Below are 143731 nucleotides of genomic sequence, written 5' to 3'. Positions count from 1 at the left end.
GGTGAGGCCGATGAGAGGGGTGGGGGCAATTTTTCCTTCACTCTTAGATCCATTTTCCAGTCTGTCCTCCTAGCTGGGTCCCCAGTAGCCCGTCCTCGGTCAGGGCAGTCAGTGCAATGCAGTGTCAGGCCCTTCCTCCTTGAAGGTCAGGGGAAGGAGCTGGGACTTCAAGCCAGAGCTCTGCCTGGTTCTCTTGAGCACTAACCACAGTTGAGCCCTGGCTGGCTTGGGGAGTGAGAGTCTGAACCCCTCCTGTGAGATCCAGAAGATGGTCCTCAGAGAAGAGTCACAGGCTCCTTCCTAGAGAAACAGAAGGACCCCAGAGAATCAGCCCTTCTCTCTGACGGGCCCTGAGATTCCTGGGGGGATTATCCTAGAATATCAGGGTTGTAAGGGACCTCAGGAGATCATCTAGTCCAACCCCCTGCTCAAAGCAGGACCAATTCCCAACTAAATCATCCCAGCCAGGGCTTTGTCAAGCCGGGCCTTAAAAACCTCCAAGGAAGGAGACTCCACCACCTCCCTAGGTAACGCATTCCAGTGCTTCACCACCCTCCTAGTGAAATAGTGTTTCCTAATATCCAACCTAGACCTCCCCCACTGCAACTTGAGACCATTGCTCCTTGTTCTGTCATCTGCCACCATTGAGAACAGCCGAGTTCCATCCTCTTTGGAACCCCCCTTCAGGTAGTTGAAGGCTGCTATCAAATCCCCCCTCATTCTTCTCTTCTGGAGACTAAACAATCCCAGTTCCCTCAGCCTCTCCTCATAAGTCATGCGCTCCAGACCCCTAATCATTTTTGTTGCCCTCCGCTGGACTCTTTCCAATTTTTCCACATCCTTCTTGTAGTGTGGGGCCCAAAACTGGACACAGTACTCCAGATGAGGCCTCACCAATGTCGAATAAAGGGGAACGATCACGTCCCTCGATCTGCTGGCAATGCCCCTACTGATACAGCCCAAAATGCCGTTAGCCTTCTTGGCAACAAGAGCACACTGTTGACTCATATCCAGCTTCTCGTCCACTGTGACCCCTAGGTTCTTTTCTGCAGAACTGCTACCTAGCCATTCGGTCCCTAGTCTGTAGCTGTGCATGGGATTCTTCCGTCCTAAGTGCAGGACTCTGCACTTGTCCTTGTTGAACCTCATCAGGTTTCTTTTGGCCCAATCCTCTAATTTGTCTAGGTCCCTCTGTATCCGATCCCTACCCTCTAGTGTATCTACCACACCTCCTAGTTTAGTGTCATCGGCAAACTTGCTGAGAGTGCAGTCCACACCATCCTCCAGATCATTAATAAAGATATTAAACAAAACCGGCCCCAGGACCGACCCTTGGGGCACTCCGCTTGAAACTGGCTGCCAACTAGACATGGAGCCATTGATCACTACCCGTTGAGCCCGACGATCTAGCCAGCTTTCTATCCACCTTACAGTCCATTCATCCAGCCCATACTTCTTTAACTTGGCAGCAAGAATACTGTGGGAGACCGTATCAAAAGCTTTGCTAAAGTCAAGGAATAACACATCCACTGCTTTCCCCTCATCCACAGAGCCAGTTATCTCATCATAGAAGGCAATTAGGTTAGTCAGGCACGACTTCCCCTTGGTGAATCCATGCTGACTGTTCCTGATCACTTTCCTCTCCTCTAAGTGTTTCATAATTGATTCCTTGAGGACCTGCTCCATGATTTTTCCAGGGACTGAGGTGAGGCTGACTGGCCTGTAGTTCCCCGGATCCTCCTTCTTCCCTTTTTTAAAGATGGGCACTACATTAGCCTTTTTCCAGTCATCCGGGACCTCCCCCGATCGCCATGAGTTTTCAAAAATAATGGCTAATGGCTCTGCAATCTCATCCGCCAACTCCTTTAGCACCCTCGGATGCAGCGCATCCGGCCCCATGGACTTGTGCACGTCCAGTTTTTCTAAATAGTCCCGAACCACTTCTTTCTCCACAGAGGGCTGGTCACCTTCTCCCCATATTGTGCTGCCCAGTGCAGCAGTCTGGGAGCTGACCTTGTTTGTGAAGACAGAGGCAAAAAAATCATTGAGTACATTAGCTTTTTCCACGTCCTCGGTCACTAGGTTGCCTCCCTCATTCAGTAAGGGGCCCACACTTTCCTTGACTTTCTTCTTGTTGCTAACATACCTGAAGAAACCCTTCTTGTTACTCTTAACATCTCTTGCTAGCTGCAACTCCAAGTGTGATTTGGCCTTCTTGATTTCACTCCTGCATGCCTGAGCAATATTTTTAGACTCCTCCCTGGTCATTTGTCCAATCTTCCACTTCTTGTAAGCTTCTTCTTTGCGTTTAAGATCAGCAAGGATTTCACAGTTTAGCCAAGCTGGTCGCCTGCCATATTTACTATTCTTTCTACACACCGGGATGGTTTTTTCCTGCAACCGCAATAAGGATTCTTTAAAATACAGCCAGCTCTCCTGGACCCCTTTGCCCTTCATGTTATTCTCCCAGGGGATCCTGCCCATCTGTTCCCTGAGGGAGTCAAAGTCTGCTTTTCTGAAGTCCAGGGTCCGTATTCTGCTGCTCTCCTTTCTTCCTTGTGTCAGGATCCTGAACTCGACACTCAGTCCCTTCACCCAACCAAGGACTCGAGAGGCAGGGAGGGGTGGGGATCTGTCTCCTTCCTGTTGAGCTGTTCAGGAATCAGGCGTTCAGGGAGGATGGGACCAGCCCCCACACCGAACATTGTTCCAGTCTACAGAGACAATGACAAGTTGTGACCTGCAGGATACAAGCATCGTCCTGGGGGCAACAATCCCCTTCTAAAGCTCTGCAATCAACGAATCAGATATGCCACCCTGCGCACAATGTCTCAGCCCCCTGGAGATTGGGGGGGGGGGTTCATTTGCACAACACGTGCTCCTGCCCATTGATCCTGAGCTGCCTCCTTTCCCCGCAGCACATAACTACTGGATGGTGTCCAGGGTGTCGCAGGAGAGAGCCAAGGCCATTAGGAGCAGCACGGCCCTGCTCCGACTCACCATCACCCTCCCTGAGTTTGACGTAAGTGACCTCTGACCCCAGCTTCCTGACTCCAGGCGTAGGCGGGCTGGCTCCAACTGGCTGTAGGATCTGCTGCTGAAGGGGCTGTGGGTTAAGAGTGTTCCTCCTGGGGAGGCAGAGGCAGAGCAGAGCTTAGCTGGAGTCAAGTTCTTCGTGTCCTGGTTAAGTGGTGACTGGGCTTTTAAGGGGACCATGCTCCAGGTTCATGCCTTCCTGTCATCCTGGAGCAGCTGGGGAAGCAAGTCCTCATGGAGGGCCCTGCCCATATCCCTGTTCTCCAGGCCCCCTTGGGGGCAGAGGAAATGAAGGGTCTAGCTCTAGCTTCTATCCTCTAGCATCTCCTGCAGAGGGGCTGAGGGGAAAAAGAGAGTCCTGGCCCACGGGGGACTGGGAGCTGACAGGAAAATGCTGATGGAGTCCCCTCTCCCTCTCCCTTCCATTAGAACTCAGCAGAATTCCCCAGGATGGGTCACCACGTGGCACAGCTGGCTCTGTTGATCAGTGACCCAGGCCAGGACATCAGCCGGCCGGCCAGGGAGGGGGTTTACCGGCTCTACCAGCTGCTGCTGCACCAGAGGGGTAAGGAACCCAGCTGGGAAATGGCACCCGCTAGAAGAGTGAGACTGGGACCCCAGCCAGTTTCTCTCAGACTGACCCCAGCTGGAGGATGAGTCTCTGTCTGTCTCTTTCTCTGTTCTACACCCCTCCCCTGCAATTCTGTTGGGCCAGGCACGCAGCGAGCACTCTGCCCACTGTGCAGCCACCAATGGGATTGGAAGGACACAAGCACTGCAACCAGAATGACAAATGTGTGTGTGTCTCTCTTTCCCAGGGCTGAGCATCCATGAGGCCGAAGACCTGTGGTGCTGGGACTGGCACCAGGAGAGCAGGCTCCTGGGCTACAGGAACACAGCCAGGATGGGGGAGGTAAGGACACTCTGCCAGGGCATGAGACAGCTCAGGGAGTGGGGGTGGCTGGGTCCCCTGCAGTGGCTGCCTCCTGGAGCCACTAGATGGAGATGCCGTTCTAGCCCCAGGAGTTGGAGCCTGTCTCTGGGCAATCTGCTAATGCCTCGCATCCTGTTGGTTTTAGGTCTTGGAAAGTTCTTCTCGGAAGGGCAGAGAAGATTCTTCCTCCGGACGGCAGTGCTGGCCATCCACAACCCCCTGCTACATGTCAAGCAGGCTGGGCTGGTCCTGGCCTACTCCCTCCTGGGGGAAGCCCAAGAGCTGATGGGGGACAAGGTAAGCAGCTGCATCAGGAGATTGGGGCTGTGCCCAGGCCTCATACCCATCCTATTGCCATTCGCTGGCCTGGCAGCAAGGAGCCTGGTGGGGAATGAGAGTGAGAGCAGGTGCTACTGGGAAGGGAGATGAATTCAACTCCATGAGCAGGAGGGAACCAGCTTGTCCATGGTGCAGCTCCAACACAGCTCTTTAGCAAGGCTAATTAATGACAAGCATTAACTCATTATGGACTTATGTTCTTAGGGAATGGTGCGTTCGCTGTCGGGAAGAGTAGACAAGTCCCCTAAGTGCCCTCTGCGAGCCTCTCCTGTCCCAGAGGGCCTCACCTAGTTCCCAGTGGCCTAGTGTCCATGTCAACCAAGCCACCACCTATGGAGAACAGCAGAATTCAGTCAGCAGGGGCTGCTAATCTGCCCCATTCACCAGGGCTGCCATCCTGTGGCTTCAGCATTAGTGTCTGGGATGACTTGGGGCAAGATCTCCACCTCCCCGCAACCGACTTCATTGCTGACAGAATCCCTCCTGACCCTCCTGCTAGAGCCCCCTCCCTGTCCAACCTGGGTGCGGCAGGAGGAGAGTGTTCTGAGAACTCGAGCTGTGGTTTGGAGGTTGATCAGCTGTCAAGGGCACTGAGGGGGAGGTGGCAGGAGCTCACCCTACAAGGAGGGGGGTTGGCAGTGGAGGTTACTAGAAAGGACAACAAGACTCCATTCTGGGGGTCAGGAGGTGAATCCATCCCTCAGTGGTGGGCAGGTGCTGGGTGGAAATGCTGTTGGTTCCAGGTGCCCTTAATTCCCCCTGATTCCTCGGGGCGTTTGAGTCTCTGACAGGTTCTCGTTCCCTTGCAGCAGGAGGACGTCACGGCCAACGTGATGCACCAGCTCCGCATCATCCGGCTCTTGCGCCAGGTGCCTGAGGCACTGCAGGGGCTGTGCCTCTGAGGCCACCAGCAACTCCCGCTCCCTGCTGCAGGTACTGCTCTGGCTCACTGTAAATGGGGAGCTAGTGGAAGGGGAAAAGGAGCCCCCTGACACTCACTAAAAGGGAAAGTGGTGGATTCTCCATCTCTTGATGTCATTGAATGAAGACTAGATGCCTTTCTGGAATGTGTGTGCCCAAAAAGTAACTATTGTACTATACAGGAAGCCCGGGACCATGCAGGGCGTTAGAATAGATGCTCTAAAGGTCTCTTCTGGCCATAAAGTCTACTAGTTTTGGAAAAACTGAGTGTAGCATTGGGAGCAGCCTCTGATGTTTTACTGTCTAGCCAGCTTGCTTCCTAGAATGAACACGCATTGAGTGGGGTGATCCACAGAGAGTAGCTCAAACCTTCAAAGTGTCAGGCCAGCATCAGGACATTAGCACTTCAGAGGATGGGTGGGTGTGGCAGTGACATCACAAAGGCCTTTTGCAGGACCTCAGCCTTTGGTCAAAGGTGGTGGGGAGGTGGTGACCTCACAGAGAGATGCTGACATCAGCCAGGCAGGATGGGGCGCAGGGCCAGGGAAACCTCAGAGACCCCTGTGGCTTTGCTTCAGCAAGTCTCCTTCTCGAGGATTCTCATTGAGGACTGAGAGAGTATTAGGGTTCACGTACGTGAGCGCGAGGAGGAGCCTTTTTCGAGTTTTCTCCTTTCCTTTGACTGATTTTACTAGAAAACAGACGTCCCTGTTTAGAAGGTAAGAGCCTCCAAGAGGTTTTGGAACCTGCTCAGTCTGATCCATCCGGTGCCAGCTGAATTCTAGACATGGAAAACACTAGTTTAAGGTGGCAGAATTTTATTCCCTCCCTGGGATTTTGTCCCGTAGAATCACTGGGGACATTAGGGTTTGTTCTTTTCGTTTTACCTTTTCCTCCATCCCTCCTTCCTTTCTCTTCATCTCTTACTTCTTTTGTCCTTTCTCTTGTTCCCCTCCCACCACCAGGAGTGGTGTGTGTGTGTGTGTGTGTGTGTGTGTGTGTGTGTGTGTGTGTGTGTGTGTGTGTGTGTGTGTGTGTGTGTGTGTGTGTTGGTGGGGGTGCTCTTCACCTCCCCTTGTGGGAAGTTCATCCAAAACTGTGGGGTTGAAATAGTGCTTGGACTCCACTGACACTAGATGCTGCCATCCTGTGGCTTAGCATTAGTGTCTGGGATGACTTGGGGCAAGATCTCAACCTCCCTGCAACCCACTTCACTGCTGCCAGAATCCCTCCTGCCCCCCCGCTAGAGACGCCTCCCTGCCCAACCTGGGTGTGGGTGGAGAAGAGGGTTTTGAGAACTTGAGCTGTGGTTTGGAGGTGGAACAGCTGTCAAGGGCACTGAGGGGGAGGTAGCTGGAGCTCACCCTACAAGGAGGGGGGTTGGCACTGGAGGTTACTAGAAAGGACAACAAGACTCCATTCTGGGGGTCAGAAGGTGAATCCATCCCTCTGAGGTGGGCAGGTGCTGGGTGGAAATGCTGCTGGTTCCAGGTGCCCTTAATTCCCCCTGATTCCTCGGGGCGTTTGAGTCTCTGACAGGTTCTCGTTCCCTTGCAGCAGGAGGACGTCACGGCCAACGTGATGCACCAGCTCCGCATCATCCGGCTCTTGCGCCAGGTGCCTGAGGCACTGCGGGGGCTGTGCCTCTGAGGCCACCAGCGACTCCCGCTCCCTGCTGCAGGTACTGCTCTGGCTCACTGTAAATGGGGAGCTAGTGGAAGGGGAAATGGAGCCCCCTGGCACTCACTAAAAGGGAAAGTGGTGGATTCTCCATCTCTTGATATCATTGAATGAAGAGTAGATGGCTATCTGGAATGTGTTTTCCAAAAAAGTAACTGTTGTACTATACAGAAAGCCCATGATATGCAGGGGGTTAGATTAGATGCTCTAAAGGTCTCTTCTGGCCATAAAGTCTACTAATTTTGGAAAAACTGAGTGTAGCATTGGGAGCAGCCTCTGATGTTTTACTGTCTAGCCGGCTTGCTTCCTAGAATGAACACTCATTGAGTGGGGTGATCCACAGAGAGCAGCTCAAACCTTCAAAGTGTCAGGCCAGCAGCAGGACATTAGAACTTCAGGGGGTGGGTGGGGGTGGCAGTGACATCACAAAGGCCTTTTGCAGGACCTCAGCCTATTGGTCAAAGGTGGTGGGGAGGTGGTGACCTCACAGAGAGATGCTGACATCAGCCAGGCAGGACGGGGCGCAGGGCCAGGGAAACCTCAGAGACCCCTGTGGCTTTGCTTCAGCAAGTCTCCTTCTCGAGGTCTCTCTTTGAGAGAGTATTAGGGTTCACGTAGGTGAGTGCGAGGAGGAACCTCTTTCGTGTTTTCTCCTTTCCTTTTACTGATTTTACTAGAAAACAGACGTCCTGCTGAGAAGGTAAGAGCCTCGGAGAGGTTTGTAACCTGTTCAGTCTGATCCACCTGGTGCCAGCTGAATTCTAGGCATGGAAAACACTAGTTCAAGGTGGCAGAATTTTATAGCCCACCTGGGATTTTGTCCCATGGAATCACTGGGGACATTAGGGTTTGTCCTTTTCATTTTACCTTTTCCTCCATCCCTCCTTCCTTTCGCTTCATCTCTTACTTCTTTTGTCCTTTCTCTTGTTCCCCTCCCACCACCAGGAGGTGTGAGTGTGTGTGTGTGTGTGTGTGAGTGTGTGTGTTGCGTGTTGCAGGGGGTGCTCTGCATCTCCCATTGTGGGAGGTCCACCCAAGAAAGTGGGGCTGAAATAGTCCTCGGACAGCGATCCCTACCGGTGACCTGGGCCTTCCTTTGGGCTCTCTGGTGAGAACTCTCAGCCTCCCGCCCCTCAGTCTCTACCCTGATTGGTTGAGCAGGGGGTTATTGACAGGGAGGAGACTCAGGTCCTTTTTGTTCTCTTTTAAGAACAAGTAAATAAGTCATAACCAGTCATCTTTTTGACGAATTTTGCTGCTTCTCTGCATTAATTGTCTCTGCGCAGTTCATGAACTGTTGTTGGTCTGGAGCTCATTTGAGAGCACTTTATTCAGGTTATTCAATGTATGAAATTCAAGATCCGATGGTTAGATTGAAAGTCAGGGCTCTTGGGTCCTATTCCCAACTCTGCCACTGACTGGCTGTGTGACCTAAGACAAGTCAATTCTCCTTTCTCAGCCTTAGCTTCTCCCCCTTTCAAGTAGGGATAACAATCCGCTTCTATCTACCTCAGCGTAGGTGGAGGATGGGGATCCATTGGAGAGTGTCACTAGGAGCATTGCATAATATGCGGTGTCCTATCCCGTTTTTTCAGATCAGATTATGACAGAATAGAATAGCTGAAATATTTAATTTTTTTTGTATTTTATTATTTTGAAATTGTTAAGTGCAGCAGGCTCCAGGAAGGTGTGTAAACGGTGGGATGTCAGGAGCTGGGATGCGCTGTCACCCCCGCACTAGGGCAGTGTTCTGCACCCCCTGCTGCTGGCTGAATTTCTCTCTCCCTTGGCAATAAGACAGACGCTTGTTTTCACAGCCAGTCGATCGCCCAGTGTCATCACCCTGCCTGCTGGCTGGGCAGGGTAACTCCTCAGGTCACCACCCTCTCTAGCCTGCCTTGGGCTTGGAGAGTGAGGAGGAGGGCAAGGGACAGCTGGCGACCCTGAACATCCACCATCCATCGCTCCATCACCCAGAGCAAGTGAGTGGCATTAGGGTTCCTCTGTGGCGTCCCTTGTCTGTCTGGGGAGAGGCAGAAAGAGGGGGAGAGAATCTCTCCCAAAGGAGAATGGATTTGCAATCCATGGGAGCAGATCATGCAATGAACTCCAGCCAGTGTGTTTAGATTGCATTCCCTGCACCCCTGTGCGGGGAGAAGGAGCTGCTCTGGCTGCGGCAGGGATGGGGAGGGACCAAAAAGGCTGGTTAGTGAGAGGCTGCCTTGACCCCAGACTCACGCCTGCTCCCCGCTCGGTTCCAGGCTGTCCAGGCTCCTGAGGAGGTTCAGGAAGAAGGCTCTGCAGGTGGCCCCAGAGCCTGAGGGAAGCAGCTGCCATCTTCCCCCGGAGCAAAGCGGCCTCTCCGTCCCTGCTGGCGGGGAAGGAGCTCCCGGCCGAGCGAGGAGGTGCAAGTGCCCAGCCTTCTGGCAGAGGAAACCCGCTCCCGGCGCAGGCGCTGAGGTGAGAGAGCCACCGGCCAGGCCGAAATGGAGCTGGCCCAGGATGCGGCTGGGCAGACAGGACCCAGCCCAGAAGGGGAGCCAGGCAGGGTGGCTCTGGGGCTTGTTGTGTGGGAAGCACCGGCCCCAAGAGCCCAGCCCCGGTTCCCAGCAGGAGTCATCGCCCTGCCCGGTCCCTGAGGACCTTCCAGCCTCCCCAGGGCAGGAGGTGGAGGATCCCTGTCGCAGCACCAGCAGCTCGGCCCGCTCCCCATGGGACAGCAGCAGCGCCTGGGACTCAGGCAGCAGCGAGGCCGATGGGCGCTGCTGCTTTGTTCTAGGTGAGGAGCCAGGCTGGGCTCAGGGAGGGGTGAGGAGGGGGCTGTGAACACCCTGGGCCACGCACTCGACCAGTGCTATGGGGGCGAGTCCCCAGCACAGGTGTCTGGCCTGAGCCACGTGAACCCCACTGACACTAGATGCTGCCACTTTGTGGTTGATGCTCCAGTTGGGTGGCGGGAGGGGAAGGCATCCCAGGGAGTCCAGAAGAGTGTGGGGGGTCTCTTTCCTATGGGCTCCTGAAGGAGTTGGCGGCTGAAGGCATCACTGAGAGGGGGGAGTGTGGGGCCCAATCTGCCCTGGGTCCCGGAGGTGGGAAGGGGTCACATTGCCCCACCATGTCCCTGTCCTTCCCCCGAGTGGCAGCAGGCGTCACCTTGTCCACTTCTCTCCCTGGTGCAGGGACCCCCAGGGACTCAGAGGACGAGGAGGAAGAATGGGTGGACGTGGCCACAGAGGAGGCTGCTCTCAAAAACATCTGAGAGCAGCTCCAGAGCACGAGAAAGAACCTCTTTTGAGTTTTCTCCTTTCTTTTACTGGTTTTACTAGAAAACATACGTCCCTGTTTAGAAGGTAAGAGCCTCCGATAGGTTTGGAACCTATCCTTTTTGTTTTATCTTTCCTCCATCCCTCCTTCCTTTCTCTTCATCTCTTACTTCTTTTGTCCTTTCTCCTGTTCCCCTCCCACCACCAGGAGGGGTGTGTGTGTGTGTGTGTGTGTGTGTGTGTTGCTGGGGGTACTCTTCATCTCCCATTGTGGGAGGTCCATCGAAAAATGTGGGGTTGAAATAGTGCTTGGACCCCACTGACACTAGATGCTGCGATCCTGTGGCTTAGCATTAGTGTCTGGGATGACTTGGGGCAAGATCTCAACCTCCCCGCAACCCACTTCACTGCTGCCAGAATCCCTCCTGCCCACCCTGCTAGAGCCCCCTCCCTGCCCAACCTGGGTGCGGCTGGAGGAGAGGGTTCTGATAACTTGAGCTGTGGTTTGGAGGTGGATCAGCTGTCAAGGGCACTGAGGCGGAGGTGGCAGGAGCTCACCCTACAAGGAGTGGGGTTGCAACTGGAGGTTACTAGAAAGGAGAACAATCTCCATTCTGGGGGTCAGGAGCTGAATCCATCCCAGTGGTGGGCAGGTGCTGTGTGGAAATGCTGCTGGTTCCAGATGCCCTTAATTCCCCCTGATTCCTCGGGGCGTTTGAGTCTCTGACAGGTTCTCGTTCCCTTGCAGCAGGAGGACGTCACGGCCAAAGTGATGCACCAGCTCCGCATCATCCGGCACTTGCGCCAGGTGCCTGAGGCACTGCAGGGGCTGTGCCTCTGAGGCCACCAGCAACTCCCGCTCCCTGCTGCAGGTACTGCTCTGGCTCACTGTAAATGGGGAGCTAGTGGAAGGGGAAATGGAGCCCCCTGGCACTCACTAAAAGGGAAATTGGTTTATTCTCCATCACTTAATTTCATTGATGTCATTTTATGAAGACTAGATGCCTTTCTAGAATGTATCAGAGGGGTAGCCGTGTTAGTCTGAATCTGTAAAAAGCAACAGAGGGTCCTGTGGCACCTTTAAGACTAACAGAAGTATTGGGAGCATAAGCTTTCGTGGGTAAGAACCTCACTTCTTCAGATGCAAGAAGAAGTGAGGTTCTTACCCACGAAAGCTTATGCTCCCAATACTTCTGTTAGTCTTAAAGGTGCCACAGGACCCTCTGTTGCTTTTTCTAGAATGTGTTTGCCCAAAAAGTAACTATTGTTCTACATAGGAAGCCTATGATATGCAGGGGGTTAGATTAGATGCTCTAAAGGTCTCTTCTGGCCATAAAGTCTACTAATTTCGGAAAAACTGAGTGTAGTATTGGGAGCAGCCTCTGATGTTTTACTGGGGTGAGGCGGGCTGGCTCCAACTGGCTGTAGGATCTGCTGCTGCAGGGGTTGTGGGTTAGGGGTGTTCCTCTTGGGGAGGCAGAGGCAGAGCAGAGAATGAGCTTGGGTAGAGTCAAGTTCTTCTTGTCCTGGTTGAGGCCACCAGCAACTCCCGCTCCCTGCTGCAGGTACTGCTCTGGCTCACTGTAAATGGGGAACTAGTGGAAGGGGAAATGGAGCCCCCTGGCACTCACTAAAAGGGAAAGTGGTGGATTCTCCATCTCTTGATGTCATTGAATGAAGATTAGATGCCTTTCTAGAATGTGTTTTCCAAAAGAGTAACTGTTCTGCTATACAGGAAGCCCATGATATGCAGGGGGTTAGATTAGATGCTCTAAAGGTCTCTTCTGGCCATAAAGTCTACTAATTTCGCAAAAATTGAGTGTAGCATTGGGAGCAGCCTCTGATGTTTTTCTGTCTAGCCGTCTTGCTTCCTAGAATGAACACTCATTGAGTGGGGTGATCCACAGGGAGTAGCTCAAACCTCCAAAATGTCTGGCCAGCGGCAGGACATTAGCACTTCAGGGGATGGGTGGTTGTGGCAGTGACATCACAAAGGCCTTTTGCAGGACCTCAGCCTATTGGTGAAAGGTGGTGGGGTGGTGGTGACCTCACAGAGAGATGCTGACATCAGCCAGGCAGGACAGGGGCGCAGGGCCAGGAAAACCTCAGAGACCCCTGTGGCTTTGCTTCAGCAAGTCTCCTTCTCGAGGTCTCTCTTTGAGGACTGAGAGAGTATTAGGGTTCACGTACGTGAGCGCGAGGAGGAACCTCTTTCGAGTTTTCTCCTTTCCTTTTACTGATTTTACTAGAAAACAGATGTCCCTGTTGAAACGGTAAGAACCTCCGAGAGGTTTGGAACCTGTTCAGTCTGATCCATCCGGTGCCAGCTGAATTCTAGGCATGGAAAACACTAGTTTAAGGTGGCAGAATTTTATTCCCCACCTGGGATTTTGTCCCATATCACTGGGGACATTAGGGTTTGTCCTTTTTGTTTTACCTTTTCCACTATCCCTCCTTCCTTTCTCTTCATCTCTTACTTCTTTTGACCTTTCTCCTGTTCCCCTCCCACCACCAGGAGGGGTGAGGCGGGCTGGCTCCAACTGGCTGTAGGATCTGCTGCTGCCGGGGTTGTGGGTTAGGGGTGTTCCTCTTGGGGAGGCAGAGGCAGAGCAGAGAATGAGCTTGGGTAGAGTCAAGTTCTTCTTGTCCTGGTTAAGTGGTGACTGGGCTTTTAAGGGGACCATGCTGATCGTTCACACACACACCCTGCCGAGTGCTGCAGGGAGGTGAAGGAGGAAACGGTTGGCACAGAGATGAAGCAGACTGAAGTAGGGACAAACACAAGGGTGGAGCAGTCCATGGTGGGTTCCTGTGCGCTGCCCTGAAGGGAGTATAGAGCATGGGCCTGGGGAAGGCCAAAACTCACATCCAGGTAGATCATCAACCTACTCCTCTGTCCCAAGGGCCAGGAAGGCCTCTGGTTTTTGCTCTCTTCGGTAGCTGGAGCTGCTCTGATTTGGGGGTGGGGTGGGCAGAGGTGGGAAGAGGCCATAGGATTTAATCAAGTGTCAGGGGGAGACTCCCCCTCTGCGGGAGATTATGTTGCCCCTCTGTGGGGAATCCCTTCCTTGCAGATGCTGGACTCTGCCAGGAAGCTCAGCTCCCATCCCTAGCAGCTTGGCTGTTCCCTACCTGCTGTGCACCAGGCCCTCTGCAGAGAGCTGCTCTGGGCAAGGACTGCAGAGCCAGCTGTCATCCTGGTAGGTGTAGCCCCAGGTTCCATAACCCTGACCCATGGTCTCCCTCCGCTGGCAGGCTCTGAAGAAGGCCTGCCCAGAGACATGGATGCCATGCTGAAGAGCTTGTTGACAGCAACCCCCAGCACAGACAATCTCCAGCACATCTTGGAGGTGAGCATAATGGTCAGGGGCAGCAGGAATTTTACCTTAGCCCTGGGGAGGCCTGGAAATGAGAGACTGGATGATCCACGTTTCCATTGTGTCCTGCTACCTGAGAGCCATCCGTGGTCAGGGCAGTGAGTGCAGGGCAGTGTTGGGGCCCTTCCACCTTCAGGGATAGAGGGAAGGCGCTGGTGCTCGACAACAGGGCTCTGCCTGGTTCTGTTGAGCACTAACTCCAAGGCCCCAGGCAGGCTTGTGGAGTGAGAGCATCAGACCCCTGTGAGGTCCAGGAGAAGGCCCTCCGAGAAGAGCACTGGCTCCTTCCTAGGAAGCTGCTGAGATTCTCAAGGAGGGATTCATCCCTTCTCTCCCATGGACACAGAGGATTGTAAGGAGCAGGGCGTTGTCCTTTATCCAACAGAGACCTGTCCTAGCTCTCACCCACAAACCTGGGAGAGAGCTGGGCACTTGACCGGATCCTACCCCTGCACTTGCCCTGGTACACTTTCTTCTCCCCTCCTGCCTTGGCTATTAAGCTATGGCTCTATGAACATGAAACAAACAGGAACTTCTTCTCTATCTCTAAGCCAAACTGGTTTATCAAGTCTGACCCCTCAACATATTTCAGGGGGCGTATTTCCAGTACATGTATAGAACTCATTATACCCCACTCAGACCTACATCACACAAGGATATTCATCACCAGAGTGTTGTCAGCTTTCCAAACATAAGAGCGGCCATACTGGGTCAGACCCAAGGTCCATCTAGCCCCATATCCTGTCTTCCGACAGTGGCCAATGCCAGGTGCCCCAGAAGAAATGAACAGAACAGGTCATGATCAAGTGGTCCATCCCCGTCGCCCAGTCCCAGCTTCTGGCAAATAGATGCTAGGGACAGCATCCTTACCCATCCTGGCTAATAGCCATTGATGGACCTATCCTCTATGAGCTTACCTAGTTCTTTGTTGAACCCTGTTATAGTCTTGGTCTTCACAACATCCTCTGGCAAGGAGTTCCACAGGTTGACTATGTGTTGTGTGAAAAAATACTTCCTATTTTTATTTTTCAACCTGCTGCCTATTAATTTCATTTGGTGACCCCTAGTTCTTGAACGATGAGGAGTAAATAACATTTCCTTATTTACTTTCTCCACACCAGTCATGATTTCAAAGACCTCTTATCATATCCCCCCCTTAGTCATCCCTTTTCTAAGATGAAGAATCCCAGTCTTCTTAACCTCTCCTCATTTGGCAGCTGTTCCATACCCCTCCAGATCCCTTTCTTGAGTGGTAACAGCTAATTTAGATCCCATCATTTTATATGTAGAGTTGGGATTGTATTTTCCAATGTGCATTTCTTTGCATTTATCAACATTGAATTCTGAACATTGAACATTGCCATTTTGTTGCGCAGTCACCCAGTGTGGTGAGATCCTTTTGTAGCTCTTTGCAGTCTGCTTGGGATTTAACTATCTTGAGTAGTTTTTTTTATCATCTGCAAATTTTGCCACCTCACTGTTTACCCCTTTTTCCAGATCATTTATGAATATGTTGAACAGCACTGGTCTCAGTTCAGACCCCAGGGGGACACCACCATTTACCTCTCTCCATTCTGAAAACTGACCATTTATTCCTACCCTTTGTTTCCTATCTTTTAACCAGTTACCAATCCATGAGAGGACCTTATTAGGTACCTGTATGGTACAATAATTCTGCATTGAATCAGTTGATTCAATTGCTTATTCTTTGGGGTGCAGAGACCCTCTGTTCTCCCCCTGGGGTGACAGAACCCTGATTGTCACATCTGTCTTTCAGGCTCTGTCCCAGCCTCTCACAGAGATGTATCCTGCAGCCAACCCAGCTCAGGGAGCAGTGGAGACAGGTGATCTCATCCTGTCAACCCAAGCAACATGGGTCTCATTGAGGCTCAGATGGAAGATCCCATGCATCTCCTGGAGGTAAGAACCGTTGACTCTTCCTGCCACTCTGGGGCTCTTGCAACAAACGGGGCTACTGCTACATACCCTGGTTGGGAGCTTTCCCTATCCCTGGATCCCAGCCCTGGTACAGAGACCTATTTCTCATCATGATCTCCTCCTTTTATTCTCAGAGGATGTGTCCAGGATCCTGGATAATGTTTTCTGCAGGAGGTTTGAACGGGGAGAGATCACTCACTGTCAGGACCCAGAGGTCTTCAACCCGGGGCTGTAGGGTTCATGGAAGCAGCAACACTCCAACCCTCCACCTGGAAGCCTGCTGAAAATTGCTTACCTAGGACCCATGAAGTTCAGCCCCAGTTTGAGGCTCCACTCCTGAGGTCCTATTGGAGGAGTCCCAGAGAAGCTAATTGGCCCTCTGGCCCTGCTTAAGGCAGCAGCAGGAAAAGGAAGCTGACTGAACACCAGGGCTGCTCCCTGTTCTGGACCATGTGCTGCCTGTTTCTGCCGCGGCTCCCCTGGCTTGATTTCGTGGCATCTGATTTGGGGTTGTGATTGCAAGTTTCTCTTGTGCTTCTGATCTTCCAGAATCCTGACCCAGCTGAGTCTCAACTCCTGTCATGTGAGTGTGGACTCTGGCTCTGACCAGTAGGTCTGGCTGCCCTTGACCGAGCCGTGACATTGTACAATTTCTCCAATGCTCTTTTTTGCTGTCCAGCAAGATACACCAGTCCCTTGGCTCCCAAAGTCCTGGTTGCCTGCTATTCAAGGGCTGAGGGGTAGTGCTTGTATTGCCCCCACCCCCACCCCAGCTGCTTTTCCTATGGGAATCTCCCTAGAGCAGAGGAGAAAACTGCTCTTCTCTTAGGATCAGTCCCAACAGTAATTCCACCCACCCTGGCCTCACCTCAGCTACTTTGTTGACCTGGGATCAGGGACCACTTTTGAAGCCCTTAGCATGTGGGTGGAGGTGGGAGCAGAGGCTGAAGCTCCAGCAGTTTCCACCAAAGAACACCACCTTGTCTTTCTGTGGTCTGACTAGGGCTCACCATCCATCTTGGAGCTGAACACCAAATGGGAGCTGATAGATTGTCCTTGGTGGGCCATGTTCTTGTGTGTGATGGAGCTGTGTGCCAGAGAGGGCCAGGAGAAGATGCACCACGCATGGCCAGGACCGGGCTAAACAGTCTGTAATGGTAGGTGAGTCAAACCTTGGCCACATAGAGATACCTTAGGCATCCGTGGGGACTGAATCTGGGCCCTTCGCTGCCAAGAGCACAACTCACTCCAATTTGAGTCATTACGGTAGTGACCCCTACCAGCCCCTCTGAGGGGGTCAGTATTATCTCTGTTAGCTGGCGCACAGGGATGGAAAGCAACTGTCTGCAAGGTCACACACAACATCGCTGCCAGAGGCAGGAAGGAAGCATGGTACTGATACCAGTCCAGCTCCAACCACTAGACTCCACCCGCCTCTAAAGCCAGAGAACCCCAGGAGCCCTGACTCTGACAGCTAGGCCTTAAATGACAAGACCAACCTCCCTCCCACTCAGGAAGCCATAGAAAGGGACCATCTGCTGAGCTCCCCTTTGCAATGACAGTGTCAGAGACCGTTGCTAGTGGGTGCCAAGTGACTGAGCAGGGAACTCCTTGAGAGACTCCTAGAGACTTGCAGGTGTTTCACTGGGACCCTCTGGGGTCTGTGGAAAGAGAGCTGCATTGAAGAGACTCTCCTGCCCTAACAAAGGGTTTCTATGCTCCTAGAGAGTCAGCCAGTGAGGCCAGTTTTCAGAATGTGGAAGAGCTGTTTGGCGATGGGTTGGAGGATTCACCATGTAGGTGGCAGCAGCTGCAGTGCCTGGGGTCCCCATGGGCCAAGCCTCCACTCCTGACACACTAAGCTAATTTCCCACTGCTCTCAGTGGGGCTTTGGCTTTAGCTGCTGGGCCTGCGTGCCTAGACAGAGGACTCAGGTATTTCCATCATGCTGCTCAATGGCAAATACAGCCATCCACAGAAGTGAAGAAGAATGGAAGTGAAAGAGTAAAGCTGGAGCATCCGCTGAGCTGCTGCACTCAAGTGAGCAGAGCTGGGGAGAGAAGAGGGAGAACGCGAAGGTGGCTGGTGGCAGTAAGGAGGAAAAACAGTTTCGGAGCCAGGAGCGTAGAAATAAATAGTTAATGATGAATACTGCGGGCTTTGTCTTGTGTGGTGAAGGGTTGAAAATGGGTCTCTTTACTATCACACTCAACTTTAAAATAGCCTTGTACGATGAAAGGGCAGGTCTATAAAGGTAAGAAGTCACTCTAGGGGCTTGACATCCCAGTTTCTGTCACTACTGCATGCTTCTATCAACATGATCTCAAGCCAACAAATCCCTGAGGTGGTAGCAGTAGTGAGCTCTTCTTCTCTTTTTCTGGACTAGCCACCAGAAAAAGGACACAATACATGTGGCCAAGGAAATAGAGAGGCATGGGGGTCAGTCGCAGTGTTGCCTGTTAATATGGCTCTTGTCAGGGAGCACGGCAGGTTACTTTGGACTAGGTAGGAGCCACATGTCTCCAAACCTGCACATCCCGAGGCTCCAGAGACCTCTCTTCAGATCCCAGAGCTTATGTTATGTGTCCTCTCCTGCCACACTCACCTGTTGGTGACTAATGCAGTCACAGAGTTCAGGCTCAGTGTCATGCATTCCTCTGGGCTGCAACAAGCAGGAGGACTTGAACTGCAATGGATCCTCCTGTGCATGGGCTGAGTGGGCAACCTCCCTAATGCCATATCTGGTTTCCAGCCCATCTACACTAAGGAGGAGGTGATGGACTTACCCCAAAGGTGGGTGTGGGAAGAAGCAGAGTGAAGCGGTGATCAGAAAGCCATCCCATAGCATTCCACCTAGAGTCATTCCAACAACCACCTGGCTCCTTCCTGCTGTAGGCCGCAGCCCCAAGGTTCCATAGGGAATTTTTGAATGAACCCTCTAGAAAGCTGCCTCTGGCTCTCTACAAGCTCTCACACAGCCCTATCATGAGAGGTAAGGAATAAGGTCCTGCCTCCCACAACTGCTCAGGGGAATCTTCTCAGAGAAATCACTACAGGGCGTTATGCATCTCTACAAACAGATCACTTTGCATTGTGTAGTCAAGAAGCTGCACCACTCTTTTTAGAGAACCATTAACACCCACAGGGATTTCTGCTCTAAATACTCCGGGCCTGAGGGAAGGATTCTGTGGGAAAAGAGGCCGTTCCCTTGCTCCAATCCAGGCTCTGCTGTTCTGATGCTGCAGAGCAGATAGGGAAGGCTTGAGGGTTCCTGGAGAGCATGCTGCAACGCCAGCAATCCCATGCTGCAATGCCAGCAATCCCATTCTGCCTCAGCCCTAGGGACACATTCTCTTTCTCCCCCGGCAGCTTCCAATGGAGGGAAGAAAGGAACACGTAAGATGGAGTCTCTCCCTGGCTTATAGATAACCCAACCTGCAGTAACCCAAGTGTGGACCCAGAGGAATGCTGTAGTGCAGTGTATGTGCCCTGCAAGACATCTCTCGTGAAGGGAAGCAACACTGCTCTTGGCACTGGAACCTGGGCAATAAGGAAGAGGAGCTGGAAATTCTCCCTGGGGTGGGGAAATGGGGAAACCCGGTGGGACGATGTGTATGACTGGAATGTTAATGTCACTGGTTACAACCCATTGAGGTAGGGGAGAGAGGATAAAAGTGGTGGGCAGGGTGGCACTTTACATTAGACCAGCGGTTCTCAAACTGTGGGTCAGGACCCCAAAGTGGGTTGCAACCCCATTTTAATGGGGTCACCAGGGCTGGCATAAATTTGCTGGGGCATGGGGCCAAAGCTGAAGCCCAAGCTCCACTGCCTGAGGTTGAATCCAAAGCTTGAGGGCTTCAGCCCTGGACAGTCAGGCTCAGGTTGCAGGCCCCACGTCTGGGGCTGAAGCCCTTGGGCTTTGATTTTCGCCTCCCCATGCAGGGTGATGGGGCTCGGGCTTTGGCTTTCCCCCCACACCTGGAGCGGTGGGGCTCGGGAGAGCTCAGGCTTCAGTCTCCCCTCCTGGCGTCGTTTAGTAATTTTTGTTGTCAGAAGGGAGTCGGAGTGCAGTGAAGTTTGAGAATCCCCACATTAGACACATCATTACCTGTTTTATGTTCTTGGTTATTGAGAACCCCAGGACCTCGAATGGATAGGGATCAATCTGCTAATTCACACAGCCCAGCAGGTGAACCGGTGGGGGGCTGGCACAGTTCACTGAATCCAAACCAGAGAGCAGGAAACGTTTCTCCTTTTGCACCTGTCTGTGACTTGTGGGAAGAAATTAGGTTCGCACGGGGGACTTCCTACTGGGAGACAGACGGGGAGGTCTCCCGTAGCCAGGAGTAAATCATCCTTGGAGATTTTGAAAAATTATAAATACTTTTCTAATGCAAAGTACCCAACTAGGGGTGACTCTATTGTGGGCCTCCTTGTGGTGGATAAAGATGAACTGATCACTGGACTGGATGTTCGTGGTTGCTCTGGGGCACTGATCATGACTTGACTGTATTCAGTAAGGACCAGTAAGGAGGTTTTGGAACAAATTGATAAATTAAACAGCAATAAGTCACCAGAACCAGATGGTATTCACCCAAGAGTTCTGAAGAAACTCAAATGTGAAATTGCAGTACTACTAATTAACTGTGGTATGTAACCTATCCTTTAAATCAGCTTCCATACCAGATGTCTGGAGTATAGCTAATACGACACCAATGTTTTTAATAGGCTCCAGAGATGCTCCCGGCAATTACAGGCCACTAAGGCTAACTTCAGTACCAGGCAAATTGGATGAAATGATAGTAAAGAGCAGAATTATTAGACACATAGATAAACACTATTTGTTGGGGAAGAGTGAACATGGTTTTTGTAAAGGGAAATCATGCCTCATGAATCTAGTAGAATTCTTTCAGGGAGTCAACAAGCATGTGGATAAAGGTGATCCAGTGCATATAGTGTACTTAGATTTTCAGAAAGCCTTTGCCAAGGTCCCTCACCAAAAGCTGTGAAGCAAAATGGGATGAGATGGAAGGTCCTCTCTGGGATAGGTAACTGGTTAAAAGGCAAGAAAGAAAGGGTCTGACTAAATGGTCAGTTTTCAGAATGGAGAGAGGTAAATAGTGGTGTCCCCCAGGGGTCTGTACTGGGACCAGTACTGTTCATCATACTCCTATGTGATCTGGAAAAAGGGGTAAACAGTGAGGTGGCAACATTTGCAGATGATACAAACCAACTCAAGTTACAGAGTGGTAGCCGTGTTAAGCTGTATCAGCAAAAAAAATGTGGAGTCCTTGTGGCACCTTAGAGACTAACGAATTTATTTGGGCATAAGCTTTCATGGGCTAAAACCCACATCCGATGAAGTGGGTTTCAGCCCATGAAAGCTTATGCCCAAATAAATGTGTTAATCTCTAAGGTGCCACAACCTTATACGCTGTCTGAGGCGCGCATTCCTGAGGCACACTCTGACAGGCACCGCTCCCAACCGGTTCCCGCCAGTTCTCTGTCCCTCAGGTTGCGTGAGGAAAACAGAGTTTTGGCGGGAAAATGCCATGAAGAAAGGGTACCATAACGGCGTTCAAACCCTTCCTATCATATGCGCCATCTTGAATTTCTAAACTCCATTTTGAATTGCAGCAACATTCCTAACAGAATATGCCCATGTACCAAAATCACCTTACAGGATAGGTAAGAAGACAGAAATGTAATATTGCCTCTCAATGAATCCATGGTATGCCCCATCTTGAATACTAGAGCTGGTCTGAAAAAGATATCCTGGAATTGGAAAAGGTATAGAAAAGGGCAACCCAAATTATTAGGGATATGGAACAGCTTCCGTATGAGATGAAATTAATAAGACTGGGTGGAGATTTCAGCTTGGAAAAGAGGTGACTAAGGGGGGATATGATAGAGGTCTATAAAATGGTGACTGATATGGAGAAAGTAAATAAGGAAGTGTTATTTACACCATCTCATAACACAAGAACTAGGGGTCACTAAATGAAATGAATAGGCAGCAGGTTTAAAACAAAAAAAGGGAGTATTTCATCACAGAACACACAGTCAACCTGGGGAAACTCTTTGCTAGAGGATGTTGTGAAAGCCAAGACTATAACAGAGTTCAACAAAGGACTAAATAAGTTCATGGAGGATAGGTCCATCATTGGCTATTAGCCAGGATGGGCAGGGATACAAAACCGTGCTCTTGAAGTGTCCCTAGCCTCTGTTTGCCAGAAGCTGGGAATGGGCGACAGGGGATGGATCGCTTGATGATTACCTGTTCTGTCGATTCCATCTGGGGCACCTGGCATTGGCCACTGTGGGAGGATAGGATTCTGGGCTGGATGGACCATTGGGCTGATCCAGTATGGCTGTTCTTATGACCAACAGAGGGCAGACCCAACCAGCAATATGTATATTTGGTGCACTGAAAGGGTTAACTTTCCAAAGCTGACCAAAATGATTAGTGAAAGTGTCTTGGAGCAAAAGAATTAAACAGAACAATGTGAATGAGGTGTGGTTTGGAGGTGGAACAGCTGTCAAGGGCACTGAGGGGGAGGTAGCAGGAGCTCACCCTACAAGGAGGGGGGTTGGCACTGGAGGTTACTAGAAAGGACAAGAAGACTCCATTCTGGGGTTCAGGAGGTGAATCCATCCCTCAGTGGTGGCCAGGTGCTGGGTGGAAATGCTGTTGGTTCCGGGTGCCCTTAATTCCCCCTGATTCCTCGGGGCGTTTGAGTCTCTGACAGGTTCTCGTTCCCTTGCAGCAGGAGGACGTCACGGCCAAAGTGATGCACCAGCTCCGCATCATCCGGCTCTTGCGCCAGGTGCCTGAGGCACTGCAGGGGCTGTGCCTCTGAGGCCACCAGCAACTCCCACTCCCTGGTGCAGGTACTGCTCTGGCTCACTGTAAATGGGGAGCTAGTGGAAGGGGAAATGGAGCCCCCTGACACTCACTAAAAGGGAAAGTGGTGGATTCTCCATCTCTTGATGTCATTGAATGAAGATTAGATGCCTTTCTAGAATGTGTTTTCCAAAAAAGTAACTGTTGTGCTATACAGGAAGCCCATGATATGCAGGGGGTTAGATTAGATGCTCTAAAGGTCTCTTCTGGCCATAAAGTCTACTAGTTTTGGAAAAACTGAGTGTAGCATTGGGAGCAGCCTCTGATGTTTTACTGTCTAGCCGGCTTGCTTCCTAGAATGAACAGGCATTGAGTGGGGTGATCCACAGAGAGCAGCTCAAACCTTCAAAGTGTCAGGCCAGCAGCAGGACATTAGCACTTCAGGGGGTGGGTGTGTGTGGCAGTGACATCACAAAGGCCTTTTGCAGGACCTGAGCCTATTGGTCAAAGGTGGTAGGGAGGTGGTGACCTCACAGAGAGATGCTGACATCAGCCAGGCAGGACGGGGCGCAGGGCCAGGGAAACCTCAGAGACCCCTGTGGCTTTGCTTCAGCAAGTCTCCTTCTCGAGGTCTCTCTTTGAGAGATTATTAGGGTTCACGTAGGTGAGTGCGAGGAGGAGCCTCTTTCGAGTTTTCTCCTTTCCTTTGACTGATTTTACTAGAAAACAGACGTCCCTGTTTAGAAGGTAAGAGTCTCCGAGAGGTTTTGGAACCTGTTCAGTCTGATCCATCTGGTGCCAGCTGAATTCTAGGCATGGAAAACACTAGTTTAAGGTGGCAGAATTTTATTCCCCACCTGGGATTTTGTCTCGTAGAATCACTGGGGACATTAGGGTATGTCCTTTTCGTTTTACCTTTTCCTCCATCCCTCCTTCCTTTCTCTTCATCTCCTACTTCTTTTGTCCTTTTTTCTGTTCCCTTCTCACCACCAGGAGGTAGGTGTGTGTGTGTTTTTGTGTGTGTGTGGTGTGTGTATGTGTTGCTGGGGGTGCTCTGCATCTCCCATTGTGGGAGGTCCATCCAAAAATGCTTGGACCCCACTGACATTAGATGCTGCCACTTTGGTCGTTGATGCTCCAGTTGGGTGGGGGGTGGGGAAGGCACCTCCTAGGGAGTCCAGGACAGTGTGTGTGGGTCTCTTTGCTATGAGCTGCTGAAGGAGTTGGGGGCTGAAGGCATCACTGAGAGGGGGGAGTGTGGGCCCAATCTGCCCTGGGTCCCGGAGGTGGGAAGGGGGCACATTGCCCCACCATGCTCCTGTCCTTTCCCCAAGTGGCAGCACGCGTCACCCTGTCCCCTTCTCTCCCTGGTGCAGGGACCCCCAGGGACTCAGAGGAGGAGGAGGAAGAATGGGTGGACGTGGCCACAGAGGAGGCTGCTCTCAAAAACATTCGAGAGCTGCTCCAGGGACGAGAAAAGGTGCAAAGGTTCCCCAGCTGTGCTGGAACCAAGATTGTCCTGCCCCTTCCCAGCGCCCTGACCCCCTTCAGAGGGTATTGTCTCTGATGATCCACCCAGCCCTAATGGGAACCTTTCTCTGCCATGATCTGGGACCCCCAAGATGGGGGTATTTGTCACAAACCAGCTGGGTCTCCTCCCCCCACAGGTACTGTCCCAGGTCCTGACCCTGCTTGTGTAGGAGTTGTGGGTGATTTGGACAATAGGCGGGTCCCCACTATCCCCCATTCAGGCCTGAGTCCTGCAGCTGGTGTGGGTGGGGCAGGGAGGTCCCTGGCTAATTGACTCTCTCTCCCCTAACCCCACTCCTGGTGGGTGCAGGATGAGGCCTAGCAGCTCATGTTCCTGCACGCCATCCACCTGAGTGTCTCCCTGCACAGCAGAGAGGGCAGGACACATTGGAGCCGCACTGCTGCAAGGCGGCTGTGGTGGAGAGGATTGTGGTGAGTGAGACGCGGTGCCCAGCAGCTGGAGGGAGGCCAGAGACATGGGAGGGGCAGGGGTCTCCCCGGGCCAATGGATGGGGGATGGCTGGTGCTGGAGGGGCAGCTGAGGGCTGGGATTGCTGGGGCTGAAGCTTGGGGAGAAGAGACAGGAGAAATTCTGAGCTTGGTCACTAGTGGGCAGGAATCGGAGGAGCGGGAGGCAGGTGGGGGGATCCTGCTGGCTGGGTGGGGTGCTGCCTGTGTAATCTCCTCACTGGCAAGTGTCAGTGAGGCCCGAATCTCACACGCTCCTTTGTCTCCTTTGGGTCTCACAGGAGCTCACTGAGGCGCTGCCTGATAACTCTCCACCCAGCGGCGTCCTCGCTAACTCCCTGATTGCTGTGGGCAACCTCAGGTACCGAGACCCTCCCGCTCGGTTCCCCTAAGCCCGGTGCTGCTCAGGCCCAGGGCTGGGAGTCACTGCCCCTCCCACTCCCAGCTCACCTCCCAAGGGTGACACCTGTGGCCGAGGTGGGGGGAAGGTTCACTCTCTCCTGGCTGGGCTGTTCTTTTCACTCCAGTAACATTGCAATGGCTTTGGGGAGAGGCTCACTCCCAGGATCAGATACAGGAGGGGCAGCAGGGTCCAGGGAACAGGCGCTATTCCTGCCCTGCCACTATCGGTCTGGGAAACCTTGGCCTTATCATTGGTGCCTCAATTTCCATTTTCGCCAGCCTCTGCCTAGTCTCCTGCAGCTTCGCGGCCGTGTTGGTGCCAGTCCCACCCCCGCACTGCACAGTCTAATACCGGCTCCTCTCTCTTCCCAGCACCATGACACCTGCCCTTGAGCCAGAGCTAGAGACCCATCTCCTTCGAGCTGCCCTGCATGCCGTCTTCACCCTGGGCACGCAGAAGGACACCACCCAAGTCCAGGTAGATCATGCTAAAGTCATGGATTGAAGAGCCAGCTGTCATCCTGCCATGAATCCTGGCTAATTGCCAGCAGTGGGATGTGAATGCGAGAGGCCAAGATATGTTTTGGGGGGGTCTCACCAGTGCTTCCCAGGGACCCCTCTTCCCATCCCGTGGCAGGTGTAGCCCCACTTTCCCTAACTCTGACCCATGGCTCTCCCTTGCTTTGCAGGATCTGCATAGGGTCTTGCCACACCTTGTGGATGCCATGCTGGGGAACCTGCTGGCAGAGTCCCCAGACACCGACAGGCTCCACTGCATCTTGGAGGTGAGCCCGATGAGAGGGGTGGGGGCAATTTTTCCTTCACTCTTAGATCCATTTTCCAGTCTGTCCTCCTAGCTGGGTCCCCAGTAGCCCGTCCTCGGTCAGGGCAGTCAGTGCAATGCAGTGTCAGGCCCTTCCTCCTTGAAGGTCAGGGGAAGGAGCTGGGACTTCAAGCCGGAGCTCTGCCTGGTTCTCTTGAGCACTAACCACAGTTGAGCCCTGGCTGGCTTGGGGAGTGAGAGTCTGAACCCCTCCTGTGAGATCCAGAAGATGGTCCTCAGAGAAGAGTCACAGGCTCCTTCCTAGAGAAACAGAAGGACCCCAGAGAATCAGCCCTTCTCTCTGCCGGGCCCTGAGATTCCTGGGGGGATTATGCTGACACTCAGTCCCTTCACCCAACCAAGGACTCGAGAGGCAGGGAGGGGTGGGGATCTGTCTCCTTCCTGTTGAGCTGTTCAGGAATCAGGCGTTCAGGGAGGATGGGACCAGCCCCGACACCGAACATTGTTCCAGTCTACAGAGACAATGACAAGTTGTGACCTGCAGGATACAAGCATCATCCTGGGGGCAACAATCCCCTTCTAAAGCTCTGCAATCAACGAATCAGATATGCCACCCTGCGCACAATGTCTCAGCCCCCTGGAGATTGGGGGGGGGGGGGTTCATTTGCACAACACGTGCTCCTGCCTGGCTGGGCTGTTCTTTTCACTCCAGTAACATTGCAATGGCTTTGGGGAGAGGCTCACTCCCAGGATCAGATACAGGAGGAACAGGCGCTATTCCTGCCCTGCCACTATCGGTCTGGGAAACCTTGGCCTTATCATTGGTGCCTCAGTTTCCATTTTCGCCAGCCTCTGCCTAGTTCCCTGCAGCTTCGCGGCCGTGTTGGTGCCAGTCCCACCCCCGCACTGCACAGTCTAATACCGGCTCCTCTCTCTTCCCAGCACCATGACACCTGCCCTTGAGCTAGAGACCCATCTCCTTTGAGCTGCCCTGCATGCCGTCTTCACCCTGGGCACGCAGAAGGACACCACCCAAGTCCAGGTAGATCATGCTAAAGTCATGGATTGAAGAGCCAGCTGTCATCCTGCCATGAATCCTGGCTAATTGCCTGCAGAGGGATGTGAATACGAGAGGCCAGGATATGTTTTGGGGGGTCTCACCAGTGCTTCCCAGGGACCCCTCTTCCCATCCCGTGGCAGGTGTAGCCCCACTTTCCCTAACTCTGACCCATGGCTCTCCCTTGCTTTGCAGGATCTGCATAGGGTTGCCATGCTGGGGAACCTGCTGGCAGAATCCCCAGACACCGACAGGCTCCACTGCATCTTGGAGGTGAGGCCGATGAGAGGGGTGGGGGCAATTTTTCCTTCACTCTTAGATCCATTTTCCAGTCTGTCCTCCTAGCTGGGTCCCCAGTAGCCCGTCCTCGGTCAGTGCAATGCAGTGTCAGGCCCTTCCTCCTTGAAGGTCAGGGGAAGGAGCTGGGACTTCAAGCCAGAGCTCTGCCTTTTTCTCTTGAGCACTAACCACAGTTGAGCCCTGGCTGGCTTGGGGAGTGAGAGTCTGAACCCCTCCTGTGAGATCCAGAAGATGGTCCTCAGAGAAGAGTCACAGGCTCCTTCCTAGAGAAACAGAAGGACCCCAGAGAATCAGCCCTTCTCTCTGACGGGCCCTGAGATTCCTGGGGGGATTATCCTAGAATATCAGGGTTGTAAGGGACCTCAGGAGATCATCTAGTCCAACCCCCTGCTCAAAGCAGGACCAATTCCCAACTAAATCATCCCAGCCAGGGCTTTGTCAAGCCGAGCCTTAAAAACCTCCAAGGAAGGAGACTTCACCACCCTCCTAGTGAAATAGTGTTTCCTAATATCCAACCTAGACCTCCCCCACTGCAACTTGAGACCATTGCTCCTTGTTCTGTCATCTGCCACCATTGAGAACAGCCGAGTTCCATCCTCTTTGGAACCCCCCTTCAGGTAGTTGAAGGCTGCTATCAAATCCCCCCTCATTCTTCTCTTCTGGAGACTAAACAATCCCAGTTCCCTCAGCCTCTCCTCATAAGTCATGCGCTCCAGACCCCTAATCATTTTTGTTGCCCTCCGCTGGACTCTTTCCAATTTTTCCACATCCTTCTTGTAGTGTGGGGCCCAAAACTGGACACAGTACTCCAGATGAGGCCTCACCAATGTCGAATAAAGGGGAACGATCACGTCCCTCGATCTGCTGGCAATGCCCCTACTTATACAGCCCAAAATGCCGTTAGCCTTCTTGGCAACAAGAGCACACTGTTGACTCATATCCAGCTTCTCGTCCACTGTGACCCCTAGGTTCTTTTCTGCAGAACTGCTACCTAGCCATTCGGTCCCTAGTCTGTAGCTGTGCATGGGATTCTTCCGTCCTAAGTGCAGGACTCTGCACTTGTCCTTGTTGAACCTCATCAGGTTTCTTTTGGCCCAATCCTCTAATTTGTCTAGGTCCCTCTGTATCCGATCCCTACCCTCTAGTGTATCTACCACACCTCCTAGTTTAGTGTCATCGGCAAACTTGCTGAGAGTGCAGTCCACACCATCCTCCAGATCATTAATAAAGATATTAAACAAAACCGGCCCCAGGACCGACCCTTGGGGCACTCCGCTTGAAACTGGCTGCCAACTAGACATGGAGCCATTGATCACTACCCGTTGAGCCCGACGATCTAGCCAGCTTTCTATCCACCTTACAGTCCATTCATCCAGCCCATACTTCTTTAACTTGGCAGCAAGAATACTGTGGGAGACCGTATCAAAAGCTTTGCTAAAGTCAAGGAATAACACATCCACTGCTTTCCCCTCATCCACAGAGCCAGTTATCTCATCATAGAAGGCAATTAGGTTAGTCAGGCACGACTTCCCCTTGGTGAATCCATGCTGACTGTTCCTGATCACTTTCCTCTCCTCTAAGTGTTTCATAATTGATTCCTTGAGGACCTGCTCCATGATTTTTCCAGGGACTGAGGTGAGGCTGACTGGCCTGTAGTTCCCCGGATCCTCCTTCTTCCCTTTTTTAAAGATGGGCACTACATTAGCCTTTTTCCAGTCATCCGGGACCTCCCCCGATCGCCATGAGTTTTCAAAAATAATGGCTAATGGCTCTGCAATCTCATCCGCCAACTCCTTTAGCACCCTCGGATGCAGCGCATCCGGCCCCATGGACTTGTGCACGTCCAGTTTTTCTAAATAGTCCCGAACCACTTCTTTCTCCACAGAGGGCTGGTCACCTTCTCCCCATATTGTGCTGCCCAGTGCAGCAGTCTGGGAGCTGACCTTGTTTGTGAAGACAGAGGCAAAAAAAATCACTGAGTACATTAGCTTTTTCCACGTCCTCGGTCACTAGGTTGCCTCCCTCATTCAGTAAGGGGCCCACACTTTCCTTGACTTTCTTCTTGTTGCTAACATACCTGAAGAAACCCTTCTTGTTACTCTTAACATCTCTTGCTAGCTGCAACTCCAAGTGTGATTTGGCCTTCTTGATTTCACTCCTGCATGCCTGAGCAATATTTTTAGACTCCTCCCTGGTCATTTGTCCAATCTTCCACTTCTTGTAAGCTTCTTCTTTGCGTTTAAGATCAGCAAGGATTTCACAGTTTAGCCAAGCTGGTCGCCTGCCATATTTACTATTCTTTCTACACATCAGGATGGTTTGTTCCTGCAACCGCAATAAGGATTCTTTAAAATACAGCCAGCTCTCCTGGACCCCTTTGCCCTTCATGTTATTCTCCCAGGGGATCCTGCCCATCTGTTCCCTGAGGGAGTCAAAGTCTGCTTTTCTGAAGTCCAGGGTCCGTATTCTGCAGCTCTCCTTTCTTCCTTGTGTCAGGATCCTGAACTCGACACTCAGTCCCTTCACCCAACCAAGGACTCGAGAGGCAGGGGGGGTGGGGATCTGTCTCCTTCCTGTTGAGCTGTTCAGGAATCAGGCGTTCAGGGAGGATGGGACCAGCCCCGACACCGAACATTGTTCCAGTCTACAGAGACAATGACAAGTTGTGACCTGCAGGATACAAGCATCGTCCTGGGGGCAACAATCCCCTTCTAAAGCTCTGCAATCAACGAATCAGATATGCCACCCTGCGCACAATGTCTCAGCCCCCTGGAGATTGGGGAGGGGGGGGTTTCATTTGCACAACACGTGCACCTGCCCATTGATCCTGAGCTGCCTCCTTTCCCCGCAGCACATAACTACTGGATGGTGTCCAGGGTGTCGCAGGAGAGAGCCAAGGCCATTAGGAGCAGCACGGCCCTGCTCCGACTCACCATCACCCTCCCTGAGTTTGACGTAAGTGACCTCTGACCCCAGCTTCCTGACTCCAGGCGTAGGCGGGCTGGCTCCAACTGGCTGTAGGATCTGCTGCTGAAGGGGCTGTGGGTTAAGAGTGTTCCTCCTGGGGAGGCAGAGGCAGAGCAGAGCTTAGCTGGAGTCAAGTTCTTCGTGTCCTGGTTAAGTGGTGACTGGGCTTTTAAGGGGACCATGCTCCAGGTTCTTGCCTTCCTGTCATCCTGGAGCAGCTGGGGAAGCAAGTCCTCATGGAGGGCCCTGCCCATATCCCTGTTCTCCAGGCTCCCTTGGGGGCAGAGGAAATTAAGGGTCTAGCTCTAGCTTCTATCCTCTAGCATCTCCTGCAGAGGGGCTGAGGGGAAAAAGAGAGTCCTGGCCCACGGGGGACTGGGAGCTGACAGGAAAATGCTGATGGAGTCCCCTCTCCCTCTCCCTTCCATTAGAACTCAGCAGAATTCCCCAGGATGGGTCACCACGTGGCACAGCTGGCTCTGTTGATCAGTGACCCAGGCAAGGACATCAGCCGGCAGGCCAGGGAGGGGGTTTACCGGCTCTACCAGCTGCTGCTGCACCAGAGGGGTAAGGAACCCAGCTGGGAAATGGCACCCGCTAGAAGAGTGAGACTGGGACCCCAGCCAATTTCTCTCAGGCTGACCCCGGCTGGAGGATGAGTCTCTGTCTGTCTCTTTCTCTGTTCTACACCCCTCCCCTGCAATTCTGTTGGGCCAGGCACGCAGCGAGCACTCTGCCCACTGTGCAGCCACCAATGGGATTGGAAGGATACAAGCACTGCAACCAGAATGACAAATGTGTGTGTGTCTCTCTTTCCCAGGGCTGAGCATCCATGAGGCCGAAGACCTGTGGTGCTGGGACTGGCACCAGGAGAGCAGGCTCCTGGGCTACAGGAACACAGCCAGGATGCGGGAGGTAAGGACACTCTGCCAGGGCATGAGACAGCTCAGGGAGTGGGGGTGGCTGGGTCCCCTGCAGTGGCTGCCTCCTGGAGCCACTAGATGGAGATGCCGTTCTAGCCCCAGGAGTTGGAGCCTGTCTCTGGGCAATCTGCTAATGCCTCGCATCCTGTTGGTTTTAGGTCTTGGAAAGTTCTTCTCGGAAGGGCAGAGAAGATTCTTCCTCCGGACGGCAGTGCTGGCCATCCACAACCCCCTGCTACATGTCAAGCAGGCTGGGCTGGTCCTGGCCTACTCCCTCCTGGGGAAAGCCCAAGAGCTGATGGGGGACAAGGTAAGCAGCTGCATCAGGAGATTGGGGCTGTGCCCAGGCCTCATACCCATCCTATTGCCATTCGCTGGCCTGGCAGCAAGGAGCCTGGTGGGGAATGAGAGTGAGAGCAGGTGCTACTGGGAAGGGAGATGAATTCAACTCCATGAGCAGGAGGGAACCAGCTTGTCCATGGTGCAGCTCCAACACAGCTCTTTAGCAAGGCTAATTAATGACAAGCATTAACTCATTATGGACTTATGTTCTTAGGGAATGGTGCGTTCGCTGTCGGGAAGAGTAGACAAGTCCCCTAAGTGCCATCAGCGAGCCTCTCCTGTCCCAGAGGGCCTCACCTAGTTCCCAGTGGCCTAGTGTCCATGTCAACCAAGCCACCACCTATGGAGAACAGCAGAATTCAGTCAGCAGGGGCTGCTAATCTGCCCCATTCACCAGGGCTGCCATCCTGTGGCTTCAGCATTAGTGTCTGGGATGACTTGGGGCAAGACCTCCGCCTCCCAGCAACCAACTTCATTGCTGACAGAATCCCTCCTGACCCTCCTGCTAGAGCCCCCTCCCTGTCCAAGGGGAGGTGGTGACCTCACAGAGAGATGCTGACATCAGCCAGGCAGGACGGGGCGCAGGGCCACGGAAACCTCCGAGACCCCTGTGGCTTTGCTTCAGCAAGTCTCCTTCTCGAGGATTCTCATTGAGGACTGAGAGAGTATTAGGGTTCACGTTCGTGAGCGCGAGGAGGAGTCTTTTTCGAGTTTTCTCCTTTCCTTTGACTGATTTTACTAGAAAACAGACGTCCCTGTTTAGAAGGTAAGAGCCTCCAAGAGGTTTTGGAACCTGCTCAGTCTGATCCATCCGGTGCCAGCTGAATTTTAGACATGGAAAACACTAGTTTAAGGTGGCAGAATTTTATTCCCTCCCTGGGATTTTGTCCCATAGAATCACTGGGGACATTAGGATTTGTCCTTTTCGTTTTACCTTTTCCTCCATCCCGCCTTCCTTTCTCTTCATCTCTTACTTCTTTTGTCCTTTCTCTTGTTCCCCTCCCACCACCAGGAGTGGTGTGTGTGTGTGTGTGTGTGTGTGTGTGTGTATTACTGGGGGTGCTCTTCACCTCCCCTTGTGGGAAGTTCATCCAAAACTTTGGGATTGAAATGGTGCTTGGACTCCACTGACACTAGATGCTGCCATCCTGTGGCTTAGCATTAGTGTCTGGGATGACTTGGGGCAAGATCTCAACTTCCCCGCAACCCACTTCACTACTGCCAGAATCCCTCCTGCCCCCCCTGCAAGAGCCCCCTCCCTGCCCTACCTGGGTGGGGCTGGAGGAGAGTGTTCTGAGAACTCGAGCTGTGGTTTGGAGGTGGATCAGCTGTCAAGGGCACTGAGGGGGAGGTAGCAGGAGCTCACCCTACAAGGAGGGGGGTTGGCACTGGAGGTTACTAGAAAGGACAAGAAGACTCCATTCTGGGGGTCAGGAGGTGAATCCATCCCTCAGTGGTGGGCAGGTGCTGGGTGGAAATGCTGCTGGTTCCAGGTGCCCTTAATTCCCCCTGATTCCTCGGGGCGTTTGAGTCTCTGACAGGTTCTCGTTCCCTTGCAGCAGGAGGACGTCACGGCCAAAGTGATGCACCAGCTCCGCATCATCCGGCTCTTGCGCCAGGTGCCTGAGACACTGCAGGGGCTGTGCCTCTGAGGCCACCAGCAACTCCCGCTCCCTGCTGCAGGTACTGCTCTGGCTCACTGTAAATGGGGAGCTAGTGGAAGGGGAAATGGAGCCCCCTGGCACTCACTAAAAGGGAAAGTGGTGGATTCTCCATCTCTTGATGTCATTGAATGAAGACTAGATGCCTTTCTGGAATGTGTGTGCCCAAAAAGTAACTATTGTACTATACAGGAAGCCCGAGACCATGCAGGGCGTTAGATGCTCGAAAGGTCTCTTCTGGCCATAAAGTCTACTCGTTTTGGAAAAACTGAGTGTAGCATTGGGAGCACCCTCTGATGTTTTACTGTCTAGCCGGCTTGCTTCCTAGAATGAACACGCATTGAGTGGGGTGATCCACAGAGAGCAGCTCAAACCTTCAAAGTGTCTGGCCAGCAGCAGGACATTAGCACTTCAGGGGGTGGGTGGGTGTGGCAGTGACATCACAAAGGCCTTTTGCAGGACCTCAGCCTATTGGTCAAAGGTGGTGGGGAGGTGGTGACCTCACAGAGAGATGCTGACATCAGCCAGGCAGGACAGGGGCGCAGGGCCAGGGAAACCTGGGAGACCCCTGTGGCTTTGCTTCAGCAAGTCTCCTTCTCGAGGTCTCTCTTTGAGGACTGAGAGAGTATTAGGGTTCACGTACGTGAGCGCGAGGAGGAACCTCTTTTGAGTTTTCTCCTTTCCTTTTACTGATTTTACTAGAAAACAGATGTCCCTGTTGAGAAGGTAAGAACCTCCGAGAGGTTTGGAACCTGTTCAGTCTGATCCATCCGGTGCCAGCTGAATTCTAGGCATGGAAAACACTAGTTTAAGGTGGCAGAATTTTATTCCCCACCTGGGATTTTGTCCCATATCACTGGGGACATTAGGGTTTATCCTTTTTGTTTTACCTTTTCCACTATCCCTCCTTCCTTTCTCTTCATCTCTTACTTCTTTTGACCTTTCTCCTGTTCCCCTCCCACCACCAGGAGGTGTGTGTGTGTGTGTGTGTGTGTGTGTTGCGTGTTGCGGGGGGTGCTCTGCATCTCCCATTGTGGGAGGTCCACCCAAGAAAGTGGGGCTGAAATAGTCCTCGGACAGTGATCCCTACCGGTGACCTGGGCCTTCCTTTGGGCTCTCTGGTGAGAACTCTCAGCCTCCCGCCCCTCAGTCTCTACCCTGATTGGTTGAGCAGGGGGTTATTGACAGGGAGGAGACTCAGGTCCTTTTTGTTCTCTTTTAAGAACAAGTAAATAAGTCATAACCAGTCATCTGTTTGACGAATTTTGCTGCTTCTCTGCATTAATTGTCTCTGCGCAGTTCATGAACTGTTGTTGGTCTGGAGCTCATTTGAGAGCACTTTATTCAGGTTATTCAATGTATGAAATTCAAGATCCGATGGTTAGATTGAAAGTCAGGGCTCTTGGGTCCTATTCCCAACTCTGCCACTGACTGGCTGTGTGACCTAAGACAAGTCAATTCTCCTTTCTCAGCCTTAGCTTCTCCCCCTTTCAAGTAGGGATAACAATCCGCTTCTATCTACCTCAGCGTAGGTGGAGGATGGGGATCCATTGGAGAGTGTCACTAGGAGCATTGCCTAATATGCGGTGTCCTATCCCGTTTTTTCAGATCAGATTATGACAGAATAGAATAGCTGAAATATTTAATTTTTTTTGTATTTTATTATTTTGAAATTGTTAAGTGCAGCAGGCTCCAGGAAGGTGTGTAAAGTGGTGGGATGTCAGGAGCTGGGATGCGCTGTCACCCCCGCACTAGGGCAGTGTTCTGCACCCCCTGCTGCTGGCTGAATTTCTCTGTCCCTTGGCAATAAGACAGACGCTTGTTTTCACAGCCAGTCGATCGCCCAGTGTCATCACCCTGCCTGCTGGCTGGGCAAGGTAACTCCTCAGGTCACCACCCTCTCTAGCCTGCCTTGGGCTTGGAGAGTGAGGAGGAGGGCAAGGGACAGCTGGCGACCCTGAACATCCACCATCCATCGCTCCATCACCCAGAGCAAGTGAGTGGCATTAGGGTTCCTCTGTGGCGTCCCCTGTCTGTCTGGGTAGAGGCAGAAAGAGGGGGAGAGAATCTCTCCCAAAGGAGATTGGATTTGCAATCCATGGGAGCAGATCATGCAATGAACTCCAGCCAGTGTGTTTAGATTGCATTCCCTGCACCCCTGTGCGGGGAGAAGGAGCTGCTCTGGCTTCGGCAGGGATGGGGAGGGACCAAAAAGGCTGGTTAGTGAGAGGCTGCCTTGACCCCAGACTCACGCCTGCTCCCCGCTCGGTTCCAGGCTGTCCAGGCTCCTGAGACGGTTCAGGAAGAAGGCTCTGCAGGTGGCCCCAGAGCCTGAGGGAAGCAGCTGCCATCTTCCCCAGGAGCAGAGCGGCCTCTCTGTCCCTCCTGGCGGGGAAGGAGCTCCCGGCCGAGCGAGGAGGTGCAAGTGCCCAGCCTTCTGGCAGAGGAAACCCGCTCCCGGCGCAGGCGCTGAGGTGAGAGAGCCACCGGCCAGGCCGAAATGGAGCTGGCCCAGGATGCGGCTGGGTAGGCAGGACCCAGCCCAGCAGGGGAGCCAGGCAGGGTGGCTCTGGGGCTTGTTGTGTGGGAAGCACCGGCCCCAAGAGCCCAGCCCTGATTCTCAGCAGGAGGCATCGCCCTGCCTAGTCCCTGAGGACCTTCCAGCCTCCCCAGGGCAGGAGGTGGAGGATCCCTGTCGCAGCACCAGCAGCTCAGCCCACTCCCCAGGGGACAGCAGCAGCACCTGGGACTCAGGCAGTAGTGAGGCTGATGGGCGCTGCTGCTTTGTTCCAGGTGAGGAGCCAGGCTGGGCTCAGGGAGGGGTGAGGAGGGGGCTGTGAACACCCTGGGCCACGCAGTCGACCAGTACTATGGGGGCGGGTCCCCAGCCAAGGTGTCTGGTCTGAGCCACGTGAACCCCACTGACACTAGATGCTGCGATCCTGTGGCTTAGTATTAGTGTCTGGGATGACTTGGGGCAAGATCTGAACCTCCCCGCAACCCGCTTCACTGCTGCCAGAATCCCTCCTGCCCCCCCTGCAAGAGCCCCCTCCCTGCCCTACCTGGGTGGGGCTGGAGGAGAGGGTTCTGAGAACTTGAGCTGTGGTTTTGAGGTGGATCAGCTGTCAAGGGCACTGAGGAGGAGGTGGCAGGAGCTCACCCTACAAGGAGGGGGTGTTACCAGATGTGCCCATTTCTTTGGGGTATGCTCATTTATTCGGGTTACTCTTCTGGGGAAGGGGGTTCTGTAATTCTATCAATGTACTGCTTGTGTCACTTGTCTTTTCATATGAAGCTCTACTTCTCCCTTCTGCAAGTCCCCTCCCAGTGGAGCTATCCTGCAGGACCTAGGCTCCCTAGGGCTGGGTTACTCCAGCCCCAGAACCGGATGAACACCCACACATACATTAACAGAGCAAGTGTGAGCGGACCGGGTCAATCAGCACTGTCAAGCTGACCCCTTATATGTCTCTGGACTCACTGGGCTGAATGAAGCAGCACTTTCAAGCTACCTCTCCTTATATGCCCCTGGGCTCCATGGACTGGGTCAATCAGCACTTTCAAGCTGTTACCCTTATGCGTCCCAGATTCAGCACGTCCCTATCCCCACTCCCGCAACACAATTGTACTGGCAGTAACCTACTTGATGAGGAAACCCCACAGTATTTTGGGCGCTGCAGGGATCTTTAGCTTAGGTAAAAGAAGCGTTGCTGTAGAGTGAATGGGGGAAGCTAAAAACACAAAAGAGTAAAGTTCAGCAACAGAGAGAGAAGCAACCAAGTTAACCATAAAAGTTATTTATTGAATAATAGTGATAACTACACAAGGAGAGCTAAACCAACATAACATACATTATTAAAGGTTAATACCTAAGGTAGAAAGGAAAACACAGAGAGAGAAAGAGGGGGGATCTCACCCACTCCATGAGGCTTGAACTGGTCGGGGTTCCCAGGTGATGGTAGTCGCAGAGGGTCCTGAATGTAGGAGACAGGCAGAGCCGCCAGCATGATCAGTCAGGAGAAGATGGAGTTCCAGTGGAACTGATGCATAGTTTGGATCTAAGCATCAGAACCCTGATTAGAGGGTGAGTAGGGATTTTTGTAGAGAAATTGCAATTGTTGAAGGGAGAACACTAGATTTGTTTATAGGTAAACTGATGACTCAAGGGTTTTCTTTAGACTAGACAATAGGAACTGATCACTCTTGGCTATGGGTGGTGTTTTCTTCCAGGGAGCTCACAATGCAACTAGGCTACTTCAGTATTTGGATATCAATTAAGGATTCATTACTAGAATTGGTCTGATAATTGCTGAGCCGGGTGTGTGCAGCCATAGGTTCATTAGAATCTGGAGCAGAGATTCCCATGATGCAGTGCTTCCCTGCTTTTTCTGGTCCCAGAGTTCAGTGTGGTTCTCTGTTCTCCATTCTGTATGTAAATTGAGATGTCTTCCTGTCTCATCTTTCATGCAGATGAGGCTAGGGGAGTTGTCTCTGCTCTCCATTCTGTATGCTAATGGAGATGTCTTCATCTTGTCACCCTTGTCAGCAGGGGTCTAGGTGTGTCACCCAACGCCCTTCACTGCTCTCTGCAAGTTTTTTCCTCTGATGGGTTTTAGTTTAAGCAGAGGTGGGGGGGGGGGTGTCTTTCATGAGTCAGGCTGGATACTGCACCCTGGTTCCCCAAGAACACAGAGGTGTCTGGTATCAGGGGGTTGGCACTGGAGGTTACTAGAAAGGACAACAAGACTCCATTCTGGGGGTCAGGAGGTGAATCCATCCCTCAGTGGGCAAGCAGGACTCACCCCGGCGGCGCCTCCTGCTGGTCTTCTCGGGAATTAGCTCATCCTGCCGTTGGAGGGTCCGGGGGCATTAGCTGCCTTCCCCGCGGAGCCTCTGGCCCCCCGGCCCGCTGGAGCGCAGCCGAGCGGGAGAGGTGCGGGGCTCCCCGGCAGTGGCGGGGAAGTTTATCGTTTTGGGGGACCCTGACCGGCTCCTCGCCCCTGTACGCCGGCCGCCCCGCCTGGGACAAGTCTCGCCCCGGCAGCCCCTCTCCGCCGCGTGTCTCTGATGGGTGGCCCACACCCCCGGGCCGCGCCGCCCACCCGGGCCCTGCCCGCTCCGCGCTGCCCCCGGACGCACCGTGCTGCCCCGAGGGCTGCAGGGCTGGAGCAGCCGCCGCGCTGCACTGCAGCGCTCCCGGCCCCGGCCGGCCATGGCCAGTGTGCCCAGGCTGCTGCACAGGGGCATCTCCTCCCCAGGCCCGGCTCGGGATCCAATGGGGCAGTGGGGGGCGGGGTTGGGGGCAGGGATTTGGGGAGGGATCCAATGGGGGAAGGAGGAGGCGGAGTGGGGCGGGGGGGGGGTGAGAGCCCCTCCGGGCTCCGCCTGTGCGCCGGAGCAGAGGGCAAAATTGTTTGTTTGTCCAGTGTCCCGACCGAACATCGTTCAGGACGCGGGACAAACAAGCAAATATCAGGACAGTCCCGATAAAATCGGGACGTCTGGTCATCCTAGCGCCGCGTCCAGGAGCAGCCCTGGACAGCGCTGCAGCGGCGCTGCTCCAGAGAGGCCTGAGCTCCTCCCGCTCAGAGCCGTGTGGTAAGAGGGCGGGGCTGCGAGCTGCAGCCGAGCAGCGGGAGCTCACGTCCCGCTGGAGCCAGGCCGCTGCAGCGCTGTCCAGGGCCGCTCCTGGACGCGGCGCGCTGAGGCTCTGGGAGGCGGGGGTTAGCAGCATGGTAAGGCTCTCTGAGCTGGGCATCCCCCCCCAGCCCTGACCCCCAGCTCCGAGCACAGCCCCTGTGAGCTGAGCAGCCCCCGACCCCATCCCCCAGCAGCCCTGACCCCCAGCTCCGAGCACAGCCCCTCTGAGCCGGACACCCCTGACCCCAGCCCCCCCAGCCCTGACCCCTAGCTCCGAGCCCAGCCCCTCTGAGCTAAGCACCCCCCAGCAGCCCTGACCCCCAGCTCCGAGCACAGCCCCTCTGAGCCGGACACCCCCTGACCCCAGCCCCCCCCGGCCCTGACCCCTAGCTCCGAGCCCAGCCCCTCTGAGCTAAGCACCCCCCGACCCCATCCCCCAGCAGCCCTGACCCCCAGCTCCGAGCACAGCCCCTCTGAGCCAGACACCCCCCCGACCCCATCTCCCCACAGCCCTGACCCCTAGCTCCGAGCCCAGCCCCTCTGAGCTAAGCACCCCCCGACCCCATCCCCCAGCAGCCCTGACCCCCAGCTCCGAGCACAGCCCCTCTGAGCCAGACACCCCGTCCGACCCCATCCCCCCGCAGCCCTGACCCCTAGCTCTGAGCCCAGCCCCTCTGAGCTGGACATCCCCCTGACCCGGACATCCCCCTGACCCCAGCCCCCGTGAGCTGCGGCTAGAGCCCAGGCCGGATGCCTCCCCCCTCGCTCGGACTTACCAGGTCTGCCTCGTGCCCAGCCAGCGCTTCCCGCCTCAGCAGCCCCGGAAGTGACGCTGGACGCCAGGCAGGAGGCGCGGGAGATGGCGACGCGTGTGCGGGGGGGGCCGACCTCACAGCCCGCGGTGGGGGGCAGTTTCCGAGTTCACCCCCTGCCCGGGGGCCCGACCTCACAGCCCCGCGCGCCGCGCTCTGACTGTCCTGACAGTCAGAAGCGCGGCTGCCGGGTTCGCCCCCTGCCGGCGGGGGGGGGGGGGGGGGCGACCTCAGCCCCGCGCACCGCGCTCTGACTGCCCTGACAGTCAGAAGCGCGGGGCAGGGGGCGAACCCGGCCGGCGGGGTGGGGGGGGGGCGACCTCAGCCCCGCGCGCCGCGCTCTGACTGCCCTGACAGTCAGAAGCGTGGGGCAGGGGGCGAACCCGGCCGGCGGGGGGGGGGGGGGGGGGGGCGACCTCAGCCCCGCGCGCCGCGCTCTGACTGCCCTGACAGTCAGAAGCGCGGGGCAGGGGGCGAACCCGGCAGCCGCGCTTCTGACTGTCAGGGCAGTCAGAGCGCGGCGCACGGGGCTGTGAGGTCGGGCCCCCCGGGCAGGGGGTGAACCCGGAAACCGCCCCCCACCGCTTGCCCGCGGGCCGCACAGTGGGCCGCGTGTTGTGCACGCCTGCTCTAGCATCTCCTGCAGAGGGGCTGAGGGGGAAAAGAGAGTCCTGGCCCACGGGGGACTGGGAGCTGACAGGAAAATGCTGATGGAGTCCCCTCTCCCTCTCCCTCTCCCTTCCATTAGAACTCAGCAGAATTCCCCAGGATGGATCACCACGTGGCACAGCTGGCTCTGTTGATCAGTGACCCAGCCCAGGACATCAGCCGGCCGGCCAGGGAGGGGGTTTACCGGCTCAACCAGCTGCTGCTGCACCAGAGGGGTAAGGAACCCAGCTGGGAAATGGCACCGGCTAGAAGAGTGAGACTGGGACCCCAGCCAATTTCTCTCAGGCTGACCCCGGCTGGAGGATGAGTCTCTGTCTGTCTCTTTCTCTGTTCTACACCCCTCCCCTGCAATTCTGTTGGGCCAGGCACGCAGCGAGCACTCTGCCCACTGTGCAGCCACCAATGGGATTGGAAGGACACAAGCACTGCAACCAGAATGACAAATGTGTGTGTGTCTCTCTTTCCCAGGGCTGAGCATCCATGAGGCCGAAGACCTGTGGTGCTGGGACTGGCACCAGGAGAGCAGGCTCCTGGGCTACAGGAACACAGCCAGGATGGGGGAGGTAAGGACACTCTGCCAGGGCATGAGACAGCTCAGGGAGTGGGGGTGGCTGGGTCCCCTGCAGTGGCTGCCTCCTGGAGCCACTAGATGGAGATGCCGTTCTAGCCCCAGGAGTTGGAGCCTGTCTGTGGGCAATCTGCTAATGCCTCGCATCCTGTTGGTTTTAGGTCTTGGAAAGTTCTTCTCGGAAGGGCAGAGAAGATTCTTCCTCCGGACGGCAGTGCTGGCCATCCACAACCCCCTGCTACATGTCAAGCAGGCTGGGCTGGTCCTGGCCTACTCCCTCCTGGGGAAAGCCCAAGAGCTGATGGGGGACAAGGTAAGCAGCTGCATCAGGAGATTGGGGCTGTGCCCAGGCCTCATACCCATCCTATTGCCATTCGCTGGCCTGGCAGCAAGGAGCCTGGTGGGGAATGAGAGTGAGAGCAGGTGCTACTGGGAAGGGAGATGAATTCAACTCCATGAGCAGGAGGGAACCAGCTTGTCCATGGTGCAGCTCCAACACAGCTCTTTAGCAAGGCTAATTAATGACAAGCATTAACTCATTATGGACTTATGTTCTTAGGGAATGGTGCGTTCGCTGTCGGGAAGAGTAGACAAGTCCCCTAAGTGCCCTCTGCGAGCCTCTCCTGTCCCAGAGGGCCTCACCTAGTTCCCAGTGGCCTAGTGTCCATGTCAACCAAGCCACCACCTATGGAGAACAGCAGAATTCAGTCAGCAGGGGCTGCTAATCTGCCCCATTCACCAGGGCTGCCATCCTGTGGCTTCAGCATTAGTGTCTGGGATGACTTGGGGCAAGATCTCCACCTCCCCGCAACCGACTTCATTGCTGACAGAATCCTTCCTGACCCTCCTGCTAGAGCCACCTCCCTGCCCAACCTGGGTGCGGCTGGAGGAGAGTGTTCTGAGAACTCGAGCTGTGGTTTGGAGGTGGATCAGCTGTCAAGGGCACTGAGGGGGAGGTAGCAGGAGCTCACCCTACAAGGAGGGGGGTTGGCACTGGAGGTTACTAGAAAGGACAACAAGACTCCATTCTGGGGTTCAGGAGGTGAATCCATCCCTCTGAGGTGGGCAGGTGCTGGGTGGAAATGCTGTTGGTTCCAGGTGCCCTTAATTCCCCCTGATTCCTCGGGGCGTTTGAGTCTCTGACAGGTTCTCGTTCCCTTGCAGCAGGAGGACGTCACGGCCAAAGTGATGCACCAGCTCCGCATCATCCGGCTCTTGCGCCAGCTGCCTGAGGCACTGCGGGGGCTGTGCCTCTGAGGCCACCAGCAACTCCCGCTCCCTGCTGCAGGTACTGCTCTGGCTCACTGTAAATGGGGAGCTAGTGGAAGGGGAAATGGAGCCCCCTGACACTCACTAAAAGGGAAAGTGGTGGATTCTCCATCACTTGATGTCATTGAATGAAGACTAGATGCCTTTCTGGAATGTGTGTGCCCAAAAAGTAACTATTGTACTATACAGAATGCCCGAGACCATGCAGGGTGTTAGAATAGATGCTCGAAAGGTCTCTTCTGGCCATAAAGTCTACTCGTTTTGGAAAAACTGAGTGTAGCATTGGGAGCAGCCTCTGATGTTTTACTGTCTAGCCGTCTTGCTTCCTAGAATGAACACGCATTGAGTGGGGTGATCCACAGAGAGTAGCTCAAACCTTCAAAGTGTCAGGCCAGCATCAGGACATTAGCACTTCAGAGCATGGGTGGGTGTGGCAGTGACATCACAAAGGCCTTTTGCAGGACCTCAGCCTATTGGTCAAAGGTGGTAGGGAGGTGGTGACCTCACAGAGAGATGCTGACATCAGCCAGGCAGGACGGGGCGCAGGGCCAGGGAAACCTCAGAGACCCCTGTGGCTTTGCTTCAGCAAGTCTCCTTCTCGAGGTCTCTCTTTGAGAGAGTATTAGGGTTCACGTAGGTGAGTGCGAGGAGGAACCTCTTTCGTGTTTTCTCCTTTCCTTTTACTGATTTTACTAGAAAACAGACATCCCTGTTGAGAAGGTAAGAGCCTCGGAGAGGTTTGTAACCTGTTCAGTCTGATCCACCTGGTGCCAGCTGAATTCTAGGCATGGAAAACACTAGTTCAAGGTGGCAGAATTTTATAGCCCACCTGGGATTTTGTCCCATGGAATCACTGGGGACATTAGGGTTTGTCCTTTTCGTTTTACCTTTTCCTCCATCCCTCCTTCCTTTCTCTTCATCTCTTACTTCTTTTGTCCTTTCTCCTGTTCCCCTCCCACCACCAGGAGGTGTGTGTGTGTGTGTGTGTGTGTGTGTGTGTGTGTGTGTGTGTTGCGTGTTGCGGGGGGTGCTCTGCATCTCCCATTGTGAGAGGTCCACCCAAGAAAGTGGGACTGAAATAGTCCTTGGACAGTGATCCCTACCGGTGACCTGGGCCTTCCTTTGGGCTCTCTGGTGAGAACTCTCAGCCTCCCGCCCCTCAGTCTCTACCCTGATTGGTTGAGCAGGGGGTTATTGACAGGGAGGAGACTCTGGTCCTTTTTGTTCTCTTTTAAGAACAAGTAAATAAGTCATAACCAGTCATCTGTTTGACGAATTTTGCTGCTTCTCTGCATTAATTGTCTCTGCGCAGTTCATGAACTGTTGTTGGTCTGGAGCTCATTTGAGAGCACTTTATTCAGGTTATTCAATGTATGAAATTCAAGATCCGATGGTTAGATTGAAAGTCAGGGCTCTTGGGTCCTATTCCCAACTCTGCCACTGACTGGCTGTGTGACCTAAGACAAGTCAATTCTCCTTTCTCAGCCTTAGCTTCTCCCCCTTTCAAGTAGGGATAACAATCCGCTTTTATCTACCTCAGCGTAGGTGGAGGATGGGGATCCATTAGAGAGTGTCACTAGGAGCATTGCCTAATATGCGGTGTCCTATCCCGTTTTTTCAGATCAGATTATGACAGAATAGAATAGCTGAAATATTTAATTTTTTTTGTATTTTATTATTTTGAAATTGTTAAGTGCAGCAGGCTCCAGGAAGGTGTGTAAAGTGGTGGGATGTCAGGAGCTGGGATGCGCTGTCACCCCCGCACTAGGGCAGTGTTCTGCACCCCCTGCTGCTGGCTGAATTTCTCTGTCCCTTGGCAATAAGACAGACGCTTGTTTTCACAGCCAGTCCATCGCCCAGTGTCATCACCCTGCCTGCTGGCTGGGCAGGGTAACTCCTCAGGTCACCACCCTCTCTAGCCTGCCTTGGGCTTGGAGAGTGAGGAGGAGGGCAAGGGACAGCTGGCGACCCTGCACATCCACCATCCATCGCTCCATCACCCAGAGCAAGTGAGTGGCATTAGGGTTCCTCTGTGGCGTCCCCTGTCTGTCTGGGTAGAGGCAGAAAGAGGGGGAGAGAATCTCTCCCAAAGGAGATTGGATTTGCAATCCATGGGAGCAGATCATGCAATGAACTCCAGCCAGTGTGTTTAGATTGCATTCCCTGCACACCTGTGCGGGGAGAAGGAGCTGCTCTGGCTGCGGCAGGGATGGGGAGGGACCAAAAAGGCTGGTTAGTGAGAGGCTGCCTTGACCCCAGACTCACGCCTGCTCCCCGCTCGGTTCCAGGCTGTCCAGGCTCCTGAGACGGTTCAGGAAGAAGGCTCTGCAGGTGGCCCCAGAGCCTGAGGGAAGCAGCTGCCATCTTCCCCAGGAGCAGAGCGGCCTCTCCGTCCCTGCTGGCGGGGAAGGAGCTCCCGGCCGAGCGAGGAGGTGCAAGTGCCCAGCCTTCTGGCAGAGGAAACCCGCTCCCGGCGCAGGCGCTGAGGTGAGAGAGCCACCGGCCAGGCCGAAATGGAGCTGGCCCAGAATGCGGCTGGGCAGGCAGGACCCAGCCCAGAAGGGGAGCCAGGCAGGGTGGCTCTGGGGCTTGTTGTGTGGGAAGCACCGGCCCCAAGAGCCCAGCCCCGGTTCCCAGCAGGAGTCATCGCCCTGCCCGGTCCCTGAGGACCTTCCAGCCTCCCCAGGGCAGGAGGTGGAGGATCCCTGTCGCAGCACCAGCAGCTCGGCCCGCTCCCCATGGGACAGCAGCAGCGCCTGGGACTCAGGCAGCAGCGAGGCCGATGGGCGCTGCTGCTTTGTTCTAGGTGAGGAGCCAGGCTGGGCTCAGGGAGGGGTGAGGAGGGGGCTGTGAACACCCTGGGCCACGCACTCGACCAGTGCTATGGGGGCGAGTCCCCAGCACAGGTGTCTGGCCTGAGCCACGTGAACCCCACTGACACTAGATGCTGCCACTTTGTGGTTGATGCTCCAGTTGGGTGGCGGGAGGGGAAGGCATCCCAGGGAGTCCAGAAGAGTGCGGGGGGTCTCTTTCCTATGGGCTCCTGAAGGAGTTGGCGGCTGAAGGCATCACTGAGAGGGGGGAGTGTGGGTCCCAATCTGCCCTGGGTCCCGGAGGTGGGAAGGGGTCACATTGCCCCACCATGCCCCTGTCCTTCCCCCGAGTGGCAGCAGGCGTCACCTTGTCCACTTCTCTCCCTGGTGCAGGGACCCCCAGGGACTCAGAGGACGAGGAGGAAGAATGGGTGGACGTGGCCACAGAGGAGGCTGCTCTCAAAAACATCTGAGAGCAGCTCCAGAGCACGAGAAAGAACCTCTTTTGAGTTTTCTCCTTTCTTTTACTGGTTTTACTAGAAAACATACGTCCCTGTTTAGAAGATAAGAGCCTCCGAGAGGTTTGGAACCTATCCTTTTTGTTTTATCTTTCCTCCATCCCTCCTTCCTTTCTCTTCATCTCTTACTTCTTTTGTCCTTTCTCCTGTTCCCCTCCCACCACCAGGAGGGGTGTGTGTGTGTGTGTGTGTTGCTGGGGGTACTCTTCATCTCCCATTGTGGGAGGTCCATCGAAAAATGTGGGGTTGAAATAGTGCTTGGACCACACTGACACTAGATGCTGCGATCCTGTGGCTTAGCATTAGTGTCTGGGATGACTTGGGGCAAGATCTCAACCTCCCCGCAACCCACTTCACTGCTGCCAGAATCCCTCCTGCCCACCCTGCTAGAGCCCCCTCCCTGCCCAACCTGGCTGGGGGTGGGAGGAGAGGGTTCTGAAGACTCAAGCTGTGGTTTGGAGGTGGATCAGCTGTCAAGGGCACTGAGGCGGAGGTGGCAGGAGCTCACCCTACAAGGAGTGGGGTTGCAACTGGAGGTTACTAGAAAGGAGAACAATCTCCATTCTGGGGGTCAGGAGCTGAATCCATCCCTCAGTGGTGGGCAGGTGCTGTGTGGAAATGCTGCTGGTTCCAGATGCCCTTAATTCCCCCTGATTCCTCGGGGCGTTTGAGTCTCTGACAGGTTCTCGTTTCCTTGCAGCAGGAGGACGTCACGGCCAAAGTGATGCACCAGCTCCGCATCATCCGGCACTTGCGCCAGGTGCCTGAGGCACTGCAGGGGCTGTGCCTCTGAGGCCATCAGCAACTCTCGCTCCCTGCTGCAGGTACTGCTCTGGCTCATTGTAAATGGGGAGCTAGTGGAAGGGGAAATGGAGCCCCCTGGCACTCACTAAAAGGGAAATTGGTGGATTCTCCATCACTTAATTTCATTGATGTCATTTTATGAAGACTAGATGCCTTTCTAGAATGTGTTTGCCCAAAAAGTAACTATTGTTCTACATAGGAAGCCTATGATATGCAGGGGGTTAGATTAGATGCTCTAAAGGTCTCTTCTGGCCATAAAGTCTACTAATTTTGGAAAAACTGAGTGTAGCATTGGGAGCAGCCTCTGATGTTTTACTGTCTAGCCGTCTTGCTTCCTAGAATGAACACTCATTGAGTGGGGTGATCCACAGGGAGTAGCTCAAACCTCCAAAATGTCTGGCCAGCGGCAGGACATTAGCACTTCAGGGGATGGGTGGTTGTGGCAGTGACATCACAAAGGCCTTTTGCAGGACCTCAGCCTATTGGTGAAAGGTGGTGGGGTGGTGGTGACCTCACAGAGAGATGCTGACATCAGCCAGGCAGGACAGGGGTGCAGGGCCAGGGAAACCTGGGAGACCCCTGTGGCTTTGCTTCAGCAAGTCTCCTTCTCGAGGTCTCTCTTTGAGGACTGAGAGAGTATTAGGGTTCACGTACGTGAGCGCGAGGAGGAACCTCTTTCGAGTTTTCTCCTTTCCTTTTACTGATTTTACTAGAAAACAGATGTCCCTGTTGAGACGGTAAGAACCTCCGAGAGGTTTGGAACCTGTTCAGTCTGATCCATCCGGTGCCAGCTGAATTCTAGGCATGGAAAACACTAGTTTAAGGTGGCAGAATATTATTCCCCACCTGGGATTTTGTCCCATATCACTGGGGACATTAGGGTTTGTCCTTTTTGTTTTACCTTTTCCACTATCCCTCCTTTCTTTCTCTTCATCTCTTACTTCTTTTGACCTTTCTCCTGTTCCCCTCCCACCACCAGGAGGAGTGAGGCGGGCTGGCTCCAACTGGCTGTAGGATCTGCTGCTGCAGGGGTTGTGGGTTAGGGGTGTTCCTCTTGGGGAGGCAGAGGCAGAGCAGAGAATGAGCTTGGGTAGAGTCAACTTCTTCTTGTCCTGGTTAAGTGGTGACTGGGCTTTTAAGGGGACCATGCTGATCGTTCACACACACACACCCTGCCGAGTGCTGCAGGGAGGTGAAGGAGGAAACGGTTGGCACAGAGATGAAGCAGACTGAAGTAGGGACAAACACAAGGGTGGAGCAGTCCATGGTGGGTTCCTGTGTGCTGCCCTGAAGGGAGTATAGAGCATGGGCCTGGGGAAGGCCAAAACTCACATCCAGGTAGATCATCAACCTACTCCTCTGTCCCAAGGGCCAGGAAGGCCTCTGGTTTTTGCTCTCTTCGGTAGCTGGAGCTGCTCTGATTTGGGGGTGGGGTGGGCAGAGGTGGGCAGAGGCCATAGGATTTAATCAAGTGTCAGGGGGAGACTCCCCCTCTGCGGGAGATTATGTTGCCCCTCTGTGGGGAATCCCTTCCTTGCAGATGCTGGACTCTGCCAGGAAGCCCAGCTCCCATCCCTAGCAGCTTGGCTGTTCCCTCCCTGCTGTGCACCAGGCCCTCTGCAGAGAGCTGCTCTGGGCAAGGACTGCAGAGCCAGCTGTCATCCTGGTAGGTGTAGCCCCAGGTTCCATAACCCTGACCCATGGTCTCCCTCCGCTGGCAGGCTCTGAAGAAGGCCTGCCCAGAGACATGGATGCCATGCTGAAGAGCTTGTTGACAGCAACCCCCAGCACAGACAATCTCCAGCACATCTTGGAGGTGAGCATAATGGTCAGGGGGAGCAGGAATTTTACCTTAGCCCTGGGGAGGCCTGGAAATGAGAGACTGGATGATCCACGTTTCCATTGTGTCCTGCTACCTGAGAGCCATCCGTGGTCAGGGCAGTGAGTGCAGGGCAGTGTTGGGGACCTTCCACCTTCAGGGATAGAGGGAAGGCGCTGGTGCTCGACAACAGGGCTCTGCCTGGTTCTGTTGAGCACTAACTCCAAGGCCCCAGGCAGGCTTGTGGAGTGAGAGCATCAGACCCCTGTGAGGTCCAGGAGAAGGCCCTCCGAGAAGAGCACTGGCTCCTTCCTAGGAAGCTGCTGAGATTCTCAAGGAGGGATTCATCCCTTCTCTCCCATGGACACAGAGGATTGTAAGGAGCAGGGCGTTGTCCTTTATCCAACAGAGACCTGTCCTAGCTCTCACCCACAAACCTGGGAGAGAGCTGGGCACTTGACCGGATCCTACCCCTGCACTTGCCCTGGTACACTTTCTTCTCCCCTCCTGCCTTGGCTATTAAGCTATGGCTCTATGAACATGAAACAAACAGGAACTTCTTCTCTATCTCTAAGCCAAACTGGTTTATCCAGTCTGACCCCTCAACATATTTCAGGGGGCGTATTTCCAGTACATGTATAGAACTCATTATACCCCACTCAGACCTACATCACACAAGGATATTCATCACCGAAGTGTTGTCAGCTTTCCAAACATAAGAGCGGCCATACTGGGTCAGACCCAAGGTCCATCTAGCCCCATATCCTGTCTTCCGATAGTGGCCAATGCCAGGTGCCCCAGAAGAAATGAACAGAACAGGTAATGATCAAGTGGTCCATCCCCTGTTGCCCAGTCCCAGCTTCTGGCAAATAGATGCTAGGGACAGCATCCTTACCCATCCTGGCTAATAGCCATTGATGGACCTATCCTCTATGAGCTTACCTAGTTCTTTGTTGAACCCTGTTATAGTCTTGGTCTTCACAACATCCTCTGGCAAGGAGTTCCACAGGTTGACTATGTGTTGTGTGAAAAAATACTTCCTATTTTTATTTTTCAACCTGCTGCCTATTAATTTCATTTGGTGACCCCTACTTCTTGAACGATGAGGAGTAAATAACATTTCCTTATTTACTTTCTCCACACCAGTCATGATTTCAAAGACCTCTTATCATATCCCCCCCTTAGTCATCCCTTTTCTAAGATGAAAAATCCCAGTCTTCTTAACCTCTCCTCATTTGGCAGCTGTTCCATACCCCTCCAGATCCCTTTCTTGAGTGGTAACAGCTAATTTAGATCCCATCATTTTATATGTAGAGTTGGGATTGTATTTTCCAATGTGCATTTCTTTGCATTTATCAACATTGAATTCTGAACATTGAACATTGCCATTTTGTTGCGCAGTCACCCAGTGTGGTGAGATCCTTTTGTAGCTCTTTGCAGTCTGCTTGGGATTTAACTATCTTGAGTAGTTTTTTTATCATCTGCAAATTTTGCCACCTCACTGTTTACCCCTTTTTCCAGATCATTTATGAATATGTTGAACAGCACTGGTCTCAGTTCAGACCCCAGGGGGACACCACCATTTACCTCTCTCCATTCTGAAAACTGACCATTTATTCCTACCCTTTGTTTCCTATCTTTTAACCAGTTACCAATCCATGAGAGGACCTTATTAGGTACCTGTATGGTACAATAATTCTGCATTGACTCAGTTGATTCAATTGCTTATTCTTTGGGGTGCAGAGACCCTCTGTTCTCCCCCTGGGGTGACAGAACCCTGATTGTCACATCTGTCTTTCAGGCTCTGTCCCAGCCTCTCACAGAGATGTATCCTGCAGCCAACCCAGCTCAGGGAGCAGTGGAGACAGGTGATCTCATCCTGTCAACCCAAGCAACATGGGTCTCATTGAGGCTCAGATGGAAGATCCCATGCATCTCCTGGAGGTAAGAACCGTTGACTCTTCCTGCCACTTGGGGCTCTTGCAACAAACGGGGCTACTGCTACATACCCTGGTTGGGAGCTTTCCCTATCCCTGGATCCCAGCCCTGGTAGTGAGACCTATTTCTCATCATGATCTCCTCCTTTTATTCTCAGAGGATGTGTCCAGGATCCTGGATAATGTTTTCTGCAGGAGGTTTGAACGGGGAGAGATCACTCACTGTCAGGACCCAGAGGTCTTCAACCCGGGGCTGTAGGGTTCATGGAAGCAGCCACACTCCAACCCTCCACCTGGAAGCCTGCTGAAAATTGCTTACCTAGGACCCATAAAGTTGAGCCCCAGTTTGAGGCTCCACTCCTGAGGTCGTATTGAAGGAGTCCCAGAGAAGCTAATTGGCCCTCTGGCCCTGCTTAAGGCAGCAGCAGGAAAAGGAAGCTGACTGAATACCAGGGCTGCTCCCTGTTCTGGACCATGTGCTGCCTGTTTCTGCCGCCGCTCCCCTGGCTTGATTTCGTGGCATCTGATTTGTGGTTGTGATTGCAAGTTTCTCTTGTGCTTCTGATCTTCCAGAATCCTGACCCAGCTGAGTCTCAACTCCTGTCATGTGAGTGTGGACTCTGGCTCTGACCAGTAGGTCTGGCTGCCCTTGACCGAGCCGTGACATTGTACAATTTCTCCAATGCTCTTTTTTGCTGTCCAGCAAGATACACCAGTACCTTGGCTCCCAAAGTCCTGGTTGCCTGCTATTCAAGGGCTGTGAGGGGTAGTGCTTGTATTGCCCCCACCCCCACCCCAGCTGCTTTTCCTATGGGAATCTCCCTAGAGCAGAGGAGAAATCTCCTCTTCTCTTAGGATCAGTCCCAACAGTAATTCCACCCACCCTGGCCTCACCTCAGCTACTTTGTTGACCTGGGATCAGGGACCACTTTTGAAGCCCTTAGCATGTGGGTGGAGGTGGGAACAGAGGCTGAAGCTCCAGCAGTTTCCACCAAAGAACACCACCTTGTCTTTCTATGGTCTGACTAGGGCTCACCATCCATCTTGGAGCTGAACACCAAATGGGAGCTGACAGATTGTCCTTGATGGGCCATGTTCTTGTGTGTGATGGAGCTGTGTGCCAGAGAGGGCCAGGAGAAGATGCACCACGCATGGCCAGGACCGGGCTAAACAGTCTGTAATGGTAGGTGAGTCAAACCTTGGCCACATACAGATACCTTAGGCATCCGTGGGGACTGAATCTGGGCCCTTCGCTGCCAAGAGCACAACTCACTCCAATTTGAGTCATGACGGTAGTGACCCCTACCAGCCCCTCTGAGGGGGTCAGTATTATCTCTGTTAGCTGGCGCACAGGGATAGAAAGCAACTGTCTGCAAGGTCACACACAACATCGCTGCCAGAGGCAGGAAGGAAGCATGGTACTGATACCAGTCCAGCTCCAACCACTAGACTCCACCCGCCTCTAAAGCCAGAGAACCCCAGGAGCCCTGACTCTGACAGCTAGGCCTTAAATGACAAGACCAACCTCCCTCCCACTCAGGAAGCCATAGAAAGGGACCATCTGCTGAGCTCCCCTTTGCAATGACAGTGTCAGAGACCATTGCTAGTGGGTGCCAAGTGACTGAGCAGGGAACTCCTTGAGAGACTCCTAGAGACTTGCAGGTGTTTCACTGTGACCCTCTGGGGTCTGTGGAAAGAGAGCTGCATTGAAGAGACTCTCCTGCCCTAACAAAGGGTTTCTATGCTCCTAGAGAGTCAGCCAGTGAGGCCAGTTTTCAGAATGTGGAAGAGCTGTTTGGCGATGGGTTGGAGGATTCACCATGTAGGTGGCAGCAGCTGCAGTGCCTGGGGTCCCCATGGGCCAAGCCTCCACTCCTGACACACTAAGCTAATTTCCCACTGCTCTCAGTGGGGCTTTGGCTTTAGCTGCTGGGCCTGCGTGCCTAGACAGAGGACTCAGGTATTTCCATCCTGCTGCTCAATGGCAAATACAGCCATCCACAGAAGTGAAGAAGAATGGAAGTGAAAGAGTAAAGCTGGAGCATCCGCTGAGCTGCTGCACTCAAGTGAGCAGAGCTGGGGAGAGAAGAGGGAGAACGCGAAGGTGGCTGGTGGCCTTAAGGAGGAAAAACAGTTTGGGAGCCAGGAGCGTAGAAATAAATAGTTAATGATGAATACTGTGGGCTTTGTCTTGTGTGGTGAAGGGTTGAAAATGGGTCTCTTTACTATCACACTCAACTTTAAAATAGCCTTGTACGATGAAAGGGCAGGTCTATAAAGGTAAGAAGTCACTCTAGGGGCTTGACATCCCAGTTTCTGTCACTACTGCATGCTTCTATCAACATGATCTCAAGCCAACAAATCCCTGAGGTGGTAGCAGTAGTGAGCTCTTCTTCTCTTTTTCTGGACTAGCCACCAGAAAAAGGACACAATACATGTGGCCAAGGAAATAGAGAGGCATGGGGGTCAGTCGCAGTGTTGCCTGTTAATATGGCTCTTGTCAGGGAGCACGGCAGGTTACTTTGGACTAGGTAGGAGCCACATGTCTCCAAACCTGCACATCCCGAGGCTCCAGAGACCTCTCTTCAGATCCCAGAGCTTATGTTATGTGTCCTCTCCTGCCACACTCACCTGTTGGTGACTAATGCAGTCACAGAGTTCAGGCTCAGTGTCATGCATTCCTCTGGGCTGCAACAAGCAGGAGGACTTGAACTGCAATGGATCCTCCTGTGCATGGGCTGAGTGGGCAACCTCCCTAATGCCATATCTGGTTTCCAGCCCATCTACACTAAGGAGGAGGTGATGGACTTACCCCAAAGGTGGGTGTGGGAAGAAGCAGAGTGAAGCGGTGATCAGAAAGCCATCCCATAGCATTCCACCTAGAGTCATTCCAACAACCACCTGGCTCCTTCCTGCTGTAGGCCGCAGCCCCAAGGTTCCATAGGGAATTTTTGAATGAACCCTCTAGAAAGCTGCCTCTGGCTCTCTACAAGCTCTCACACAGCCCTATCATGAGAGGTAAGGAATAAGGTCCTGCCTCCCACAGCTGCTCAGGGGAATCTTCTCAGAGAAATCACTACAGGGCGTTATGTATCTCTACAAACAGATCACTTTGCATTGTGTAGTCAAGAAGCTGCACCACTCTTTTTAGAGAACCATTAACACCCACAGGGATTTCTGCTCTAAATACTCCGGGCCTGAGGGAAGGATTCTGTGGGAAAAGAGGCCGTTCCCTTGCTCCAATCCAGGCTCTGCTGTTCTGATGCTGCAGAGCAGATAGGGAAGGCTTGAGGGTTCCTGGAGAGCATGCTGCAACGCCAGCAATCCCATGCTGCAACGCCAGCAATCCCATTCTGCCTCAGCCCTAGGGACACGTTCTCTTTCTCCCCCGGCAGCTTCCAATGGAGGGAAGAAAGGAACACGTAAGATGGAGTCTCTCCCTGGCTTATAGATAACCCAACCTGCAGTAACCCAAGTGTGGACTCAGAGGAATGCTGTGGTGCAGTGTATGTGCCCTGCAAGACATCTCTCGTGAAGGGAAGCAACACTGCTCTTGGCACTGAAACCTGGGCAATAAGGAAGAGGAGCTGGAAATTCTCCCTGGGGTGGGGAAATGGGGAAACCCGGTGGGACGATGTGTATGACTGGAATGTTAGTGTCACTGGTTACAACCCATTGAGGTAGGGGAGAGAGGATAAAAGTGGTGGGCAGGGTGGCACTTTACATTAGACCAGCGGTTCTCAAACTGTGGGTCAGGACCCCAAAGTGGGTTGCAACCCCATTTTAATGGGGTCACCAGGGCTGGCATAAATTTGCTGGGGCATGGGGCCAAAGCTGAAGCCCAAGCTCCACTGCCTGAGGTTGAATCCAAAGCTTGAGGGCTTCAGCCCTGGACAGTCAGGCTCAGGTTGCAGGCCCCACGTCTGGGGCTGAAGCCCTTGGGCTTTGATATTCGCCTCCCCACGCAGGGTGATGGGGCTCGGGCTTTGGCTTTCCCCCCACACCTGGAGCGGTGGGGCTCGGGAGAGCTCAGGCTTCAGTCTCCCCTCCTGGCATCGTTTAGTAATTTTTGTTGTCAGAAGGGAGTCGGAGTGCAGTGAAGTTTGAGAATCCCCACATTAGACACATCATTACCTGTTTTATGTTCTTGGTTATTGAGAACCCCAGGACCTCGAATGGATAGGGATCAATCTGCTAATTCACACAGCCCAGCAGGTGAACCGGTGGGGGGCTGGCACAGTTCACTGAATCCAAACCAGAGAGCAGGAAACGTTTCTCCTTTTGCACCTGTCTGTGACTTGTGGGAAGAAATTAGGTTCGCACGGGGGACTTCCTACTGGGAGACAGACGGGGAGGTCTCCCGTAGCCAGGAGTAAATCATCCTTGGAGATTTTGAAAAATTATAAATACTTTTCTAATGCAAAGTACCCAACTAGGGGTGACTCTATTGTGGGCCTCCTTGTGGTGGATAAAGATGAACTGATCACTGGACTGGATGTTCGTGGTTGCTCTGGGGCACTGATCATGACTTGACTGTATTCAGGTAAGGACCAGTAAGGAGGTTTTGGAACAAATTGATAAATTAAACAGCAATAAGTCACCAGAACCAGATGGTATTCACCCAAGAGTTCTGAAGAAACTCAAATGTGAAATTGCAGTACTACTAATTAACTGTGGTATGTAACCTATCCTTTAAATCAGCTTCCATACCAGATGTCTGGAGTATAGCTAATACGACACCAATGTTTTTAATAGGCTCCAGAGATGCTCCCGGCAATTACAGGCCACTAAGGCTAACTTGAGTACCAGGCAAATTGGGTGAAATGATAGTAAAGAGCAGAATTATTAGACACATAGATAAACACTATTTGTTGGGGAAGAGTGAACATGGTTTTTGTAAAGGGAAATCATGCCTCACGAATCTACTAGAATTCTTTCAGGGAGTCAACAAGCATGTGGATAAAGGTGATCCAGTGCATATAGTGTACTTAGATTTTCAGAAAGCCTTTGCCAAGGTCCCTCACCAAAAGCTCTGAAGCAAAATGGGATGAGATGGAAGGTCCTCTCTGGGATAGGTAACTGGTTAAAAGGCAAGAAAGAAAGGGTCTGACTAAATGGTCAGTTTTCAGAATGGAGAGAGGTAAATAGTGGTGTCCCCCAGGGGTCTGTACTGGGACCAGTACTGTTCATCATACTCCTATGTGATCTGGAAAAAGGGGTAAACAGTGAGGTGGCAACATTTGCAGATGATACAAACCAACTCAAGTTACAGAGTGGTAGCCGTGTTAAGCTGTATCAGCAAAAAAAATGTGGAGTCCTTGTGGCACATTAGAGACTAACGAATTTATTTGGGCATAAGCTTTCATGGGCTAAAACCCACATCCGATGAAGTGGGTTTCAGCCCATGAAAGCTTATGCCCAAATAAATGTGTTAATCTCTAAGGTGCCACAAGTAAACCAACTCAAGTTAGTTAATGCCAAAAGAGACTGCAAAGTGTGGCAAAGGGATCTCACCAAACTAGGTGATGGGGCAACAAAATGGCAGATGAAATTCAATGTTGATAAATGCAAAGTAATGCACATTGAGAAACATGATCCCAACTCTACATCTAAAATGATGGGGTCTAAATTAGCTCTTACAACTTAAGAAAGAGATCTTGGAGTCATTGTGGATAGTTCTCTCAAAACATCCACTCAATGTGCATCGGCAGTCAAAAAAGCGAACAAAATGTTGGGAAATCATTAGGAAAGGGAAAGGGATTGTTACCCCAAAATCTCTGTGTGGAATAATAAGGAGGTGACATATACAACAGGTTCAACTCCTACCAGCATCTATCAGCTGGGAGAATTAGAAATCTGTGTGCCTCCCGCCCATGTTGCATTGAAATAAAGGATAGAAAGAATATAACCTTAAACAGAAAGCAGATTTATGAAGGGATAGATACAACTGGGGGAAGATTCACTATGGGGAACACTACAAATACCCATGAATAGATTCCAGCAAGGGGGCATAAAGCCCAGGCCCTTAAACTGTCCCTTGGCTAAACTAATAAATGTCCAAAAAATAATTACTGTCTCTCTTCTAGCTGCAGGTGGAGGACACTGGCAACGGATGGTCCGTCTCAGGATCTCTGGAACATCGGAGGATCTGGCTCTCTACTGCCCAAGCAGATCAAGAGATCTGAGCGGATAGCACAGCCTTCACTGGATCCTTCGGTGGATTACAGGAGTCAGGTAAGTATCCGAGTCCTTGACAGATGTTAGTAAGCGAAGTCTTGATCTAATGCCACACAAAGAACCTGGACATGGCTGCCTCGATGGTGGACAGCACCTGCATCACCACTAACAGTCCCTTATACGCTGTCTGAGGCGCGCATTCCTGAGGCACACTCTGACAGGCACCGCTCCCAACCGGTTCCCGCCAGTTCTCTGTCCCTCAGGTTGCGTGAGGAAAACAGAGTTTTGGCGGGAAAATGCCATGAAGAAAGGGTACCATAACGGCGTTCAAACCCTTCCTATCATGCGCCATCTTGAATTTCTAAACTCCATTTTGAATTGCAGCAACATTCCTAACAGAATATGACCATGTACCAAAATCACCTTACAGGATAGGTAAGAAGACAGAAATGTAATATTGCCTCTCAATAAATCCATGGTATGCCCCATCTTGAATACTGGAGCTGGTCTGAAAAAGATATCCTGGAATTGGAAAAGGTACAGAAAAGGGCAACCAAAATTATTAGGGATATGGTACAGCTTCCGTATGAGATGAAATTAATAAGACTGGGTGGAGATTTCAGCTTGGAAAAGAGGTGACTAACGGGAGATATGATAGAGGTCTATAAAATGGTGACTGGTATGGAGAAAGTAAATAAGGAAGTGTTATTTACTCCATCTCATAACACAAGAACTAGGGGTCACTAAATGAAATGAATAGGCAGCAGGTTTAAAACAAAAAAAGGGAGTATTTCATCACAGAACACACAGTCAACCTGGGGAAACTCTTTGCTAGAGGATGTTGTGAAGGCCAAGACTATAACAGAGTTCAACAAAGAACTAAATAAGTTCATGGAGGATAGGTCCATCATTGGCTATTAGCCAGGATGGGCAGGGATACAAAACCGTGCTCTTGAAGTGTCCCTAGCCTCTGTTTCCCAGAAGCTGGGAATGGGCGACAGGGGATGGATCGCTTGATGATTACCTGTTCTGTCGATTCCCTCTGGGGCACCTGGCATTGGCCACTGTGGGAGGATAGGATTCTGGTCTGGATGGACCATTGGGCTGATCCAGTATGGCTGTTCTTATGACCAACAGAGGGCAGACCCAACCAGCAATATGTATATTTGGTGCACTGAAAGGGTTAACTTTCCAAAGCTGACCAAAATGATTAGTGAAAGTGTCTTGGAGCAAAAGAATTAAACAGAACAATGTGAATGAGCTGTGGTTTGGAGGTGGAACAGCTGTCAAGGGCACTGAGGGGGAGGTAGCAGGAGCTCACCCTACAAGGAGGGGGGTTGGCACTTGAGGTTACTAGAAAGGACAAGAAGACTCCATTCTGGGGTTCAGGAGGTGAATCCATCCCTCAGTGGTGGCCAGGTGCTGGGTGGAAATGCTGTTGGTTCCAGGTGCCCTTAATTCCCCCTGATTCCTCGGGGCGTTTGAGTCTCTGACAGGTTCTCGTTCCCTTGCAGCAGGAGGACGTCACGGCCAACGTGATGCACCAGCTCCGCATCATCCGGCTCTTGCGCCAGGTGCCTGAGGCACTGCGGGGGCTGTGCCTCTGAGGCCACCAGCAACTCCCACTCCCTGCTGCAGGTACTGCTCTGGCTCACTGTAAATGGGGAGCTAGTGGAAAGGGAAATGGAGCCCCCTGACACTCACTAAAAGGGAAAGTGGTGGATTCTCCATCTCTTGATGTCATTGAATGAAGATTAGATGCCTCTCTGGAATGTGTGTGCCCAAAAAGTAACTGTTGTGCTATACAGGAAGCCCATGATATGCAGGGGGTTAGATTAGATGCTCTAAAGGTCTCTTCTGGCCATAAAGTCTACTAGTTTTGGAAAAACTGAGTGTAGCATTGGGAGCAGCCTCTTATGTTTTACTGTCTAGCCGGCTTGCTTCCTAGAATGAACACGCATTGAGTGGGGTGATCCACAGAGAGCAGCTCAAACCTTCAAAGTGTCAGGCCAGCAGCAGGACATTAGCACTTCAGGGGGTGGGTGTGTGTGGCAGTGACATCACAAAGGCCTTTTGCAGGACCTGAGCCTATTGGTCAAAGGTGATAGGGAGGTGGTGACCTCACAGAGAGATGCTGACATCAGCCAGGCAGGACGGGGCGCAGGGCCAGGGAAACCTCAGAGACCCCTGTGGCTTTGCTTCAGCAATTCTCCTTCTCGAGGTCTCTCTTTGAGAGATTATTAGGGTTCACGTAGGTGAGTGCGAGCAGGAGCCTCTTTCGAGTTTTCTCCTTTCCTTTTACTGATTTTACTAGAAAACAGACGTCCCGGTTGAGAAGGTAAGAGCCTCGGAGAGGTTTGTAAACTGTTCAGTCGGATCCACCTGGTGCCAGCTGAATTCTAGGCATGGAAAACATTAGTTCAGGGTGGCAGAATTTTATAGCCCACCTGGGATTTTGTCCCGTGGAATCACTGGGGACATTAGGGTTTGTCCTTTTCGTTTTACCTTTTCCTCCATCCCTCCTTCCTTTCGCTTCATCTCTTACTTCTTTTGTCCTTTCTCTTGTTCCCCTCCCACCACCAGCAGGTGTGTGTGTTTGTGTGAGTGTGTGTGTTGCGTGTTGCGGGGGGTGCTCTGCATCTCCCATTGTGGGAGGTCCACCCAAGAAAGTGGGGCTGAAATAGTCCTCGGACATTGATCCCTACCGGTGACCTGGGCCTTTCTTTGGGCTCTCTGGTGAGAACTCTCAGCCTCCCGCCCCTCAGTCTCTACCCTGATTGGTTGAGCAGGGGGTTATTGACAGGGAGGAGACTCAGGTCCTTTTTGTTCTCTTTTAAGAACAAGTAAATAAGTCATAGCCAGTCATCTGTTTGACGAATTTTGCTGCTTCTCTGCATTAATTGTCTCTGCGCAGTTCATGAACTGTTGTTGGTCTGGAGCTCATTTGAGAGCACTTTATTCAGGCTCTGGCTTCGGCAGGGATGGGGAGGGACCAAAAAGGCTGGTTAGTGAGAGGCTGCCTTGACCCCAGACTCACGCCTGCTCCCCGCTCGGTTCCAGGCTGTCCAGGCTCCTGAGGAGGTTCAGGAAGAAGGCTCTGCAGGTGGCCCCAGAGCCTGAGGGAAGCAGCTGCCATCTTCCCCCGGAGCAAAGCGGCCTCTCCGTCCCTCCTGGCGGGGAAGGAGCTCCCGGCCGAGCGAGGAGGTGGAAGTGCCCAGCCTTCTGGCAGAGGAAACCCGCTCCCGGCGCAGGCGCTGAGGTGAGAGAGCCACCGGCCAGGCCGAAATGGAGCTGGCCCAGGATGCGGCTGGGTAGGCAGGACCCAGCCCAGAAGGGGAGCTGGGCAGGGTGGCTCTGGGGCTTGTTGTGTGGGAAGCACCGGCCCCAAGAGCCCAGCCCTGATTCTCAGCAGGAGGCATCGCCCTGCCTAGTCCCTGAGGACCTTCCAGCCTCCCCAGGGCAGGAGGTGGAGGATCCCTGTCGCAGCACCAGCAGCTCGGCCCGTTCCCCAGGGGACAGCAGCAGCACCTGGGACTCCGGCAGTAGTGAGGCTGATGGGCGCTGCTGCTTTGTTCTAGGTGAGGAGCCAGGCTGGGCTCAGGGAGCGGTGAGGAGGGGGCTGTGAACACCCTGGGCCACGCACTCGACCAGTGCTATGGGGGCGGGTCCCCAGCCCAGCTGTCTGGTCTGAGCCACGTGAACCCCACTGACACTAGATGCTGCGATCCTGTGGCTTAGTATTAATGTCTGGGATGACTTGGGGCAAGATCTCAACCTCCCCGCAACCCGCTTCACTGCTGCCAGAATCCCTCCTGCCCCCCCTGCAAGAGCCCCCTCCCTGCCCTACCTGGGTGGGGCTGGAGGAGAGGGTTCTGAGAACTTGAGCTGTGGTTTGGAGGTGGATCAGCTGTCAAGGGCACTGAGGGGGAGGTGGCAGGAGCTCACCCTACAAGGAGGGGGTGTTACCAGATGTGCCCATTTCTTTGGGGTATGCTCATTTATTCGGGTTACTCTTCTGGGGAAGGGGGTTCTGTAATTCTATCAATGTACTGCTTGTGTCACTTGTCTTTTCATATGAAGCTCTACTTCTCCCTTCTGCAAGTCCCCTCCCAGTGGAGCTATCCTGCAGGACCTAGGCTCCCTAGGGCTGGGTTACTGCAGCCCCAGAACCGGATGAACACCCACACATCCATTAACAGAGCAAGTGTGAGCGGACCGGGTCAATCAGCACTGTCAAGCTGACCCCTTATATGTCTCTGGACTCACTGGGCTGGATGAAGCAGCACTTTCAAGCTACCTCTCCTTATATGCCCCTGGGCTCCATGGACTGGGTCAAGCAGCACTTTCAAGCTGTTACCCTTATGCATCCCAGATTCAGCACGTCCCTATCCCCACTCCCGCAACACAATTGTACTGGCAGTAACCTACTTGATGAGCAAACCCCACAGTATTTTGGGCGCTGCAGGGATCTTTAGCTTAGGTAAAAGAAGCGTTGCTGTAGAGCGAATGGGGGAAGCTAAAAACACAAAAGAGTAAAGTTCAGCAACAGAGAGAGAAGCAACCAAGTTAACCATAAAAGTTATTTATTGAATAATAGTGATAACTACACAAGGAGAGCTAAACCACCATAACATATATTATTAAAGTTTTATACCTAAGATAGAAAGGAAAACACGGAGAGAGAAAGAGGGGGGATCTCACCCACTCCATGAGGCTTGAACTGGTCGGGGTTCCCAGGTGATGGTGGTAGCAGAGGGTCCTGAATGCTGGAGACAGGCAGAGCCCCCAGCACGATCAGGCAGGAGAAGATGGAGTTCCAGTGGAACTGATGCATAGTTTGGATCTAAGCATCAGAACCCTGACTAGAGGGTGAGTAGGGATTTTTGTAGAGAAATTGCAATTGTTGAAGGAAGAACACTAGATTTGTTTATAGGTAAACTGATGACTCAAGGGTTTTGTTTAGACTAGCCTATTGGTCAAAGGTGGTAGGGAGGTGGTGACCTCACAGAGAGATGCTGACATGAGCCAGGCAGGACGGGGCGCAGGGCCAGGGAAACCTCAGAGACCCCTGTGGCTTTGCTTCAGCAAGTCTCCGTCTCGAGGTCTCTCTTTGAGGACTGAGAGAGTATTAGGGTTCACGTAGGTGAGTGCGAGGAGGAGCCTCTTTCGAGTTTTCTCCTTTCCTTTGACTGATTTTACTAGAAAACAGACGTCCCTGTTTAGAAGGTAATAGTCTCCGAGAGGTTTTGGAACCTGTTCAGTCTGATCCATCTGGTGCCAGCTGAATTCTAGGCATGGAAAACACTAGTTTAAGGTGGCAGAATTTTATTCCCCACCTGGGATTTTGTCTCGTAGAATCACTGGGGACATTAGGGTTTGTCTTTTTTGTTTTACCTTTTCCTCCATCCCTCCTTCCTTTCTCTTCATCTCTTACTTCTTTTGTCCTTTTTTCTGTTCCCTTCTCACCACCAGGAGGTAGGTGTGTGTGTGTTTTTGTGTGTGTGTGGTGTGTGTATGTGTTGCTGGGGGTGCTCTGCATCTCCCATTGTGGGAGGTCCATCCAAAAATGTGCTTGGACCCCACTGACATTAGATGCTGCCACTTTGGTCGTTGATGCTCCAGTTGGGTGGGGGTTGGGGAAGGCACCTCCTAGGGAGTCCAGGACAGTGTGTGTGGGTCTCTTTGCTATGAGCTGCTGAAGGAGTTGGGGGCTGAAGGCATCACTGAGAGGGGGGAGTGTGGGCCCAATCTGCCCTGGGTCCCGGAGGTGGGAAGGGGGCACATTGCCCCACCATGCTCCTGTCCTTTCCCCAAGTGGCAGCACGCGTCACCCTGTCCCCTTCTCTCCCTGGTGCAGGGACCCCCAGGGACTCAGAGGAGGAAGAATGGGTGGACGTGGCCACAGAGGAGGCTGCTCTCAAAAACATCCGAGAGCAGCTCCAGGGCCGAGAAAAGGTGCAAAGGTTCCCCAGCTGTGCTGGAACCGAGATTGTCCTGCCCCTTCCCAGCGCCCTGACCCCCTTCAGAGGGTCTTGTCTCTGATGATCCACCCAGCCCTAATGGGGACCTTTCTCTACCATGATCTGGGACCCCCAAGATGGGGGTATTTGTCACAAACCAGCTGGGTCTCCTCCCCCCACAGGTACTGTCCCAGGTCCTGACCCTGCTTGTGTAGGAGTTGTGGGTGATTTGGACAATGGGCGGGTCCCCACTATCCCCCATTCAGGCCTGATTCCTGCAGCTGGTGTGGGTGGGGCAGGGAGGTCCCTGGCTAATTGACTCTCTCTCCCCTAACCCCACTCCTGGTGGGTGCAGGATGAGGCCTAGCAGCTCATGTTCCTGCACGCCATCCACCTGAGTGTCTCCCTGCACAGCAGAGAGGGCAGGACACATTGGAGCCGCACTGCTGCAAGGCGGCTGTGGTGGAGAGGATTGTGGTGAGTGAGACGCGGTGCCCAGCAGCTGGAGAGAGGACAGCGACATGGGAGGGGCAGGGGTCTCCCCGGGCCAATGGATGGGGGATGGCTGGTGCTGGAGGGGCAGCTGAGGGCTGGGATTGCTGGGGCTGAAGCTTGGGGAGAAGAGACAGGAGAAATTCTGAGCTTGGTCACTAGTGGGCAGGAATCGGAGGAGCGGGAGGCAGGTGGGGGGATCCTGCTGGCTGGGTGGGGTGCTGCCTGTGTAATCTCCTCACTGGCAAGTGTCAGTGAGGCCCGAATCTCACACGCTCCTTTGTCTCCTTTGGGTCTCACAGGAGCTCACTGAGGCGCTGCCTGATAACTCTCCACCCAGCGGCGTCCTCGCTAACTCCCTGATTGCTGTGGGCAACCTCAGGTACCGAGACCCTCCCGCTCGGTTCCCCTAAGCCCGGTGCTGCTCAGGCCCAGGGCTGGGAGTCACTGCCCCTCCCACTCCCAGCTCACCTCCCAAGGGTGACACCTGTGGCCGAGGTGGGGGGAAGGTTCACTCTCTCCTGGCTGGGCTGTTCTTTTCACTCCAGTAACATTGCAATGGCTTTGGGGAGAGGCTCACTCCCAGGATCAGATACAGGAGGGGCAGCAGGGTCCAGGGAACAGGCGCTATTCCTGCCCTGCCACTATCGGTCTGGGAAACCTTGGCCTTATCATTGGTGCCTCAATTTCCATTTTCGCCAGCCTCTGCCTAGTTCCCTGCAGCTTCGCGGCCGTGTTGGTGCCAGTCCCACCCCCGCACTGCACAGTCTAATACCGGCTCCTCTCTCTTCCCAGCACCATGACACCTGCCCTTGAGCCAGAGCTAGAGACCCATCTCCTTTGAGCTGCCCTGCATGCCGTCTTCACCCTGGGCATGCAGAAGGACACCACCCAAGTCCAGGTAGATCATGCTAAAGTCATGGATTGAAGAGCCAGCTGTCATCCTGCCATGAATCCTGGCTAATTGCCAGCAGTGGGATGTGAATGCGAGAGGCCAAGATATGTTTTGGGGGGGTCTCACCAGTGCTTCCCAGGGACCCCTCTTCCCATCCCGTGGCAGGTGTAGCCCCACTTTCCCTAACTCTGACCCATGGCTCTCCCTTGCTTTGCAGGATCTGCATAGGGTCTTGCCACACCTTGTGGATGCCATGCTGGGGAACCTGCTGGCAGAGTCCCCAGACACCGACAGGCTCCACTGCATCTTGGAGGTGAGCCCGATGAGAGGGGTTGGGGCAATTTTTCCTTCACTCTTAGATCCATTTTCCAGTCTGTCCTCCTAGCTGGGTCCCCAGTAGCCCGTCCTCGGTCAGGGCAGTCAGTGCAATGCAGTGTCAGGCCCTTCCTCCTTGAAGGTCAGGGGAAGGAGCTGGGACTTCAAGCCGGAGCTCTGCCTGGTTCTCTTGAGCACTAACCACAGTTGAGCCCTGGCTGGCTTGGGGAGTGAGAGTCTGAACCCCTCCTGTGAGATCCAGAAGATGGTCCTCAGAGAAGAGTCACAGGCTCCTTCCTAGAGAAACAGAAGGACCCCAGAGAATCAGCCCTTCTCTCTGACGGGCCCTGAGATTCCTGGGGGGATTGTGCTGACACTCAGTCCCTTCACCCAACCAAGGACTCGAGAGGCAGGGAGGGGTGGGGATCTGTCTCCTTCCTGTTGAGCTGTTCAGGAATCAGGCGTTCAGGGAGGATGGGACCAGCCCCGACACCGAACATTGTTCCAGTCTACAGAGACAATGACAAGTTGTGACCTGCAGGATACAAGCATCGTCCTGGGGGCAACAATCCCCTTCTAAAGCTCTGCAATCAACGAATCAGATATGCCACCCTGCGCACAATGTCTCAGCCCCCTGGAGATTGGGGGGGGGAGGGGGGTTCTTTGCACAACACGTGCACCTGCCCATTGATCCTGAGCTGCCTCCTTTCCCCGCAGCACATAACTACTGGATGGTGTCCAGGGTGTCGCAGGAGAGAGCCAAGGCCATTAGGAGCAGCACGGCCCTGCTCCGACTCACCATCACCCTCCCTGAGTTTGACGTAAGTGACCTCTGACCCCAGCTTCCTGACTCCAGGCGTAGGCGGGCTGGCTCCAACTGGCTGTAGGATCTGCTGCTGAAGGGGCTGTGGGTTAAGAGTGTTCCTCCTGGGGAGGCAGAGGCAGAGCAGAGCTTAGCTGGAGTCAAGTTCTTCGTGTCCTGGTTAAGTGGTGACTGGGCTTTTAAGGGGACCATGCTCCAGGTTCATGCCTTCCTGTCATCCTGGAGCAGCTGGGGAAGCAAGTCCTCATGGAGGGCCCTGCCCATATCCCTGTTCTCCAGGCTCCCTTGGGGGCAGAGGAAATTAAGGGTCTAGCTCTAGCTTCTATCCTCTAGCATCTCCTGCAGAGGGGCTGAGGGGAAAAAGAGAGTCCTGGCCCACGGGGGACTGGGAGCTGACAGGAAAATGCTGATGGAGTCCCCTCTCCCTCTCCCTTCCATTAGAACTCAGCAGAATTCCCCAGGATGGGTCACCACGTGGCACAGCTGGCTCTGTTGATCAGTGACCCAGGCCAGGACATCAGCCGGCCGGCCAGGGAGGGGGTTTACCGGCTCTACCAGCTGCTGCTGCACCAGAGGGGTAAGGAACCCAGCTGGGAAATGGCACCCTCTAGAAGAGTGAGACTGGGACCCCAGCCAATTTCTCTCAGACTGACCCCGGCTGGAGGATGAGTCTCTGTCTGTCTCTTTCTCTGTTCTACACCCCTCCCCTGCAATTCTGTTGGGCCAGGCACGCAGCGAGCACTCTGCCCACTGTGCAGCCACCAATGGGATTGGAAGGACACAAGCACTGCAACCAGAATGACAAATGTGTGTGTGTCTCTCTTTCCCAGGGCTGAGCATCCATGAGGCCGAAGACCTGTGGTGCTGGGACTGGCACCAGGAGAGCAGGCTCCTGGGCTACAGGAACACAGCCAGGATGGGGGAGGTAAGGACACTCTGCCAGGGCATGAGACAGCTCAGGGAGTGGGGTGGCTGGGTCCCCTGCAGTGGCTGCCTCCTGGAGCCACTAGATGGAGATGCCGTTCTAGCCCCAGGAGTTGGAGCCTGTCTCTGGGCAATCTGCTAATGCCTCGCATCCTGTTGGTTTTAGGTCTTGGAAAGTTCTTCTCGGAAGGGCAGAGAAGATTCTTCCTCCGGACGGCAGTGCTGGCCATCCACAACCCCCTGCTACATGTCAAGCAGGCTGGGCTGGTCCTGGCCTACTCCCTCCTGGGGGAAGCCCAAGAGCTGATGGGGGACAAGGTAAGCAGCTGCATCAGGAGATTGGGGCTGTGCCCAGGCCTCATACCCATCCTATTGCCATTCGCTGGCCTGGCAGCAAGGAGCCTGGTGGGGAATGAGAGTGAGAGCAGGTGCTACTGGGAAGGGAGATGAATTCAACTCCATGAGCAGGAGGGAACCAGCTTGTCCATGGTGCAGCTCCAACACAGCTCTTTAGCAAGGCTAATTAATGACAAGCATTAACTCATTATGGACTTATGTTCTTAGGGAATGGTGCGTTCGCTGTCGGGAAGAGTAGACAAGTCCCCTAAGTGCCCTCTGCGAGCCTCTCCTGTCCCAGAGGGCCTCACCTAGTTCCCAGTGGCCTAGTGTCCATGTCAACCAAGCCACCACCTATGGAGAACAGCAGAATTCAGTCAGCAGGGGCTGCTAATCTGCCCCATTCACCAGGGCTGCCATCCTGTGGCTTCAGCATTAGTGTCTGGGATGACTTGGGGCAAGATCTCCACCTCCCCGCAACCGACTTCATTGCTGACAGAATCCCTCCTGACCCTCCTGCTAGAGCCCCCTCCCTGTCCAACCTGGGTGCGGCTGGAGGAGAGGGTTCTGAGAACTCGAGCTGTGGTTTGGAGGTCGATCAGCTGTCAAGGGCACTGAGGGGGAGGTAGCAGGAGCTCACCCTACAAGGAGGGGGGTTGGCACTGGAGGTTACTAGAAAGGACAACAAGACTCCATTCTGGGGGTCAGGAGGTGAATCCATCCCTCTGAGGTGGGCAGGTGCTGGGTGGAAATGCTGTTGGTTCCAGGTGCCCTTAATTCCCCCTGATTCCTCGGGGCGTTTGAGTCTCTGACAGGTTCTCGTTCCCTTGCAGCAGGAGGACGTCACGGCCAACGTGATGCACCAGCTCCGCATCATCCGGCTCTTGCGCCAGGTGCCTGAGGCACTGCGGGGGCTGTGCCTCTGAGGCCACCAGCAACTCCCGCTCCCTGCTGCAGGTACTGCTCTGGCTCACTGTAAATGGGGAGCTAGTGGAAGGGGAAATGGAGCCCCCTGACACTCACTAAAAGGGAAAGTGGTGGATTCTCCATCTCTTGATGTCATTTAATGAAGACTAGATGGCTATCTGGAATGTGTGTGCCCAAAAAGTAACTATTGTACTATACAGAAAGCCCGAGACCATGCAGGGCGTTAGAATAGATGCTCTAAAGGTCTCTTCTAGCCATAAAGTCTACTCGTTTTGGAAAAACTGAGTGTAGCATTGGGAGCAGCCTCTGATGTTTTACTGTCTAGCCGGCTTGCTTCCTAGAATGAACAGGCATTGAGTGGGGTGATCCACAGAGAGTAGCTCAAACCTTCAAAGTGTCAGGCCAGCAGCAGGACATTAGCACTTCAGGGCGTGGGTGGGTGTGGCAGTGACATCACAAAGGCCTTTTGCAGGACCTCAGCCTATTGGTCAAAGGTGGTGGGGAGGTGGTGACCTCACAGAGAGATGCTGACATCAGCCAGGCAGGACGGGGCGCAGGGCCAGGGAAACCTCACAGACCCCTGTGGCTTTGCTTCAGCAAGTCTCCTTCTCGACAATTCTCATTGAGGACTGAGAGAGTATTAGGGTTCACGTACGTGAGCGCGAGGAGGAGCCTCTTTCGAGTTTTCTCCTTTCCTTTGACTGATTTTACTAGAAAACAGACGTCCCTGTTGAGAAGGTAAGAGCCTCGGAGAGGTTTGTAACCTGTTCAGTCTGATCCACCTGGTGCCAGCTGAATTCTAGGCATGGAAAACACTAGTTCAGGGTGGCAGAATTTTATAGCCCACCTGGGATTTTGTCCCGTGGAATCACTGGGGACATTAGGGTATGTCCTTTTCGTTTTACCTTTTCCTCCATCCCTCCTTCCTTTCTCTTCATCTCTTACTTCTTTTGTCCTTTCTCTTGTTCCCCTCCCACCCCCAGGAGAGGGGTGTGTGTGTGTGTGTGTGTGTGTGGCGGGGGGTGCTCTGCATCTCCCATTGTGGGAGGTCCACCCAAGAAAGTGGGGTGAAATAGTCCTCGGACAGTGATCCCTACCGGTGACCTGGGCCTTCCTTTGGGCTCTCTGGTGAGAAGTCTCAGCCTCCCGCCCCTCAGTCTCTACCCTGATTGGTTGAGCAGGGGGTTATTGACAGGGAGGAGACTCAGGTCCTTTTTGTTCTCTTTTAAGAACAAGTAAATAAGTCATAACCAGTCATCTGTTTGACGAATTTTGCTGCTTCTCTGCATTAATTGTCTCTGCGCAATTCATGAACTGTTGTTGGTCTGGAGCTCATTTGAGAGCACTTTATTCAGGTTATTCAATGTATGAAATTCAAGATCCGATGGTTAGATTGAAAGTCAGGGCTCTTGGGTCCTATTCCCAACTCTGCCACTGACTGGCTGTGTGACCTAAGACAAGTCAATTCTCCTTTCTCAGCTTTAGCTTCTCCCCCTTTCAAGTAGGGATAACAATCCGCTTCTATCTACCTCAGCGTAGGTGGAGGATGGGGATCCATTGGAGAGTGTCACTAGGAGCATTGCGTAATATGCGGTGTCCTATCCCGTTTTTTCAGATCAGATTATGACAGAATAGAATAGCTGAAATATTTAATTTTTTTTGTATTTTATTATTTTGAAATTGTTAAGTGCAGCAGGCTCTGGGAAGGTGTGTAAAGTGGTGGGATGTCAGGAGCTGGGATGCGCTGTCACCCCCGCACTAGGGCAGTGTTCTGCACCCCCTGCTGCTGGCTGAATTTCTCTGTCCCTTGGCAATAAGACAGACGCTTGTTTTCACAGCCAGTCCATCGCCCAGTGTCATCACCCTGCCTGCTGGCTGGGCAGGGTAACTCCTCAGGTCACCACCCTCTCTAGCCTGCCTTGGGCTTGGAGAGTGAGGAGGAGGGCAAGGGACAGCTGGCGACCCTGAACATCCACCATCCATCGCTCCATCACCCAGAGCAAGTGAGTGGCATTAGGGTTCCTCTGTGGCGTCCCCTGTCTGTCTGGGGAGAGGCAGAAAGAGGGGGAGAGAATCTCTCCCAAAGGAGATTGGATTTGCAATCCATGGGAGCAGATCATGCAATGAACTCCAGCCAGTGTGTTTAGATTGCATTCCCTGCACCCCTGTGCGGGGAGAAGGAGCTGCTCTGGCTGCGGCAGGGATGGGGAGGGACCAAAAAGGCTGGTTAGTGAGAGGCTGCCTTGACCCCAGACTCACGCCTGCTCCCCGCTCGGTTCCAGGCTGTCCAGGCTCCTGAGGAGGTTCAGGAAGACGGCTCTGCAGGTGGCCCCAGAGCCTGAGGGAAGCAGCTGCCATCTTCCCCAGGAGCAAAGCGGCCTCTCCGTCCCTGCTGGCGGGGAAGGAGCTCCCGGCCGAGCGAGGAGGTGGAAGTGCCCAGCCTTCTGGCAGAGGAAACCCGCTCCCGGCGCAGGCGCTGAGGTGAGAGAGCCACCGGCCAGGCCGAAATGGAGCTGGCCCAGAATGCGGCTGGGCAGGCAGGACCCAGCCCAGAAGGGTAGCCGGGCAGGGTGGCTCTGGGGCTTGTTGTGTGGGAAGCACCGGCCCCAAGAGCCCAGCCCCGGTTCCCAGCAGGAGTCATCGCCCTGCCCGGTCCCTGAGGACCTTCCAGCCTCCCCACGGCAGGAGATGGAGGATCCCTGTCGCAGCACCAGCAGCTCGGCCCGCTCCCCATGGGACAGCAGCAGCGCCTGGGACTCAGGCAGCAGCGAGGCCGATGGGCGCTGCTGCTTTGTTCTAGGTGAGGAGCCAGGCTGGGCTCAGGGAGGGGTGTGGAGGGGGCTGTGAACACCCTGGGCCACGCACTCGACCAGTGCTATGGGGGTGAGTCCCCTGCCCAGGTGCCTGAGCCACGTGAACCCCACTGACACTAGATGCTGCCACTTTGTGGTTGATGCTCCAGTTGGGTGGCGGGAGGGGAAGGCATCCCAGGGAGTCCAGGAGAGTGGGGGGGGTCTCTTTCCTATGGGCTCCTGAAGGAGTTGGCGGCTGAAGGCATCACTGAGAGGGGGGAGTGTGGGGCACAATCTGCCCTGGGTCCCGGAGGTGGGAAGGGGTCACATTGCCCCACCATGCCCCTGTCCTTCCCCCGAGTGGCAGCAGGCGTCACCTTGTCCACTTCTCTCCCTGGTGCAGGGACCCCCAGGGACTCAGAGGAAGAATGGGTGGACGTGGCCACAGAGGAGGCTGCTCTCAAAAACATCTGAGAGCAGCTCCAGAGCACGAGAAAGAACCTCTTTTGAGTTTTCTCCTTTCTTTTACTGGTGTTACTAGAAAACATACGTCCCTGTTTAGAAGGTAAGAGCCTCCGAGAGGTTTGGAACCTATCCTTTTTGTTTTATCTTTCCTCCATCCCGCCTTCCTTTCTCTTCATCTCTTACTTCTTTTGTCCTTTCTCCTGTTCCCCTCCCACCACCAGGAGGGGTGTGTGTGTGTGTGTGTGTGTGTGTGTGTGTTGCTGGGGGTACTCTTCATCTCCCATTGCGGGAGGTCCATCCAAAAATGTGGGGTTGAAATAGTGCTTGGACCCCACTGACACTAGATGCTGCGATCCTGTGGCTTAGCATTAGTGTCTGGGATGACTTGGGGCAAGATCTCAACCTCCCTGCAACCCACTTCACTGCTGCCAGAATCCCTCCTGCCCCCCCCTGCTAGAGCCGCCTCCCTGCCCAACCTGGGTGGGGGTGGAGAAGAGGGTTCTGAAGACTCAAGCTGTGGTTTGGAGGTGGATCAGCTGTCAAGGGCACTGAGGGGGAGGTAGCAGGAGCTCACCCTACAAGGAGGGGGGTTGGCACTGGAGGTTACTAGAAAGGACAAGAAGACTCCATTCTGGGGGTCAGGAGGTGAATCCATCCCTCAGTGGTGGGCACGTGCTGGGTGGAAATGCTGCTGGTTCCAGGTGCCCTTAATTCCCCCTGATTCCTCGGGGCGTTTGAGTCGCTGACAGGTTCTCGTTCCCTTGCAGGAGGACGTCACGGCCAAAGTGATGCACCAGCTCCGCATCATCCGGCTCTTGCGCCAGGTGCCTGAGGCACTGCAGGGGCTGTGCCTCTGAGGCCACCAGCAACTCCCGCTCCCTGCTGCAGGTACTGCTCTGGCTCACTGTAAATGGGGAGCTAGTGGAAGGGGAAATGGAGCCCCCTGGCACTCACTAAAAGGGAAAGTGGTGGATTCTCCATCACTTAAGTTCATTGATGTCATTTTATGAAGACTAGATGCCTTTCTAGAATGTGTTTGCCCAAAAAGTAACTGTTGTGCTATACAGGAAGCCTGTGATATGCAGGGGGTTAGATTAGATGCTCTAAAGGTCTCTTCTGGCCATAAAGTCTACTAATTTTGGAAAAACTGAGTGTAGCGTTGGGAGCAGCCTCTGATGTTTTACTGTTTAGCCGTCTTGCTTCCTAGAATGAACAGGCATTGAGTGGGGTGATCCACAGGGAGTAGCTCAAACCTCCAAAATGTCTGGCCAGCAGCAGGACATTAGCAGGAGGCCCTGGGTAAGCCCGCCTCCAAAACCAGGCGAGCTGGAAATTTCCTTTCCCCTGCCTCTCAAGAGCCCTGCAAAGCTGCGGAGCATGTTTGCGATCGGCCGGGGATACAGATTTTGTATCCGTGCAGACAGAAGTGCAAGGAGGGTGGTACACGTGCAAGAGATTTTTTTTAGCAGGTACAGGGTACCGGAAAGACTTGGAGGCTAGTCCCTCTCCCCCCTGAGTTCTTTATAGGAGTTTGTTAGCATATGTATTGAGCTATTAACCTTAAAGAAAGACTTTTTTAGCAGATGTATTGTGCTGTTAAGTTGGTCAAGAGTCCTCAGAAGGGCGGGGGGGGGGGCGGGAGAGAGAAGAGATGGAAGGTGTTTAAACATCTGATGCATCTGCAGAAGTGAGGTTTCTACCTACAAATGCTTATGCTCAAATAAATCTGTTTATCTTTAAGGTGCTACTGGACCCCTTGTTGTTTAAGCACTGTTTTTGATTCCTGCTCCAACCTCTGGCCTATGAGCATCTAATATACAGATGGGATCATTCTAACCCAAGGACTGAGGTACTCTGGAGCCTTCGTATTTCCTTGATCCTTTGCAGATGGACTTATGAGTTGGATATGGTAAAAAGACTGTTCTAGCATCAGATGTCTGCTGACTTGCTCACAAAGTCAGCAGCCTTTGCTACCTGTGGTATAAGCAACACAGCCCTTGCTTGAGTGGTTTTGTTCTTTCCTTTCCCAGTGTCAAAGCCTGTTCCTATTGAACTCAATAGCAAAACTTCTGATTTCCATGGGAACAGGATTTGGCCCCAAGAGATCAGAGAATGTGATTTTGATCAATTGCTTATCTGTCCAGATACAGTTCTCATACATGTTCTGCCAGGCTGATTTTGATTGCCCCTCCTGTATGTCATGCTGAGGAAAATAAAACAATTTGGGCTGTAGTTCTATCAAGATGTACATGACACACACAGTTCTATGTCTGTTTTCCATCAAAGCCAGATGATAAATTTTTGCTTTCCTAGAGCCTGGCAGAGAGCAATACCTAGGCCTTGTCTACACTGCCACTTTACAGCGCTGAAACTTTCTCGCTCAGGGGTGTGAAAACACACACGCCTGAGCCATGCAAGTTTCAGCGCTATAAAGTGGTAGTGTAGAGAGTGCACCAGCCCTGGTAGCTGTGCTTCCCATGCTGGTAGCTACACCCATTGTGGGGGTGGGTTTTTTTTTTGTTTTTTTACAGCACTGGGAGAGCTCTCTACCAGCACTGGTGCTACAACTACACAGCCACTTTGCACCGCTTTAATGGTGGTAGTGAACATATACCCTTACGTAAAGGCAAGCTGGCAGAAGCTTAGTGTAGACATAAGAGAGGCACTGTGTGTGTATGTTAAGGGAGAGTGGGGTGATTGTCCTTCCTATCCTTTCATTTAAGAAGTTTTCAGTTTGGGGTGCTGCTGGATCCTTAAGGACACCTGGAGTATAGGTGGCACCAGGGGCCCAAAGCATCATTTTACAACTGCATCTGTTAAACAAGCAGGGCTTCACTTTTTGGTCATCTAGAAGATAAGCTCTTTAACGCTAGGACTGTTATTTACACAGACATGAGCTTGGGACAAAGGCTAGGGCTACAGTCCTTGCCCCGCTATTTTTCTATTTATAGGAGAAATATACAAGTGACATAGATGAAGTGGACTAGCTGCCTTTAGTCCATGTCTCCCCCCCCCCCTCCCCCCAAAAAACCCACAAAAACTATTTAACAGCTATTTATAGGATAAGAACATAAGAAAGGCCGTACTGGGTCAGACCAAAGGTCCATCTAGCCCAGTATCTGTCTACCGACAGTGGCCGATGCCAGGTGCCCCAGAGGGAGTGAACCGAACAGGCAATGATCAAGTGATCTCTCTCCTGCCATCCATCTCCATCCTCTGACGAACAGAGGCTAGGGACACCATTCTTACCCATCCTGGCTAATAGCCATTTATGGACTTAGCCACCATGAATTTATCCAGTCCCCTTTTAAACATTGTTATAGTGCTAGCCTTCACAACCTCCTCAGGTAAGGAGTTCCACAAGTTGACTGTGCGCTGCGTGAAGAAGAACTTCCTTTTATTTGTTTTAAACCTGCTGCCTATTAATTTCATTTGGTGACCCCTAGTTCTTGTATTATGGGAATAAGTAAATAACTTTTCCTTATCCACTTTCTCAACATCACTCATGATTTTATATACCTCTATCATGTCCCCCCTTAGTCTTCTCTTTTCCAAACTGAAGAGTCCTAGCCTCTTTAATCTTTCCTCATATGGGACCCTCTCTAAACCCTTAATCATTTTAGTTGCTCTTTTCTCAACCTTTTCTAGTGCTAGAATATCTTTTTTGAGGTGAGGAGACCACATCTGTACACAGTATTTGAGATGTGGGCGTACCATGGATTTATATAAGGGCAATAATATATTCTCAGTCTTATTCTCTATCCCCTTTTTAATGATTCCTAACATCCTGTTTGCTTTTTTGACCGCCTCTGCACACTGCGTGGACATCTTTAGAGAACTATCCACGATGACGCCAAGATCTTTTTCCTGACTTGTTGTAGCTAAATTAGCTCCCATCATGTTGTATGTATAGTTGGGGTTATTTTTTCCAATGTGCATTACTTTACATTTATCCACATTAAATTTCATTTGCCATTTTGCTGCCCAATCACTTAGTTTTGTGAGATCTTTTTGAAGTTCTTCACAATCTGCTTTGGTCTTAACTATCTTGAGTAGTTTAGTATCATCTGCAAACTTTGCCACCTCACTGTTTACCCCTTTCTCCAGATCATTTATGAATAAATTGAATAGGATTGGTCCTAGGACTGACCCTTGGGGAACACCACTAGTTATCCCTCTCCATTCTGAGAATTTACCATTAATTCCTACCCTTTGTTCCCTGTCCTTTAACCAGTTCTCAATCCATGAAAGGACCTTCCCTTTTATCCCATGACAGCTTAATTTACGTAAGAGCCTTTGGTGAGGGACCTTGTCAAAGGCTTTCTGGAAGTCTAAGTACACTATGTCCACCGGATCCCCCTTGTCCACATGTTTGTTGACCCCTTCAAATTAGTAAGACACGATTTCCCTTTACAGAAACCATGTTGACTATTGCTCAAGAGTTTGTTTTTCTATGTGTCTGACAATTTTGTTCTTTACTATTGTTTCAACTAATTTGCCCGGTACCGACATTAGACTTACCGGTCTGTAATTGCCGGGATCACCCCTAGAGCCCTTTTTAAATATTGGTGTTACATTAGCTAACTTCCAGTCATTGGGTACCGAAGCCGATTTAAAGGACAGGTTACAAACCTTGGGTGAAGGTGAAGGCAGCTACAAATGGGAAGGGGAACTGGATAAGCCTTTCTGTGACAGGAGAAAACTTGCAATGTGCATTTGCCAAGATACAGATACAAATTGACATCCTATTGCCCCACGTGGTTCTGACAGCTCAAAACAGCAGGAAACCACTTATACTCCATGCAGCACTGGGTGCAGCTCTCAAACTCTGTATTCAGCAGCTTTTATGCTATGCTGCTGAAAAACATTAATAAAGTCAGTCTGACATTCATTTAAGTAGATTCTTACAGCTATTACAAGGCTCCACCTTGACAGTGTTGAATGTAGCTCTTTGAATTAAAAATATGAATAAACTCTTGCATTCAAACTAATGGTTACATCGAAACATCAGGAAAATATATTGAAGAAATAGTATTTAAGACCGGATGAGGGGAAAGAATAGAGAAAAGGTGAAGTAGAATGCTGGAATTCAGAAAAAGGTAACTATAGAATGGCCAGTCATTCTGATCAGTAGACCATGTATTTTATTAATTACTACAGGTTTTGATCTAATCCAATACTTGTGTGTATTTTATACTGCAATGTCTTAATGCTCAAGTAGGAACATCTTTCAACCTAAAGTAAGTTTATATTTCAGCCAAAATAAGATGCTGTCTTCCTCTGGCATGAAAATCAAAAGGAGAAGCTGTGACAAGGGTATTATGCAGCTAATGTTTCAAAATTAATTTATTAATACAAAATATTTGTAAGACATACACAGTTTGAATTAAAGACACAGCAAATAAAATACTCTGTGGGCTCTAAGGCACCCCTGTAGTCTTGCTATGACAGGTCTGTTATCTTGGGATACTTTATACAAAGAATGAGGAATGAAGCACTGATTACAGAATACCTGAGGTATTGTCAAAGTGATGTACATGGAAATCAATGTGCAATCTGTAAAGTAAAAATCAATGTGACAATTCAGGATCACCAAGTACACTCAACACATTATGCCACAGCAGGAGCAGTGATTATAGCTCCGCTTATGAAAGGCACATGCAGCAAAAGAGGTGTTAAACAATGGGGGGGGAAATGAAAAGCTTTGCCTAATAGTCAGAGATATGCATAAAGCCCACTTCACAGTGCCTGGGAAAACAAAATCCAGATTTCCCCTTCAACAGTCAATAAAATGTTTAGAAAAATCTGAGTCTAGTTCAAGTGTGATCTTCCACCTAGTCTACCAAGATGATTAAAATCCATAATCTACGAGGCTCAGAAGAAGAGAGTTTGTTTGGGTTTTTTTGGAAGCTGGATATTTTCCCTATAGCAACCAGTTAGTTTCCTTATCTTGTATGTGCGAGGTGCGAAGGAGCAGTAATTTAGAAAAGATGTAGGAAACTGATGTGTATGCTTCTGCAACCTTGTTACACAGGGCACATACTTATTTTTCCTACGTACAAGTAAATCTATACTGAAAATTCAGTCACTGCCCTTTATACCCTGTACCTGAAGACAAACTTAAGATATGAATGCATGTATGTTATCAACTATTCATTTCCAAAATTAATACCCCTTAACTTCAGTAGATTCACATACTTCCACTACCTTTTTATGCAAATATATTTTTACAGTTTACCACTACATTAAAAAAAAAAAACTCATTATGCCCTGTTAACAAACAGAAGTAATGTAATTTACAAAAAGACTAATAGTAAACCCTTAACCAAAAACTTGTAAATATACAGAAATACATTTAAAAGATAAATCACATCTTTACAAGAGAACTCAAATTTAGCTACGCTACAACTCCCCTCCTCCCCCCAAAATACTTGAATTTTACAATGGGCAAGGCCATTGGATTACTTACAAAGAATCTAGCACAGCTCTAACAGGAGCTGTGCCAGCACCACCATTCAAGAGGGTTGCAAATTTGCCCAATCAAATCAAGTGATCGAGTAGCCGCCAATAAAATCCACTTGCCAGAAACAGTCTCAGGGTATTCAGACATTCTTCCTACGTCAACTCATTCTGAAGCTGCAGCTAGTACTTTACCTTTGCTTACACTGTACCTAAAAATAGCACCCAAGATGCTATGCAATACCATTAATATACCTTTACTTTGCACAAATTTAAAAAGCAGATCCGCAAGATGTTAGCGCAAATAAATCAGATTTTTTTCTTAGATTATGAAGTGCTTAAGGCAATTCCTCATCTCCATATTCTATTTACAAAAAAAGGAGACTGTTAGCAGCAAAAATCCAGCACTTGTGCATTAACTACTGTAGAGTAACTTCAAACTTTAAGGGCAAAATAACCCATACATTATTATTTAGAACAGCTATATCTTGGATATCAAAATAAGCCTTGTGCAGCATAAGTCACAGTACTAAATACTTCAGCTTGTCTCAAACTAAGATACCATAATAGTTTAAGGGGGGGGGGGGGGGGGATGGATTTCAATTGTCTACATCTTGTGCATAATCAAGTGTGCCTTGCAGGTTTCCTTACAATTTGCTAAAATATGTTCAAGTAAATTATGTATCTGCATTCAATTTTTGGGTTTGACTCAATGGTTACTGGTTTTTCCCCCTTATACGTGTTTACTTTGTGTAAAAGTAAGTGTATGCCACAAGTTAAGGAAAACGTAGCAGGAACTGTAGCTAACTATCCCACATTGAAAAGTTAGAGATGGACAGATAGGAACAGAAACTAACCTTTATTACCATCAACTTAAGAGTCTCAAAATAGAAACAAAGCTTACACCTCCCTTCGAAATCACAATTTTGAGCCCCATCCTGCATGCCTCACTCCCTCAATTCACTGGACATTTATGAATGCTCATGTTGCTGCATTAAGGACCTGATTCTCCAAAAATGAAGGTAATTAGGATGATGGCTTTACTAAGACAACATGGACTGTCCCAGAGTATGACGATAAGCTGATTCAGATGTTATTGAGCTCATTTAGCACAAAACGATTCGCCAATCATTTGAAATTGTTTTCAGTTTTGTACATTTAAATTGGACAAGAAATGCAGCAAAGGAGAGAAAACATACTGGAAGCTGTTTTCTTCCTCTCCCCCCACAAAAAAAGATTTGTATAACCATATTATAAAATAAGCCTGAAAAATAAGCCATGAGAAAATGTTCAGTTCCATATATGGAACTGAATACCAAAAAAGGTAATCAGCTTATCCTCAGTTTCTTAAAAAGGAGTAGCAAATGCTGTGCAACACCACTGGAGATCATGGGCCAAATTCAACTATGTATAAAACAGATTAAATACAGCTGATTTTGCCTGTGATCTCCAAAGTTGTTGCATGAGATTTCTTCACTCTACTTTCCTTCAAGAGGAAGACCTGAAGTGCTCTAAACTTAGATGAAGGTCTCTGTTTCCAGGGACTGAATGTGCAGAGTGCAAATGGTCCCCTCCCCGTATCCCCCAGTTCAACTCCCAAGAAGGGAGGTATTTCACCACAGCCACCAGCATTATGCTCGTAGAAAAGTCTTAGTGTGACTGTGCACCATAAGAGACCTTTAATTATAGAACTAAAAATCGGTCACAATATTGTCCATCATCTGCAGGTCATTTTGTGGGACCCTTGACTAGAATAGGAAGGGAAACTGATTAAAAGTGGCTAAGAGATTTAACACTAGTACAAAACTTTGAGACTTTTATACTAAAATGTTTTCTCTTAGCTCTCTCCATTAACATGAATAATTTTGCTGCTAAGGATATTCTCTAGATAGGCACTAGATATTCTCTACAAGATCTCCAATTAGCAACTGGTTGCCTCAATAGGGAGAAGTACATGGAGAGCAGACATCCATATGAAATTGCTGTGGGGGGGGTCTGAATCTGTTCCATTTATAAAACAAAATCCCTTATACTGAAGAGTGATTCTATTATTTGTTAAAAACTTTGAGTGCAGCATACGTCTCTCCCAGAGCAGCATAAGAACCATAAACAGATTTTATAAAAAGCAATCTAGATTAGCAATCTTTACAAAGGAGTACAAATCATTAAAATGAGAGGAGGAGGAGGAGGGCTGGTGCAGTGGTCTAGTAACAGTTTAATGCTCTGTCCTGTTTCAGGGGAGAAATCCAGGGCTGGAAAAAGTAGACACATTCAGTCCCATTAAAGGGGTGAGAGGAGGAAACTCAGCATTGTTTAGTGACCACCTCTAGTCAGCACAACCAGAATTATTTCATTCTGGAGATCGCAGGCAGTAAGGAAAGAGTTGCTTGGGGAGCCTTTCAGATGGGACAGTGCATTTAAAAAGGTAAGAGCTTGAGGGGGGGTTCAGAACTAAAAAAAATCCAGAGCTTTCAAAGATACACAAAGTGGTCCTACCCATTTAAATTATGCTCTTGTATTTTTAAGCTCCTAGTAGCTTTCCAGTTTTGTAGTCTCATTCCATTTAGACAACGTTTTACTAGTGAGTAGTTCTTACTATTCACCATCTACTTGTGTTAGAAGTGATACAGGTGGGGTTCAGCAGTAAGTGATGTGCTGCCCAGTCTAACTTTTAGAGATATTCCTAGGCCTTGCTTTTTTGAAAGGAGCAAGAGTGCATATAGTAGATTAAATTACATATTATCCATGCACATTAATGTAGCAGATCAGTTCATCGTACTTAGTGAAATTAGTGGTACTATTTCTTCATTAAAATGAATGTAATGTCATAAGTGCAACATAGAATGAGCGTTGGGCTGTCTACTAAGCTTTATCGTAGCTGCATTCTTGAAGTCTTAAAACACCTCCTCACCACCACCATCTTCGCATGTTTACACACTTCAAACTCATTAGAAAACTTTAAGTTATATAAATCTGGTTGAAACAGGACAAAAATCTTATTTAAACTGCATATTAAAAACAAGACACTTAAATATAGAAAGCATGGAAGCACTTTAAAGCCTACCCGTACTCCAAGCTGGATGCTTAAAAAAGTAATCAAATATAGCTGAAAGCTTATTAAGGGTAACATTGGGGAAAGTGTGCTATTATGCATATCTCCCCAATAATCTAAGTAGAGGGCTCACACAGTAAAGATCAGGAATGCTCTGAAAACACTAGTGTAAAATTGATGTGAAGTCTTCATTTTCACTAAAGTGATGCAGGATTACTGAGCTCGTGTTCTAACGATGAGTAGCCTATAAAAGGATACTCAGCACTGTGCCCATTTAGACAACTAAAGACCACCACAAAATGATGCACTATTTATTCAACTAATACCAGAGGGTAGCCAACCTGTGTCAAAATCACATGAGATGTTCTCCTAGAGTAGCTAAAGTCTCAAACTTGCATCATGCCATATCTGTATGTGGAAATTTGAGGGACTGGTTTCTTCAGAGGGTCACATATTTAAAGCTTCCATTTAGGACCTCAAAACGGACTCCTTTTCAGGGTGAGGAAACGAGTGGAAAAAAAGTGAGTAGTAGTAAGTGCTTTTCAAACTAAGATCATACCTGCCATGTGCAGTTATACTGAAATGATCAAGTATCTAATACAATCAAATTCAGTCTAATATACAAGCGCATAGCTACAGCTCCGGACTTCCCCATCCAAAACATCAAAAAAAAAAAAGTCAGACTCGCTTTCTATCTGGCTCTCTGGATTCACAGTAAATTTCTGTGAATGCTTCAGCCCAGAACCTTTGCACTATTGGTGCCCAGGCCTTAAAGCAGCAGTGGGTAGCAAAGCCAGTTAATCCATTGCTCACAAGCTCCTGTGAATAGCAGCTGCACAGAAAAACCCACTCAGAAACAGGAGTATAGCATCTAAAGAGACACATTATTGGGTAACATTGGTTAGGCTGCTAGCTGAACCACTCAATCCATTTTCACTCTTCTGGAGCATTTTCACAGCACTCGGCACCTGCAGTCCAGTACTCAATGCAAGTCCGCCACACCAGACCTAGAAGATAAACCATTACACAAAGCTACAATGAGTCAATGTTTCAAAGCCAGTAAAATCCATTTCCTCCCCCCACACACACACACATTTTCAAATGCAAAATTAAAGATCAACTTTACATCCTAAAACTACAGTTGTCCCTTTCAGGAGACACCCACTTCCTACTCTTCAGTCAAAGTACTGGACAGGGAATTCTACTCAAAATAACCTTGAAGTGTCTATGAGAGGCATTGCCTAGTACACAGTGATGTCTTGATGAAGCTTGTCAGAGGGGACAGGGAGTTAAAGCATAGAAATCAGAAGTGAGTTCCTTCAGGGATTTAAGGAAAAACGACCCAGTAAGTGGGATAAAATACAACATGGTTTTACCAAAGGTAGATTGTACCAGACCAACCAGATCTCTAAGATATGGATTTTTCAGACAAACGAAATTCAGTAGCTCTACTCTACCTGGATTTCAATAAGGTATTTGACAGAGTTTCATGTGGGAGAAGATGGGGATTGATACGAGAATTGAAAGGTGGGTATGGAACAAGTTAAAGGATCATGACAACAGGTGATACAGAAAGGTGACCTGTCAGACTGGGGGAAGGTTACTAGCAATGTTCTTCAGGGATCCGTTTTGGGACCAATCTTATTTAACATTTTCATTAATGACCTTGACACAAAGTGGATGAGTGCTAATAAAAAGGTTGCCCATGCGATCTTAATTTACACCCTATGTACTGAATAATGCAGAGGTCCTAAAAGAAAAAAGGATAATACACTTCTACCGCGATATAACACAAATTCGGATATAACATGGTAAAGCAGCGGGGAGCCCCGGGCCCTTTAAAACGCCGCTCGAGCCCCGCTACTTTACCACATTATAACTGAATTCGTGCGGAGCCCCAGCAGCTGGGCTTGGGCGGTGATTTAAAGGGCCCGGGGCTCCCTGTAGCAGCTGGAGCACCGGGCCCTTTAAATCACCACCGGGGAAGCTGGTCCAGTCCGGCATGCCGTACCGCTTTTGCCCGTACGCCGTACCTGATCGTACCGGCGTACTTTCACCTCTGGATAGAACGCAGTGAGATTTTTTGGCTCCCGAGGACCGCATTATATCAGGGTAGAGGTATATATTGAGAGACTGTGCATATGCATTATGATATGAAGGGGAAGAATTTAAGGATGCCTGTGCAACCTCACTTCTGTTATTTATTTCTTACCTTGAGTGTTTGACTGCAACCTAAATGTTTTTGTAATGCCCATCTGTCAAGGCTGTATCCCTACTTTGAACTTTAGGGTACAAATGTAGGGGCCTGCATGAAAACTGCTAAGCTTATCTACCAGCTTAGCTCTGGTCCCGCTGCCACCATTCTCGATGGATTCCCTCCCTGGGAAGCCTTGAGAAACCTTTCACCAATTCCCTGGTGAATACAGATCCAAACCCCCTTTGGATCTTAAAACAAGGAGAAATCAATCAGGTTCTTAAAAAGAAGGCTTTTAATTAAAGCAAAAGGTAAAAATCATCTCTGCAAAATCAGTATGGAAAATAACTTTACAGGGTAATCAAACTTAAAGAGCTCAGAGGAATCCCCTCTGTCTTAGGTTCAAAGTATAGCAAACAAGATAAGCACTCTGGTAAAAGGTACATTTACAAGTTGAGAAAACAAATTAAATCTAAGACGCCTTGCCTGGCTTTTACTTACAATTTTGAAATAAGAGAGACTTGTTTAGAAAGATGGGGAGAACCTGGATTGATGTCTGGTCCCTCTCAGTCCCAAGAGAGGACAACCCCTTAAACAAAGGACACACACAAAAGCCTTTCCCCCCCCAAGATTTGAAAGTATCTTGTCCCCTTATTGGTCCTCTGGGTCAGGTGTCAGCCAGGTTACCCGAGCTTCTTAACCCTTTACAGGTAAAAGGATTTTAGAGTCTCTGACCAGGAGGGACTTTAGTACTGTACACAGTATGGCTGTCACCCTTCCCTTTATAGTTATGACACCATCTTTTTTTAAAAAAAAATATATATAAAAAGTTGCACACAATAACATTTGTTCACTCCTAACTCCCCCTCCCAGCCCCCCACAAAAACCCACAACACATTCTGAGCAGGGTTTGAATCTTCAATATTGCATCACAGATAGCAACCCTGTCCTGTAGCTCAAGAGGTAGGAATCCCAGAGGAGGGGTTGACCAAAGTCCAGGTGCTTGATGAGGGAAGCCCAGACAAGTCCAGCTGTGTCCCTTTACATGATGAGAGTTGGAACTGCTGCCCTATGTGGTTCCCCCAGCCTGTCTCCTCTCCCACTACTGCTGAGGGATGCTCAGCCAGTCTCCTCTCCCACTACTGCTACTCTGACAGCTCCTAGAAAAGTGTGCTCTGCTGCCCAAACTAGATACATAGCATGCTTGGTTATTTTGGCAGGCAAGAAGGGAAATGGTGATTTTTAAAGCTTTTGTTGAGATATAAACTTAACAGACTTCCCCTGCTGCACAATGAAGGGCTACCACAAACAAAAGAGGAGAGCGTCTCAAAGAAAATGCTCACAAGAATCCCATATGCCAAGTGTTAGGCAACCAAAACAGAGGTCAAAACATATCAGTGCTAAAAATAGAAGTAAAGTTAATTGGGTACTGACCATGAAACCTGGTAGCAGTGGTTGGGTAAATTTTGTTTTGAAGGTGTATAACAATTGCTTTGAACTTGCATTATAAAATGAGAGCTGACCTGAAAGAGAAAAGCAGGTTTTAAAAATTGCTAACATCAAGTTTCATATACAGACAAGAAGATATAAATCCAAAACTGGTCTGAACAATGAAGGACTAGAGTCCCAAAAGAGGATACAAAGTGACAGGTACCACTCAGGCAGTCAGCATACTGCAAATGTCAGCAAAAAATTTGTTACTCTTCATTCCTGGAATTTGGAGCAGTAGGATATGGGTTTTATGTGTGTCGTTCGTAAGTTCTTATACCTGCTATTGTCAGGAGTTGCTTCGAGGAGTTGGTACTTGATCAAAAAGCCATCTCTTATGAAGTTAAAGGAATTTCAACTAGTGCCATATAGTCCACGTCCTTATTTCAGCAAACAATCAAATACTACCCTCTTTACAGAGCTTTGTGTTAGCCTGGTTACTTTATTGCATAGAAAAGGTCACCACCACCTGTGAGTGGCCAAAGAGTACAGTACAGATCTAAGAACAGCAGCTGTCCAAAATATCTGTGGCAGCATTGCAAAGTAAGGGCTGAGAAGGCAATGCAAGTCAGTTCACAGAACTTGCAACGAAAGAGAAAGCCCAAGGCAGTAAGCCCAGGTAACCTCTAAGTTTAGTTTTATTATAGTGGCAGTTTCCATAGTACTTGTCTAGACAGTATTTTTAAAAAGTTTTATTTTATTGCTCTTTCCACTTGAGAAATAGCTAAAGTCATCTTTTGGTTAATCCAAGTTCATCAGGGTATCTGAAAATGGGACAACTACTGGAAGACAAACAGTGATTTACAACATATTACCATTAAACCACTGCTTCTCTGTTCATAACCCTTCAACTACTTATTTATCAAGTAAGTTGTGAGAGGTAGGACAAGGTGTATGTCTATTTCTTAGTTCCATATTTGCTGAATGTTTTCACCATTTTTCAGAAGTCTCCCCTCACACATTATATCCAGACTTTTTAAAATCTGTGATACAGAAAAATGTCCAGTGTTCATAACTCTGGTTTTCAAATGGAGCCAAGTAATTTGATAGTTATGTACAGTACCTTCGCGTCTCTCTCAATATGGTCTCCCTCCTCACCACAAAAAGGCAGATTAGTGTTGCTCCTAGGTTGAATCCTAATGTATTTCCACAACATTTACAGTATTACGTACTTCTGCAATTTGCTAGTATCCAGCCATTACTAAATTTCAATCTATGAAGTCCACAATAATATAAAGTTACCTCCATCAAAGTCACAGTACACTCCTATTCTGTCCGGAACAGTCATATCTAGGGCTTTGGCTTTATTATTGTGCTTTGCAGCAAAGGTGGTTTGTAGCCAGTTGTTGACATGGATACACCAGCTTGTGTTAGTCTTTCCCAGTTGATCAAATTTTCCCAGATTTTTATACGCTACTCCCACACTGTAGGATTTGCAGTCCTTCTGGGCTCTCACCTCCCAGTAGTGCTGTCCACTTTCAATAGCAGTGTCTCCTGTAACAGATCACAGATGTAGGGTTTTTTTGGTTTTAGAGACTTCCCACTGGGCAAAACAATGAAGCATACTCAAGAAATAATTGCTAGGTAAAGACTTAGATGTTGTAGACAGTGAGCCTTGTGGAAACAGACCAAAATCCAATAAATTTAAGACTATTAGAAACCTGGTGTATATTCATCACATTCAGTTAAGGTGGAACAGAGAGAGGCTTTTTCTGCTCTCTACCGAAGACAGGTAATTTAACAGAATGCTGTATTTAACAAAACAAGTGCACCTTGATGCTATCACAGTTGGCACATTAGAAAATGTCATTAAGCAGAAGTATTTTAGCTATCTTTTGGATAACCTTACAATAAAAGACTACTTCTCAAATGCTAGAATTTCCTGCATACATAAGTATCTTCAGTCCCTGAATGAGCACAAGGACCTCTGCACAGATCTAAAAAGGAGACTCTAGAGTACAGATCCCAGTCTGAGCCCAGGCTGGGGGAAGTCATTGTCAGAAAAACCTTGGGATTACAAGCTACAAATTCTCTCCTGATGGAAACCCAGATCTACAGTAACTCCTCACTTACTGTCCTCCCACTTAACGTTTTTTCAAAGTTATGTCGCTGCTCCATTAGGGAACATACTCGTTTAAAGTTGTGCAATGCTCCCTTATAACATTGTTTGGCTGACTTTACAAGGGAGCATTGCACGAGTTCCTCTTCTCCGCCTCCTCCCCCTCCCTGCGCTTCTCTCCAGCTGGCTTTGAAAGGGGAAAGCACCGCTTCTCTCCGGCCGCTGGCTGCGCGGCTGCCCCTGCTCCTGCTCCTCCTGAGTCCTCCGGCCCATGCTCGCAGGGCCGCATTCCGAAAGGGGCTTTAGAGCTGCAGGCCAGGGCCCTGCAGCCCCTGCGTTCCAGGTGGTCCTGCCTGCGGGGAGGAGGGGGGGCAACTCCCAGAATCGCAGCCATGGTGGCGGTGCTGTGCTGCACAGAGCCACCTGCACATCCCCTTCACCAAACAGGAGCTACCCCTCCAGCCTGCCCCAGCCTCCTCCCGCATCCCCACCCTGAGCACCCTCCCATACCTTAACTCCCTCCCAGACCCTGCACCCCCAGCCCTGAGCCCCAGAGGTAAGCCAGGGGCACCTCCCCACCATAATACAGTACTGTACAGTATATAATGCCTTTTGTCTGCCCCCAAAAAGTTTTCCTTGGAACCTAACCCCCCGCATTTACATTAAATCTTATGGGAAAACTGGATTTGTTTAACATTGTTTCACTTAAAGTTGCATTTTTCAGGAACATAACTACAATGTTAAGTGAGGAGTTACTGTATCTACCCTTGCTCAACACTAAGTAAGCATTAAAGCAAAAAATTCACCCTACCCAACACTGTGTATGATTCACCAGTAAAGCGATCCCTGCTGCCCCTTATCGATGGTGACCTCGAACTAACAGAAGTCCTCTTTGGAGATGGTGTGCCACTTCTATAAAACAAGAAATAAAATAATTTGCACTCCAGTACGGGGACGTTTATAGACCAGTCAAATAATTGACAGGAAGTTTTATTTCTCTTGCAGGATACAGATTAGTTTATGTGAGTCATGCCTGAAGTGTTAGGTGCTTGTGTTGCAATTTCAAGTGGCATGCTGGACCAGCCATTAGCTGCACTATAAACTCTTCTATATAGAAATGAGCTAGTGATCATGCACAAGGAGGGCTGACAGAGAGGAAAGAAAATGAAAAGCAAACAAAAAATATTTAATGAAAATGAGGTAGTGAAGAGGAAAGCCAGGAGCAGCTGAACAAGTGAATGGGAGGAGAGTAATATCAAAATTTAGAATTTAAATGAGTCATTTGTCATTCAAATTATATGCAAGAGGTAAATAAGTTTTCCCCAATTTCTTGTAGAAACCTAGAAAGTTTTGACTGCCATTTTCCAACATCAAAATTTGTAAGTAACTAATCAACATGGCACGTCACTTTTTATTGATATTCAGGTGTATAGTGAAGCATGAGACAAAGTGTTGACGTTCATCACAACACAGCCTGGAATGTCATTGCAATTTTTAAAGTTGCTTGCAGAAAAAAAGTAGCAGGTCTATACACCCATTGATAAATCCTATGGGCACTTTATTATATTTTTAGAGAAGTTTAAGAATCCAAGAGGCAAACAATGCTACAGTAACACTGAAGAGAATCTTTTAAAGGAGATATTAAAGATCTAAAAAAGCATTTTACTACACAACTTAATGGGCCTGATGCTAGTATTTCTGTAAATACTAAATACAAGTTGGTGTGCTGAATTTCAATAGATGACGGAGGTGGAAAAAGCTAGCCGAGATTCAGCAGCTCAATACATTCTTTTAATGCATTAAAACCAACTACTTATAAAGCAATGTTCTTCCACTCAAGAATGATGATCAGACCAAAAAAATGCAAGGGAGTTGATATGGTCTACTTCTTGTTACCATATTGGAGAAGCCTCTAAAGGTTGTTAAATATATTAACAAATGTACCCCTCAGACTTGTAGTGAGAAAGTACTCAGCAGTCCTATGAAATAGAACCTTTAAAAAAAACAAAAAAAAACACGAAGTCTTCATAGGGCATTTTTCAGGTAAGACCAAGGAAGGCCTATGTTCTCTAATCAGACTTCAAAAGAAGAAAGTTCTCCGGAAAGAACAGGGCAGGGTCAAATTGTGTTTTGGTTTACAGCTTTTTATCCCTCTTTACTGAAGGAATCAGTTGGGTGGGAACCAATATTTTAGAAAGAATTTAGTTAGACTAAACATTTTACTGTTCTTTAGGTAAGCCTCACACCACAACAACTCTAGTAATTTAGGCCTAGACAGAGCATTTGAGGAGGTTATCTCCACCTAAAGCAGTGGTTCCCAAACTGGGGTTTGTGAACCCCGGGGGGGGGTGTCACCAAATGTTACAGGGGGCTCTCTGAAAAAAATTCCCTAATGGCAGACAGAGCTCTCCATAGGGATCCCGGGCAGCACGGGGATAGCAGCCTGGAGCCTTGGGGACTTCCAAGAGCTAAGCAGCCCAAAGCAAGCATATCTATCACACTGAGGAGATTTAAACTTCAAGACTCCTTATAAGAAATGGAAAGGGAGGTGGATATTTTTTGCTGTTTTTGAAATTAAATAGGCAGCTAGTATTGTTTTTAAAATTATTATGAAGAACAAGTTTAAGCTTTGTTGTAACATGCATTGTTTGCCTGGACTGCTCAAGACCTGAATGCTTGTGTAGGAGGAACTCTGAGGCCTGGTCCACACTAACCCCCCACTTCGAACTAAGGTACGCAAACTCAGCTACGTTAATAACGTAACTGAATTTGAAGTACCTTAGTTCGAACTTACCGCGGGTCCAGACGCGGCAGGCAGGCTCCCCCGTCGATGCCGCGTACTACTCGCTGGAGTACCGGCGTCGACGGCGAGCACTTCCGGGATCGATTTATCGCGTCTAGACAAGACGCGATAAATCGATCCCAGAAGATCAATTGCTTACGGCCGGACCAGGAAGTAAGTGTAGACCTGCCCTGAGTTGTCTTCTTAAATACCTTCCTGCTGTTTCACATCTGATACTCCTTGATGAAACATAGGAATCAGAGGTGCCAGTACGGGGGGGGGGGGGGGGGGGGAAGAAGGGGCTTTAAAAGCTTAAAGTTTTTACCCTGGGAATTATTTCTAATCTATATTGAAATGATAACATCCTTTTTAACTGTAACGTCACTGTGTAATATCAGCGTGATGGAATACTGTTTCTCAAGTGCATGCCTATAGTCAAGGTTCCGGCATTTAACTGTTCAGAGACCAATTACAGCATTTTGCAAGACAGATTAGTAGTGTTCTCAAATTGTGCTAAAATACTTGGTCATGTCCCCTGACCTGATTCTAGTTTAGATACACCTTAAGAAGCAGACTTTAATTTGCCAGATTGTAGGATGTCATAGCAGCTCCTAAACTGCTTGCAAAAAGAGGAACAAGGTGGGTGGGATAGTCTTACTTCTATTGGTGAAAGAGACACGTTTTGAGCTACAGACCTCTTCAGGCCTGTCTTTCACCAACAGAAGTTGGTCCAATAAAAATATTACCTCAGCAGCCTTGTCCCTCTAATATCCTGAGACCAATATGGCTACAATACTGCAAGAAGAGGGTATAAAATAGGATAACAGTACTTTAAAAGCAGCATATAACAGTTTCAAAGCAAGCCGAATGAAACATTAAGGCTTGTGATAAACAGGAATAAAAAATAGCAGTTTACTTACCAAAAGAAAAGAAAATAAGTGAAAGCATGAAAAAGAGCAAAGCCAAGAATTAAAGCACATTTTCAGAGGGGAAAACAATATCCACTGCAACATTCCATCCTGCTCCATGTACGCCACTGCTGAGAAGCCATCCGCTTCTGTTTTCTATCAGAAGCAAGACCTTAGATTTTCCTTTTAGATGAATTTCCAGCAAGGTATGCAGAAAGTGACATGGTCATTTAGAGACTCATCATTTGACAAAAAAGGTAGCATACTAAAAGCAGACATTTTGCAAGTTGGGATTTTTCCTCCACTCAATTTAAAACAAAAGTTACTCCAAACATTGAAAACATGCTACTTTATTTGAGAAAAAAAAAAAAAAAGTGGTCTGTAAATGACCATTTCATCCAATGGTTTGACCTTCTCCACTTGACTCCAACAGCCTTTAACAGTTCACACAGTAACCTTTACTACCTTGGAGAAAGAGGAGTAAATAAGGTAGTGTATTTTTAAACAATTAAGCTGTCCTTTTCACAAAAACTAGCAATCAGAGGAGAAAGTCTGGGATAAAATGGGCACAAAACAAGTTTGTTAGCGTATCACTTGCTACTGGGCCTTCTTCAAATTTTATTCTAATGCATTCTTGGAAAGACGGTCCAGAACAGAAGGTGGGGCAGTAGCTTCTCCCAAACCACCAGCACTAAGAACCAGAAAGCTTGTCTAATAGCTTCTCCTGGAATGGAGCCTGCCTTACAAGCTAGACTGGGCAGGGTGACTGGCTCCTTTCACAGAGAAAAATATCAAGAGAGTTGGCTAGAATTTTTCTGTGTGTTGAACATCTTATGTCCATGAAGAGAGCAGTGCACAGAAATCCAAGAAATAATGGAACAAGTAGTGGTCATCTCTAGAAGCAGCAGCAGAAAAAGAAGTTAACATTTAGTTTCAGGAAGCATGCCAAAGAGTAAGGGCAATACACTCATCTCAGGAGCGTTTTTGGATAGATTTTACTGCTGCTGACCTCCCAGGCAGTCAAGTTTATAACATGTATGCATGATGAGAAGTACGGGGAGGGGGAGATACAGGAGAGAGTGGGCAATAGTGCATTTTTATTTTGATCCCATAACTAAACCGATGAAAAGGAAAAGATAAGCTGAGGAAGGAGAATCTGTCTAAAGAAATTCCACTCAGCAAAAGTTTCATTAGGTAAAGTCATAGGCAATACTCTGCGTTTCAAATACAAAAAACACATTGAGCACCATAGACCATTCTTCAGTTCACTGCCAGTTCCCCCCGCCCCAAAAAAGTCAGAAAATTTTATCCTGGGTGAAAAATATTTAATTCCTATTTCAACCGGGGGGGGGGGGGGGGGGAGGGGGGAAGAGAGAGAGAAGAGGAGGGGGGAGGGGGAGAGAGAGAGAGAGAGAGAGAGAGAGAGAGAGAGCGCTCAGTGGTTTGAGCATTGGCCTGCTAAACCCACGGTTGTGAGTTCAATCCTTGAGGGGGCCATTTAGGGAACTAGGGTAAAAATCTGTCTGGAGATTGGTCCTGCTTTGAGCAGGGGGTGGGACTAGATGACCTCCTGAGGTCCCTTCCAACCCTGATAGTCTATGATTGTATGATTAAGGAAAATTTCAAAACTAAGTTGTTTTGAATAAAAGTAAAAACTTTTGAAAGTCTAAAAGTGAATTGGTTAAATTTTTTTTGAATTTAGGATTTGACTGAAACAATTCAGCAAAACCATTTTACAAATTCGTAAAGTGATTTGGTCAACCCACATCTTCATTTTTCACCAAAAAAAGTTTCAGATGAAACATTTCAGCCAACTCCAATTGTAAAAAATTCATTGCCTTTAAAAAGGAAAAAGTATTGGTGTAAAAGAAAAAACTATACAGGTGTACCAGTACTTCCAGTCAGGCACGTCTGATCATCAGGATAGCCATGCAATTCAGACCACTAATCAATGTAGTCTAGTATTCAGTCTCTAAAGATGCCCAGTAGCCTCAGAAGGGTTGGGGGGGGGGGGGGGAGACACGGGACGGGACAAGAAGAGAGAGAGGGTAAGAATCTATAGATGCTAACTCATGGTTTAACTCTATTGCATCTAATAGGTAGCAAGCTATAGGTATGGCATACCATTTCGGGGGTGAAGGCATTAAGGGTTCAAGCGTGAGGGACAATGTACTGAATAGAGAAAAACAGTGATTCACCTTCTCATAACTGTTGCTCTTGCCCATTTCAATCAGGTGTGCGTGTGCCACATGCACAACAGCCAGAAGATTTTCCCCCTAGCAGAATCCGTAGGGTCAGCCTGGGCGCCCCCTGGAGTCGTGCCTTCATGGCACTCAATATAGGGCCCTGCCAACCCGATCCCCCCTCAGTTCCTTCCTATTCTGACAGCGGGGTAGGAGGGTGGGTATTGGAATGGACATGATCACCACATCTCGAAGAACAGTTACAAGAAGGTGAGTAACTGTTTCTTCTTCGAGTGCTTGTTCATGTCCATTCCAATCAGATGACTCCCAAGCCTAAGTTCTGGAGGCAGGGTTGGAGTGGTCTACTGATTGGAGCAGCACACTACCAAAGGCTGCATCATCTCTGGCTTGCTGGGTGAGCGCATAATGTGTAACGAAAATACAAATGGAGGACCATGTCACCGCTCTGCATATTTCCTGGGTAGGAACGTGAGCCGGGAACGCTGTTGTAGAGGCCTGTGCCCTGGTGGAGTGCACAGTAATCGGATGGGCAGCCACCCCTACCAAAATTATAGCACTCACGTATGCAGGATGTGATCCATGACAAAATCCGTTGAGAAGAGACAGGAAGACTTTTCATTCGGTCTGCCAAAGCCATGACTAGTTGAATGGACTTTTGGAACGTCTTTGTTCTCTCAATGTAAAAGGCTAGCGCTCTGTGGACATCCAATGAGTGAAGACACTGCTCCCTACTGCTCCAGTGTGGCTTAGGATAGAATACTGGAAGGAATATGTCCTGGTTGATGTGAAATTGGGAGACACCCTTTGGGAGCAAAGTCAGGTGCAGCCTGAGTGGCACCTTGTCCTTATAGGACACAGCGTAAGAGGGCTCTGATGTTAAGGCCTTGAGCTTAGACACCCTCCTGGCTATCATCACTACCAGAAACGCCACCTTGTATGAGAGAGAGAGAGAGAGAGAGAGAGCAGGGAGCACGTCACCAATGGTTCAAAGGGTGGACACATCAGTTTAGAAAGGACCAGGTTGAGGTCCCAACCTGGGATCAGTTGCCTGACCTGTGGATATAGCCTCTCAAGACTTTTCAGAAAATGACTGATCATAGGGTTGGCAAAGACCGACCTGCTGTCTGTACCTGGATGGAAGGCTGAAATGGTAACCAGGTGAACCCTTATTGACGACATGGATAGGCCCTGCTGCTTGAGACGGAGGAGGTAGTCCAACATAAGCGGTATAGTGGCAAGCGTCGGAGATAAATGATGCTGTGCCGCCCAGATTGAAAAGCTCTTCCACTTGACAAGGTAGGTAGCCCTGGTAGAGGATTTCCTACTGCCAAGGAGGACTTGTCTAACCCCATCTGAGCAGGCAAGCTCCACTGGGTTCAGCAATGAAGCTTCCATGCTGTGAGCGCAGCAACTACAGGTTCGGGTGCTGATGGCGGCCATGGTCCTGAGTTAAGTCTGGGAAGAGCAAGGTGACTGGGGCTTCCACAGACATGTCCAGGAGGAATGTGTACCAGCTCCAGCCTGACCCAACCAATGCTATCAATATTACCAAAGCTTGTTCCCGCCGTATCTTGAGGAGTAACTTGTGAACGAGCGGGATGCGTGGGAACTCGTATAGGAGATGGTCTCCCCATGGGAAGAGAGATGTGTTCACTACGGAGCCCGGACTGTGGTTCCGTAAGGCGCAGAATTACTGAGACTTCCTGTTGAGTTGCGTGGCAAAGAGGTCTACCCAGGGAAAGCCCCACCATTGGAAGATGGAGTTTGCAACATCTGGGTGTAGGGACCACTCGTGGCTGTGGAACAATCTGATGAGGTAGTCTGCCAACTTGTTCTGTACCCCAAGGAGGTACGATGCTTGCAGGTGTATTGAATGCTCTACCCAGAAGTCTCACAGGGCTTCCTGGTACAGGGAGAGGAGCGTGCACCGCCCTGTTTGTTGATATAAAATATCGCCGTGGTGTTGTCTGTCATAACCGATACACATTTCCCTGTTAGGGGGGCTCCGAAAGTCTGGTATGCCAGGCGCACCGCTCTCAGCTCTCTGACATTGATGTGGAGAGCCAGTTCTGCCTGAGACTAGAGGCCTTGTGTCCTGAGGTCTCCTAAATGTGCTCCCTAGCCCAAGTCTGATGCGTTAGTCATCAACAAGAGAGGTGCCTGGGGGCTGGCGAAGCGGATCCCTGCACACACCATCTGTGGATCGAGCCACCACAGGAGGGAATCAAGGACCAGGTGAGGCAGAGTCACTACCCTGAGCCTGGCATGTTGCACCACGCAAGTGCATGCGCCATGTGTCCTAGGAGTCTTAGGCAATTCCGTGCTGTGGTGTTGGGAAACTGCCTGAGATGCCGAATGATGCTGCCCGTGGCCTGGAACCTTGTTTCCGGTAGGTACGCCCTGGCCTGGGTCAAGTCCAGCACTGCCCCATGAACTATCCTCTGAACAGGGGACAGAATCGACTTCTCCACGTTCAGGAGAAGGCCCAGTTCGTCAAAGGTTGCAATGATGAATCCGACTTGCGCCTCCAATAGAGCCCTGGATCAGTCAGTCATCGCGGTATGGGAAAAAACCAGTTACTTACCTTTCTGTAACTGTTGTTCTTCGAGATGTGTTGCTCATATCTATTCCAGTTAGGTGTGCGCGCGTGCGCCGCGTTCACAGATGTCTGAAACTTTTACCCTAGCAGCTACCCGTCAGGCCGGCTGGGGAGCCCCTGGAGTGGCGCCGATATGGCGATCCATATAAGCCCCTGCCAGCCCGACCCCCCTTCAGTTCCTTCTTGCCGGCTACTCCCACAGAGGGGAAGGTGGGGGGGAATGGAATAGATATGAGCAACACATCTCAAGAAACAGTTACAGAAAGGTAAGTAACCGTTTTTTCTTCGAGTGATTGCTCATATCAATTCCAGTTAGGTGACTCCCAAGCCTTACCTCGGAGGTGGGGTCGGAGTCAAGGAACTGCAGATTGAAGGATCGCTCTACCAAAGGCTGCATCATCCCGAGAGTGTTCGATGATGGCATAGTGGGACGTGAAGGTGTGAACCGAGGCCCATGTGGCAGCCCTGCAGATTTCCTGGAGAGGAATGTGTGCCAGAAAGGCAGCGGATGACGCCTGAGCTCTCGTGGAGTGAGCTGTAACAGCAGGCGGGGGGACGTTTGCCAGGTTATAGCAAGCACGAATGCACCCGGTGATCCACGAAGGTATTCGTTGAGAGGAAACCGGGGCGCCTTTCATCCGCTCCGCAACGGCGACAAACAACTGGGTTGTTTTACGAAAGGGCTTTGTCCGGTCTGTATAGAAGGCGAGTGCCCTTCTAACGTCGAGAGAATGGAGGCATTTACCTATGTCAGCATGCAGTTTTGGGTAGAAAACCGGTAGAAAGATATCCTGGCTCACATGGAAGCGGGACACCACTTTTGGTAGGAAGGCCGGGTGAGGTCTTAGTTGGACTTCATGAAAGATGGTATAGGGCGGCTCACAGGTGAGAGCGCGTAGTTCAGAGACCCGTTGAGCGGAAGTGATGGCCACTAGGAAGGCAACCTTCCAGGAGAGATAGAGAAGAGAACAGGTGGCCAGTGGCTCTAAAGGAGGGCCCATAAGGCAGGAGAGGACCAAGTTGAGGTCCCATACAGGCACTGGTGGCTTCATTGGAGGATGGATTTTCTCCAGGCCTTTGAAAAAACGCAGCACGACCGGGTGTGCAAACACCGAACGCCCCGCCGCACCTGGGTGGAACGCAGAAATGGCCGCAAGGTGGACCTTAAGGGATCCAAAGGCTAGGTGCTGGTCTTTTAGGAACATCAGGTAGTCCAAAATGCGTGAAATGGAAACTTGGAGTGGGGGCACCTGCTGCTGAGCGCACCAGCTGGAAAACCTCTTCCACTTAGCCTCGTAGGTAAGCCTAGTCGACAGCTTGCGACTTTCCAGAAGCACCCACCTTACCGAGTCCGAACAGGCGCGTTCAGCCTGGTTCAGCCACGGATCCTCCAGGCCATGAGGTGGAGTGACTGGAGGTCCAGGTGTAGGAGACGGCCATGGTTCTGGGATACGAGGTCGGGGTCGAGAGGAAAACGTAGGGGAGCCTGAATTGACAGGTCCAGCAGAGTTGGGTACCAACACTGACGTGGCCAGGCAGGGGCTACCAGTATGACATCTGCCTTGTCCCGGTGGACCTTGAGGAGCACCTTGTGAACCAGTGGGAATGGTGGGAAGGCGTACAGCAACTGGCCTGACCACGTGATCTGAAAGGCGTCCGCTGAAGAGCCCAGGCTGTGACTCCGGAAGGAGCAGAAAACTGGACACTTTGTTGGTCCACGAAGCGAACAAGTCAATTTGGGGAAACCCCCAGGTGCGGAAAACGGAATGGATGATATCCGGGCATATGGACCATTCGTGAGACAGAAAACGCCTGCTCAAAGTATCCGCCAGGACGTTCTGGACACCCGGCAGGTACGAGGCCTGAAGATTGATGGAGTGGACTAAGCAGAAGTCCCACAGAGAGAGGGCTTCTTGGCAGAACGGCAATGACCGGGCTCTGCCTTGCTTGTTCAGGTAGAACATGGCCGTGGTGTTGTCTGTTAGGACTGCTACGCAGTGGCCCCACAAGTGGGGCAGAAAGGCTTGGCACGCAAGGCGGATCGCCCTGAGCTCTCTGATGTTGATGCGCAACGACAGCTCGCTCTCGTGTCATAAGCCTTGCATTGTCAGGCTGCCGAGGTGGGCTCCCCATCCCAGGGCAGACGCGTCTGTAACCAGAGTCAGAGTGGGTTGGGGGGGATGGAACGGGACCCCGGCACCCACCATCCGAGGGTCCAGCCACCACTGCAGGGAGTCAAGTGTGCATGTCAGGACCGTAAGGACCATCTCTAAGCTGTCGCATCCCAGTCGATAGGCAGACGCCAACTACGCCTGAAGCGGCCTGAGCCTTAGCTTGGCGTGTTGCACTACGTATGTACAGGACGCCATGTGACCCAGCAGTCTGAGGCAGTGCTTTGCTGTGGTGGTGGGAAACTTGCAGAGGCTGGTAATTATGCCCGCTATAGCCAGGCGCCATGCGTCTGGAAGGAAAGCCCTCGCTTGGTTTGCGTCCAGGACCGCTCCTATAAACTATTGTTTGAGTAGGGGGCGAGGACGGACTTGCTGAGGTTTACCATGATGCCTAAGCGAGTGAATGTGCCCATGAGTAGGTGTATCTGCGACTGGACGGGATGGTGAGACCGGCCCCGTATAAGCCAGTTGTCTAGGTACGGGAAGACTTGTAACGTGGTGTCGACGAAGAAAGGCAGCCACGACCACCATGCGTTTCGTAAAGAAGCAGGGGGCTGTGCACAAGCCAAACGGGAGGGCTGTGAACTGATAGTGCGTCTTGCCCACCACGAAACGGACGAAACATCTGTGAGGCCGACTAATGGAGATGTGAAAGTACGCGCCTTTCATATCGAGGGCGGCATACCAGTCTCCCGGATCCAGTGAAGGGATGATAGTGGCTAAGGAGACTATACGGAACTTCAGGTTGACGATGTACTTGTTGAGCTCCCTGAGGTCCAGAATAGGTCTTAGGCCTCCCTTTGCCTTGGGGACAAGGAAGTAGCAGGAGTAGAAACCCTTGCCCCTGAACTCCTGAGAAACTTCCTCTACTGCCCCTAAGACAAGGAGGGATTGAACCTCCTGGATGAGGAGTTGCTCGTGAGAAGGGTCCCAGAAGAGGGACAGGGAAGGGGGGTGGGAGGGCGGGATGGTATGGAACTGGATAGAATATCCCGTCTCCACCGTGCGGAAAACCCAACGGTCTGATGTGATACAGGACCAGGCCCGGCAGAAACGGGATAGGCAATTCAGGAAAGGATAACGGTCCGGTGTGTGAGAGCTGGTGGTCCGCCCTCGGGCGTACCTTCAAAACGGGCACTTAGGGCGCGGGGGAGGCTTAGACTGTCCTTGACCCTGTCCTGAGGGGGGACGGGACGGCCTCCGTCGGGAGTATCTGTTTCTCCGACGTGAAAAGTCCTGCCTCCGTCTAGGCGGGAAGGGGCGCTGCTGAGTGGTCTGGGGCTTAAACGGCTTTCGTTGGTTAGCCGGGGTATGCATACCTACAGATTTGATAAGTGTTTCTTGTGTCCTTTAGGGTATTCAGGAGAGAATTGGTTTGCTCTGTAAACAAGCCCTGACCATCAAATGGGAGGTCCTGGATGGTGTTTTGGACCTCCGGTAGAAGACCCGAGGACTGTAGCCAGGCGTTTCGTCGCATGGCAATGCCAGAAGCCAGAGTGCATGCAGCCACGTCCGCCGCGTCAAGGGAACCCTGGAGAGAGGTCCGGGCCACCAATTTTCCTTCCTCAGCAATGGCCCCGAGCTCAGTACAGGCCTCCGGTGGGAGAAGGTCTTGGAATTTAAGGACCGAAGACCAAGAGTTAAAGTTGTATCTATTGAGGATTGCCAACTGGTTGGTGATCCTAAGCGAGAGACCCCCAGTAGAATAAACTTCTCCCCCCAAAAGGTCCAGGCGTTTAGAGTCCTTTGATTTGGGCACAGGCCATTGTTGGCCCTGCCTTTCTCTGGCATTTACCGCATCCACTACGAGCAAGCATGGGACGGGATGGGTAAAAAGATACTCGTAGCCCCTGGTGGGAACAAAGTATTTTCTTTCTACCCCGTTGGCCGTGGGAGGGATAGAGTCAGGGGTTTGCCAGAGGGACTTGGCGTTATGAATAGTCTTGTTCGTGGGGAGGGCCACCCTGGAAGGCCCCTCCGGGCCTAGAATGTCCACCATGGGGTCCTTGTCCTCCACAACCTCCTCAATTTGGAGGTTCATATTGAGGGCCACACGCCTCAACAGTTCTTGAAGGGCCCTAAAGTCCATGAGGGGTGGACCAGACAATGTGCCAGCCACGGCCTCATCAGAGGAGAATGAGGACGACTCCACCGGGAGAGCCAGGTCGGGGACAGGCTCTGGGTCAGTCGCAGGCATCTCCTCTGGAGCCCCTGGGGTAGTCTCTATCATGGGTGCCGACTGCTCGGGTAGGTCCGAGTCCGGAGGAGGACGGCTGAGGGATGCCTCAGGAGGACAGGTGTTCGAACGCGGCAACGGCTGGGCCCCTAGGGGGGCACCTTGTGCTTGGTGGTATGCCCAGGGGGTCCAAAATTGCCACTGAGGCTGCCAAGTGGTCACTGGGGGGGTTCTGCCCCAGGCTTCCCGGGCCTGACCGGGGAAATGTCTGAAGCCCCCGAAGCTCTTCCCGACCTCCCAGAAGGGGATTGAGATCACGATGGCCAAGGAGGGGCAGTGCGCGAGTGTAGTAGCGGGGGCACCGAGCCCCTTGGTAGCCGCATGGGGTGACCGCCGCCAAGAAGCTGATCGTGCTGGGGAACAGTGCCGATCGAGTGACCAGTGCCGCGCTGGGGAGTAGCGCCGCTCAGATGATCGGTGCCGCGAAGGGGAGCGGTAACGGGCCGTGGACCGGTGCGGAGGCGACAGTCGCCTCTGGGATCGGTGTTCTGTGCGGCGGCGGTCTGTACGGTGCCGCGAGGTCCCTTGGCAGGATCCGGACCTTGAGTGGGATCATGTTCCAGCAGTGGACCGCGACCTTGAGCGGGAGCGGCTCCAAGGGTCGGGGCTGCGAGACCAGTGCCGCGAGTCTAACCGGTGCCGTGAGTCAGACCAGTACCTGGAGTGGTGCCGGGACTCGGAACGGCATGGAGATGCTGGTCTATGGGCCGACAGTCCAAACATTGCCGGCTTGCCTTTGGAAGGTACCGGAACTCGGGTCGGTGCCGGGGCTGTCCTCTCGATGAGGCCCCTAGCGGCCTCGAAGGTATCCGGAGTGGAGGGCAAGATAATCTCCTCCACTTGAACTGCAACCTGTGTTGGGCTGCCCTGTTATTCGATCGGAGCTTGAACAACTGCATCGACTTGGATGGGAGGTCTTCCCAGATCTTGCTTTTTTCCTGCAACTGGGGAATGGGAATGGTGCCGATGCGGGCGTTTCTGGGTCCCGGGAGATCGTCGGTCCCGAGGTGGGCGTGGGATCTTCTGCGGTGCTGGAATCGGCACTGCTGTGGGAGCACTGCACACTGAGGCACTCAGGCCCGCATCTTGGGAAGGCCGCAACGCAGACTCCATAAGGAGTTGTTTAAGGCAAATCTCCCTCTCCTTTCTTGTCTGTGGCTTGAACGCCTTACAGATCTTACACTTGTCAGCCTGATGGCCCTCCCCCAGACACCTAAGGCAGGAGTCGTGGGGGTCGCCCGTAGGCATGGGCTTGTTGCAAGACTTGCAAGGCTTGAAGCCCTGGGACGGCATGCCCCAGGGCCCCGCAGGGCAGTTGAAGAGCGCTAAACTGCCCTCAGCAATTAACTACTTAATACTACAGATAATAGTTAGTGTTAAGAGTTTTCTTAACAATTAACTAACAACGATTGAGATATGCTAGGGATTAGTGGAGCACTTGGGAAACCAAGAGACCACTGTTCCAACAACTGTCACAGACGGGAAGAAGGAACCGAAGGGGGGGAGGAGGGGTCGGGCCGGCAGGGGCTTATATGGATCGCCATATCGGCGCCACTCCAGGGGGCTCCCCAGCCAGCCCAACAGGTAGCTGCTTGGGTAAAAGTTTCCGACATCTGTGCATGCGGTGCGCGCGCACCCCTAACTGGAATTGATATGAGCAATCACTCGAAGACCACCACCTGTACCTGGCGCCTGTGCAGAAATGTGGCCACGCCTGCCATGCATTTGGTAAATACTCGAGGCGCCGCTGACAGGCCAAACGGGAGGACTGAACTGGAAGTGGTTGTTGTGCACCACAAACCTGAGGTATTTTCTGTGGGACGGTGTGATTGCTATATGAAAGTACACATACTTCAAGTTGAGAGCGGCATACCAGTCCCCTGGATCCAAGGAAGGGATAACAGAAGCCAAGGAGATCATGCAGAACTTGAGTTTCTTCATGAACTTGTTGAGCTCTCGCAGGTCTAGGATGGCCCTGAGCCCGCCTTTGGCTTTCGGAATTAGGAAATACTGGGAATAGAAGCCCTTGCCCTTCTGCTCCTGAAGAACCTATCCCACTGCCCCAAGCAAGAGGAGCGATTGCACCTCCTGAATAAGGAGTTGCTCATAAGAAGGGTCCTTGAAGAGGGATGGGGAAGGGGGTGGAAGGGTAGAGAATTGGAGTGACTATCCCCTCTCTACCATGCGGAGTACCCAGTGGTCCAATGTAATGGTACCACACATAGTAGAAAGGGGATAGACAGGACGAAAAGTAAGGCGGGATGCCCGTTTTGAGCCTGACGAGGGGTTTAGACTGGCCAGAGGAGGGGTGAGGTCTCTTCCTTGAGTTCCTATTCCTCTGCACCACCTGTCTGACCTACCCTGAGGTTGATAATTCCTCGGTGGAGTGGGGGGAACCAGGATCTGAAGTACCTCCACTGGTTGGCAGGGGTGTGGAGGCCCATGGACTTCAAGGTGGCTGGAGAGTCCTTGAGGCTGTGCAGATGAGAGTCAGTCTTCTCTGAAAACAAAGACTGACCCTCGAAGGGGATATCCTGAATTGTCTGCTGCATCTCATATGGTAGGCCTGAGACTTGCATCCAGGAACTCCTTCTCATAGCCACCCCTGAAGCCATGGTGTGAGAGGCTGCATCTGCTGCGTCCAAGGCCACCTGCAGGGACACATGGGAAAGCAGTTTGCCTTCCTCGACAAGTGCGGAAAACTCTGCACGAGAGAGTCTGTAGGCAGGAGCTCTGAACTTTTCCATTGCGCCACAGGTAGTATAGTTGTATCTGCTAACCACCGCCTGATGGTTAGCAATACGAAATTGCAACCACCCGTAGAGTATATTTTTCTCCCAAAGAGGTCGTTTTTTGGCCTCACAGTTCTTGAGAGAGGACCCCTGGAAGCCCTGGTGCTTGTGCTGGTTAGCTGTGTCCACTACCAGGGAGTCTGGGAGAAGGGTGAGTTTGTGTATACAAATGTTCATACCTTTGAGAGGGAACAAAGTACCTCCGCTTGTACCTTTTCACGGTCAGTGGCAACAAGGATGGGGTCTGCCACAGTCTTAATGGCATCGCTGATCATTTTGATCATCACCAGCCCAATAGGGGATGGCCGGGAAGGGGAGAGGATGTCGACCATTGGGTCCGCTTCCTAGACCACCTCCTCCATTTTGATATTAAGGTTCTGGGCCACTTGTCTCAGAAGCTGCTGAAAGACCTTACTGTCCTCTAAGGCCAGAGCGGTTGAGGAACCTGCCACCACCTCATCCGGCAACGAGGAGGATGAGATGGTGGCCAGTACTGGGGCCTGTTCCCTGCCTTTGGCTCCCCTGGGGGTGAGGAGAACCAGTGCTGCGGCTGGTGCCTCCAACATCAGTCAGCTTAGTGATCAGTGTTGAGGGCGGTGCAGCAACCCACGCCCCCGTCACCAGTGGCACAATCGGTGCTGAGGTCATTGATGTTGAAGCAGAGACAGTCGACGCTGGCGGATGGGTCCCTGCCGGGATGACCAGCGTGGAGGGCTTATGTGGCTGCGCAAAAGAAGCTGAGGCCACCAATGTCAATCTGGAACCCTGGCTCTGGTGATAGGCCCAGGGTGTCCAGAAGGGCCATTGAGGGGCCTGCCACTGGTTCAGCCATGGCGCCAGGTACGGCTGTCAGTCGCAGCGGGAGCAGGATCTTCTGCTCCTACTAGAGCGCAACGCCTCCGCTTCCAACTCAGAGGTCTCTGACTGTGAGGACCACAGAGGAGCGGAGCCCCTTGATGCTGGAGAGCGGTGCCAACTGGGGGATCGGAGTGGCTCCCCCACATGGGTCGCCAGTGCCACAGGACGATGCAACGGAGACAGTGGTCTTATGGCCGACATCATCGCTGGTTTGCCCATAGAATGTACGATACCCGTAACTGGTGCCGGCAACCTCACCCGCCTAGGAGGTGAAGGTGGCGCTGTGCCAAAAGTCCACTGCCATCTCGAACGCCACTGGCATGGAGGGGAGCTATAGGTCCTTGTGGTGGTGGGCCAGTGAGTGGTGAGAGCCGGACTCAACTGGACTTGTCCCGGGGCAGGAGGTGATGGAATCCCCACCAAATGGGTGCCCGCTGGGGGCTTGCTGGCCAACTGGTCTTTAGACTGGTTGGGGAGTGCCCTCTGTTGGCCTTTCCTTTTGAGGGGCACTGGGGAGTGGGACCTGTGGGCGGAGCCGTGACGGTGCCGAGGGTATCTAGCAGAGTCCTTCCTCGGGACCAGCTCACACCTCGACAGTGCCGGAGATAGAAGAAAAAAAAAAATCTTCTGGCTGTCATGCACGCAGCGCGTGCATACCTGACTGGAATTGACATGAATAAGCACTCGAAGAAGAACTAAAGATTGTAAGCTGTTTGGAGCAGGGACTTTGTTTGGTGTCTGTTCGGTGCTTAGCACAAGGGGGTCCTGGTCCATGACTGGCGCTTCTAGTCACAATGGTAATATAAATTAACAATGTTAGATTGTATTGAAACTTGAGCATGTACAGCTCCATTTGATTCAAAGGAGTTATGGCATATCCCACTCTTAGGGTAACAGGCTGTTCTCCTGAGAATGGGGACTGCATCAACCTTCCCCATGGATGAAGATTAGATTACTAAACCATTAAATAAAAGCAGACCAAACAAAACAAAAAGGTACTGTCTTGGTTACTGATGAAGGCTGTTGGATGGGCTCATGTTTTATCTAGAGAAAGAGCAAGGATTAAAAAGGAAAATTCTGAAGATTTTCAGCAAAGCTAGAGGCTAGATCCTAGAACTAGAAAAGTCATAAGTTATCACCTTGTATTGTTCTTCAGTACGGTAATCTGGCCACTGTCAGACAGAAATAAGCAATGATTAAAAGATGTCACTACTAAAAATTGTACACATTAACTTTAGAGACAAATCTTAACAGCCTTTCAAAACTGTTCACACCACTGGCAACCATCATCAGCCAGGAAGGCATTTATTGTTTTAATGTTCGGTAACTGAATGTGTGTCACATTAGATGTTCATAATTATACAAATAAGTCTTGACTAAGTGCAACTTTTATATGATATTTAATTAAGTTCTTATTTTCTCTAGATTTGGCCTTCTGGTAAAGCTTAATCTTTAGTAAAGGCTACAATCTTTATTGCACAGCCCTCCTTTAACTTTCACAGAATATTTTACTCAATTTGCTATCAAAAGATCTTGGTATCCTCACTGATAATAGTTTAGAAATATCAGTATCCTTTCTCCTTCATCCATCAACTATGGTTCCATGAGGCAGCCCAAACTTGAACTGCCTCCTATTATGTGAAGTTCATTCCATTTTTTAATTAAGTGGCTGGTTACCCATTTCATCCCTTACTGTCCATACCATATCTGATGCAAGATAGTAAGTTTAGAAGTTGAAATAGCTGACAGTCATGGGGAATGCCTCATCAGCAGTGATAAACTGACAGGCAATTAAGAGCAGCCAAAACACCTCTATGGAGTAGATATACACCACCTCTAGGTATGACAGATCTTATATAATTTTAAGGCTAGTGCATGAATAGACTCAAGACTACTCAGGTAGGAGACTTGGTCCCTTCCCCCTTTCCCTTACCCAGTGTGTTTGAGCTGACCTCAACCTTGAAAGTCTAGAGCAGTGGTTCTCAACCAGGGGTATGTGTATCTCTGGGGGTACATCAACTCATCTAGATATTTGCCTAGTTTTACAACAGATTACATAAAAAGCACTAGCGAAGTCAGTACCAACTAAAATTTCATACAGACAATGACTAGTTTATACTATTCTATATACACTATACACTGAGAAGTATAAAATAAGTTGAATGGAATATAATTATATGGTAAACATGAGAAACCAAGTAATTTTTCAGTATTAGTGTGCTGTAACACTTGTGTACAAAATCAGATTTAAAAGGACACAAGTAGTTGAGGTGAAATTGGGGTACACAAGACAAAAAAAAAATCAGACTCCTGAAAGGGGTACAGTAGTCTGGAAAGGTTGAGAACCACTGGTCTAGAGTACTTAAATAAAAAAAGAGATATTCATACAGTACCATGGAAAGCAACTTAACTCCATGGTTGAGAACAGCAGTCTGGCAGACAACTGATGCAAAGAATGTAGCAGGACTATAGAGATGGAAATGTGTGTCAAGGACAGCTTTTCAGGGTATGCCAGTACACCCTCTACTCTTTCAAAAAAGGGCCATGGATTGGTTCTCTTTATGCTGTTTTTTCTTTTGTTTTATCAAACTCCATCCATCTACAATACAGTATTAGCAAGATTGACTCAGTCTTTCATTCTTCAAACTGGTGGTTCTACCGTATCTAAGGGTACGTCTACACCCAGCCGCTAGTTCGGCGGCTGGGGATCGAAGTTCCGAGTTCGATTTATCGCGTCTGGTCTGGACGCGATAAATCGAACCAGGAAGTGCTCGCCGTCGACTGCGGTACTCCAGCTCAACGAGAGGAGTACCGCGGAGTCGACGGGGAGCCTGCCTGCCGCGTGTGGACCGCGGTAAGTTCGAAGTAAGGTATGTCGAATTCAGCTACGTTATTCACGTAGCTGAATTTGCGTACCTTACTTCGACTTGGGGGGCCAAGTGTAGACCAAGCCTTAGTGCGTCAGACCTGAAGCTATGACAATTACTGTCCAATAGTGAAGTAACTGGAGATGGCTTACTCTATTTGACTTGGGCCACATTACATAACTCCTTGAATTCACAAAAGAAGATTTTTAGGTGTTAAAGTTGTAGATTCAAGAAATTCTAACTCTTTATTTGGCTTCTCTTCAAATATTTGAAGTGGCTTACTTGAGTGTCTCCTCTCAGTGGGACTACATGCCTTATCCCTCCCTTGGGCCTTCCCCATCCTATACCACAGCAACATTTCTTCCAAATAGAAATGTCTAGATGAAATTTCCTTTGGTGTCCACAGTTGCATCTCTCCTTACTCATCTGGTTGGTGTAAACTCCCACAGAGGCAGGAGTATGCCAGCTACCAATACTACTGACTTTCCTCCCTTCACTTCCTGGGCAGTGTCCATAGTCCAATGAGTCAGGTATACCTGACAACTCCCTATTTAAGGATCTTTAATTCAACCCTATGGTCCAGGGAATCAGCATCTCATGGTATGCCAATTCAAAACTAATATATTAAGTATCTTAAGCACAAACAGTGCCATAAAATAGTTTGCTGCTCTAAACATATTAACCTTATTCAAATTAAGACTTCAGGTTACAGATCTTAGAGTTAAAGTTCTCACCTGCCTTTATTCTCTTTTCCTTTTATTTTGTTTTCTTGGCCTTTGCCTCCAGTAGGATCCCACTCAACATAAGAATCTTCAACTTTCAGGTTCAGATGAGATGATGTATTGTCCAAATTGAAGACAAGTGCTGATCAAGACAAGATTGCCAAGAGTAAAAAGACATGGATTATCTCCCCATGCTGTCTATTTAAGAAAAAAAAACTTAGGAGTAGTAGACAACAATGCACTATAAAGTCAAGTAATTATATAGTTAAGACTCGTGTTTGTCACGGAGGTCATGGAAGTCAGATTCCGTGACCTCTGACTTCTGCAGCAGCCTGGTGCGGCTGGCCCGGGAGCTGCCTGCGCAGCTTGGGTAGCCCTTGGGCCCGTTGCATTGGCTGTTGCTGGGGCAGTCTCGGAGTTGGGGGGGGGGGGGCCACAGGCCTCAGGGCTGGGATGCAGAGTGGTGCTTACCTGGGGGGGGGGGGAAGCTCCCCAGAAGGGCAACAGGAACTCCCCTCCCTCAGCTCGTAGGTCCACATGCTGCCTCTGCAGCTCCCATTGGCTGCAGTTCCCAGCCAACGGGAGCTGCAGAACTGAGGCTGGGGTGGAGAGGAGGCAGCACATGGAGCTAGGGTCACTGCTTCCCAGGAGCTGGGTAGGGAGCCTGCCCCAGCTGCACCGCCCTGCCCCCCTCTCCCCTGTGGCAACCCCTGCCCCCCAACCCCCAAATTTTAGTCAGGGGTATATAATAAAATTCATGTACAGGTCACAGGCCATGAATTTTTGTTACCTGTCCATGACTTTTACTAAAAATACCCATGACTAAAATGTAACATTAATTATAGTTGGTCTGACATTTACTATAAACAAGTGAAATACAGCCAGTCCAACTGTAGTCTCTGGACCATACCACACAGAACACCTTCAAATCAGAGTCTCAGCAATTAAAATTTTAGTATTAAATCAGAGACACTTCCTACTAGTTGCAACCTACGCCAAGATTTATAGTTTGAGAGATAGTGACAAAAAACTAAGCCCATCTTCTGCTCTCCATATCACGGTCTTCTGCAAGCTATTTCTGTGATGAAGATTTAACTGTCATAACCTGTTGATTACAATAAAGCTGAAGGAACAGCAAATACATAGGGACAGTCGAACCGCAAAATGACCTGCAGAGATTAAAGCAGGCATTAGGATGCAAGCAACTAATGAAGATTCAGTAGCAATTACTGTCAAATCCTTCACCCAGGGAGAGAAAAACAGACAGCACAGAGTAGAGTAGAGTAGACATGCCAACCAGCTGCAGCCATCATTTTAGAGAGCGGATTTTCACCTCTCCTCTGAATACTGTTCTGCTATTACCAAGTACTATATTTACTGCAGGGAGAAGTGTTTGAGATCAAGAAGTCCACAATTCACAAGCTTGAACCACTGTAATATGCAGATTGAGATCAGAGGCCCACCATACCCAATATAAAACCAAGATAAAAAATTATGCTAGTACTTTGAATCCAACATCTCACTGGAATTTGTTATTTAAGCAAGTTCCATCTTTGTTATTGCTGACTAAGCAAAATAATTGAGCCTCTTGGGAGTTATGCTTCTGAAGCTGAAGCAAGGAGCCTGCCTAATATGATTGCCATATTAATAGGTATTACTTAATTAGAACACATTAGAGACTTCAATTTTGCATTTCAATATGCCTATTTTTTAAAATAATTACTGCAATCTCCACTCTTAAAGCAGTGGTCAATTTAAAGACAGTACAATACATTTCAAATGCAGCAGTCCATCATGAAGCAGCACTTACCAGAAGCAAAATGGAATTAGCCAATTTTTCTAAATTTATTAGCCCCCCGCCCTCCAGGATATCCACTGTGTTGCAGCAAATTCTTGTAAAGATTATTACTATCGTATCTTATTAAGTCCTAAAACAAAGTGGAAGCAATTTTCAGATGTTTCTCTTGAAGTTTACATAGTAGTAGTGAAACAGCCCTTTATATAGATTATCTAAGGCAATAAGTGAGGTACTGCTATAAGAGCATAGGCTCAAGATCCATCAGTGATCTCTGGGATTTGGTGTAGGTTCCAAAAAATGTTTAGGAAGCACAAGCCGATACAGGTTTCAGAGTAGCAGCCGTGTTAGTCTGTATCCGCAAAAAGAACAGGAGTACTTGTGGCACCTTAGAGACTAACAAATTTATTAGAGCATAAGCTTTCGTGGGCTACAACCCACTTCTTCGGATGCACTCTATATGCAGAAACAAAAGAAAGATCTCAAGTTTCAGTATTTGGTTTTTTGATGGGATATACTATATAGAAAGTACACTTTCAACTGTGATTGATGTTTATTCACTTTTCAAAATAAAGTGTGGGGTTTTATGTTGTGTCTCAATGAGAACACCCTCCCCCCCCAGTTACAACTCTGAATCCACATAGCAATCTACGGACTTAAAAAAAAAAAAAAAGTGTCACTTACAAAAAACAGTCACTGACCACAACTTAATAAGGAAAATAGTGTGTATATACTCTAACTTATTTGCCATCTAAAAATTTATAGCCTACAGATTAGTATCCAGTATTGAGTCACTATGTGCAATGTTGGGATTTAAAGCATAATAAGTATACCTGCTTTCTAAGCTACCTTTCAGTGGTCATGTACTTACCCAAGACAGCTTCACTTGGTAATCCAAAAATTGAAATTCTTGGGAAGTGCTATAGGCTATATGGGTATTCTTTTATTTTCTCAGAGGATTTCTGCAGTTCAAGTTGTTCACTATACGGATCCACAAGACTGACTCCTCAGATATCTGTGCCCTCCCCTCCCACAGCAATCCTCAAATGTTAACAAATAGGCTGTCACCTACGTTCAAGTTACGTGAACAGGTATATAGTGCCAAAGTGCTCAGGAGCATTCCGTCAAGCTCTGCCCTCACATCAAGCAGCTCCAGGTAATAGCAAAATCTTTCCTCAGAAAAGTTAAATTAACTGCAATAACCACCAATACTTCAGAAACCTGACCAGCAGTTTCAGTAGACAATCTCAGATATTGGAGCCAGGAACGGTTACATACCTACAGAGATTTTTCAACTTCTAATAAACATCTAGCTCTATGTACAGTAGAGTAATAGGACAAGGCAGCCTAACCTAATCCTTTTCCATGTAGGCTCACTAACAGAAGACATTTGAATTTCATCCCACAAACCTCGGACCCAAGTTTTCATTGCCTCTTTCTCTGTTGCCATTAGACTGGCTAGAGAGTGCTAAATTCTCCTCAGTGTTTACAATATTGTTTTCTACACATCCATGCAAGGCTGCCATGTCATTTTACCTTTAGTCTCCAAAGTCACTGGATCAGAGTATTCCCCTGCCACAGCCTTGTTGCAAGCTCTTACCCGAAAGTTCATATATTTTGAATCAAACTTCAGTCCTGAAGAAAAAAAAAAAAAAAAAAATTTGAAGCACTTAAAGTTTGTCATAATGATAGTGATTAGTTCCATATATTCTAGATTAAGAAAATAAGATGAAAGTTTATTTAGCATAGAATGAGGAGGACTAGTAGCTAAAAACAAGGTGACCCAGGTCTCTATAGGAAGGCCCTGTAACTGACCAGTTATCTGGAGGCTACATTCATTTACTGAGTAACATTTGTGTTTGTAATAAGGATGCCCCGTCAACGGCAAGTGTTTTGTATAGTTGAGCATTCTATGTTTGCAGTGTTGTTGTAGCCATGTTGGTCCCAGACATGAACAGCAGCTTGGTGTAAGCTCAAAAGCTCGTCTTTCACCAAAAGAAGTGATCTCACCCACCTTGCCTCTAATAGGATTCTGTTACATACAAAAAACCCCCAGTGTTTGTTCAGAGTCACCTCAAGAGCAGAAGACTTTTTAAGAGGGTAAACGAGCAATCTTTACCAGATAATGTATATTCAGTGCCCTTAATATAGTCTATCAGCTCCCAGCATGTTTCATCTTTTACTCGAGGAAGCCCATCAAAATTAGTTTTCCTATATTCCAATACAAAATGATCAATTTTGTTGTCTTCTTCTGGCATTCTCCATACTATCGTTACAGCGTTGTCAGCTACCAGACACTCTACTGGGTCTATCTCTGGAGCTTTGGGGACTGCAAAACAAACAAAACAAAAGAACATTAGAGTACTGATGAAACAAAAGTGTTTGCCACCCCAGTGTTGCAGTCTGTTCCTTTGGACCTACACAAGAGAATCAGAAATTGCCTTTGGTTCAGTAGCACTCATTCCTTTCAGGGATTTTACTCTATCTACAAACTGGAACTTAAAGAGCAATAGACTGATATTCTATTTAATACTCTGTCTGTAAAGTGACTATATTAAACACAAAATTAGCATTTTGCTAACAAATACGCATTAGCTCTAGGATTAACTTCTACCATTCTGGTCTTTGTTTTTCTGACAGTACAGGTCAGGCTGACCTCCTTGTATAAACAGTAACAAGCGAACAGAGCTGGTGGGGACTGGCAATTGTGGTTCCATGGTTGGAATAAGCAAGCAGGAAGAACATTTTAAGGAGGTTAAATTGTCTTAAGGCTCTTTCAGACAGATCTTTTTACAGAGCACTCAGAGCTAGAGCCCTGATATAGGATCATGCAGCAAGAGCATGCTTCCATCACTTTAGAAAAAAGTTGGTTTATAATATTTGGATACAAGCACCACTACACAGATTTACAACATAACATTTCCAGAGAAAACAAGGTACATACAGATACTACAGTGACCTGAACACAAAGCATTTACTAATGAGTAAATGTAGTGTATATGTGTGTATGTGTGTATACAGATATAGAACTTGTATCAAAACATTAGCAGACTTGTGTTTTTATGGTTTATTTTCTGTAGTGTATTTTCTAGCAAAATCCAAGCAAAAGGATAAGAGCTAAAAAGCAAACTAGCTTCTCACCACCAGGACACTGAGGAAAGTATGTTTCCAATAATCATAATTTAGGTTTACTCAAATTACTGTGTTTTTATTTGGTTATCCTCCAAATCCTCTAATCTCTCTGAAATCAGTTGACATAAGATGATCTCAGGTACTTCAAGTACCATATTAAAAAAAATTCAACTTCCTTTACTAAGCCCTACAGCATTAAGTTTTGGATTAACCTTACACTAGAAACAAAACTCACTTCTTACTCCCAGTGTGATACCGGGTCATATTGCAGAACCTCGGCATCTCATGACACCAGCTACCCAAGAAACGCATCAGGGCCCATTCTACAACTTGAATCAATTTCACTATATTTCTCTTTCCCCGTCTAATCCCTAAATATTAACATCCGAGGCGCACATCATGCGTGGAACAAGAAAGAGGCAGCATCAGAAGTTGGGTGCATGACAGATAGTAATATACTAATGGATAGCAGACAAAGTAGGATTTAAAACCTTAAAACAAAAAACAAAAAAAACCACCTTACCAGTGGTCCATTTTAATCAAATGGAATTTCATAGGTTTCTTTCTGAATGTAAAACAATGCACAAAGCAAGCAAAAAAGTAAGTAGCCAATTACAGCTGGAGTCCATGACCAAAACCTTATTTCATCAGTAAGCTGAAACCAAGAACTTTAGGAGTCAAATTTACATTGACAGGAAAGGAAAGAAGTATCCATGTGTTTCTTGTTCAAGAATCTGTTTTTGCCTAGAAAGGTAGAGAATATTTTTTTTCTAATACTCAAACAACTTCTGCAGTTTTCAAAAGGGTCCTGAAAATAGTTTTTGAAGTATGCTTGCTCACAACCCATTAGGTATTTTATTCCCCTGAGGCCTGCCACTTTGCAGCAAGCTATTCCTCTGACAAGTCACATAAAAATGCATTAATGGAGTTTCATATTTAGACCTCTATTTCTGTGGAAGTACATTCCATTTACAGTAGGTGATCCCCTCATCCCCCCAACGATCAGCCCTGTAAATAGTCTGAGTTCTGATTCAAGCTGGTTCTTTCCATGTCATGCATCATCACCAATAGACATTCTGCAGTCTAACTTAGACCCGTAATTAAAACTTGAAGAACTATGGTTTTCAAATTGAGACTTAAGTTACATGTGTAACACTGCTGCTTTTCACTGGGTTTTCACAGATGTAGCCAATTGAAACTTGGTAAGCAGTTCTGTTGATCCACAGGATGCAGTAGAAATTTTTAGCTCACTTTTAACTATCAGCTCTGCAGAGTGAGGATGACTACCAAGCAGTAAGAACTTTGTCATTCAAGCCAGCAAGTACAGGGTTAGGATTTCTCCCCTTCATACAAATACCTCACTGGGTTTTGTTAAATGAAACCCTATGCATATAAATTACTTAAGTATATTTAATCCTCCGAGGGCACATTGCCCAAAATGAACAGGTTGCAAATTCAGGCAAGACGACCAGCAAGTATTCAGTCTACTAATTAGGATCGGACCTCAGATCCCAATACTTACCCAACTTGTTTGGTCTGGCAATAGGTGTTCTGAAAAAAGCAGTCTGAAAGTATTAGCACCATGTGTGGTCACACTGGTCTGGCTGGACACACATCCTGGTCATTTAAAAGTTAGATTTCCCCGATGTGTTTAATTCTACCTACTAGCCATGCTCCTCTCCAGTCATCACTGGATACCTAGTCCCTTCAGGTTCTAGATAGAAAAATTGCAAAAGCATCCGCAGATAAGCATAAGAACTTTTATATTAATTCTTTTTCAGCTTTTGAAGATGCTGAAGTTAGAAGCCTAATGTTTTTAATATCAAAAGGCATGTAAATTATATTCATGTAAATACTTCATAGTGACAAACATTCAGTACCATTAGGTTGGTTTTGATTTCTAACAGGAAGTTTTCCCCATCTGAATACACAACAGTAGCACATTTACCAAGTAAGGTGGTGCCATTTTCTGTCACTTTTTAGATCTGAACACTTGGTTATTTAATCACTATGCCAGTCTCCGGTTCAGTGTACTTGTTCCATATATCCCAAATGAAGGTCAGTCATAGGGACAGACACCACCACTGAAGAGAGACAAAAGACTATTTATTGGTGAATTTATTAAATCTGTTCATCACTGAAGCAAACAATTCTTTACTGATATAGTAGTACAGCTTAAATTGCAGCATGCTTAAACAGCGATGCACACTTCAGTAGAAGAGTGCAAGTTATAATTCAATGATCCCAGCAGGTGTGTCATAAAGTGCATGAAACATGTGGGAGTGGTAAAAAGAATTACCTAAAATTTTAATTTGCATTGAAGACCAGACATCTCACAGAAATCTTTGAAAAGCTTAGTCTTGCTTTTATTGTACAGTTTCTCTTTATGCAAATGGACCCTAGTCAGAGCATGAGGGGGGAAAGAAAAAGGGAAGATATTCCACTTGAAGTTACAAAACAAGGTTTGTGAGTGCACAAAATACTCACTCCAGCTCAGTTCTCATAGCATGAAACGCAGGTAGTGTTAAGCCAGAGAGTTGCACATTTATAGCTTGCCAAGAGGAGATATGGTGCCCTCCACTTTGTTTATTAGCCTTCCCAGCAGAAGCAGAAAGTCTTCTTCAGTCTATGTACCTATCCCACGCAGCCAGCCTCCCAAGCATGCTATGTTGAAGAGTTACTGAACATTTTTAAATAGCACAACTTAAGTGTAAATGCTTTTCACTTCTCACAAGGTTTATTTGAATAGAACACAGGACAAGTTGTAGTCATAAAACTTGATGTTCCAGCAGGGCACGTGGTTTACAAAACATTTGGGAATTGCCAAGTTGTATAGGGATTGAGAACAAAGGTTTATGAAAGTGGTAAGCTAAAAGTTTTAGAGAATCACAAAAACAATTCTAACTGGTTTAAAGAGAAATATAGTAGTATTTGGAGAGAAGAAGATTATAGAAGTCAGCCAACAGGTTAAGAGTTTGAGAGAAATACTAAGACATCTATCATACAGAGGCCATGCCAGCAATTTTTGAAGCACCTACTGCTACCCATTATTTTTGGCATTTTATTATATGCCAGATAGAAAGATGAGATTCTTTCATGTGTTTTAGAAGTTTTAAGGTACCAATACCATTGTGATGAGCATTATATAAATGCCTAGATATCACCACCTCACCAAGTCTGAGATTTCAAACTGTCTGAATCAACACCCAGTTTAAGTTTTGCCTGCAAGAATCTGTGCTGCTATAAGTAGTGACAGAGCTCTGTACCAAATAGTTACAAGTTATCCACTAGAAAGAAGAAAAAAAAAAATTCAGTGATATCCTTACAGTTGATCTTTCCATATTTAAATGCCAAGTGCTGGATTATCTTGCATGAGCAAGTATGTAGCTAACCAAAATTATGTTGAAACTGGCTGCATAACAAGGGTTAACTGAAAATTTTTCCAGTTTAAGGAATGTAATTTTTTTTTGGCTTTAGTACCTACAAATGTTTTCACTGACAGCACTGGTCACTCAAGTCCTCCATTTGTCGCCCCACATAACAAGTACAGTATACAAGCAGCATTTCAAGCTTCCTCCCTTATCTAGAAAGGGTAAGAGGATAACTGAGTTGCCATTTTCATCCAGAGTCTAAGGACTGAATGGTAATTTCAGCACAGCTCATCATGAGTTGCCAATTAAGCATCATGATAGTGATTTGAGACAAAACACTACGCACAGGACCAAGATTACCTCTGCATCATACAGTGAAAGTGACCATGACTGCCAGCAGGAGTCTTAATAGCTCTGGAAACAGTGTTGAGGTTATTAATTCCCACACCAAAGGAAAGTCTTCCTTAAGTTGGAGCTCAGGCTGTAAATATCAGCAATTTAAAGTTTAGTGGACTGTTGCCTTTGAGAATCTAACATCTAATCCAGGAAATTCAAAGATCAGATCATATTTTGAAAGGAAGTATAGAAAGGAAGTCAAAGGAACTCAAACACTCTTGCCTCTGCACTTATATCCCTGGCATCTTGTGAACTGAATGAAGTAGTAACATGTCAGACAAGACTCAGCTTGTGAATATGTTAAACACTTGACACCTTGCCAGTGCATGTATGATCTTAGGCAATTACCTATGATGGCAAAGGAACAAGTACAGGTCTGGGAGCAAAGAACAAGTGCCATTCCCACCTTTGTTGACTGGCCCTACTACTGTATAAAAGGTCTATATGTGTGCTACCACCTTTATGAAGTAGATGTTATAGATCTGATATTTGCCAAGACATCTAAAGCTTTAGTAAATGCTGAAGAAACTGCTCAAGGTAGCTGAAAAAAAATCCACATATTAAAATGCATGAATTAAACTACTGTTTATCCCAGATATCTTATAGTATAAACATTCAATTCACTATAGGACTTAGTTTTACCTGGCAAAAACTTTAAAGCCTGGAGCATCTGCCTTTCCTGAGAGAAGTCCACCATCAAATGAGTCATGTTATCACTGACCTTTGGTTTCAAAGAGATGCGGAATGCTGAAGCCATTGTGACTCTACAGGAAAGAAAGGCTTATTAGGAAAATGTGGTTCATATTTTGGAAATTCTATACTCAGGAAGTTAACTTTTGAGGTGTGTCAAAACCATGTGATTCTTTATAATTCACTTCAGAAGTTGCTACAGGTTTGAGTGTGCTGTTCTTCCCTTATATATGAAAAATCAGCTCCCACATTTTAAAGTGGTGTTTACAACCAGTTTTCTGAAGTTTAAGTTAAAAGAAGTGTTTCACTGCTGTGAGAATCTCTCAAAAGCTCTGGTGTTAGTTGCAAGTGCCTCCCTCTCACTTGATCTGCGACACTGAGTCCATGTAAGACAACCTAGAAGTTACTAAAAAGACTTCAGGCCTGATTCTCCCATGCTTTGGGGGTATTCATTTAAACCTGTGCAGACAGAGTAACACTAGCCACTGAAAGTGAAAAATTCTGATTTGGTAACATTTTACAGCCACTTTGCACAAGCCTAGGATCATAGGACTGGAAGGGACCTCAGGAGGTTCTCTTGTCTGGTCCCCTGAACTCATAGCAAGACTAAGTATTATCTAAACCATCCCTGACAGGTGTTTGTCTAACCTGCTCTTAATCTCCAACGATAGAGATTCCACAACCTCCCTAGGCAATTTATTCCAGTGCTTAACTATCCTGACAGAAAGTTTTTCCGTGACGTCCAACCTAAACCTCCCTTGCTGCAATTTGAGCTCATTGCTTCTTGTCCTATCCTCAGAGGTTAAGAACAACAATTTTTCTCCCTCCTCCTTGTAATAACCTTTTATGTACTTGAAAAAGTATGTCCCCTCTCAGTCTTCTCTTCTCCAGACTAAACAAGCCCAGTTCCCCCCCCACCCCAAAATCTTCCTTCATAGGTCATATTTTCCAGACCTTTAATCGTTTTTGTTGCTCTTCTCTGGACTGTCTCCAATTTGTCCACCTCTTGAAATGTGGTGCCTAGAACTGGACACAATACTCCAGTTGAGGCCTAATCAGCACAGGGAGGAAGAATTATTTCTCAGGTCTTGCTTAAAATACTCCTGCTAATACATCCCAGTAGGAGGTTTGCCAGTTTTTGCAACAATGTTACACTGTTGACTCATTTAGCTTGTGATCCATTAGGACTCCCAAATCCTTTTCTGCAGTACTCCTTCCTAGGCGGTCATTTTCCATTTTGTATGTATGCAACTGATTCTTCCTTCCTACATAGAGTACTTTGCATTTGTCCTTATTGAATTTCATCCTATTTACTTCAGACCATTTCTCCAATTTGTCCAGATTTTGAATTTTAATCCTTATCTCCAAAGCACTTGCAACCCCTCCCAGCTTGATATCGTCCACAAACTTTAAGTATACTCTCTATGCCATTATCTAAATCACTGATGAAGATATTGAACAGAACTGGCCCCAGAGCTGATCCCTGTGGGACCACACTTATATTCCCTTCCAGCTTGACTGTGAACCACTGATAACTACTCTCTGGGAATGGTTTTCCAACCAGTTATGCACTCACCTTATAGTAATTTTATCTAGGTTGTATTTCCCTAGTTTGTTTATGCAAAGATCATGTGAGACGCTATAAAAAGCCTTACTAAAGTCAAGATATACATCTATCACTTCCCAACCCATCCACAAGGCTGGTTACCCTGTCAAAGAAAGCTATTAGGTTGGTTTGACATGATTTGTTCTTGACAAATCCATACTGATGTTACTTATCACCTTATTATCTAACAGGTGTCTGCAAAGTGATTGCTTAATTATTTGCTCCATTATCTTTCCGGGTACAGAAGTTAAGCTGACTGTAATTCCCTGGGTTCTCCTTATGTCCTTTCTATAAATGAGCACTATATTTGCCCCTTTTCCAGTCCTCTGGAATCTCTCATCTTCCATGACTTTTTGAAGTCAATCACTAATGACTCAGATATCTCCTCAGTCAGTTCCTTGAGTATTCTAGGATGTATTTCATCAGGCCCAGGTGACTTGAAGCATGACCAAATGAAAGACAAGGCATTGAAGAATTAAGGCCTTAGTCTGATTCTCAGATTTCAGAAAGTATTAAACCCAACAACATTTCAAGTATCAACTTATTTGTCCATTATTAGAAATGCTTTAGCTGCCAACACTGTAGAACACAACTTGTTCCTCAATTACAGAAGACCATTAAAGATTTCAATATAAAGCACCTTAAATCTTCCACTGAAGAAAATTCCAGTTGTCTCTTTAAAATGCAGATTCCCATTTTGAAAATACTGGACACTACTCAGAAACAAAATCTGTTTTCTGCTGAATCAAATAGGCATGCTTTATTAGCACCACCCTACTCATCTTATTTAGGGGATGAGAAGAGGTTAGTTGTATACAAAATATATATATAACCAGTATCTTGGTAGAGACTGGAGCATAGAATAGTTAACAGCTTTCATGTTCACTCTCAGATCTGACTTCTTAGCTCCAGAAACAGCAGAGACTGATATTGGTAGGATAACATCCCCATTCTATGTAAGTGGGAGGAAGTAGGAAAAGGAAAGTAAGTGCCTTCCAGCTAGGTCTTTAGCACCTTATAACAAAGTTGTACAGCATTACCTGGAGTGCTGTCCATCTGTCAAATGCTCTTCTGAAATCAAACATTCAATCTATCCTATCCACTTTTTAGAAAAATATGAAACATTTAAGAAAAATCAAGTTCTGAAAAGTAGCAACGAATGACATGCTGTTTCAGAAGTCAAAAGTTGGACAAAAGAAGCATTTCTACCAAATTCACATCCAGGGATCTGTGACATCTGAGAAGTGGCTACCAACAGGATTCTTAAGTGTTTTTGTGAAGGAACAGGAAGGACACTTATCCCCATACCCACCCCATGAAAACAGACAGTCTTAGGCCTTGGCTACACTGGCACTGTACAGCGCTGCAACTTGCTGCGCTCAGGGGTGTGAAAACGCTCTCCCCTTCCCCCCGCCGAGTGCAGCAAGTACAGCGCTGTAAAGTGCCAGTGTAATCAGAGCCTGCAGCGCTGCAAGCTATTCCCCTCGGAGAGGTGGAGTACATACAGCACTGCGAGAGAGCTCTCGCAGCGCTGGCGGCGCAACTACACTTGCACTTCACAGCACTGCCGCGGCAGCGCCAAGTGTAGCCAAGGCCTTACTGAAACTACAGTTACAATAGTGAGTGAATGAAGCACAAAAAAGGGTTTTAGCAGTGTAGACAGTGAGGGAAGAGTAAGTAGTAACAGATCTTAGAGACTTGATGGAGAAAGCAAACAGTGCAGAGGATGACAGGTTGCCAGGGGAAAAGGACAATGTAGTTGGCACTGAAAAGAGCAGACACACTGTGGCCATTTAATTCCCCAAAATAGTTAGAGTAGGAATCAAAATTGGAAGATATTCCATTTCAAAAGGTTACTAAATTTTGAGCTATTACAACATCAGTTCCAACTCTGACCCAGTCCCCAATAACCTCAGACACCTAATTAAACAGATTGGCATAAAATTAAGGTTATGAAAAATCACCAACCTTCCTAAACAGTGGAGAGAAATCTGAGAATAAAGTTTCAATTTGATACTTCAGGAATTCACGTTCTTCTTATAAAACATTGAGGACAAGAGAACTAAAGATGGAATTTTAGAATTCCAAGCCATCAGTTTTAGACTCCATGAAATTATTCATGATTGTGATAGCTGAGAAATAGTTAGATCTCAGAATCTGACAGAGGCCTCTCAATCTCCGAATGAAAGGGATTATACACCTGCTACTGGAGCACTTAAACTGTCTTGTCCAGATGGTGAGGTGGCCTCAGTTATCTAGGTTCGGAGGTTTTTGACTTCTTGACCTTATCCATTTTTAGACCTCCATTCTTTCTAAGTTTTCCACCTGACTGTCACATCCTCAAAAGTTTCACAAAAACTAGCATTTCCAGCAGAGAATTTTACAGTTTGCTGGTAATCCTAAAAACTACTAGTTCAAAGTGGCAGTACCCAAGAGTTCCAGGAGTCTAAATAGGATTTACTTTGACAAGCAGCTCAATATCCAATACCAGTAGCCCTATAGCTCACAACTAAGTCAGAAGTACTTGAGTTTTCCCATCACCAACTTTCCAGCATGCATCACTAGCAGCCCCACAGCTATCACTGCTCAGCCAACAGACTAAGCCCCAAAAGTGCAACAGCTTGGTTGACATTATTGACAACTCAAGGTTCTGTTAGTTACAAATTGTCCAAGCAGAAACTCCCCGTAACTACAACCTAGTTGTGAAACTTCTGCATGTCTGGCCAACACAGCCAGCTGTATAGGGATTCACTGTTCTAACTGGCTGAATGCTGCTAGAGTAGCTTCATGAGCTTGGAAGGGATAACAGGAGGCATGCTACTTTTCAAAGAGCTGAAGCACATTAAACAAAACTTCTGCCACCACCATTCTAAATTTTGCTATTAAGGGTTTTCTATTTCTGCTTGGACTGGGATAGAAAGCTTAGTTTCCCATAGCAATCAACAGTTTACCTTGGACATGAATTCCAGCATGAAACTAGCTTTTTTTCCTTTGGCAACTGACTTGTTAGTTCTCATGAAAATGTTTGACTCAACAGCCAACCTGCTGGGTCAGTGGAAGCAACATATTCTGGAAACTCTTGGAAGGGCTGGTCTTCCACATGCTTGTCTAAAAGCTTTAAAAGTGCTTCCATTCTCTATGGAGACCCACTGAGATGCCTGAGTTTGCTGGGCACATTTTGAATAGATTGTCCTGGTCCAGAAGAAAGATGTGCTTACCTTAACATTGTTTCACCATAAAATACTTGGCAGATTAGAAGTTTTCCACTCTAAAAAGTTGATTTAAGTATATGTTGAAGACTCTTCACATCCAGAGAGAAACACCTTGGCAAAAGATCACTAACTCAGGCAGTAAACCCACTAGCATCAGCACTGGTGATACCACCAGAAAGACGTTCATTCTTTGTAAACATTAGAATAACTTAGCTAGAAAAAGATTCTAGCTACGAGGCATCCCCTCACATTCAAAACAGAGCATTAAGCCTGCAGAACTTTTTTAATCAGGATCCTATATTTAGGAATTTAAAGGGAAACTGTCAACTTGATAAAAATAGATTTTAAAACGGTTTTCAAATTTTACACCCGTTTGTCTCACCACACTTTCTGGGTCGTTACCTATTTCTCTCCCCCTGTTGCTGTGTGAAAGACTCTCACAAAAGGAGGAAGAGGTTAACCAGCTAGACAGGGGAGAGTAGGAAACTGACTATATGGAATGCCATCAAATAATGTATATAATCTTTCAATTGTGATACTCTTAGATATTTACAAGAGTATCAGAAAGAAGTTGACTGTGCCCCTTTAAGACTGGACTTTTGAGTTCAGTAAAAAGATATTAACAATTAAAAAGCAAGAAGTTTTGTAGAAGGTTTTGTACCGTACCTATCTTTGATCTGTCTGGCAGCCTTGGTGCATATCAGGGAGAAGAGAGAGAAGGTAATTAGTGCTTCCATGCAAGTCTCAACTGCAGTAACATGCAAGAAGAGTTAGATTATGAATCCCACAGCTATGCAGCTCAGATTCAAACACCGAACAATATTTTACAACTTACTTTGATACAAGATTTTTCTTTCCATAAGCTTGTGTTAATGCACAATGGTTAGAAATGCTGTAATAAGTCAGATCAGAGCAATCAACTTGAAAAGCCACACCAAACCAACTCCAAATTACTGGGCTTCTTTTCTAGTGCAAGATCAGATATCCAGTTTATCACTTGAAATTTCTTCCTACATCCATAATTCCAAATTTAAAAGAAAAAAAAAGTACAAAGACAGCAGCATTTACTTAGCTTCTGCTCTTTTGAATCAATAGTGCAAAGTACTTGTTTTGCTACCAATGGTATTTATGCATACCCTGTCAGGGGCCTAACTTCTTGTGGAAGAGGTATCAGAGGAAAGGAAAAATTCCTTCTGAAAGTTATTGTACTGTTTTGTCAATCCTACTCTACTGTAGATTTTTCCCATGTATTCCTCAGAAGCTCCAATATATGGACTTGCACAAGTACTCAACTTCCTGCTATTATTGTAGTATACCCAGAATCAATATGGCTGATCTACAGGTATCAAAATCTTAAGTTTACCATTTGAAAACAGGGAGGCCTGGTCACATTTAAGAATAAAAAGGTTACTGTTAACTTGTCCAATAATGAGCTGGGTGGATGAATCCACCCAATAGTCTTTCAGCTAGAGTTTCTAGTTGGTTTGAGGTTGCCTCCAACTCAGATAGTTAATCCTCAAAATAAAACTCAAGAAACAGCACCAGAAAGCCTAGGACATTTCTTTAGGCATAAAAGTATTTTACAAATATTAATAGAAAGGTTCTTGTTGATTACAAGCATGTTTACATAAAAATCTTTCCACTGGAGAATATTTTTAAATTTCCATATGTCACAGTTGGAAACCTAAACTGTGCATGTCTGGAAATTTAAGCTACACAGTAACACCAGTCAAGTTTATTTATTTAAGAGTATATCTGCTTAGAAATACTTTAGAGACATTATTGGTTTGACAGGAAAGTCTAGTAGTAAGGAAATTATACTACAATATCACACAAGGGTTTCATTATGGGGGAATCTTATGTTGACATTCATCTAGTACAATTACAATCAATTTGCTATACATAGTTGGACTATTTCAACCTACAAAAAGCAATAAGGCTGAAATTCACTTCAATTTAGAGTGCCTGCAGAGGAGAATTTCACTCCAAGTGCCCTTATTTGCTAAATATCCGTTGTGTAAAGTATACTAAAAATAGAGTTGGATCAATGACATTCTTCACCAATTTGGTATCGTACTCAAGGGAGGAGATCCTACTTTGGCAACTCTAGTAGGATCTTATGTAGTAGCTCTTGTTTACAATTCCTAGTAGCTGCTCCTTTAAAAAGAAAGAATCAACTGTTTGAAGGGGGGTCGGGGGGAACTTCTTGAAACTAAGATCTACTTCTCCTAGAACCCGGATTTAAGGATGTTCCAGGGAAGCCCCAGAATCCATCCTGTCATTTCTCTAATGAAGCAAACATGTAGTTCTCAATCATGCAATTACCCCTTCCAAAAAAAACCACCTGAAAGATGAATCAGTGTAGTTTCTGTACTGAGAAGGAAAATGAACATCTCTCATTTTAGAAATGAGAATTGCTGATCTAATGAGCAGGCTCAGCAGACTGTGCTAGGAGACATTTGCAGTTGATCGTTTTCTTCTCTTGACTACCATGAATGTAGCTTTTAATGCTGTTCATGGTTTTTCCATGTCAATTTCAGTGAAAAACGATCTAAATTGCTCAGCTTGTTTCAAGAATTCACAGAAGTCCAATTCACTAAATATCACTTGTGACAAAAAAGAAAATCCATCCTCAATCATAGTTTAAATGCAGTAGACATGAATAGGATTCAACATCTCCCCCCACATTGAGATAGCTGTTCTCAAATTAAGTGATTAACTCTGAAACAAACAAAAGATTCCCTGTATTAAGGGATTTTACATGTTATTGAAAGCTGAATGACTCATTAACTGACTAGCCATACAAAAACGGTGTATTTGGCTCTACTCAGCAAGGAGCATGAACTGATAACATGTCAAAATAGTGACTTGCATCAATTCACCAGTGTGGCCATAAGGGACATTTAAATTTAGACTTGATGCATTTAAACTGATCAAATGCAGTTTGTGTCTAAAAATTAAATAGAAACTTGCAAGAAAAAAAAAAAAAAAAAAAAGTCTTTTGTGCTCGCTGTCCAGGCAAGAAGAGAGTCAATCAGTACCAACCCTGCTTCATACTGCTGTACATGGAGTCATTTTGACCATCTTCAGCTGAGACAGGACCATGGAAACATTTAAATGAAGTTCTGTAGAGAACTTAGACCATTACTATGGTTCACAAGTAGGTATAAATATTCAGTACCTTCCCATCAAGTTTTTACTTTGTGGACATATGGAAATAAATTTAAAAGTGGTACCCTGTATAAATGTCACAAAATTGCAATGGCTGGAATATTTGTCAGTCAACTCTACTACTCCCATTTCATTTAATAATTAACACTTAGAGCAAGTCTCTCCCCATTTTAGAGATGTATCATTTATGTACACAGAATCAGTCTTGATGCACTGATCAATATTCCAAAGCTAAAAGAATGAGTTCTGCAAAGATACTGTTACTATGGCATGTAGAGCTCTGCAGTGCTTCAGCATTAATATTTAGCCAAGTACCAACACTGCACAGTCCTACAATGGAGATATGTACTAATTCAGTGCATGTAATTTTTACTGTATTTTTCAGCTGATATCTCCACATTTGAGTGTAATTCTCTTTTTTAGAAACATGCTTCCATTAAGCAAGCAGTTTCTCAGCCTCTTGGATGGTTGCTTAAGATTGGTATCTACAGTGAAATCTGAGGCCCGATACTCATGACATCCTAAAAAGTCTCAAGCCTAATTATAGTACTGCAGTTTTAACCTAAAAATAAGCTAAGGCACAACAGATGCAGCCAAGTGCTTTTGCATATATGAAAGAACATTGTGAGGATAATATAAGCTTACAAATCAGCCCTACTTCCAAGGGGATTTCATTAGTGGGTTGTTTTATTTAAATTAAGGGTTTAGTTTGAATAAAAGATGAGTTTTTAGCAATTCCAAGGTATTAGCTCTTCCATACTGCAATTAAATGTAAGAAGGTCTTCATTTTTTCCTGTACTTAAGAAATATTAAACATGAGTACTCCAAAAGGTAGGGGCAATCTTACCTCCCACCCACCACCCCTTCCAGGTATTAAAGCTCAATGAAGTCAAAAATCCACTGTCATAGGTGTGGCAGCATGTAGACCAGAACAGAGCCCTATGGCCCATGCAAATCTATGCTCAAAGAGCTGAAGTTGAGACTACAGCCCAGGCTAACAGTGCAAATTACAAATACTAAATTACAGCTGACTACACTTGCTTTTAGTATCTTTAACCCTGCAGATTTGGTGATCTAAATGCCAAAAGAAATGGTCATTATAATTAGTGTAAGATGAATAAGATTTCCATTAATAAAGTCTGTGTGCTTTCCAGTTAACTCTAGTTATAATATAGCTTTGGGTACAATATTTCTGAAGAACTGTTTAAGATCTGACACAGTTTTAATATGTCAAGAAATGAGAAGTCAAACCACCATGTATTAGGCTCCCTAAATTTAAGTACTAGATAGATATTTAGCTTTAAGTTGTCAGTCCTTCAGGGAAAATTAAACAAACAGGTTTCCAGAGGGGAAAGCAAGAACTCACACTGTCACTTTAAGAGAAAGTTTGTCCTGTTTACTAGAACCTTTCCAGTATCCTTGTTACCAAGTGAAAATTAAAACAGCAGAAAACACAAGTAATTGGGGTTTGGATTTGATGTGGCTCACTGCATTGTTAGTACAAAAACAAATATGGTACATGACATTGACAAAGTCAAACATGGGATATCCTGGTAATAGATCTGAAGCTGCAGTAACTGGATTGCCAGCATTTTACCAGTTGTATTGCATTTCCACTCCTCTACCTTTCCCTTGGTGCATTTCCCCGACTCAATTGTAAATATTGTTTGTATTAGCTCCACCGAATCACTCAAACCGTGTCTGGACTCTCATTGTGCTGGAGAATTTTTTTTTAAACAAAAAAAGCCACCACCTACATACATTAGAAGGCCTGCAAGGCATACAGTAAAAACTGCCCTGAGGAGCTTACAGATGCTAATGTAAGATTTTAAACTGCAGTTAAGTCAAATGGCTATGGCTCTCATGGTTACATCCCATCAAAGTCAGGAGGCAGCAAAAAGCAATACTAGGGTAGTTTAGAATGGGAAAAAAAAAAAATACCAATATAGCTATTGATTTTTCACCCTTGTAACAGCCATCTTGGCATTATGGCTCCAGCGGCGCTAGCTACTTTTCTAGATTCCTCTCCTCTTCCCCTATCATTATGCTAAGCAGTTTGCAATGTCAGATTTATGATGAAATCCCATTCAAGTTAAGAAAATAGAACTGTGTTTTCCTTATTCACATCCGTTTAATTTTCTACCTTTGAGAACTCCTCAGGGTCCTTTATGTCCAGTGACCGTGCAGCAAATTCTAGAAGTTCTTCAGAATTCTCCAAGGCATTACTACATTGGCTAAGTTGATTCTAGGGTCAGAAAACAACAGAAGATAGTTTCATATATTGAAATTTTAAGAGTTGGTAAGATAGTTTTGACTGGCTCCCTCCAGAATGCCACTTGGAACTGGGGTACCACTGAGCCCGCCTGACCCACCAGCCTGGGCTCCCTTTCACACTGTGGTGCTGTAATAAGTTGCCAAGCTCTCCAAGCTTGCTCTTTCATCAGCATACACACAGGTAGGGACACACCCAGCTGCAGCTTCTCACACAGATGCTGAGATCAGCTTGGCATGGGAAGACTCAGCTGAGGCTCCTCTTAGTTGAGAAGGCATGCACCCCCCTCTGGAGTGCAAACACAAAGTTGTATCATCTTGTGCTGCACAGGGAACTGTACAGGATAAGCTCATAAAATCTCCCCTCAATGTGGAAAGAGATATGCAATAGCTTTCATAGTTTACACACAGATTTTAGACCAAAACAAGTTTATTCACTACAAAAGATAGATGTTAAGTGATAACAGATCAAAGCAGATTACCTTAGTAAATAAACAAAACCATAAACTGGAGTTTACACACACTAAATAGGTAGGATATGAATTAGCAAATTCTCACCCTGGAGTGATAAACAGGTGGGCAGATTCTTAAGGCACAAGCTGCCTTGGCTTTCCCAGGTTCACACACAGGCTAAAAATCCTTTTAGCCTGGGACCATCACTTCCCCCAGTTCAGTCCTTGCCCCTCAGATGTTTCCGTAGGGAGAGTGAGGTACCATCATGTCGTCATTGGCCCCCTTTTACATCTTCTTCCCACTTGCTGGAATGCTCTTTTGCTGTGATCTGGGTCAAATAGTTCCCATTTTGTAATGATATCTCTGAGAGGTTTCATTGTACACAATCCCAGGGGTAATCCTAGTGCTTCTACATTTTCTCAATGAGCCATTAATATTGTTTGGCCTTTTTACTGTTGTACCTGAAAGGCTGCTTGTGGGGATTTTCAACCTCAACATTTCAGTAACACCTACATAACCAAAACTTCATAACTTCACATATGATGATAGCACATACAATCCAACGAGATATTACTGTCTAGCAGATCAAGACTTTTAGAATGATGCCTCACAAGGTGTACTTTGTACAAAACAGGTCCTAATTACATGACAGTGAATATTGGGATGCCAAGGTGTCACAATAGTGAGTACTAGTATGAACTGCAGAATTTTGACATTCACCCCAGCTGCACTATAAATGTTACTAAGGCCTGGTCTACACTAACCCCCAAATTCGAACTAAGGTACGCAACTTCAGCTACGTGAATAACGTAGCTGAAGTCGACATACCTTAGTTCGAACTTACTGCGGTTCAGACGCTGTCCACACGCGGCAGGCAGGCTCCCCGTCGACTCCGCGGTACTCCTCTCGCCGAGCTGGAGTACCGCAGTAGACGGCGAGCGCTTCCGGGATCGATATATCGCGTCCAGACCAGACTCGATAAATCGAACCTGGAACTTCGATTCCCAGCCGCCGAACTAGCGGCTGGGTGTAGACATACCCTTAGTATCAGCTCTGCCACCCAAAGGCTTTGGCATCCTTCTTGGCAGGACACATCATCTTGGCTGAAACTTAAGGATGTGTACTACGCCCTATGAAACTAAGGAGCAAATAATTTGTTAAATGGCACTCATAAGACCTAATGGATGTATACACTGCAGCCTACTGCTTTCACCATACTAAAAATTGTAAGCATTTTACAGAGTGTGCACCAAATAAATTAAAGCGTATGTTGCAGATATGGTTAAAAAGCTGAAAGCATGGCCTGAACCATGCTTTCCAGTTTTAATTTTAGTTCAATATTATGGAGATACTAAATTACATTTGAAGGGGTACTGTGTACAACATCTTAACTGCAGGCCAAAGGGTAGGGCACAGGAGATGTAGGTTTTGTCCTAGCTCTGCCATCAACTTGTTGCAGTGGAGGTCATTTAATCTGCAACAATTTCTCCCTCTGTAAAGTGCTGCTTACTCACCTTGGAGATCTAGGATACAGCAATGCAAGTGCCCAATAAATCTGCTGATACTGTACAGCAAATAAACATAAGTCTCTTCCCTGAATAGCTTCCAGTAGCAAACCAAAAAATTTTGCACAATACAGAACTTGCAGAGTGATGTTTCAGTGAGAGGTTGAATCCAGCTAGAGGGTTTTCTTTGTTTTTTTAATAGTCTTACCTAAAAACAGTTTAGGATCTAAGTAGCTGTCTTTAGTAGCAGAAAGATTGTTTGAGCCCTCAAAGTTTATACCAATTTTCTGTGATTTCTGAAACGTGCTAGATTAATGCAAACCTCCTTCCAGTCAGTCAGCTTCTGTCCACTGACCCACATGTGACTGTTGCAGATAGATCAGCTTTGACATCCCATGCACAACATTGCATAATATTGCCATAAAAGCAGACATCTCAACAATAGCAGTGTTTAGCTAAGGGCATCTCTAAACAGTTTGCCAAGACACAGCAACCAGACACTAGTACTAGCATTCCAGTTGGATGCATCAGTATTTGGGAACGGAAGGAGCCATGTCAATTGTAAACAAGTGTAATTAGGATAGATTGCCCTACAAATAAGCAGTGTTTCTTCCAGCCTTGCAGTTCCCGTTTTAAGCCTGGGCCTACAGAGGAGTTCAATATTCTTGTGAGATGGCATCAACTTAGAAGAGAGTTAAATTAAATCACTCACATACCAATATCAGCAGTTTTATTTGTAATAAATCTACCAATCATTATACAACCATGACTGTACAACTTACAAGTTCTTCCCATTTAAAGGCATGGAATAGGTAGTTTTCCAATCCAGACAGTATCAGGAAGGCTGCCTTTGTAGATACAGCACAAACACTCCCTGGCGACAGTAAAATTCGAGGATATTGCTTCCTCAACGCCAATGAAGAGTCACACCCAGTTAATATACCCTAGACCAGCATTTCTCAAACTGGGGTCTGCGGATCCCTGGGGGTCTGCAAGGGTACTCCAGGGGGTCCACGGGCCCTGCTGATCAACTCAACTCCTCCCCTTCCTCCCAGCGCCTCCTGCATGCTAGGTAACAGCTGCTCAATGGCATGCAGGAGGCACTGGGAGGGAGGGGGAAGAGCGGGGACGGGGCTTGGGGCTGAGCAGGGGGTTGGGGGTCTGAAAATTTTTAAATCAAAATGGGGGTCCTCAGGTTGCTAAAAAGTTTGAGAACTGCTGCCCTAGACTAAGCTTCATTATTTCAGCTGTACTTTTGTACAGTTGACCTATATAGTGCATTGTTAGCCAACAAGGAGTCCAGCATGCAGTCTTCACTAAAAAATTTGATCAATTAAGGTACATCCAGAAGAGTCAATACTATCCTTTATCTGCTTTTAGTAGACATTTGGAGATTCATAAAGTGCAGTTCTATTCTGAATCACAACGCCTCTCCATCCCCCTCCAAAGAAGTATCATGGAACTCCTCAAATCATGAGACATTGAAGGTGATCAAATTTGAAGACTAAGCAAATAAACATTTCCAGGGCTGGTAGCTAGAACAACCTGCCCTGAAAGGCAAGCTGACAAAACCTGCAAGCATTCAGTCACCAGTAACATACCACAGGCCCTCTTTTTTCCTTCTAATTTCAAGAAGCAGCAGTGCTGTCATACAATACAGAGGTTTCAGGTAACAGTTGTTGGTTCAACTGTACAACACTGACATACAAACTTTTAGAATGTCAAGCCCTCTGGTAGGTCAAGAAATTAAGATCCTTAATTTAAGTTTTCTATATGGTATAATTATAACTGGATTTAAACCCTCCTGCTTCAGATCATGCTCTAAAAGCAATGAGAGCCCACAGTTAGGGATTTCTTGCACCTTCCTTTGAGGCAACTGGTACTGGCCACTATCAGACATGATACATGTCTAAATAAAGCACTGGTCTAATTAAATACCAGAACTCCTATCAGGTATACATGCTGTTTGCTCCCACAGCTACCCCACCCCAACCATTAAAATATTGAACACCTTACAAACGTTAGTGATTTCACCCATACATGTGAAGTAATGAGGGTTTTTTAAGACCGGAATCTGAGGCACAGAAAAGTGACTTGCCTAAGGTTCTATCGGAAGTCTCTGGTAGAGAGAAGTGCCAAATAGAGCTGCTCATGCTGTACAGTGAGTAAGTGTTAGTCTAGGACCTTAAAAGCCTCGAGTAGCAAGCTAAAAAGTTTGCACAATAAAGAACTTGCCCCTTTCTAAAGAAAGTCAGCCAGGCCAGTTTCAAAACCCTTTGTTCTCAAACACTGCATAAATGTAATTAGTTACCTAAGTTCCAGTCAAGAGCCTAACAACGTATTTTAAAACTAAAAAATGTGAATGACAATACTAGCTCTTCTGTTTGGTATGAAATTTAGAGTTCTTGCTTGAAAAGGACATAGGAAAAACCTGCATGTCAAAACCTCTGAGCTTGTTCTCAGAGCTCCAACAAGGAGAGTATAATGAGTAAAGACAAGAAAGCACATCAAGTGCCTTAGTCAGAGTCTATTTGCAGGAATTCTGGAACAAAAGTTGAGGGGTTGATGTGCTCGTTTGCATCTTAATACCCACAATGGTCTTCCAGCCCCATTATTTCATAGCAGTGCTAAAGAATAAAACCAGAAAAATGTGTCTTTCCTGTGTACTCTGGAAACTGTTTTGTAAAATTTAATCCAAGTTTTGCTGCCAAACCTTTGACTATGAATATTACCAGTGAACAGGCTCCTAAAGGAGCCATGGAAATTTGTTCTGAGAAACACACAGTCTAGGACTTAAAAAAAAAAAAAAAAAAAGCAGCAGCAGCAAGGAATAAGGGGAGGGAAGCCTTTCCGAGTGGGAGGGTGAAGAGGAAAGGTAGACATTTTCAAAATAAAGGAAAATAAGGATGCCATTCCATCCACATTGAAATTGCTTTAAGGAGGACTCCAATGTTAAACACCAATACATTTTTTTTTAAACTAGAGGAACAGCAATTAAAAAGATGACATTCATAGACCTTTGCAACATGTGCCAATGTTTACCTTTCCAAAAAATAAAAATAAAAACAATTACACTTTATCAGTGACAAACTATTGGAGAAAATACAAAGTTGATGTCCAGTTCAGAAAAGTCAGTTATTTTGTTCATATTTCTTCACACTCCCACTCCCAAAAATATTCCCCTACACAGCATGTAAAATTGTACTACTTGTTCTTATATCAAATTTAATAATTCAACACTTCAGAAAAACATACATATTGGGAATTGTGTAGCAACAAGTACCTCATACTTTTCCAGTGGAGGACAGATAACTCCTTATGTGTAAAGAACAAGGAGGAGAAAGTATGGATCAGTAAGTAGGTGCTAGCCTAGGACTTGAAACCTGGGTTTGATTCTCAGGTCTGTTACAATCTGCCTGTGTGGCCCTTAGTTTCTCTGTGCCTCGGTTCCATCAGTAAAATGGGGGATAACAGCACTTCCTCATACTCAATATCCACGTGAGTTAAATATATTTAAAAATTTGAGGGACTCATGCAATGGAAGCCATGTAAGTACTTAAGATAGAACACACACCTTAGCTAGGAGTAAACATATTTGTTATCAATACATGCTGCAAAATCATTTTGCAATGAGACTGAAACTAGCTAATTTGTCAAGAATTACATCCTTAGTACTGCAAAAGCTTTCAGATGTATGCAATTACCTGTAGCTCTTGAGATTTATGAGCTTGTTCTTGCTTAATACTGTTGGTCATACTTTCCTTCATCTCATCCAGTATAGAATACAGACCATCAAATTCCTCATCCAGCTCAGCAATTACATTAGAAGAATTAGCCTAAGAAGAGAATTGTAATTGTGTTTCAGTTGTGCAAGAACAGTGATGAAAATCAGTCTTCCAGAGTGAAAGCTTCCCCCCACCCCACTACAATTTGCAATGATCACTCTGCATGTTGTCATGCTCCCCCATCTCATGAAAATTTGCTAGCCACAACGCAATTTGGTATGGTGGGCCTCTCAAGCAGATTAAAACAACGAGGAGTCCTTGTGGCACCTTAGAGACTAAAATTTATTTGGGCATAAGCTTTCATGGGCTAGAACCCACTTCATCAGATGCATGAAGTGAAAAATACAGGATCATGTATAAATACATGAAAGGATGGGGGTTGCTTTACCAAGTGTGAGGTCAGTCTAACGAGATAAATCAATTAACAGCAGGATACCAAGGGAGGAAAAATAACTTTTGAAGTGGTAAGAGAATGACCCATTACAGACAGTTGATAAGAAGGTGTGAGTAACAGTAGGGAGAAATTAGTATTGGGGAAATTAAGTTTAGGTTTTGTAATGACCCAACCACTCCCAGTCTTTATTCAGGCCTAATCTGATGGTATCCAGTTTGCAAATTAATTCCAGACATCAGGAATCATAACATTCAAAAACCAGTAGAACACTTCAATCTCTGGTCACTCAATACAGACCTAAAAGTGGCACTTCAACAACAAAAATACTTCAAAAAACAGACTCCAATGTGAAGCTGCAGAACTGGAATTAATTTGCAAACTGTATTTTTCACTTCATGTATCTGATGAAGTGAGTTCTAGCCCATGAAAGCTTATGCCCAAATAAATTTTAGTCTCTAAGGTGCCACAAGGACTCCTCATTGTTTTTGCTGATACAGACTAACATGGCTACCACTCTGAAACCTGTCAAGCAGACTAGAGAATTTAGAGTATTACAGGCCACCAGTTGGTTATGTCAACAAAGCTACATACAAAATCCTGCACAGCACACAGGTATGTGTGACCATTAGTTATCCAATAATACGAGCCCCTCATTTTCATGAGTCTCAAGCTCTCATACAAAGAAGACTAGTAGTTCACACACAAAAAAAGAAATTACCTAGTTCTATGAGCAGCAATTGGTTTTATTTGCCCCTCCTTAAGAAACTAGCTTAGATTTACAGTGTTACAAACATATCAATGCTGAGCAAAGAGGACAGTACAGAGCTATAAGCATCAGGCAGTAGAGAAATTAGAAAATAATTAATCCTTGTTTTAGACTGAGAGAAGGGGTAGATAATACAAGAATCAACATAAGCCTGACAGTCTGTCATCCTCCAATTTACTGATTTAAAAGCACTAACCTGAAAAGCAAGACAAGTGTTGATGCTCAGACCAAAGAAATCTCAACATGTCAGATGAATATTGGCTTTTCAGAAGAATGTGAGCTGGATTTAACTAGGAAAAAAGTTTACACTCAACTCCAACTACCACAGCTTCCATGTCAAACAAGGTGGCAGAAGCTTCAAAATAATATAGACTCTTCCCTAATAGTTGAGTCCAGTCACAGCATTTTACAAAAACAGGGATTTTGCAGTTTCAGAATTTAAATGTATACTTTCAATAGAATCACCCATAAACAGAAAAACCACCATAACAGCTTTCCTTTTTGGTTTTAAGAGTTATTAGCAGCTCTTTACACACCAAGAATTTTTTTAAATGAGAATAATCCAAGTCTGACTGGACTGGACATGGGGGGGGGGGGGGGGGGAGAGAGGGATAGCTCAGTGGTTTGAGCATTGGCCTGCTAAACCCAGGGTTGTGAGTTCACTCCTTGAGGGGGCCATTTAGGGAACTGGGGTAAAAAAATCTGTCTGGGGATTGGTCCTGCTTTAAGCAGGGGGTTGGACTAGATGACCTCCTGAGATCCCTTCCAACCCTATGATTCTATGATCTTCTATGATCCACCTCCCAACTTCATCACATTTGCAAATATAATGATTTGCAGATATTAACACATGTACCTGAACACCTTTTAATGTATGGTTCAGTGTGTCGATAAAGTTCTGGATTTCATCATTTTTGTTCGCCAGAGTAGAGATAATCCTTTGTAGAGCTTCCTGGGATTACAAAGAAATTCAAGAGAGAATTCAATATTTATGTAAAGATTATTATACATCTTGTGAGCAATTTTAAATAGTTTGCTACCCCAAAGACAATGTTTATTACCTAATGAAAACTTTGCCTGCCTATCACCACTTCCCACTGCAACACCACAAGGACAATACAAACATGGATTCAAGTCCTAATGCAAATTTAACACCACTAATCTGGGCTTGAATAGGGACTGGGAGTGGCTGGCTCATTACAGAAGCAGCTTTTCCTCTCCTGGAATTGACACCTCCTCATCTATTATTGGGAGTGGACTACATCCACCCTGATCGAATTGGCCCTGTCAACACTGGTTCTCCACTTGCGAAGTAACTCCTTGCTCTCCATGTGTCAGTATATAATGCCTGCATCTGGTAACTTTCACTCTATGCATCTGAAGAAGTGAGGTTTTTACCCATGAAAGCTTATGCCCAAATAAATCGGTTAGTCTTTAAGGTGCCACCAGACTCCTTGTTGTTTTTAAAGTTTTGTTAAAGCTAGGAAGGCCCAAAACAGTCAAAGATGAGAGATCTAAGATAAGGGTTTCTCACAAGAAATTTTTTGGTGACCTCAGCATGCAGCCACCAACTATTGCTGGTGGCCGCTTTGACAATTTTTCCTAAAATACTGAATTAACGTTAGGAAAAACAAATAATGATTTGGACATATGTGCATATTTATGTAGGGTTTTTTTGCAGACTCAATAATAAAAATAATGTACAGTTTTCTCTTCTTTACTGGACCTAAATAGAATAGAAACTAATGTGTTTTGCATGTTCTTGTCCCTTTTTGTTGGGGTTTCTTTTGCTTGCTTATATTTTTAAGACTTGCTAGCTAGTAAGTCTGTGTGAAAACTAATATTTGTATTTTGTTAAGATCACTTTTCATAGCAGCGGACTTGCTAGCTAGCAGGGATGCAGTGAAAAGTGATATTAACAGACATACAAATATTTTTCACAACAGATTTACTCAGCCCTGGCAAGCTGGGGGACAAATTAAGCCTGGATGGGGAGGTGGATAGGGAGGCAGCTCGGGGCCAGGGATGATGTGGGGATGAGTCCAGGGACTGGAGCCCTGCAGCTGCATAGCCCGGTAAGACCAGGGCCGGAAGATGCAGTGGGAGCCTGGGGCAATGCGTGTGTGGGTGGGTGGGTGGGGGGGTGAACTTGGGCCTGGTAGTCACTGCCAGATGGCTGGGGCTAGATCACGTGGGCCCATGGGTGGAGTCCAAAATCCTGCGGCTAGGAGTCAGAGCAAACGGCCAGAGCCCAGGGCCAGAGGAGGCAACGGGTGGGGACAGGAGTGAGCCTGGGGCCAGGGGATGGAGCCCACCACCACACGGCTGGAGCCTGCCGCCCACCACCCCAGATCCGAAGCCCGAGCCCTGCCACCTGCCTGCTCCTCCAGCATTTGTGGCTCCAGAAGGGGACAGGGCCCAACCCCTATTGGCAGCCCTGGGAGGGGCCACTGCTTTGCCCCTTCCTCCCCCCCCCCTCCCCCCCATATCACAACCCAGGAGGCTTTTGATACGGTCTCCCACAGTATTCTTGCCGCCAAGTTAAAGAAGTATGGGCTGGATGAATGGACTGTAAGGTGGATAGAAAGCTGGCTAGATCGTCGGGCTCAACGGGTAGTGATCAATGGCTCCATGTCTAGTTGGCAGCCAGTTTCAAGCGGAGTGCCCCAAGGGTCGGTCCTGGGGCCGGTTTTGTTTAATATCTTTATTAATGATCTGGAGGATGGTGTGGACTGCACTCTCAGCAAGTTTGCAGATGACACTAAACTGGGAGGCGTGGTAGATACACTAGAGGGTAGGGATCGGATACAGAGGGACCTAGACAAATTAGAGGATTGGGCCAAAAAAAACCTGATGAGGTTCAACAAGGACAAGTGCAGAGTCCTGCACTTAGGACGGAAGAATCCCATGCACTGCTACAGACTAGGGACCGAATGGCTGGGTAGCAGTTCTGCAGAAGAGGACCTAGGGGTCACAGTGGACGAGAAGCTAGATATGAGTCAACAGTGTGCTCTTGTTGCCAAGAAGCTAACGGCATTTTGGGCTGTATAAGTAGGGGCATTGCCAGCAGATCGAGGAACGTGATCGTTCCCCTTTATTTGACATTGGTGAGGCCTCATCTGGAATACTGTGTCCAGTTTTGGGCCCCACACTACAAGAAGGATGTGGAAATATTGGAAAGAGTCCAGCGGAGGGCAACAAAAATGATTAGGGGTCTGGAGCACATGACTTATGAGGAGAGGCTGAGGGAACTGGGATTGTTTAGTCTCCAGAAGAGAAGAATGAGGGGGGATTTGATAGCTGCTTTCAACTACCTGAAGGGGGGTTCCAAAGAGGATGGAGCTCGGCTGTTCTCAGTGGTGGCAGATAACAGAACAAGGAGCAATGGTCTCAAGTTGCAGTGGGGGAGGTCTAGGTTGGATATTAGGAAAAACTTTTTCACTAGGAGGGTGGTGAAGCACTGGAATGTGTTACCTAGGGAGGTGGTGGAGTCTCCTCCTTTGGAGGTTTTTAAGGCCCGGCTTGACAAAGCCCTGACTGGGATGATTTCGTTGGGAATTGGTCCTGCTTTGAGCAGGGGGTTGGACTAGATGACCTCCTGAGGTCCCTTCCAACCCTGATATTCTATGAGGCCACACGAAAAGCCCCTAGTGGCCGCATGCAGCCACAGTGGCCATATTGAGAAACACTGATCAAAGAGGTGTTCCACCAAGGTATACTTTTTTTTATTATTTTAAGGAGTAGAAAAGACTTCTTTACACCTTTGATCATGTAATTTGTATAAAAAGTAGCTAAAACTTAAGTGTTTTGGGCTTTGCTGTCAACAGAAGTTGGTATATAAGCAACTGTGTTTAAACTAACATTTCTTCCTAGTCCCATCCTTAATTCATTCTACAAATGCATCACAGGAAATTTATTATTTCTGACCTCACAAATAAAGCATTTCTGTCATTATCCAGTTAATTAGATTTAAAAAAAAAAAAAAAAACTTGGAACTGGGTAACTGCCTAGAAACAAGCCTGCTGATCAACCTAGAGGTATAGCACTCAGGTAACTAAAACTGGTGGGATGCAGTCAACTGTCTCTAGAGGGTATGCCAACATCCAGTTCGATAGAATATTGAAAGGAAAGCCATAGAGAACACTAAGAACTGAATTATACTAGCATCCACCTACCTGCACTCTGAGGATTTTAATATGAGAGCATCACTCATCAGTGTTTCAGTGGAAGACTCAGCAAGCGATCTACAGTCCCTGGTTCCTGCCAGAAGGCTCTTAGGAAAAGATTCCAAACTTGAAATTGGAAGATAAGTTTACCTCTACACCTATCAAGAGTTGGCATGAGGTAACCATGCAATACTACTCTGGTTAATTGTGTGCAACTGCATACAATTGCCAGACCTTGCCAATTTTTTCACTATTCACTAAGGACAGTCAAATTGCTATGGTGATGTGTACCAGGACCCATTACTTCCCTCAAGTTACTGTTATGAATATATTTTCTACCATTTGGTTGAGAATAGAAGCTTTCCCATTGGTTAAGTAATTATTATATAGGAGTATTATGGACAAAGTTGTTTTTAAGTTATTCCCTCAGACAGTCTAATCTGACCAGCTGCTTTCTGGTTCACTACTGACCAGAAGCAATTGTGCTTGTGTCAGACAAGCCCACAGCTAAGCCTTAGATCCTATAAATATAACTGTCAGTATGGATGAGTCAGAAAACTCCCAAGTCAAAAGAGGATTGGATTTACTAGATCCTGTTGGTTCTGCCATTTGAAAAAGGTTTTATAGCCATGTACAATAAAAAAGTCTGAATTTACCTAAAGGCAAAGGTCTATCTAGGTAACATTCAAATAAAGTCCTTTGCACAGCCACTCCTAAAATACAAACAACGTACTGTACCACTCCCATTTTCTACTTGCTAACAGTTGTCCCACCATAAACAAGATTGTGCCAATGATCCTAGAGTTAGGACTAATGGGGGGAGAGGGAAGAGGAGGAGAAACAAGGATCAGCAAGACTATTGGAAATAGTACATAACTTTCAAAGCTACAGTTTCATCAAGCAGGAAGGAATAGCATGAAGTTTGGTTAACTTTAATCCTAACCATACATTTTCCATAATGGTGAAAAAAAGTAAAGGCTGAAAAATCTGCTAATGGAGTGGGTAGCTTTCCTTGGCAGGTGTTGGGGCCCAAGCCATCAATTTCAAATAAGCTGCTGACTTCTAGCTCTAGTATTTTGTTTGCAAATAATCGTCCAAATGAGTGGTAAAATGCAAGAGGAAGCAGATTGCAGCTCATCTCTGAAGGCTGACAGCTCCAGCATCTCTTCTGCTGCCCATAATTTCATTAAGATGAATTGTAGGAAAACAGAGGACCAATCTACACTTAAAAGGCTGCAGTGGCACTGCTGAAAACCTTCAGTGAAGATGCTAATATGCCAACAGGAGGGCTTCTCCCATTGACACAGTTAGTCCACCTCCCCCAGAGGCAGTAGTTATGCTGACGAGAGAATTAGCATTGTCTACACCAGGAGTTAGGTCGGTTTAACTGTGTCGCTCAGGGGTATGGATTTTTCAAAGCCCTGGGCAACAAGTTATACCAATGTAAGTTTCTAGTGTAGACCTGGCTATGAGCAAAAAGTAGAGGCTTACATCCCATAGGAGAATGGCCTAACAATCAAGTTGCAGTGAAGACCCTTGGCTATTTCCCCACTGAGGGGGATTCAAATAACACTGCAGAGAAGTGTGTTAGTCTCTAATGTGTCACAAGGACTCCTCGTTTTTACTGCACAGAAGGTAAGCATTGTGTTTATCAGGCATTGTCCTGGATGTCACTGGTGAGCCCCTTCATTTTTGTACTTCCTTCTGGCTAGTAGGCTTAGTACACCAATTAGTACATGTTCATGGAGTCACTGAAGCCCTAAGATAAGGTTTAGATGCGTTTTTAATATCGTATGCCAACAATCCGATCATGGCAAATTAACTACATTCTTAAATTACAATTAGATTTAGTGCCTCTGAATAGCACATTAACACCCATGAGTTACATGATGTGATTTGATACATTTTGTATTGAGGGAGTGCAGGCTCAAATGGTTTGGTTGTGTAAAGCACAGTCCTGACAACAATGTGGGTAAGACCAACCCATCAAGATAGAAGGAAAAAGAGAGGTCAACCCAAGAAGTGATTGGCAAAACTATAAACCACCCTCATGAGAAGATGGCCTGGGGCTTTCTGGTACACCTCTACCTCGATACAACGCTGTCATCGGGAGCCAAAAAAAAAAATAAAAAAATCTTACTGCAATATAGGTGAAACCGCGTTATATCGAACTTGCTTTGATCTGGCGGAGTGCGCAGCCCCGCCCCCCCGGAGCACTGCTTTACCGTGTTATATTCGAATTCATGTTATATCGGGTCGTGTTATATCGGGGTAGAGGTATATGTAGCAGTGAGTCTCAACTGGCCTGATCAGCTCAGTGCACCCCACATCCTTTAAATTAATATAATGACAAGTATGTCTTGTAATATATCCTTGAAAAACTAGTAACTCACTGATTAGTATTCTTGTGAGATTATGTACTGTTAACATAAAAAATTATAAGTGTGCTGGAAATGTTCTTAAAATGTGGTAGGGCTTAAGGCACCCTGAGCTAGACCAAGGAATGTGGCTCTGCCTGCTTGTATGTGTCTCCAATGTAAATTGATCAAGGAGAGACAATGGAAGTACATTTACATAAAAAGTAAACAAAGCCATCAAAGAGGAGGAAACTGAGAAAAAAAAAATATCAACATGGCATCAGCTCTCTAGTGGACACAGCAAGCTGAGCCCCCAGGAGGGTTTCCTGCCTTTGAAAACAAGGATGAACCTTGAGAATATGAGTGGAGAAAGCAAGCCATTTTGGCATTCTTCACCTGAAGAAACAGACACCAAGCACTTTGAGATCTGAGTTGGATCCCGGCTAAGGACTAGCCAGCCCTGCTAGAAGACTGATTTTTTCCACCATAGTCCATTTTAACAAAAGATCCCAGCTTGACATCTACATCGATCACATCACCGGCCACCGACAGTACCAGGAGGCGTGAGCCAGAGTGACATCGTTCTCCCGCTACGAGAAAGGGACCAAGTGACCTTCTCTGTTGGATCATATGAACTAGAACCATAAACTCCCTAAACATTAAATCTCACCAAACGAGGGTCAATCCATCCTCATCATCATATCCACTCATTACACTCCACATCCGAAAACAACCACTCTATGAACTTCATACCCTCATATCTCAATGTCTGTACTTTGACCCATCAACCTTTTACCCCCAATCGGGGATCTGGGAGATTATGTATTCCTCATGCCACCTGATCTTAAGCCAAACTTTGCACCCTCGATAATCTGTATGTTATTCCCTGATAACCAGAAACTTCTATGCTCAAACTCTGTTCACTATTATTTTTTTTATCATCATCTTATTAGAAGCACTGTCAAGGCTGATTCCCCACTCTGACACTTTGAGTGCAGAAAGTGGGGACGTGCATGGATTCTAAAAGTTACAACCCTGGAGTGGCCAGTATTATTAAACTCCCAAGGTTACAGTTTCTCTCTGACCTTGTATGCGTAGATGATGCCACCACCCAAATACAAACCAAACAACCTTTGAAACCAGAAAGGCACACTTTGGAATTCCTTCCTGTGGGGTACCCTCAAACCCTTTTACCCCCCCCCCCCCCAGGGGAAGAGCTGAGAAAGAAAAACAAAGGAAATCAGCTGTTGCCACCAGCTAATTTAACATATGCACAAACATTTTAGGACACCAAAAATCCAATCCGGTTCTTAAAAAAGGTAAATTTTATTAAAATCAAAAAAGAAAAAATACATCTGGAACTTAGGCTTTTGCTAGATTTACAAAACCCACTTACAAAATTTAATCATCAAGAATAACCTCCTTGACATCCAGCTTAAAGGTTACAGGCAAAACAAAAATTATTTGGGGTTAGCACAGGAGTCCAGAAGCCAATAAGAAACCAACAGAAATAAACCTAATTGCGTCTTTCTAGACATTCCCTAATTTACTTACATATCTGGGGTTTCAGATAAGCAACCTCTAGGTATAATCTCATGTTTTTTTCATATCTGGCTTAAGCTTCTCACAGCATAACTGCTCCCTGTTCCCCTCTTTCCTGGAGAACCACAACACCCAGACACAGGGAAGGTTTTTGTTTTTTGGTTCCCCCCCCACCAATTTTAAAAAATTCTAGCCCTCCCATTGGCTCTTTTGGTCAGGTGCCCACTCCTTTCCTTTTACCTGTGGGATTGTTAACCCTTTACAGGTAAAGGAAGCAGAGAACCACCACCAAGAGGGATTCCCTAGCCAACTGGCTGTCTGGGCGTCCACAAAAGGGAGCTATCCCCCCTCTCATTTATCACAAGCATATTTTCACTTTTGTTTATTTGGAACCTTTTCTATCCCAATTCCTTCTGTTTGGTATCATTTAAATATCTGTCATTTGTTAATAAACAATCTTGTTTTATTGCACAACCATCTCAGTGGAGTGTTTTAAACTGAAAGAGTAAAATCCACAGTCAAACAGGCTGATACTGTGTAAGGTCTTCTCATTTTAGCACTTACAAAACCTTATCAAATTTGCTGGTCCTTTAGAGAAGGGCTGAGCATGGCATGGGAGACAGTTTCGGGCAGACACAGGACCAGAGGGGTAGTTAGTATCACCCTGCATGGAGTAATCAGGATGGTGGAAGCCAGGGTGAGGTCACTGATGTAGGCAGGCTGCTGGTGTCAGGCCTCTGAGTCAAAGTTGCACAGTACAGAAGCACGCAAGGTTACAGGTGACACTTTACTGGTCTGGGTGAAACTCCAAAGCGTCGCAGTGGAATATCATAAAGGAAGACATTAGAATGTGGTGTGATAGACTAGAGGATATAGCATTGAACAGAGCACTCTGGAGAGAGAGGACTCGTAAAGTGGACTCCATTAGATGGGATTAATGAAAGGAATACTACAATACATTTGGTGCATCTAAAATTTCACAAGCAACTCTGTCATACTACACTACACGACAAGTATAAAGTAATAGACATGACAAGACTTTTTTTAAGTTTACAGATACACAACATGTGCCTTCCTAAATAACAGACAATTGATTTATATGCATTTCTATGGCACTCACATAGCAACTGAACACCTCAAATATTAAATTAATAAGGTTATGTATATTAAGTAGTATTCAATCAATTTCATCTGGCCCTAGCAAGGGGACCTACTCTGAGCCTCTGCAAAATCTTTCATTTAAGAATGATGTTTCAAGCCATTATGATTTCAAAGGTAACTTTCAAAACATGAACCCAGCATAAACCAAGCTACTGCCATCTTCAAGTCTGAAAACAGCTGTAATATTTCTGCTACTTTTCATAGCTTCTCCAAGCTGCACCAAAGGGAGAACAACAATACCTATGGTCAGTTTTAAGGATACTATGCAGAACCCCGTGGGGCAGCAGTGAAACTCAGAAATCATGTGAATGCTACTGTTTGGAAAAGGGTAAAGCAGAAGCCATTACTCAAGACTGGGAGAATCAGTAGAATAACAGAGGCCCTCTCCCCCACTCCCACCGCTGGATGGTTGGGGGGGGGGGGGGGAAGAATTCCTTTTCCCGTCCAGCAACTAAAGGTGGATAAAGATTCAATTTTATACAACATTTAACGAGGCAGAGACTTACAGAAGTTCACCCCCTTACCTCTTCAACCAAGAGGTCCCGTGAGAGCATCCAGATAGAATCATAGATTCTATGATAGGAGTCTACCACAGAGCTGTCTTAACCAGTTAGGTGGTAGCATTTCTCATCTGCATATTTCAAAGTACTAGTAACCTTAGTCGTCCAGACAATACGTGTGTGAAATTTTTCAAGACCCAAAAAGTCAAGGTACAACTCATAGCCAACAGTAGTTCCAGTATTTCTGGGCTACTGCCAGTAGTAAAGTGAGGTCCTGAAGGAGGAGGCAGGGAAAATCCTTCCAGACACCTGGCCAGGGACCCACAAAGTTGGGTCAAGATTACTTGCAGAGTCTATGCTAACTTTTTCCTCTTGGTCCAGTCTCCTAACCCAGCCACATCTCTGCAGGTCAGCCGCCACATTTTAAAAACATACAAGAAGTTTAATTAATTTGTCCCCTTCAATGCAGTTTCATATTAACAGTAAACAGAGGGATTCACCTATGTCAACAATCTAATTAGTGGTGGCCAAAATGCACAACAAGAGAGTGATCTATTCCATAATGGTGTTTTATAACATGTACCTGTAAACATACAATTAGCATCCCAACACGCAGGATGCCAAATCTTTTGTTAAGCTCAACATTTACATTTGTTGGTTCACAACCCCTTTACATCCCTCTTGTAGGAAAGTTCAGAGCAATATTGTAGAACAGTTTCCATCTATTTTCCCAGCATTTTCTTCCTAGTAGCTATTTCTTACGGGTGCTCATTTTGCAGTATGTTAAGTTACTGAAAAGAATTTTTCCCTCCACTTCCTAAACATTGTCTTATTTTCTCACTAGTATGGGCAAATCTCTTAGGGAAACCTGCTACTTCCCTGGAACTGATGGGCATGTATGCTGCTCCCCTCCCCATCACAGTACATCCCAGGTGAGTTTCTTCTCAGCTATACTATACAGCTTTCATACCACTTCTCTGTGAAAAAGCCTTCAAAAGTTAGACAAACAGCAAAGGAGAAAGATAAATGTAGAGGTACAGACAGAAGGATACATTTCCCCCTCCCCCCCTGAAGATTTTAAGTTAGACATGTTTAATGGAAGCTACATTTAGTGTGCAGCTACACTCCACCTCAGCATCCCTCCTGCCTCTCAGACACAAAGCAACAGTTCCCCCAGGCTCCAGCCTGCTCCAGGCACCCTAACTCTGCCCTCTCTTCTCAAGGCAGCTTCAAAGCGAGCCTGGTTTCACCACGCTCGGTGATCCCGCTGACAATACCCAGCACTTACACAGCAATTTCCTCAGGCTGCAACTCGGATTCTCCATGCAGCAGAGAGCTGTTCACTGACAACAAAACAGGCCTCTGACATCCCCACAGGCTGCTACAAACACACACCCCCCGACTTCCCCAGACCCACCCCACGGCTTGGGTGGGGCGAAGAGCGAGTCATCCCAACCTGCCCCCCACACCCCGCCCTTTCAGCCTCCCCCCCAGCAACTCCCGCTAGCTCCACGCAGCCTCCCCCACACACCTGCGGGGAGGCCGCTCAGGGGCTCACGCGTGAGAGTGGGCGCGGCCCGTTACCCCCCGGAGAGGCGGGGGGTAGGGGAGGCGCCCCCCCCCCGGCGGCACTCCCTCACACCAGTGTCACCCACTGCCACCCCCCAGGGGCGGGGGACGCCGGGCGCTCGCTCGCTCACTCACTTTCTGAGCCTCCATAGCGAGGCTGCCGCAGGCGCGCGCGAAAGACACCCAATCCCTCAGCCCGCCCGCTACTAAAAGTCGTCTGCGGGAGAGAGGCTCGGCTCTTGCACCCTCAGCACTCGTCGGCCCCGCCCACAGCCACACCTCTGCGCGTGCGCCGTCCTGTCCTCCACAAACCCGCTTCCATCCCTGCCGAGCGTGCCCGCCCTTTCCCGGGCAGGAGGCACCGCCTCCTTCCTTGCTCGTCCAATAGAGATGAGAGGTCTCCACCAGGCCCCGCCTCCACCCCGCCCTTTCCCCCGTCCCTTACGTGACTTGGAACGTCTACTTCGAGGTGGGAGGGGAAAGGCGAGAGAGATGGAGGTGCGAGCTGAAGCACTGGCGCCTGCGCAGTGGGCGTGATGAGGGGTTGGGCTGTGGGCGTCTCACGCTAAAGGAATGCGGCGCCTTACCTGCCCTGGAGTTGCAGGTTCGCGTCCAGGCCACACACATGCTCTGCCCACTGCAGTAACTGGACACAGTCCTAGGGTGACCAGCTGTCCCAATTTTATAGCAACAGTTCTGATTTTGGGGTCTTTTTCCTATATAGGCTCCTATTACTCCCCACCCCCGTCCTGATGTTTCACATTTGATGTCTGGTCA

At 48.3% G+C, this 143731-nt stretch overlaps 1 protein-coding gene across 1 annotated transcript; it reads right to left on the bottom strand.

Annotated features, from left to right (window-relative positions):
• Positions 1–80116: 80116 nt before the first annotated feature.
• FSD1L (fibronectin type III and SPRY domain containing 1 like) lies at positions 80117–143217 on the bottom strand. The gene is made up of 13 exons (XM_065406357.1): positions 143090–143217; positions 132516–132611; positions 130419–130550; positions 124629–124730; positions 119981–120003; positions 114449–114570; positions 109027–109236; positions 108444–108542; positions 105125–105254; positions 85785–85885; positions 84157–84408; positions 82861–82949; positions 80117–80239 (listed from the first exon to the last, which is right to left on the bottom strand). Exons 1-13 carry the CDS (start codon positions 143102–143104, stop codon positions 80117–80119), a joined length of 1494 nt encoding a protein of 497 aa, XP_065262429.1. The 5' UTR covers positions 143105–143217.
• Positions 143218–143731: the final 514 nt, after the last annotated feature.

The sequence above is a fragment of the Emys orbicularis genome, chromosome 6 (assembly GCF_028017835.1).
Source record: "Emys orbicularis isolate rEmyOrb1 chromosome 6, rEmyOrb1.hap1, whole genome shotgun sequence".
NCBI lineage: Eukaryota > Metazoa > Chordata > Testudines > Emydidae > Emys > Emys orbicularis.
Note: the sequence above shows the minus strand (reverse complement) of the source record. Positions and strands in the feature narration are given on the sequence as shown.

Coding starts and splice junctions, on each gene's coding strand:
- FSD1L (XM_065406357.1), bottom strand. Junction 124,731..130,418: donor ATAAATCTCAAGAGCTACAG/GTAATTGCATAC, acceptor TTCTGACCCTAG/AATCAACTTAGCCAATGTAG. Junction 84,409..85,784: donor TGAATCATACACAGTGTTGG/GTAGGGTGAATT, acceptor GATCTGTTACAG/GAGACACTGCTATTGAAAGT.